The following is a 144,179-nucleotide window of genomic DNA, read 5'->3' on the forward strand; positions in this document are numbered from 1 at the left end:
CATAGAGGTAAGCTACAAAAGCAAATACATGTGTCAGTGCATATAAAACCTACAGCGGAACCTCTCTTTAGAAACTCTCCGAATTAAGGACACAATAGAAAAAACCTCCATATTAAGGACAGATATTTAGGTCCCAACATATCTACTTAATACGTTTTTACCTCTGAAAGAGGCAAACCTCTATATTACAGCAAAAAGTGGCTGAAAATTTTTGGTCCCAAAATGTTTGTAATATATAGAGAGGTTCCATTGTAGTTGGCAATGCAGACATTACAGTCTTTCACAAAATTTCAACATAGTAACCTTTACATACACAAAGTACTGTAGTAGCACATTATGCAATCCCTATTGTAGTTCTCATGAGACATGTAGATATTTGTGAACATATGGACGAATATATACAACTCACTATATGGTGAATGTGATGCCACGTTTAATACTTAATATGCATAAATAGCCAATGGAGGTCAGAATTGACACAGTGATAGTCTTTATGTTGTGTCTTCCTTTACAGATGCATATGATCCACCTAGAGTATTAATGGTCGATTCTAATGTCAGCACAATTACTGTTTCTCTGTCATCATTCAATCCATCGTGTACATCTGTGATATATAATTTTACAATATCACCATCTCATGGTACAATAAGGATGATCAATGATACATTATATACATTCATTGGATTGACCAGTAACACCTTGTACATCATCACTGTGCGTACTGTAAGCAGAATTGGTAATGGCATACCTATCATAGTAACTATGAAGACTAAAGATATACAAGGTACACTTGTAACTTTAGTGTAACAAGTATACAAGGAAAAATTTTAATTTGAGTACAGATCATAGGTAATAATATATGTCATATAGTTAATATTCACTACTATATTAAAATAGGCATCATAATCAGTAGCCATACACAAGGTTGGTAAGGGGTAAATTACTTTCAGTAACAGAATATGTATTGTGTTACTACTGTAGTAAGATTTTGTTACAATACAACCTACGATTAACTATAGTGACATAGTATTATATAACTATGCAATTGGCATTGCTAACCATTATATGCACCATACAATAAACAACAATTACTGTACAAGGCTACGCGTACACATTATAATAACACTTATGACTCATCAGTGATCTGCTACTGGTCCTAACTTTAATAAAACTCACAGTGGTGAATGAAGGGCATTAAGCAACATGTATGCAAAAAAATAAAAGTAATTTAGGAATATATGTTTTTAAAATTTGAGATCAAAGGGTTTGACCTTTCCCTTTCCTTTGATTAAGCATGACATATTACTAAATCAGATGTTTCTATGGTAATCATAAGCACAGTTATGAGATATAGATGAATTTTTTACAAAATCTTTGAACGGTCATGCAGTAACTTAAAAGGAGTTTAGGCCTTACTCAAATACAGTATGCTAAAAATTTTGCCCATAATGCTTTCCAAAAATTTCATATAATAATTATTATTCTCTTCAGTGTTCCCACTATGCTTGCATTATGCTCCTAGGTTCTTACAATCATCTTGGAACATTTAATCAGTGAATGCTCTATTAGAGTAATTTATTTCAAAGTGACTGTTGTATTAGATCTAAGGAGCTATGTACAATGCATTTGAGTGCTCTATTGCAGTTTGCAGTTTCCACTGACTGCTGTGTTAGGGAGTATCAATCAATTTTCATGGAATTAAGCTCCATAGTTTGAAATATCCACCATATGCTAACACTGTGCTAGCATAGCACTCCAGCCTATTATGCTTTTCATTTAATATGCTGACATACTTGATGCAGGCCTAATGAAATGAGCCAAATTTGTAATGAGAAAGTTTCTTGATAGCTTGTGCTGAATTTCATGAAAATCAAAAGCGGTCTAAATTTTTTTTTTGGAATTATCCTAAGGGAAACATTCCATTTAGTGGTACTTTTGGATCTGTACCACCAAATTACCAAACTGCAATAAGAAGATATTAATGTTCTATGTGTATTATACAAATGCATTGATTTTGTACCCACAAATATGTGTATGTACATACATATATGTATTTAGTTGCTGCTGTTTTCTTTCCCAAGACAAATGCTCATCAGATTCACATTCACTATCCACTGGAACTGTTGTTGCCTTGTCTTGTTCACTCACTTTCCTACTATCAATCACTACTACTGCTATCATCACCTTCATCATCACCTATATGTTTGTGAAGAAAAGAAAAGTGCAAGAAAGAGTATTTACCAACCGAGGTGGGACCTATGAACCAACAAGCTTATCCAACCGGTTACCCACTACTAATCATATTGAATTAGACCCAGCTTATAGTAGAGGTAAAAGATTAGAGCTTCACCAGAGTCCTGACTATGGTGCAAATAAAAATGTCATTGTTGTGGAAAATGATCCTGCTTATGAGGGACATAATTAGTAAACTAACATTTGTGAATCAACGTTACTCATATATGCAGTGCATGTAGTAGTAGTCATTAGTTAGTATTTCATTATGATCTGTTCTTTATTGTTTGTGTGTTATAAATACCTGTAGTTTTTAAAGTAGAGCCTGCATTAGTGATTTTAGAGATGACTATTGACTTATTTGTATCAGATGCTTGTACTGGTTTTAAATAAATGTTTGGTGGTAGCCATGAAACCAAGCATCACATAATATAGTCTGGTAGACAGCAGGGTGAAGTTTGCAAAATGGTCTATAGTTTATTTTAATTCATTTTTGGATTGTCCTGTATACCTAAAACAATATTCCACCTGCTGGACAGGTGTCAGCCTTGGGCATTTTACCATAGCAACCAAACTTTAATTAGCTGCATACTTGAGAGAACAAACATGGTTATCTGGTAGGAAATTTAATTCTGGCCTTCTCCTGTTGAATGCTTCTAAATCATTATGATAGAATCAAGTGTCTCGGTGATAATGATTTGCCTCTTTTTGGTTTTGCTGGTGTGGAAAAGCTCAGTTAATACACCCTTTCTCCAGCTAAAGTGCAAACGATTTATCAGGTGCAGTATTACAAAATGTTCCATAACATTGGTGCTAAAGATGGAATTTGAGTTTTATACATAAAGAAGTTAATGTACATGTATGTAGATCATCGAATGTAAGCTCAATAACTAGTACTTGTGATATACTTGCAGAGTAAGTCACAAAGTACTCACTATACAGTGAATAGTATGTGTGTGTTCTTCATATTATATGCTTATTAACTGTCTGGTGTTTAGATTCTTCACACCCGTTCCACTATCATCTACAGTAGCTCACTTAGCTTATTTTCAAGAAATAATGGAAGTTATGCCTTATTTGGGGCATCATATGTGGTATCCATGCAGTACAGTAGCTGCCTCTTGTACCCCCTATATACCCTGAAATTTAGACACCGTGATAACCAGAATATTATTTTGTCTAAGGTCCCATTTGTATAAACACACATACAATTAAGCCTCTGAGATCAGGATAATTTTCCAATAAAAACAATATAGCGGGGTCTCAGAGTAGTATTATTGTGAGAGCCTCTAGCTATATTTTATATAGCTAGAGGATTTCACAATACGTATACTATTCTGAAGCCTCTGAGATCAGGACAACTTTCCAATAAGAACAGTATAGTGGAGTCTTAAGGTGTCCAGAATAGTGTTGTGAGAACCTCTAGCTATATTTTATAGAGGATACACACACACATATGTATGACTGTGTGCTACCTCTTAATCAATATTTTTTATGTACAGTAAACAGATCATGCATGACGTGCCCTTTGTACTAAAGTTATGTCTGTTCTCACTCACTTCTGCTCAATCACTTCTGTCTGTACCTTTTGTTATTCTCACTGAAATGGTCATCAAATCAAATTCTTTAAGGTGTGCTATTCTCCTACACTTGCACGCTGCTCCTCTTGCATGAGAATGTTGGTAACGTTACAATTTGGCATGCAAGAGAGAACTTTCAATGATAAAGTACTCAATGTACTAGCCATTTTGTGACTAAATTTGCAAGAAAGGTCTTCCACACACCAACTTTTAACACTTTAATGATTCATAACTTAATTTTGATTTGAAATAAGTTATTGATTGAAATTTTGTCAGCTGTAAACCATAACACACAGCATTGGAGGAAGAAAATTTTCAGAAACAAAGTTATTTATACAATTGGCAATTGCGTGTGGAAGACACAAATCCAGCCTTTAAGAGCATCCATCACATTATATTGCACGAAGAAAATTAGACTTAAAAGTCTTTCCTGCTGCCACCTATTTGCTCCACTAATGATTTCCTCTATTGGCATTTATATTGGGGTCAGCAACAGCCTGCCATGTGTATGTGTGTGGCACACATATGTGGTACAAATTTGGTTTTACAAATAATTCATAATAGTGCATGCTGAATGCCCACATGTACCTACATATACAGCCGGTGTTCTATGAAGTGCAGTGGTAGACAGGGACAGTGCTTGGTTACAACAAATCCATAACAGTCAAGCTGTGCAAAGGGTGTAGTGGTACTACAACTGTATCATTCAGAGTTAGCTATAAATTAAAAGTAAAAAGTATTGGTCTATCTGAAATTTTAATTATTGGAGCAATTTCTTGGTGATTTACTTCACAGTTTGGCTATTCTGTCTGTAGCTTGGCTATTTTGGCATGGATCCAATCATTTACTACTTGACATGTGCTCTATTCAAGGCAGAAAGTCAAGCTGATGTTGAAAACAGAACTTAGACAATTTACTTATATCTAAAACCATTCAGTTAATGAGATTACATAGTATAAATTTACTTAATCGCTTAGCATAATAGTAGTGAACTTGTTCATTCCGGTCACCTCTGCCAGGCCTGCCTTATTAAGGTGTATTAAACATGTTAAAGTTACTGTGTACACAAATCACACAATTACTATTTAGACTGTTACAATGGTCATTTTAAATCAGGTGACTTTATTTTACAGTGATCCAGTTGGACAACTTTCATTGTATAGTTGAATATTAGAAGTATTGCACAATCACGAATGCAGTAAAATACCAGTAAAGCAAACAGGCATAACACGGAATGTGATCAAAGGAATCAAATGAAACTTGGTGTATGGCTTTCACTCATGATGCACTGTCTTTGTGCCAATTTTGAAGAAATTTGAAAAAAGTGGGTTAACATTTTATTTTCTTTGATAATTTAGCATGGAATGACCAAAATACTAGAATTTCTTGTGTCAATATCCCAATTTGCCCAATGCTGATGGAGGTCCAGCAGGTGGTATTGAGTAGTTCATAGTATGGAGAAATATTTTGTGGCATAAAATAAACTATAGACCATATTGCGAAGTTCAGCCAAAAAAGCCACTTATTTTACTGGACTAATAAACACTGTGGTCAATTGACTCACTACACCACAGATAAGCACCTACCTATGTGTGTATATAGAAGTATTAATATACACTATCCTTTAGAATACATGTATTTCCAACCTTACTTTGAAACAAAATTGTGATTTCATTTTCTCTTTTGAAATGCATCAATATTTACTTACCTGTATCAGTTTTCACAGGCATTGCACAGGTCTGAACATCCAAACAATTATACCTCAAATGGATGAATCTTTACCTGTGCCTAAATCTATCTGCATTTAGCATACCTTCAGATACAGTGTATCATTACATGCATAGTTGATATCACAAAAATGATGCCAGTGCTACTCATGAGTCACACAACCCCGCTTTGTCAGATCCCTGTTTAGAATATTAAATGTACACTACCATATATGGGGGTAGATTGAAAAGGGGTCCAGTGCCCCTTCGTCATTAAGCATACAGTACCTGTAGCTAAGCACCTAAATATAATACAAACATTTTGGTGCAGTTTATGACTGTGTATTAATCTGTCTCTATAGCAAATTGCTACCCAAATTACCCATATAGGCATAGCACAAGGGGAACATGGGAAATTGGTTAGAGCCCTTCTACATTAAGACATCAAGGTACTCTAATAAAACAGTCAAGAAATAGCACACTTATAAAACACTGTTTATTATTTTAAACAACTAAACACCTGTTCTAAATTGAGTTACTGACTTTACCCACACCTAGTGACTAGAAATTATCTGGAGATAAAAATCGTACACCTGCACAACACACACTAGCAGTATACCTATGTTTAAATATTTCAATGTTTGTGCTTTAAACCTTAGCTGTACTAATTCTGTTTACTAACTCAATGGTATTTGAACTTTCAATAAAAACATATTCTCCTAAATTTTGGTCAAAATTGCTAATATCAGAGAGTTAATTTATTAGAAAAAGATACAGGTACTGTATGGGTATATAGAACTTTTTACTACCAATTGCTTCATCTCAGTAGCATTCATGCTTCTAGCATTAAATTTTCATAAACATTAATTTTACAAGTTTTAGACAAAATTTCCACCAAATTAATCTCAGAAAGTTACTTTAACATTTCCTTGTTGGGAGCATATTATAGCTTAGACCTTATACTATACTAATTCTGTTCCCTACTTCTAGTGGTGAACCATCAATACATTTCAGTCAAATTTACCACCATATTCGATCACAAAACATAATTTTCTTGGGGGAGGAGGCATACCCCCCTGTACCCTCCTAAAAAGCTCATGGTTTGTGTTTCGCAGTGCAGTTACTTCTACCAGTGGCCCCCCTCCTTAGCAACATCCTAGATCCACTCCTACTGGTTACTTAAGTTATAACACTATAGGTAGCCTAAATTTTCCTCCTATTGCCACTTCAAATTGAATAGTTGTTTGGGTCCAACACATCTTTTATAGATTTGGAGTAGCTATTGCAGTATGATTGCATTTTTGGAAGAGTCTCAATACTACCTTATTAGATAAAACCAACAACATTAAGGCCAACATTTATTGATACCTTGTTTCCTGTCACCTGCCCGTGTCCAGTTTTGTCATCCGCATTAGTAATTATTATTGTAATTGGCAATAAATAATTAGAAATATGGAAATTATTTGTAATCTGTGTGCCTCTAACATTTTTCTATGAAGTTAGCATATCTCAGCGTACAAATATGTTTATTGGAGTTTTATAAGCAAAGCCAATCATTTTGCAGGTTGTTTGACCCTACAGATGGTTCATTTCTCTTTACTGAGGCAGCCAGCTGGCTATCTGATGCTCTGATGCTTGTTTTGATCATTTTCAAAAATATTAGTTATTAATAACAACCGCCTGCCCTCCCGCACTAGTTGAATATTCTTTCGGAGACAGGAAACAAGGAATGAATAAATGTTGGCCTTATTAGTAATGAATAAAATGTAATACTTGTACATAAGTAAAGTGAGTGAGTTCTTCGGCACACACAGTCACAGATGGGTGTAGCTAATTACCCCACAGGTGGGTGTAGCAAGGAAATTCACATACTGTATAAGTAAGATGAGTCCTCAGGACACATGACCACAGACGGGGTTACTGCATGTAATAACCACAATCTACTTATACCCAGTCCAATGAATACACACTCTTTTTAATTAATTACTAACTACTTAACCACTTACAGTGACACCACACCTCGGTTAATAAATTACCGTATATGGATATATATGATATGTTTGATAATTAATAAATTTTGGAATGGACGTGAGTCTGAGTGTTCATATGAATCTGCGATACCAGTAGAACAAGACAGAGGGGTGCTGATTAAGGCCGTAAACTACAAACTTTAACAAGCCTAACGAGTTTTAATAGCTACCGAGTCCGGCTAAAGTTACAGTACTTCTGCAGCATGTTCAGGTGAGTTGGCAAAATGACATGCAAGTACGTAGATAGTTACGTAGACTATAGTGTAGCAGACGCTCTTTTTATTCCTCAGTGCACAGAGATGTTTCATGCACTCAAAGTCAATTGAAAGCAGCTAGTCTGTCTGACCCTATCACGCTAGCTACTTGATCTAGTCCTCTAAAATCTACCACGTAGCTACCCTGCACCTCAGTTCGAAGGAGGCATCTCGGGAGGCATAGACGGGTTCTCGGGCATAGATTAAGGAATGTTTGTTATAATTACGCTACTCCGCTGGCCCACCTATATCACCATATTTGGTCATCCAGGGCACTCTGTTATGGCGTCATACTGGTCCGTCTAGCGCCTTAATACAAGTGCTCCTTCACTAGCTATACAGCAGCTATATAGCAGCTATATGGCTTGCAATAACCTTGACTCTGACAACCTTCATATATAGCTTTAAAGGAGTACCCGCCTGTTGAACTTTAGAAAAATAAGTACATAGCTAATAATTATGACTTGATAATAGTTGTAAGATGTACCAACGCATACTTTTTTTCTGATTGCAGGCACAAGTTAACTTCGGACTTTTAATATAGGCAGAGCCTCTGTTTAATTAGCATTATAGCATGATCAAAGTTAGGGTCCCCAATGAAAAAATCGACTTTCACCAAATAATTTCCTTGCTACTGCAGGATACTTAGCTTGTTGCACTGATATTTGAACCACTACAAATCAGAAGCCACGAGTCTTTTAGATTGAGAAATCGGCACATCGTATTTTCGCCAATTTCGTGATTTGCAGTAAAAACATGGAATTGTAAGTGCAGCTTCTTGCAAAGGACTGAGTCGAACTTTCTTATTAGCTGTATGTTATTTTAAGTTGTTGTGCTGTGCAAACATGCATAGTAATGGGGAAACGTCTAGCTGGGTGGCTTACAATGGCTTGTTTTTGTGTCTGCAAAATTATGAAAAATGTGTTTGAGTTGCTCTGGCTCCTACCACGAGAGAAGCCAGATCTTCCTCACAACATGGTCATGCAACTGGATGTTCCCTCAGTCTATAATGCAAGTTTGAAAAGAATCCTGAACTGTATGCTATCTGGTTGGTGACGATGAAATATTACGGTGATTTTACGAAAAATAATGCAGCCCACTGCTTGTGTAATTGAAACTACTTTACTAATTATGGGTTAATTGTAACACTAACCACTTACACTTTAAATATATCAAACCGGGTGGCACAAAGCTGCAACTGCTTTGGTGACAGAAATTGCTGACGGCCAAAATTGGCGATAAAATATTTCAACATCACTAGCCAGATAGCATACATCCTTGGATTCCTTCCATCTTTGCAGTATAGACTAAGTAAGCATCCAACCGTGTTATCATGTGGTGAGGAAGATCTGGCTTCTCTCATCATAGATGGTAGTGCGTTCAAAACAATTTTTTTACGATGCTGCTTTGAAGAAAACAACCTTGTGCAAGCAATACAGCCAGACATTTGTTAATAACTATGCACGTTTGCAGAGCATAGCAAGCCTAGATAACACCTAGCAAATAAAAAAGCTCAAACCATTTCTTTGACAGTAGCTAGAAATTGACCTAGGCCTAGCTTGGTCAGTTTCTAGCCCCGGTTTCTAGCTACTGTCATAGAAATGGTTTGAGCTTTTTTATTATAGGTGTTATCTAGGCTTGCTATGCTCTGCAAATGTGCATAGTTATTGACAAATGTCTGGCTGTATTGCTTGCACAAGGTTGTTTTCTTCAAAGCAGCATCATAAAAAAAATTATTTTGAATGCACTACCATCTATGACGAAAGAAGCCAGATCTTCCTCACTACATGGTAACACGGTTGGATGTTTACTGCAAAGATGGAAGGAATCCAAGGATGTATGCTATCTGGCTGGTGATGTTGAAATATTTTATTGCCAATTTTGGCCGTCAGTGATCTCTGTCACCAAAGCAGCTGCAGCTTCGTGCCACCCGGTTTGATATATTTAAAGTGTAGGTGGTTAGTGTTACAATTAACCCATAATTAGTAAAGTAGTTTCAATTACACAAGCAGTGGGCTGCATTATTTTTCGTAAAATCACCGTAATATTTTGTCGTCACCAGCCAGATAGCATACAGTTCAGGATTCTTTTCAAACTTGCATTATAAACTGAGGGAACATCCAGTTGCATGACCATGTTGTGAGGAAGATCTGGCTTCTCTCGTGGTAGGAGCCAGAGCAACTCAAACACATTTTTCATAATTTTGTAGACACAAAAACAAGCCATTGTAAACCACCCAGCTAGACATTTACCCATTACTATGCATGTTTGCACAGCACAACAACTTAAGATAACATACAGCTAATAAGAAAGTTCGACTCAGTCCTTTGCAAGAAGCTGCACTTACAATTCCATGTTTTTACTGCAAATCACAAAATCGGCGAAAATACGATGTGCCAATTTCTCAATCTAAAAGACTCACGGCTTCTGATTTGTAGTGGTTCAAATATCAGTACAACAAGCTAAGTATCCTGCAGTAGTAAAGAAATTGTTTAGTGAAAGTCGATTTTTTTCATTGGGGACCCTATCAAAGTTAGTTGGTGTGCATGCTGAAGGAATGCCAGCGATGGCATTCATCAGGATTCGAACCAGGGACCTCCCACCTATATACCCAAGCCCTTTACTATACTCTGCCACTGCTGTCAGTTGCTCACCTCACTTAATTTCTACATTATAAATGAAAGTTCTGGTTTAGTACACTAGAATGGTAACTCGTATACCTATCAGTGGAAATTCTAGAATATTCTATATGCATTGTATTGAAGTGCTCAGAAATTTATTAGGCCATACCTATTTGATCTTTATTTACGTACATAAAACCACAAAGTAATTATAAGACAACAAAACTACAAAATATGCTAAAAGCAGCCTTGAGAAACAGGCGGCCACTAATAAACTATCTACAAATAAGTGTTACAGTGTAAGGAACTATTTTATATTGTTTCCTTACTGGAGCATCATCTTCATGGCTGGTTTCTTTGAGTTTTATCATAAATCCAGTGTCACGCATGCGTATACGCACACGATTGAATCACGCCACACATCTAAAAAACCATCCACTGCTACTTGCCGGTTGTCTTAGCTTATCTATAACGATGTATCTTTGTTCAAAACATTACTATCTAATCCAAAACAGCCAAGCTGTAAAAAAACAGTGCAGCCCTCAAAAAGGCTATGGTGAAAAAAGATGTGAAATCCAAGGTGGCGGCCAAGAAATGGCTGTGATGGTAGGTTAATGGTAAAAATTTTAATAACGACAATTCAGGTGAATTTTTGTGCCGCTTGATCTTGGCAAAAAATTCACCTAAATTGCCGTTATTAAAATTTTTACCATTAACCTACCATCACAGCCATTTCTTGGCCGCCACCTTGGATTTCACATCTTTTTTCACCATAGCCTTTTTGAGGGCCGCACTGTTTTTTTACAGCTTGGCTGTTTTGGATTAGATTTCATTTCTTTTTGTATTTGTATACCACAAATAGGCCGGCTTTGGGACTTTTTTAACCTGTCTTTTTTTCTCTACCACAGGAAGAAGAAAAGATGAAGCAGATGTACTTTAAATATTTCTGATTTTATCAGTAAATGTACAAATTATATATATAATACATATATTTATTACAGAACTCTCCATGGTGGTTTCTTTGTAACTGATCACTCTACAAGGTGACTTCTCCTTGCTGCCCTCTCTATAGGGTGAATTGTTAGTAGCTGAACAATCTACAAGGTAACTTCTTCTAGCTGATCTCTCTACAGGGTGATTTATTTGTAGCTGAACTATCTACAAGGTAATTTCTTTTAGCTGATCTCTCTACAGGGTGATTTGTTTGTAGCTGAATTCTGTGCAGGTGATTTGTTTGCAGCTGAGCTCTTTACAGAATGGTTTCTTTGTAGCTGAACTCCCTACAAGGTAACTTCTTCTAACTGATCTTTCTACAGGGCAATTTGTTTGTGGCTGAATTTTCTACAGGGTGATTTCTTTGAAGCTGAACTCTCTACATGGTGGTTTCTTTGTAACTGAACTCTCTACAAGGTAATTTCTTCTGGCTGATCTCTCTACAGGGTGATTTGTTTGTAGCTGAACTCTCTACAGGTGATTTCGTTGCAGCTGAACTCTCTACATGATGGTTTCTTTGTAGCTGAACTCTCCACAAGGTAACTTCTTCTATCTGATCTCTCTACAGGGAGATTTGTTTGTAGCTTAACTCTCTACAGGTGATTTGTTTGCAGCTGAACTCTCTACATGATGGTTCTTTGTAGCTGAACTCTCTACAAGGTAACTTCTTCTAGCTGATCTTTCTACAGGGAGATTTGTTTGTAGCTGAACTCTCTACATGATGGTTCTTTGTAGCTGAACTCTCTACAAGGTGACTTCTTCTAGCTGATCTTTCTACAGGGAGATTTGTTTGCAGCTGAACTCTCTACATGATGGTTTCTTTGTAATTAAACTCTCTACAAGGTGACTTCTTCTAGCTGATCTTTCTACAGGGTGATTTGTTTGTAGCTGAATTCTCTACAAGGAAACTTCTTCTAGCTGATCTCTCTACAGGGAGATTTGTTTGTAGCTGAACTCTCTACAGGTGATTTGTTTGCAGCTGAACTCTCTACATGATGGCGTCTTTGTAGCTGAACTCTCTACAAGGTAATTCCTTTTAGCTGATGTCTCTACAAGGTCACTAGTTTGTAGCTGAACTCTCCACATGATGATTTCTTTGTAACTGAACTCTCTACAAGGTGACTCCTTCTAGCTGATCTTTCTAGAGGGTGATTTGTTTGTAGCTGAACACTCTACAAGGAAGCTTCTTCTAACTGATCTCTCTACAGGGAGATTTGTTTGTAGTTGAACTCTCTACAGGTGATTTGTTTGAAGCTGAACTCTCTACATGATGGTTTCTTTGTAACTGAACTTTCTACAAGGTGACTTCTTCTAGCTGATCTTTCTACAGGGAGATTTGTTTGTAGCTTAACTCTCTACAGGTGATTTGTTTGAAGCTGAACTCTCTACATGATGGTTTCTTTGTAACTGAACCCTCTACAAGGTTACTTCTTCTGGCTGATCTTTCTAGAGGGTGATTTGTTTGTAGCTGAACTCTCTACAAGGAAACTTCTTCTAGCTGATCTCTCTACAGGGAGATTTGTTTGTAGCTGAACTGTCTACAGGTGATTTGTTTGCAGCTGAACTCTCTACATGATGGTTTCTTTGTAGCTGAACTCTCTACAAGGTAACTTCTTCTAGCTGATCTCTCTACAGGGAGATTTGTTTGTAGCTGAACTCTCTACATAGTGGTTTCTTTGTAGCTGAACTCTCTACAAGGTAATTTCTTTTAGCTGATGTCTCTACAAGGTCACTAGTTTGTAGCTGAATTCTCTACAGGATGATTTCTTTGTAACTGAACTCTCTACAAGGTGACTCTTTCTAGCTGATCTTTCTACAGGGTGATTTGTTTGTAGCAGAACTCTCTACAAGGAAACTTCTTCTAGCTGATCTCTTTACAGGGAGATTTGTTTGTAGCTGAACTCTCTACAGATGTTTTGTTTGCTGCTAAACTCTCTACATGATGGTTTCTTTGTAGCTGAACTCTCTACAAGGTAATTTCTTCTAGCTGATCTTTCTACAGGGTGAATTGTTTCTAGCTGATCTATATACAGGTTACTTGTTTCTAGCTGATCTCTTGAATTCTCTTCAGGGTGACTGCTCTATTAGGATGACTGCTCTATTAGAGTATCTCGATCTCGCGCTTGCTGCTCCAAGTTGGATTTCGTGTTATAGCTCCGTGGCTTTAAGTCTGATTCTTCTACACCATTGAAGAGCCTTTCTAAGATGATTACTCCTTCTATGCAGCGATTTTCAAAGCATCCCCCCTAGCGGTTTATCTGGTAGGCGTGCCAAGTAGTCGTTTTTTATTAGCTAATCTCGATTGCATAATTGTTACACACTATTGGTTTTTTCGTTGTATCTTCCTGGTTTTTAGCTCGATTTCTTTCAAACCACAAAAGGTTTGAGGTTCAATAGTTAACCTATTCATCCACCGATTTTCAGCTTCTTCCCATATGCAGTTTACCCTGTAGGCGTGACAACATATTGGTGTTATTTTTTTGTGAATAATCGATTATAACTCTCTTCCTGTTTATCGTATTCCAGCCAAAGTTGGTACAGAGATGCGCGTTTATACCCCCCTTCTGTGTGCCAAATTTCAAGGCAATCGGATATAGCGTTCGCATTTTATAGCAGTTTTTGTAAGTGTGTGAAAAGAGAAAGAAAAATAAGAAGAAAAAAAATGAAGAAACTAAGCCAATTTTTGAAGTCGCATATCTCGGGAACGCTTGTAGCGATTTCGCTCTAATTTGGAATGTGGAGTGCTGAAGGTGGAGGGAGTGTCCACAGCAAAAACTGTCTTGTTTCATCAAGGCAGCACAGAACTACGGAGGTGCGAACATTGCGTTTTCTTTCTTCCTGTCAATATACTCACGGGTGTTACGCGCCGGCTTCTTGGGCCGCACGACACACTACCGTGTGTCTTGATCAACTCAAATATAAATGAAATAGCCCTATTTTCGAGAGAAAAGTTTTATCGGGTTATGTAATAAACCCGCAATAGTGCGCGAACTATCCGGTTATCCCAGAAACGGGACCTCTGTGGGCGTGCTAGCTTCAGGGTTAGCGCATTGTACTATGAAAAGCACAATAGAAGCGCTAGCGTGTTGGAATTGCACTCAGCATGTGTTTTATACCGTCGTGCCAGATAAATCCGGTTACAGCCATGAAAGGGTTAACAAGCTTTTATCAACTTATTTACACAATATTTACGTTTTCCTAGTGGTACAGTAAATAGCACTAAAAATCAAACACAAAACTAGCCTTGGCGCAATTGCCATTTAAATTTTATTGAGTATTATGCAATGTGGTACAGTTAATTATTTTTTTGCGGTGCACACTTTACCTTCCCTGGATTGAAGGGCTTTGACTTTACCGTAATCTTAATGCACTTTCATATCGTGGTACCCCTTTATCGACATTTTGAATGTGAGAAACAACGTAAGTATGAAATGAACAATGTATTAAGGAAATTGAGATGGTTTCTTTTACTCCACTTGTATTTTCAGCATTAAGGGATGGTATGGGTCATACTGCTGTATTTTACAGAGTGTAACAAAGAATAACTAATCCTGCATAACTAATCCAGCCATGACATCACAGAACTACATGACAACTCCATCTAAAAAGAGACAAGGAAAGCAAGTCCTCTGCTGTTATGTGTTTGAGAGGAGCTAGATCACATCAGGGCTGTCCACTTTCATTAGGAGCATTCAGTACAGAAGTCATTGCTCTCCTTGAGTCCCAAGTTTGAATTAAATTTGACCAGCAAGCCTGAAGTTATAAGCAAAACAGCGGCATGTACCTATAACAACCATGGTTTTAGTCTAATCTGAATAACTCGTGAACAGTGCATTCAATTTCCCTAAAATTTCTGTCACAGGTTGCTATCCAGTAGTTGGATATCCCATGGCAACCTCAAAGTGACAGGGTAATTCCTTAGTAAGTTATTTATTGGAATATGTGAACTCTTTGAAAGTTGGTCATTAAGTGAAGTACTCCTGTTTGATAATACAAACCAGTGGTAAATGATAGGTTCTACTGTTTTGCACATAACTCGTAATGTGCTGGTGTGATTTACTTACAACTTGGTATCCAGAGAGACCACAGGCTGCTCTGTTGAATTGCCCCAACTGGAAGTCCGTGTGTTGCAGTTGTGGTGAAGAATTATAATAATGGTGACTTACGCTAGCTTGTATGGATTTCATACATAAAGCTAAAGCCATGTTAATTTTGCAAATAGTAGAACTACTCACCCTTTACTACTGAAATTTCTGTTATACCTTCCTTAAAATTACAATTGGGTAAAGTCTATATAAAGAAATGAAAATAATTTATAGTTTTTTTTATCTTTTACACACATATTATGTAGTTAATAGTTTACTTACTGTAAGAATCGTCTTTCCAAGCATGTTGTGGTAGAAACTAGGGAATGGAATCATATACTGTATCTATCTACACATATCACCAAGTCATTATACTGGGTAGCCAATAACTAATTGTTCAGAATTGTTGAACTAGTTGTAACACGCCCATGTAGCCAGAGGGTGGAGTGTCTACAAATCAGATACAAACTGAATGGATGTGTTAATTAGTTTTGTGATATGAGGCATGCACACATCCATTTGCAGCATGGAAGAAACAAGAAAACCAGGCTAGCTACTATTGGGTGCTGTGCCCAAGGAACAATTTTACTCACTAATTACTGTCTTGATAGTTAATTCATTGGTAGCACAGTTTCCCAAGAACAAGTGCATGACTAATTAGTCCAGCCATTTTACTGCTTCACACTTACACATGTAGCAGACGTGACATTCATCATCTGAGTGGTTTAGTGATATAGTCTTTGGCAAACAAGCATGTGGTATATGGATACTGATTCATCCCAGTGGTTGTACTGCTTCCCATTTATTCACAAGTAAGTGTAAACCTGAATCTGTGGATATTCATTGAGCGACTCATTAGTTTGATGTATTGACCAAATTCATGACCTTTCTGTAGTGGTCCATTGTATGTTTTTTTCGATGCCTTTGGACTAATTAGTGGCCAGACTGTGTGGGTATTTAGTTATGTTACAACCATTTGTTAATGGAAGTGTATAAACAGTGGATGGACTACTGGAATGGTGGAATGAATTTTTTTATTTATAAGTTCAATATCATCTTTACATCCAAATAAGTACAACTCCTACCCCTTAAATAAATAGGATTACCCTTGAAGTCAGCTTTTTCACATACTCCACCTCACCATGGACAAACTTGATATAGTTTACCAATGTAATGTAGTTAGTTATGAACATTCACAATAACAGTTTAGGAATACCTAGAAGACTTATGTTCCCAAAATCAGCAATAGGAAGTTACAGTAGCTAGCTGATTACATGTATCAAGCAGGGCTGGAGCCCATGGTCCGGCTGGTCCGGCATTGGCTGGACCACTTTTCAGCTACTTGAATTTGAAAAAAGATTGAGATACTCTAATAGAGCAGTCATCATAATATACTCTGATAGAACAGTCATCACAATACTCTAATAGAGGATTCAGTGTAGAAAATAGCCACTGTTGTACTTAGTCTGAGCCATTACTATACATCTATGCTAATTGTCCTCAAATCACTCAAAAGTTCCAGTGAGTCATCTGCATTGTACTGTATTGGGCTAGTTGATCACACATGTGCATGCATTAGCAATTACAAACCCAATGGCTTCTGTATCTCAAAGAACTAAGCTTTCACTGAAATTTTGAAAGTAAAATTAGCTATGAAATTGAATTAATTGGTACTGTAGTACAAAATTACCAGGATATATCCTTAATGTTAACAAAAGGAGAAAGAGGCTTTGCAAGTAAAATAGCTTCCAGATGCCACTTCAGAGCATCTATATTAAAAATTTCCTGGGGGAGCATGCCCCAGATCTCTCTAACTTGGCATGCTGTGTGTGCTTAGTACATGTAGTTGAGTATCACATGATCTAAAAATCACATCAGATCAATAAGTAGTATGACCTCCATTGCAGTCCATGGATGGCCGGACCACTCATCTGGCCCTGGTATCAAGAGTTAATGATAGCTCTTGCATGTATGCATCTTGTAAGAATTTACAATGAGCCTTATCCACAATTACATCAGAAAATAAAATTAAGCTTAAGTTATTTGTGGTGGTACCACATTGTACAGCGAACAACTGAACCTTCACTAAGAGAAGTCTTGTACATGCATGATTGAGATATTTCAAATTTTCAGACAAGTGATAAATAAGTCATGCAAGTGTTATGGGGAGGTGAAGTATGACCCTAAAAGAGCTGACTTCAATATTAATTTTATTTGCTTACTTAAGGAGTTGTACTTATTTGGATGCAAAAAAGAAAGATTTAAAAAATTCATTCTACCATTCAGTGTTCTACAGTAGTCCATTCCACTGTTTATACACTCCCTTTGTGAACCAGTTAACTGATTTGCATCAGTGATGGCGGCTTTTGATCTGCCTATACACACTATGAATTGTTGTTGCATGATGATGATGATCTCTCCTTTGAACCATACAGATTATTGCATTAGCATTCAGTAGCTTGCATATAGGGTCACGATGATCTGAATAATACAAAATGCTTTTCAATGGTCATCTGTCAATAGCAGATAGCTAACATGCAGTAAGTATAGAGAACTCCAAATCAGAAAGCAATTCAGTGAGGTTACAGTACTAGTCTAAGTTCCATTTGTTGTATAAGTGCAGCAGTATATTTTGAGCTTTATAATTAATCAAGACACATGATAGTGTGTCGTGCGGCCAAGTACAGCCAGTGTGGGCGTGCTACAGACAAGTGTGTTTTTTACAGGAACCAAGAAAATGCCGTTTTCACGCATTCATAGCTCGATAATTACTGAACATAAATTAACCATGTTTGCTGTGGAAATCCCCTCGGGGTAGGGTACTTTCCATTCTAAATTTGAGGTGAATCCACCCATCCATTACTGAGATACATGCCTTCAAAGTTTGTCTTATTTTCTTTTTTTTCTTCTCAATCGTTTTCTTCCTTGCACACTTTAGAAAAAGCGTAATAACTCGTGCGTGCTTTGGTCAATTTACATAAAATTTTGGATGGCAGTAAGAGTGTAATACTGTACATTTATAGCCCAATGTTGGTACAAATCAGACAAAGAACAAAGGAGTTATGCATGATTTTTTCAAAATTCAAAAGGCGATTTGTTGTCACACCTCCAGGGTAAACCACTTGGCAGAATAACTTGAAAATCGGTCTGTACATGGAGTAACTATCATAGTGCAAATCTTTTTTGGTTTGAAAGAAATCACACTGACAGTCATGGAGTTATAACAAAATCTTCAACCATGTGTAAAACTTTGGTATCGAATTATTCTAATAGAGCAGTCACCTCCTTCATTTTTGTCTCGCACACTTTAGAAAATTTGTAATAACTCGTACGTACTTTGGCTGCTTTACATAAAATTTGGATGGCGGTAAGAGTGTAATACTGTACATTTACAGTCCAAGTTTGGTACAAATCAGACAAAGAACTCAAGAGTTACGCACGATTTTTCAAACTTCCAAAGGTGATTTGTTGTCACGCCTCCAGTGTAAACCGCTTGACAGAATGACTTGAAAAGCGGTTTGTACATGGAGTAACTATCGTGGTGCAAACCTTTTGTGGTTTGAAAGAAATTGCACTAACAGTCATGGAGTTATAACAAAATCTTCAACCATGTGTAAAATTTCGGGATCGAATTATTCTAATAGAGCAGTCACCGCCGGGTAAAAAGGTGCACAAAAATGTTGGAAAAAAATATTTACCAGAGTTTGAACCAGAGTTCAAACCAGGGACCTCCATACGTATCTAACACCCGCACCCTTAACCACTGAACCACTGCTATCTTGGCTGCTCACCTTAATTTATTTCTGCTTTATAAATGAAAGTTCATCAACCTTTGGGCAACTTGTAGATCTATCAGGGGAAATTCTAGAACATTCTACATGTGTTGTATTGAAGCGCTCGGAAAAAATGTGTGCTCTATTAGAGTACCTACTACAAAAATTATGAAAAAAAGCCTTTACCAAGTGTGTCATGCAGCTGGTGCCGGCAGGTGGGCCCGTGGGCGACATACTCGTTTTATGGAATCAAAAATTGCCGTTGTATGTATCTGTTGCTCCATAGTCTTGATTAATCGATAACCATTTCTGTTATGGAAGCTTCCTCAGGATAGGGTATCTTTCATTCCTAATTTGAGTCAAACCTGTCCAGCTATCATTGGGATATACGTGCCTTCATGAAATGGGTGAGGATGGAGCTTGTCTAGATGTTTCTGCTTCAGGATTCTGAGGAGGGCCATAAGCCACAGAAGGCATTTTTGATGTCAAAGTGTTTAATGCTAATACACCTTCATATCATGGTACGCAAGTATCCTCATTTTATCGATGTTTTGAATGTGAGAAACAATGCAACTATGAACAACATAGTACTATGGAAATGAGATGGGTTCTTTTACCTCACTTGTATTTTCAACATCATCTTGGTGGTATTGATCATGCTGCTGCGGTATTTTACAGAAGACTTTCTCTTCAGAAGGAGTCCTGTGATGTTATGGCTGTGTTGCATTCTTTGTTACACTGCGCTATATGTGTTTGAGAGGAGCTAGATTACACATCAGGGCTGTCCGCCACTTTCACTAGGAGCACCAGTTTGTCTAGCACTTCTAACATCTTTAGTGATAGGGGTGGTGGCAAAGGGTGCTGGTATATAACCCTAGGAATAAAAGTAAAATTTAAAAAGATATACATGCCTTCAAAAATTTATCTTATTTCAGTTCTTCATTTGCCACGTATTCTTTGATGATTCCTGTATAGCAAAGGGGGAAATGATCAAAAGGAATTATCAAGGCCAACCATATAAGCTGGCTTTGGAACTTGCAATTACAAAAACAAATGATATCCACACAAAAACAGCCAAGCTGTGAAAAAAGGTGCAGCCTTAAAAAAATCCTGGGTGAAAAAGTTGTGAAATCAAAGGTGGCAGCCAAAACAATGGCTGCAATGATGTTACGCTAATAAATTTTAACAATGGCTATGTGTGCATTGTTAAAATTTATTAGCAATAACATCATTGCAGCCATTTGTTGGCCACCACCTTTGATTTCACACCTTTTTCGCCCAAGATTTTTAAGGTGCACCTTTTTTCACAGCTTGGCTGTTTTTGTGCGGATACTTAATTTCTCTAGATGTGTGGAGGCCAATATGGGTACCTACCACTACCTGGTAGTATGTATGGATGCATGTAGAATACATGTGCACATGTAGTGGACATAGCTTGTAGAGCTACCTTTGTTCACATCATAATTATATATGTAATCTTGTAGGTTAGATTAGTAAATGGTGTTATCACTTAATGCTTTGGATATAGCTATAAGTTATGTAATTCAATGCATTTGTGACCTGATTTTGGAAAGTCAGTCTTTATGTCAAATGTGTAGAAATATTATATGTGTCACTTGTGTACCTGTTAAAATATTCCACAGAATTTCTTGTAATTCAGGATACTGACTACTGATCTAATCACTGTAAAGCTAGTAGAAGTTTGCAATGTGTTATGTTAACCCAGTCGTAAAATGTGACACTAAGGCTGATTTTCCAAAATCTGGTCACATATAAGGAGAGTATACCAGGTTTATACAACCAAAAAAATGTTGCCACTGCAAAGTAGTGTAACACACTAATGTCAAGAGTACATAGTATTTATATGGGGGCTCTTGCTAATGTAGAAACTGAATTTGAAAGTGTGTAACCTGACTTAACAATGGGGCGAGCACTACTGCTACATACATAGTTTTGTAATCAAGATACACTATGGGTACATACATAGCTAATTCATAGTATTTCATTATTTAGGATGATGAAAAGTTGTAACAAACTGCTAACCACTGCATTTTTCTTAATGCTGATTGACCAAATGACGACAGGTATGTTCATAGCATATATAGAGTGTATCATTTCATTCTTCTGTCTTTATTTGAAAGAGTAATTGTAGTTACAAATTTCATCATTATATGTAATAAAAAAGGACCATGTAGCTTTACATTGTACCTCCAAAAAAATCAAACAGAACCACGATCACTATGCATTGTTTGGATACAATCAAACTTGACCATGCCTTCAAAACAAACCGCATGCTTTTGATGAGTCACTAAAAAACTGTAAAGAAGATCATTAGTGGGACAGTACATCTTTTAAATGACTTACTCAACTGACTACTATAATTACAGTGTAATGCTAGAATTGATTTCATACTTAGTTTGTCCAACATATGCTTATTGATCTACTACAGAAGGTACAGTACTTCATGAATGATTGTTCATTTTTGTTCCTTTTTGTATCCCTTTTTGTTTGTAGCAGAAAGGTTTCAGTTAATGAGTAGCATATCAATGGCTTTGTGTGCTATCTAGCTATCACGTAAGAATAAAACTGAATCACCTTTTATTGTTGTACCATGCTTCTAGCAGTGTTAGTACCAAATTTTTAATAGTTTTTAGCAACTTTACGAAAGTAAACAAACAAACAATATTTCTCATAGAAAGATTATTTATTAGCTTATAATGCTCTACTGTCAATTACCTGACAGCTCTGTTATTAGAGTTACTGGCTGTTCCATTAGAGTATGTTAATGCTTCTCAATGTCAGAGGCTAAGATAATTATTCTGACTACTATGCTAACATTATGTTTGATGCTTCAAGCTGTTCAAAATCATGCCAGCATAATAGATACTACTTACATGCAACATTGCTGCACAAACACACTAAGGGTTGATTGATGTTGTCATACAATAGGCAGCAAAATTATACATACACACATAGCTATATGCTTCAGAATATACAAGCACTGCAACAAATGGCAGCTTAACAGCATACATAATGTTTAATGTGGATTTTTTATGCTAATAAGGTTAACTGGGGTTTAAATGCTACATCTGTTTCACTGCTCATGCAAAAGTCCCTATATCAGCAGTGAAATTTTACTGATATCAGTGAAAAGCAATTTCATCTGCTAGAATTTTTGTCACATTGTAGTGGCAGATACAGGGAGGGGGGGTTGCAATGGTTTCAGCTGAATCCCCCTCTGAAAATAGCACGCATCCCTAATTTATTCATGACTTGTCGTGTGGGTAATAAAATCACCACGAGTTATACATAGTGTATTATATTAGGACTTTTTCTACTGGCGAAACTTCATACTTTTGCCTTTGAAGGTGTTCAACAGCAAGCAGTAACTTTTTTTTTTTGGTCTTCAACTTACAGCCAGGCTAAAGTTGAGTGGAACCTGAAGCCCCCTCTGAAAATTTCTAGATCCGCCACTGCATTGTGACATTAGTTATTGTTATTACTTAGCATGGTGTAGTTGCTATGGCCCAAAATGCTTATTACCTTAGAAACGGTATCCATGGAAATGATTGCTAAGAATACCACATTGGTACATTGCTAAGGAAATATTTTTGGGTGATTATAGCTATTTGCACATGGTATTTTCCTCAAATTTTACTACTATCCATGCTATTACTAGTACTAACAAGAGTTAATAATAGAGAGGAGAGTATATCAAACTATGTATAGTCTATCAAAAATGAGCGCGCTAAGTCCTCTGGCTTCGATGAACTTGCTAACCGAAAGTGTTAACCAACTTGAATAGCGTGAAAAATGCACAAGTGCCTCATAGAGAATTCGCAAATAGTCGCGTGATCAAAACTCTTTACATCAAGTCTCGCATTGAGTTCATATCATATGGCGTGTAGACAAAATCCCGAACCACCAGGGAAAAGGCCTCGTGGAAGACCACAGAAATCTCTGGACAAGCAACCAACTACCAAAACGGCGAAGACAAAGGAAACTAAGGCTCAATCCGCCACGTGGGAAGTTCGGCGAGGAGAGACTCGTGTGAGTGAAGATAAAAGCGAAGGATCTGTAGCAGCAAAGAAACGGACACGTAGAATTCTTAGCAAGAAAGAAAGAGAAAGCTTAGTTCAACATTTGAATGAAATGGACCCAATGGTGCTAACAGCTGTTACCAATAGCAAATTACGCAAGCAGTCCTATTTTTCTGAGACGTTGATGAACCTAGTAGATTGTTTATTTGCTGATAATCACCAGCTGGCCGAGGATATCGTAACAAACCATTAGACACATTTTGGTGTGCTCTATATTTAATGCAAGCAAGAAGTAGACCCATATTTGCAATTCCAGTTGCAATGGCAACAATATTGCAGCGCATTCTTGTTAAGCAGGACCTACACGCTGAGCGCCATTAACTTGGAGAAGTCTGCTGAACAGTAAGTAGCATCTATCAGGATGCAGTGGCTTGATTTTTGTGACCACAGTGGTATCCCAGTTCTTGAGAGCAATCCAGTGATGATCACACTTTCTTCAGCTGTTTATGAACAGCTCCTGGAGCATGCAGAAAGGTTCCAAAGGAGTTTAACCAGTAATTGCAGTAATGGAGAAAGTGTAAGCACATCTCCATGCTCACCAGTTGTCACAGATGGGGATGATGTTCACCTTCGATTTGGTGGTGCAACAATTTGTGAGATGTTGCATCTGCGTTACAAGCAAATAAAGGGATGTACAGACACACAAAGAAACAAACTCTCTCAGGAGATTACAATTCTACAGGCAATAATTATGAAGGACAAGGCAAATCTGCCTCATTATCTCAAATACCGGGACAGTGGTTTCATGTACTTTCCTGATTTTACTTTTGTGCCATTCATACGAACTGTTCATGAAACTGTCAGGAGTGTTTGTAGTATTAATTCTCTGGGAGAAAACACAATCGAGGTTTGTAATGTGTACCAGTTCCATACAACATTCACTGTACAGCTGTATGTCTACATGCTTGACTCCTGTGTACTTTATTACTATGTGCATTTTTGTTTAGATTGCACATTCAGAAGTGAAGAAGAAAGCCGACCTGCCTGTTATCTTTAAACACGCCTTGGCTGAACAACTCCCTAACATTGACACTTTTGATGAAGAGATTTTGGGAGATGTGTGTGACGTATTTGTCTGAATAGTCACCAATACAATCATCCAAGAAGTGATATCAGCGGCTAAACAACAGATGGCATCACAAAAAGGGTTGGCGTCTACATTCGACATCAATCTACGACCAGTGCTTCTTGCACAGCACACAAAATTAGAAAGCAAATTAGGCCAAAACTCAAACATTAGTTGATTGTTAATAAAGGTTAAAAATACAAATAATCAATAATTTACGTATTCATTTACTTTTTGTTTGCTTGTCTGTTATATTGTTTCTTGTGTAACGGTACTTCAACTGTATCCAGCAGCTGATCCCTGTACTGTTTGCTGCTGTGGTGACTGGATATAGACTGTTTAACTAGATGAGCTGCCCTAGATGTGATGTAATTTACCGAGTCCAGCTTTCCTCTGGAACTGTGCTTATATTGACTGAAAAGGTTCTCAACCGACAACCCGGACAGACGCAGGGGAGATAAAATGAGTTGGATATGTGTCAAAAAACCATGAGCACAATTCCCTGAAACCATAAACATCAATCCGCAAGAGGTCCCAAGCTATTTAATAATGTAGAGTAAATAGTGTCATGGAAATAAACAAGCTTACTTTGCCATGACAAGAAAGACTTCTGTGTACTTGCTGTGTGGGGAAAGGCAGGATCTGTTAGAGAAACAATGTTATAACAATTTAGTGTGAAAAATTTGCATTAGAGTTGTAGGTTAAAATGTTGATAAACCCTATCCATACCTTTGTCTAAAAGTGAATCAATCCATGCTGTAAAGTACTGGAAGCCTTTATCAATGTTCTTAATTACGTCACCATCCAAACTCCGCACACAATCATGACTTAAAAAGCCTTTTTCAAATAGTAGGTTGCACGCTTCTAGATAAGCTAACACTTCAGATGCTGTATCCTTGTCGGGTGGAGGTTGGTTGATGTACCATACCAACTCAGACAGCACTTGCTCCTGCTGTAGAAAAAATATACAGCAAAATCATACAAATGCAATCTCACTATGCACAAGTGCAAGTGAGTTAATTAAGGAGAATCATGAGTTTAACTATTTTTGGTAAGCACTAGTGCAAGGTAATGTTGCATTTGAATGGTACTGCAACTTCAGAAAAATTGTGCATGACACCTGTCTCGTCTTACTTGCATGATCTTAGCTGGATGAACGTTCAGCTTAGTCCATGCATCACGCAGGCAGTGAGCTTCTTTAATACAAGGTACCATCCTGGTCTGGCCTTGACTAACCCTTTCTAGTTCTCGCTCATACAAACTGTTAATGGTCTCCCACCCAAATTTAGACTTCTCAGCATGGTGAAACAGTTTGGAACCACCTGGCTTAGAGGAGAACAGGGCGTTGATCATGTTCTTAAGCTAGAGCAAGTAATAATATAGTAACAATATGACACACTAGACTAACAGTACCTGGTGCGATGGACATATCAGCCAAAATATCTTATGTGGAGGATTATATGGGTTTGGCATCCAGGGTTTCACCTTGTATTTATCATCTTGGTCCTTGTTTAGTGAATAGGCACCGTGACAACCATGGCTGGTTTTGATGGTAGCTATGTTTGATGAGCCACCATCACACACAAGTATGCTGGTCTTAAGGCCATGTAACTGAAACAGTTTTATAGTTTCAAGAACACAAGCCAATACTAACTTTCCCTCCATTGACGAAGAACAGGTGAAATAAGGGCCCACAATGTCAAACTCACTAGTCAAGTCCCTCCATAAAAATTGTAGTATGTAGGAGGTCTGCTTAGATGTGTCAGATTTTTGCAACAAGGAGTACACATCATTCAGTGATGCAAGATTCTTCGATGTCATGGCCAACCCCATCAATTGATGGCTGCGGGAGTTCCACATGAGTTGGCAAGCAACTTTGACCTCGTCAAAGATTAAAGCTCCATCTCCCTTGGGGTCCTGCTTTCCTAGCCTCCCACATTCTTCTTTGAAAGCCAAGTAGCGTGAAACTTGATCAGATATGCACCTAGCACTGGCTCCAGGCTCATGAATAAATGCCCCAGAATACGATTGCAGAGGGGCTTTAGAAGGCAGCTTAAGTACATCAAACTCCTTTAAAGCTTCATAAGCAGCCGGACTGCGAGTATAGATTGCCAAAGCTAAAAAGCATATGCATAAACACAAAAAAACACAATAATTAATGGCATAGTAACGGCATAGTAACTTACCCATTCTGATTGTAATTGAATTCCAACGGTTCCCTCTTCCACCAAAGCCTATAGCATGGTAAAACAATATAGTCACCATGAAAATAGTTTGATATTAACATACTGTTTTTGTCTTGGTCATCAAAAAATTGCTTTCTCCTCTGTTGGACATCACTTACCCAAATTTCTTTCATAATTGTGCCAACGCCGTGCTTTTTACCTTCCGTGTAGAGTTTTTCCAAATCATCATCTCCTATGCTCTGCACAATTTTACTCATTTCTTCATTTTGCACATCATTTAAAACTATTTCACTGTCTTCATACTTTGACAGTTTCCTGATAGTGTTTGTTCTTTCATATTGAGCCAGTTTCTTTCGTTTGGCTTGGCTGGCTGGACTCATATATGATAACCTAGCTTTCGATGATGGCCTTTGATGTTTCAACTTCCTTGTTGGTGTTTCTGCTGCCGTTCTTTTCTTTTGGCGCTCTAAATGATTCATCAAGCGTTTACAAGGGTAGCACAATACATCACTGGACTCTTTTTCTACCCTACTTACATTATGAGCCAATTCAAAATACAGATCACATTTCTGTGAATCAACTCGTTGGAAAGGAAATGTTGACACTCTCGCACTCTTGATATGGAAGGAAATGGGCTCATAATAATCAGTCATATAGTGATTCATCTCAATACCTGGACAAAACTTGTGCTTAGTGTTGCTTCTGATTATCTTGCACACAGAATCTAACTCATCACAGCTTCCAAATGTCTCCTTTTTCCACACCCTCATCAAAACCGATACAGTATAAACTTTGTACTGCACTGATACTTGAATGCGTGGAACCAAGCCATAGGGAGGGTGATGATGAAAAATTGCTGGAGTAATTAGCATAGTAGGAATAACCTGCGTACTGGCGCTATTTGCTATGCCACTAGCCATTGAGAACAAGAGTTCTGGATAACACGCACTGAGATCATTATGAAGTTCCATTAAAAATAGTTCCTGTGTTTTGACATCAACAGCTGCAGCATCGATAGATGATTTGATGGACTGCTCTCCCTGGTGCTCTCTAGCAGCGTCGTTAACTGTCAACATTTGTTCCCCCGAATCGTCCATTGATAGGTTTTCGCCCTCCTCTTGGTCGCTATCATCGTCACTTGATTCTTGACAGAACGGAACACAATGAATACGTTGAGTTGGAGTGTCCATCACTCTGCCTTTGCTCTTGTGCTACGCATTCCTGACACGGCCGTTCCAGACATGTTAAATTCTGAGACATTTTCACCTAACCGTTTTATGAAAAAATACTAATGAAACCGGAAATCAAGCCTATCGAAGCCAGAGGACTTAACACACTCGTTTTTGATAGACTATACGATAGTTTGATACTCTCCTCTCTATTATTAACTCTTGGTACTAATAACACAGGCTATTGCATTTATCAAACAGTACAGTAGTACTGTTCAAGTAGGGATCCCCCAAAAGTGACATACGCCACCTAAAATGCTGCCTTTAAAAATCATCAGCATGTGCCCTTTGGGTTCCAACGAGTGTGTGCCCTCTGCACCTTGTCTTTCCTTTTATCTTCAATGAAGGTGGTCATTCATCTTCTTCATACAATTAAACCACATTGAGGTGTTAATTTCCCCTATCAACACTTTTCTTGAGCAGCATTTTAGATGCCACAAACTTATTTAAAATGGTTGATATTTGTAACTCATGATAAGTTGGATACCACACCCAGTGTTGATTAACAACGATCGAGCTCAAAAAGACCATACCTATTAGCAATTTATTTACTTGATCATGATGACCACTCCCCTTATTATTAGTCTAGTTGCATTCATAATACAGTGAAAATATGAAATAGTGACACACCCCTTGGTAGGTGAAAAGCTAACTCGAGATACTTTAATACTGTCAGCAACTGCAGTCACCCTAATAGAACAATCATGTGTGTATAGTCATAAAAACAAAGGAGTATATTAAAAATGAACCCAAGCAATAAATAGTAGATGAATGATGTTATTACAACATAGCTTAGTGGGAAAATCCCTACTTTGGCATTGAACAAAACAATAATTATTGTTGTTGTTTCACTAATTTAATTGCTTGGATCCCTACTTCATTTTTAATTAATAATTTTTAATGTACTATTCAATTTATTTTGTGTAGCATTATTGATTAGTAAAATATACCATTTCCACTTTAAGTCATGGTTATTTGAGAAGGTTGCAAGTGACTATGTATAATATAGCAGCAGCAGTAGCAGCAGCAGCGGCAGCAGCAGCAACAGCAGCAGCATCAACAGCAGCTTAAATGTTTGTAGTAAACATGGATGAGGCTAGTTTGCATTTTCCACCTATTTTCTTTCCAACAATTTTATTTTTGCTCTACATTTTGCTCAAGAATTATCTATTGAATGACTGTTCTATTAGAGTATCTCACTATCTCTATCTGTCTGTACTTGCTGTTACCATACATAACAAGAAGCTAGCTACTGTGCATATCAAGACACACAGTAGTGTGTTGTGCGGCCCAAGAAGCTGGCGTGCCACACTGTGAGTATATATACAGGAAGAAAGAAAACACAATTTGAACACCTTTGTAGCTCCATGATCCCTTATCCGATTAGTACCAGTTTCACTACAGAGGTGCCCACCAGGTAGGCCACACTACATACCAAATTTGAAGGAAATCGCCGTAGCCATTTCTGAGATATCAGTGGCCAAAGTTTCGTTTTAATTTTTTTTTCTTCGCCGTAGGGGGCTATGGGGGCTTTGATTTCTTTTCGCACACTTTGCAAAAATTGCTATAAAACACAAACTTGTAATGCCATTGTATTGACATTTGGCACAAGTAAAGAGTGTATAAAGGTACATTCGCGTACCAAGTTTGCTATGAATCTGATAAATATCCAAGGAGTTAGAGCATTTATTCACATAAAAAAAGATGAAACTTTGTCACGGCTACAAGGTAAACCGAGTAGAGGAATGACTTGAAAATTTGTGTGTACATAGACTGATCATCGTAGGAGTGCCTTTTGGCGGTTAGAGCAGCAACAGACTCACAGCTACAAAGTTATAAAGCAAAACCCGAGCAAGTGTAAGATCGAGATACCCTAATAGGGGGCAAAAAAAAGTGCATAAAAATGTCAAAAAAAATCAACTGATCATGACCAGAGTTCAAACCAAGGACCTCCATACCTAATGCCTGCATTCTTAACCACTGAACCACTGCTATCTCGGCTAATCACTTCACTTATTTTCTTCCTTATAAATGAAAAATTCTAGCTTAATAAGTAAAAGTGATCTACCAATAGAAAATCTAGATTGTTCTAGAACATTCTATGTGTGTTCTATTAGATGATTTCAGCGAAAGCAAAAAAATGCACTCTATTAGAGCATTAGACCATACTATTGTTGCAGCACTTTGAGACTCAGTCTAGTTGCTATTTCATCAAATTGGAGCCATTTTTGTATTGATCAGTGGTATATTTGTAATATTAACTTAGTTTCACCCCCAGGCGGTGTGCGAGCAGACTAGTATGTCCAACTCGCGCCAATCATCATCATAGTCATCATAATAAATCACTATAGTGGAAATAAATACATATAGACCTAATACAACTTTATATTCAAGTATATATAGCCATCATGTATGCACGAACTAGCAACAATGTTTGTGGTAGCATGTGTCCGAGGACATCTGTGTCTAAATTGTTTGCTTTTCATCAGTACTGATTTTCTCTCTGTGTTGGTAGCTGCCTGGGATGAGTAGGTAATTTTCTGTCTCACTTGTATGGTCATCATTGTTCCTGTAGCAGTTAGCTATGATCTGTAGATAAAAAAAATAATAAATGTCAAAACACAAAAGAAGTGAAATCCACTCAAAAACAGCCAAGCTATAATAAAAGAGTGCGGCCCTCAAAAGCCTGGGTGAAAAAAGTTGTGAAATCAAAGGTGGTGGCCAAGAAATGGCTGCAATGATGTTAATGATAATAAATTTTATTAATGCACAGAGTCATTATTAGCATTAACAGCATTGCCGCCATTTCTTGGCCGCCACCTTTGATTTTACAACTTTTTTCACTCAGGCTTTTGGGGACCGCACTCTTTTTACAGCTTGGCTGTTTTTGAGTGGATTGCTTTAAACATATGTGACTGTTCTAATTGCCACTTGCTCTTCCCATAACATTTAGCTTTGTTTTGTTGATATTTTATTGGGTGTGGCTGTTCTATTAGAGTATCTTGATCTTTGTGCAATATTTATCTCCACTTCACAAAAATTGTACCTATTATGCCAGCATCACCTCACTTGTTGATACTGATCTGTTGCAACAGGATTTAAACTTTGTGCTTGAGTGGTGTGGTACTTGGTTGTCATTTCTAAACTTCCCTAATTGTAAGAATTGGCCCCAAATCTACATCCAGGCAGTATCAAGACACACGGTAGTGTGTCGTGCGGCCCAAGAAGCCGGCGCATAACACCCGTGAGTATATTGACAGGAAGAAAGAAAACGCAATTTTCGCACCTCCATAACTCTGTGCTGCCTTGATGAAACAAGACGATTTTTGCTGTGGACACTCCCTCCACCTTCAGCACTCCACATTCCAAATTAGAGCGAACTCGCTTCAAGCATTCCCGAGATATGTGACTTCAAAAATTGGCTTAGTTTCTTAGTTTTTATTTTTTCTTCTTATTATTCTTCCTCTTTTCGCACACTTACAAAAACTGCTATAAAACGCGAACGCTATATCCGATTGCCTTGAAATTTGGCACACAGAAGGGGGGTATAAAGGCACATCTCTGTACCAACCTTGGCTGGAATACGATAAACAGGAAAAGAGTTATGATCAATTATTCACGAAAAATAACACCAATATGTTGTCACGCCTACAGGGTAAACTGCGTATGGGAAGAAGCTGAAAATCGGTGGATGAATAGGTTAACTATTGAACCTCAAACCTTTTGTGGTTTGAAAGAAATCGAGCTAAAAACCAGGAAGATACAACGAAAAAACCAACAGTGTGTAACAATTACGCAATCGAGATTAGCTAATAAAAAACGACTACTTGGCACGCCTACCAGATAAACCGCTAGGGGGAATACTTTGAAAATCGCTGTATAGAAGGAGTAATCATCTTAGAAAGGCTCTTCAATGGTGTAGAAGAATCAGACTTAAAGCCATGGAGTTATAACACGAAATCCAACTTGGAGCAGCAAGTGCGAGATCGAGATACTCTAATAGAGCAGTCATCCTAATAGAGCAGTTTCCCTGAAGAGAATTCAAGAGATCAGCTAGAAACAAGTAACCTGTATAAAGATCAGCTAGAAACAATTCACCCTGTAGAAAGATCAGCTAGAAGAAATTACCTTGTAGAGAGTTCAGCTACAAAGAAACCATCATGTAGAGAGTTCAGCTGCAAACAAAACACCTGTAGAGAGTTCAGCTACAAACAAATCTCCCTGTGAAGAAATCAGCTAGAAGAAGTTTCCTTGTAGAGAGTTCTGCTACAAACAAATCACCCTGTAGAAAGATCAGCTAGAAGGAGTCACCTTGTAGAGGGTTCAGTTACAAAGAAATCATCATGTAGAGAATTCAGCTACAAACTAGTGACCTTGTAGAGACATCAGCTAAAAGAAATTACCTTGTAGAGAGTTCAGCTACAAAGAAACCACTATGTAGAGAGTTCAGCTACAAACAAATCTCCCTGTAGAGAGATCAGCTAGAAGAAGTTACCTTGTAGAGAGTTCAGCTACAAAGAAACCATCATGTAGAGAGTTCAGCTGCAAACAAATCACCTGTAGACAGTTCAGCTACAAACAAATCTCCCTGTAGAGAGATCAGCTAGAAGAAGTTTCCTTGTAGAGAGTTCAGCTACAAACAAATCTGTAGAGAGATCAGCTAGAAGAAGTTACCTTGTGGAGAGTTCAGCTACAAAGAAACCATATTGCAGAGAGTTCAGCTGCAAACAAATCACCTATAGAGAGTTCAGCTACGAACAAATCACCTTGTAGAAAGATCAGCTAGAAGGAGTCACTTTATAGCGAGTTCAGTTACAAAGAAACCATCATGTAGAGAGTTCAGCTACAAACTAGTGACCTTGTAGAAACATCAGCTAAAATATATTACCTTGCACAGAGTTCAGCTACAAAGAAACCATCATGTAGAGAGTTCAGCTGCAAACAAATCACCTGTAGAGAGTTCAGCTACAAACAAATCTCCCTGTAGAGAGATCAGCTAGAAGAAGTTTCTTTGTAGAGAGTTCAGCTATAAACAAATTAACCTGTAGAAAGATCAGCTAGATGAAATTACCTTGTGGAGAGTCTACTTGTGCAACAAAGATTCTGGGAATGCTCAAAAGGACATTTGTAAGGATTTCTAAAGAACTATTTACTTTCTTGTACAAGACATATGTAAGACCTCACCTAGAGTACTGTGTCCAACTTTGGTGCCCATACTTAGCTAAGGACATTGATACCCTGGAGAGAGTACAGAGATGGGCAACTAAACTTGTAGCTGCTCTAGCTAATCAGCCATATGAGTCAGGACTAAAAGAACTTGGAATTTATTCTTTATATTGTCGAAGACAACGTGGTGACCTTATTGAAACATATAAACTACTGAAACGTTACTATGATATTGACTGGTCGAAATTGTTTACACTTGGCCCCATCTCCCACACAAGAGGTCACCATCTGAAACTCTATAAACAGCAAAGTAGACTGCAACTGAGAACCAACTTTTTCACCCAGAGGGTTATAAATCAATGGAACTGTTTGTCAGCTGAAGTGGTTTCAGCACCCACCATATCAGTTTTTAAAAAGAAGATAGATATTTCTGACTTTGTTTTGAGGTAGAATTTCTCCTGTCAACAACGTCTGGGGACCCATCTTGACATGGTGGTTCACATTCTAACACTTTCATGTTTGTCATGGGATGAGTGATGTCTCTTATAGATTCCTGGGTCATGTCTACTACTTGTGTGTCTGGTAGTGTGTATTTTACTTCCACAGTAAACTTTGCACCTTCAGGTTGCTCTGGATTACTACCTAGAACTACTGCTCACATCACTACCACCAGTACCAGCACCACAGACTCTAACTGGCATGGACATAGAAAGCGGAACTGGCCTTTTCATATCAAGTAGTATAGACTTCACTTTATTCACCATCACCTTACAACCAGCAAATTTCATTACCCATGGAATCTCCATGCCACCTTGTGGCAAGTCATGAGAGTACCGCCTCGAACCTGTAACTGTGCCAGTTATTGTTGCTCTTGTCTTCCCCAGAAATGTAACGAACTGTAGTATATATATATAGGACCTTTGGCGATCAACAAAGCTACATAAAAATACAAAGGTTCCATGTTATTGCATTTAAATGTACAAGTGTGTCTACTTGAGACTACTTGCAAACACGCTTTTACATAATTATGATTTCAGCATTATGGTAACAATGTAACTGTTTATATTTGTTCATATTCATCATGTTTTCCTCTGCAATAAAGCAGCATATTTAACTTGCTGCTAAAACCAGACTAACAAGCTGTTGAATTCTCACAATTTAACACAAATATTGGAAAATAAAATTATTCATTACGCATCCTCCTTTATTATTATTATTATCAGCTAGGACCGTGTCACATACAACCAAGTACATACACCAATGTGACAGCCCCTTGTGAGGCTATTAGGTGGTGAAGGCACGATCCCCAAATCATCTCAATATGTCACAGTAGTGACAGATGCAACACAATAGTGGTATCGCAACTAAAGGCCACCAGTAGCTAAGTGCCAGTACATCATTGGTGTGGTAATAGCACAGTGATATATGTATACAACACATGCATGAGAGAACTATACATTATTGCAGTACTGTATGTAGCAATACATTATAGGCAACATCACCAGATAAAAATTATTAGCCAATATACAGCACAGTATCAACATCAACTAGAGCTAAATAAGATTCATCGGTGGTGTAGCAATGGCACAGTGACGGGTGACACACTATAATTTTGCATACACAACTTGCAGGAGATAGCTACACAATACTGTAGGAGTATGCAAGCCAGATGAACCAGATAAAGGATGACAGCCAAGCCAGCCAGAGCCTAGTAGCTAAGCCAGGTGAAGGCAAAAAAGATTAAGTACATATTGAATTGCCTGACACCAACACAAAGGAAGTTTGCCATGTCAACTGCACAAGACAAGATTGTTTACTTGTATTTTATATGTACCTGTATTGTAAAGAGTGTGGCATGTGTTTTAATGTTTTCTTGTATTGTTTAATTACATATTTTATGTGAATGAATCCACTGGCAGCTGGCATGGAGACTTAAGACGTTACAAACTTAAAAACTTACTTATAATCTTCTTGTTTACATGCAAAGTGGCCTCTGGCTCTCCTGCAGTCACTCCACGGGCATTCGCTAATCTTCTCCTTTGCACAATCTGTAGTTAAGCAAGGGTGTGGAACTGGGCGTTATATAGAATTACACATATGGTCATGAACAGGCACAACAATTATACGTTTGTGCCTTCGTTCACAGACGAATCTATCCCCGGTTAGTTCATGTCTCTAGACCTTGCAGTTTTCTCAAACATTAATTATTAATTCATTATTTTTATTTATTTATTTATGACATAATTTTAACCGTATTTCTTATTATTCTTAGTACTTGGTTGTATAATTAATGGATATACACACAAGTGATACAAAAATTAAAGTTTAGGCACAGGGCCTTTGCGTTTGTATCCATATCCTGTGACAAGCCACAAGTCACTTGTTTATCTATGGTTTTACTAGATCCAGTTTAAAGTTCTAGTAGTAGTAAAGATGCCATGAAGCATCAAAGCAGTGCATCTGCACTAGTCTCCAGTTCCACATGGGTGAAATTTGGAAGAGTATCTCTTACTCTTTCAGACAGAGATGACATTGCTGGTGGTTTTCAACTAAATGACAAGCACATTAACTATGCTCAAACCATACTAAAGTGCCAGTTTTCAAGTAATGGTTTGCAATCCACTCTACTGCAGGCAAGTTCAACTCCCCAAGTAAATAAGCTGCAAATTGTCCATGTCAGAGGTAATCATTGGATAACTGCCAACACAATATTGTCAAAACCTAATGCAGTAAACGTCATGATTCCCTCTATGATTCTGTAGATGAAAATAGCCTGAAGATCATACAACAGCTTTTTGGAGTTAAGAAAGTTCATGTAGTACCAGTACAGAAACAACAAGGTTTCAGTGACTGTGGACTATTTGCAGTTGCATACACAGTATATTTGGCAAAGAAACGTAATCCAGAAAAGGCTTACTTTTTACCAATCGCAGATGAGGTCACATTTAATCAACTGCCTGAGTCAAGGAAAAATATCACCCTTCCCATCTCACTGGGTCAAGTCTCAGAAGTGAACTTCATATACAACTGATACTAGAATGTGATTTTTTGTACATACCATAAAATATTGTGATTTAGCTGTACAGTTTCACTAATCATCAAATAATTATTGTAATGCAATTAACACAATTTGTTACACAAGTTTCTGGCAGTTGCTACTACAGTGATCGCTGTTCCTTCAGGGAATCTGCTATTCCTGCAGCCTTGCATCCATTATGAATGATTTCTTTGTTTACCATTAAATGTCTGTAAGCCTTTAATAGCCATTGAGCACCAAGAGGTTTCATCACTGCCATTCATAAATCAGCTGGTGTTGGATTTTCTGCATCAAGTGTCTCGTACACTACCAAGGAATGCCATTCATTAAATCCCTCCTTCATGAAATCTTTCAGAGTTTTGTTGACACTTAAGTCCATTGGCTGGAGCTTATCGGTACAATTTGTTGGTACACTTATCATATACATATTGTTAGCTTCCAGCAATTGATAAATTCTCTTGGTTGTCTGACCTTTAAACACATCAAACAACACAACAGCCAGAAAAGTGTTAGAAATTCTGCTCTTTTCTTCTCCAAGTAAGGTAAGAGTACTGAATGAATATACTTCTCGGTTTTGTCTTCATTGGACCAATGGTTTGGTGTGAAGCTCAGTATCAAATCATCTGGAATATCCTCCATAATGGCCACAGTAATAATATCGTTGAGAAATTGCTCTTTTAGCTCCTCAAATTATGAACCATTAGCTTCTTGGTAGAGCACCCTTTTCATTTGGCAAAACCCTTTCTGTACAAAAGCAATTTAACCCAGTTAGGCATCAACTCTAAAGCAGGGCCATTCGTTTCATCAAATAAAGTCGGGTTAAACTTAAGGACAACAGCCTTACCAACTGCAATTGTTATGCTTGTTGTAATCACACCACCAGCCTCACGAACAGCTCATATGTACGCTTGAGTTTTCAAATCCAGCTTCTCTCCAAGTAAAAATGGACGCCCTCTTTTTGCTGTAGGCAGAACTTGCACGTCTGGTTCAATATCACCAGTCTTTCTCTTGTGTTCTAATTCGAGCTTGTAATTCTTTACCCATAAATGAACAGTGCTCTTGTTCAACTTCTTGCTCAAAAGTTTAGTGTATTACCTGGCAGCGACGCTATTTCCATTAATAGAAGCAAACTTGGCAACTTGTGCTTTGCATTCTGGAGTGACTTTATGTATGGGCCCTTCTTTTGCGGTTCATTAGCTTCAGCTACTGCTTTCAAAACTTTTTTGTTTGCTTCTGCAATTGGCGCTGTAGGTAAGTGATCTGACAAAGAACCTTTTGGATCAGGCAGCAAGGCTGAAATGTCCACTCTTTTGAAGTACTTGAAAAGAGACATAGGTCGACAGTTCACACTGCAACATGTAGAGATTTAAATTAACTTAATAAAAACGAAAGTATAAGAGGCTTTAGACTCTATTTAGGCTGTTTTGGGTGGGTAATAAATCTCATATACTCAACCTTGTTTTCTAATATACTCCACGCCTTTAGGCACAATATAACATATTCTCAAAATCTAATCGCCATGCATTGTTCACGTGCAGTGATTTAACGAGTGCTATTATTTTGTCACGTAAGGACGCATAGTTGCCATGGCGCTAGTGGTATCGCAAGAAAACCAGCCGCTCTTGCCGAGCCTACAGCAGAAACAGCCATGGATGAGGTAAGTAATCTGAATGTAATTTGAAATAGAGTCTAAAGCAGTTATACGGGCACAATGTGGAGTCTATGAAATTTATAAACCCTCAGGCCCTTAGTAGCACCCTCGCTTTGCTCGTGCGCTACAGCCCGGGCCTTTGGGTTTATAAATTTCATAGACTCCACATTGTGTCCGTAGAACTATTATGTAGAATTAAATTCTGCAAGCCTGTACCTTCTTGCATAATTTGCACAAATTAAGACCTTGTAGATAAAACCCGCTATACGGTATACATGGGCTGGAGTAAATCAGTCATGTTTGGTGGATTTAATCATAGGGAATGGGCTGGTAAGTCTAACACACCATTGCAACACTGATTCTCATAAATACAGTAATACACATCACTTTCAGTAATCTTCGCTAGGCAATATGAATATGCAATACTGCAGAGACAAGTAAGTGCAGGACTATTAGTTACAGTGTAATATCAGCACCTCGTGGTGCTATGTAGCTGGGTTCTGCCACACACGTGTTGTCATATATATGATATAATTAACATGCAGTAGTTACTTGTAACAGCTACATACTTACTTGGCATACAGACTATGCTTCTTAGTAGTTTTGGCTTTCTTCAACTCCTCTATTAGCTAGAGCTATCACCTGCAGCGAGGGAATCATTGCAGATAGTGGGCCATTTGGGTCAAGAAAAGTTCATTGGAAGTAATTAAACAAAGTTATCTGCGACAACATTGGCTAACCATTTACTTGTTCATAGTTTAAAATTATTCATTATTTTAATTTCATCGATTCAGCCAGTGACAAAAATTTTTTGACAGTGAATTATCCTGATTTAGCTGTAACAGTACAATTCAGTGTATATTAAAGACCATTTTAACAGTAGCCATAAATACATAGTAAGTAATTATTATGTAGTGTACCTGTGACTTACTTCCTTAACTTTACAGGTTTAATGATCAATAGAGGTCCTAATAATGTTACAGAATGCCTTAATGGGGAAAAACAATTCTTAGCCATAGAAATACCTTGTGGTTTTACTGGAGCTCCTGCTAACACTACAGTACCAAACTGGAGGATTATTAGTAGAGCTGAGGATGGTTCTGTTATCAGTGATGTAACTAGAAATGCAACTGATATCAAAAATAATCTTGGTGATAAATTAGAATGGTTAGCTGATTTGACCAATCAAGATGTTAACAGTAGTATCAATAGTGTACTGTTAATTGGTTCAGTGGATAAAACTTACAACCAGTCATCATATCAATGTAGTTTTCAATTAGATTATCATACCACCATTACGAGCGAAGTGGGAACTATTACACTATTTGGTAAGTAATGTGTGTATTCTCTTGCACATTTACACTATAATGATTATTGGCAATGCAGCCTTAGTATTAAAAGTTGACAAGTTTGAGTCATGTTAGTGGGGTACAGTTGTTACAATAATTGTGTGTATGTATATATCAGGACACAAGATGGTGTGGCATGCAGCCAAGGAAAGCAATGTATCCAGGCATGTGACAGACAAGTGTGTTACTGTGTATATTTTCTATATATCACTCCAGCATGGAAGAATGGCTAGTCTGAATGCTACGAATGTAATTAACAATCAACCAATCAATTTATTTTGCTGGAACCAAGAAAATGCAATTTTCATGCATTCATACCTCAGTAACAGCTTAACAGAAATAGTCCATTTTTTTTCTGTGAAACATCCCTTGGGATGGGACATTGTTCATACTAAATTTGAGCTTAATCCATCCATCCATCTTTAAGACATGTGCCTTCAAAGTTCATCTTATTCATTTTGTATTTTATCTTCTGGGTTAATTTTCTTTTGCATCACTTACAAAACTTGTCATAACTCATGTAAGGGTCATTCCATGTCAAATCAACAAGGAATTTAGGGTCACCTCTCAGATTTTGACGAAACTTGGTGTGTTTGTAGTACCTGTGGTGCTTATCACTCATGCAAATTTTTAGCTCCATACATTCCATAGTTTCTGATTTATGACCACAAATATTTTGAATATTTCATGAAAATTTGGTCCATCTCTAGTTACAAAATTGACTGCAACTTTGTCCTGTGTAAATATTTTTAAACACAATTTTCACTGATGGAAGACTGTTGATTGACCTTTCCAGTGATCCCTAAATTATGGGATATCTACTTAATTATGGATCAAAAGTACTTCATTGAAAACTGTAATCCTTTATATTTTGAAAAATGCTGCTTGAAATTTTTCAAATTCTTTTGTGAATAATGATTGGGTCATAGTCTATGTTTGATAAAATTTTTGTGGTGGGACCACAATGGGCTCAAGAGATATAATGAATTATGATGTGGTATGCGGTGGAATTTGCAGGCTATTATTGCTGTATTGGAGTGTACACCTCCAATAACCACTCACAACAAGGGTATGCCAAGTTTGTCTTACAGAGTGAAGGTGTCTAGGTACATTGCAACCTGTATTAGTGACCACCTGTATTGAAAGGCCACCTATATGCTGCAGTTAAATTATACTTCTTTAATGTATAGCACAAAAGCATCAACCCTTTCTAGCAAATCCAAAAATGGTCCTTATTAGACAGGTTGACTATAAATTATAGATCTGACCACCATGTGTCCCTAAACATCATGTAAATGTTGTACCATATATCTCTTCACAAGTACCTTCTTTATTAAGTTGAATCCCACTGTAGTGGATCTAGCCATATTTAAGTTCCGTATGTGGCAGCATAGATACATACAACAGGACTCCTCAGAAAGGATACCTGGATACCTTGATAACCAGGATGCCTGTTTATACAATGTACTCCCACTCTAGCGGTGCACATACATTAGGACCAAGATACTTCTGTAGCTTCTGTAATATGAGCATTTTATTATGGTCCTAACAATGGAGGGGTTTTACCATATACGTACATGCATTAATTGTACCTCAATGTGTGAAATTAATTACTACATTACTTTACATTCACGACCACTTTGAAGATCAAGTCATAAATTCATACACATACTCACGTAGGAAGTAAACATGTTGACCACATATTTACCATTTACCTGTACTGATCTTCAAAAACGTGAACACAAAATACTTTGAAAACCATTAATTTTAGTAATTACAGTACTATAAATCACGCATTGAGGTGCAAGCAAGTGTCAATAATATAAAAACTCTTGGTACAAGTAATGCATCTACTATATACAGTATAATTCTTCTATTCCCTGGACCATTGATAAAGTGTTCATTTTTTTAAGAAACCACAGACTTGTCTTGGGTCCAGAATGTACATACAATTATAAAGTGAGATCATGAGGCTATCAAGGTACCCAGATATCCTTTTTGAGGAGGTCTGTTGTACCTATGCAGCCATGTACATAACTTGAATAGTGTAGAGTGGGGATATGTATGTAAGTGCACTACGGCAAGATTTTAACTGAAGAGATGGTACAACATTAATGTGTTTATGGACGCATGATGATCTCATTTATAGTCAACCTGTCTAATAAGGACCATTTTTGGATTTGCTAGAAAAGATTGATGCTTTGGTGCTATGCAATAAGATCCACTTAAAGTATAAATTAGCTGCAGCTTATAGATGGTCTTTCAATACAGGTGGTCATTAATACAGGTTCCAATGTACCTAGACACCTTCACTCTGTAAGACAAACTTGTCATGGCCTTGTTGTGAGTGGTTATTGGAGGTGTACACTCCAATACAGCAATAATAGCCTGCAAATTCCTTCACATACCACAACATAATTCATTATATCTCTTGAGCCCATTGTGGTCCCACCACAAAAATTTTATCAAACATAGACTATGACCCAATCATTATTCACAAAAGAATTTGAAAAATTTCAAGCAGCATTTTTCAAAATATAAAGGATTAAAGTTTTCAATGAAGTACTTTTGAACAATAATTAATTAGATATCCCATAATTTAGGGATCACTGGAAAGGTTAATCAACAGTCTTCCATCAGTGAAAAGTGTGTTTAAAAATATTTACACAGTAAAAAGTTGCAGTTGATTTTGTAACCAGAGATGGACCAAATTTTCATGAAATATTCAAAATATTTGTGGTCATAAATCAGAAACTATGGAATGTATGGAGCTAAAAATTTGCATGAGTGATAAGCACCACAGGTACTACAAACACACCACGTTTCGTCAAAATCCGAGAGGTGACCCTAAATTCCTTGTTGATTTGACATGGAATGACCCGTAAGCCTTATTGGATTCCTATCAAAGTTAGTGAGTGTAAAGAGCATATTAGAGTACATTTATCTTCCAATTTGTGTACAGATTAGTAGCATTTTTCAAATGTGATATTTTGTCTTGCTTGCAGGGTAAACTACTGATAGCAATCAGTTTAAAATTGGTATGCAGATAACCAAACCATCATTTTTGCAATTTGAAAGTAATGAGAGCATTAACCAAGGAGATATAAAGAACCAATCATGTGAATCAGCATGATTGAATACCCTAATAGAACAGTCACTGAGAAGTAATGTGCATGAAAATGTCTTAAGGATTTTAACCGACAACCTCCATACCTATATACCCAAACCCTTTACCACTCTTCCACTGCTGTCAGATGCTCATCTCACTTATCTACACAAAAACAGCCAAGCTATGAAAAAATGGTGAGGCCTTAAAAACCCTGGGTGAAAAAGTTGTGAAATTAAAGGTGGTGGCCAAGAAATGGCTGCAATGATGTTAATGATAATAGCCATTATTAAAAGTTTTATCATTAACATCATTGCAGCCATCTCTTGGCCGCCACTTTTGATTTCATAACTTTTTCACCTAGGGATTTAAGGCCGCACCGTTTTTTCACAGCTTGGCTGCTTTTGTGTAGATTTCGCTTCTTTTTGTACTTTATAAGGCCCCACCCAAACCAGCCTATAGCTGACTTTGAGTTTTTTTTTACTCACATTTCTTCTTTTCTATGCAGATACTTAAAAATGTATTTCATTGCATGATTTAATTCAATATTTGATTAATATTCTAATAGAGTGCACATTTTTCAGGACTTCTAATAGAATATACATAGAATGTTCTAGACAATCTAGCACTTTTATTGGTAGATCTATGAAATTACATAAGTTTGATTATAAGCAGATTTAAACATTTATAAAGCAGAAATTAAGCGAGGTGATCGGCCAAGGTAGCGGTAGTTCAGTGGTTATGGATACAGGTGTTAGGTATGGAGGTTCCTGGTTCAAACTCTGGTAAGGTTTTATTGACATTTTTTGCACACCTTTTCTACGCTGTGGTGACTGCTCTATTAGAGTATATCTCAATCCCGTGATTTTACATTTGTTGGTTTTTGCTTTATAACTTTGTCGCTGTAGCTCCATTGCTATTAAAACTATCAAAAGGCACTGCTATGATAATCAGCCTATCTATACACCAATTTTCAAGTTATTCCTATACTCAGTTTTTCTGTAGCTGTAACAGAATTTTGATCTTTTTTATGTGAATAAATACTCATAACACCTTGGATATTCCTCAGATTCACAGCAAACTTGGTATGTGAATCCACCATTATGCGTTCTTCATTTGTGCCAAAGATCGAGGCAGTCGAATTACACATTTGTGTTTTATAGCAATTTTTGCAAAGTGTGCAAAAAGTAAAATCGAAGTCTCTCTAGCTCCTATACAGCATAAGAAGAAGAAAAAAAACAAAGGAATTAAAACAAAACTTTGAACTCCCATATGTATCTCACAAATGGCTGTTGTGAATTTAATCAAATTTGCTGTGTGGCTTACCCTACCTGGCAGACAGCTACACTGCAAAAAAATGGTGTGCTTTGGAGAAGGGGCCATGGAGCTATGCATGCATGAAAAAGCTGTTTTCTTGCTTCCTGTCAATGTACTCACGGTGTGGTGCGCCGGATTTCTTGGCTGCACAAAACACTACCGTGTGTCTTGACTATGTGGTGTGTTATACATTTAGCCAAGAGTTCATAATATAAAGCAGTAAGAGTTATAAACTCTTGATTTAGCTAATCGACAAAGATTTGCTGACTACCGCATATAGTGCTGTCATTAACTATAATTGTGTATTCCGACCGGTTTTGTGAAAAGGGCTCTTCTTATGTACACATCCAATTTACCAGCTTTAATGATTCATAACTTCAGACTGATTGAAGGAAACTAATGACATCAAATCTGAGCACCAACATTGCTAAATAGATTTAAAAATTTAGTTCTATACTCAGTTCCTATATATGGATTAAAGACCTGTTTTCAAAAATCCAGTTAGATTAATTTGTACTATTATACAGATTGTTTAGTGGTCATGAACTTGCAGATAAAGTTCACAAACAAGTATAAGAAAAAAAGAATTTTAAACTAGAGTAGGGATAACATACGTAGTACTAGAGTTGCACTGATAATTGGTTACAATATTGGTAACAGCCAATACTAGCTGATTTTGTAGGTATCGGTATCGGCTATGAAGCAGAAATAATTAACCAATAAACCGAAACCCACAATCAATTATTCATGAAGACAAAGGACACATGTTTGTCAATAATGGTTGTGAATGCAGTGCCAAAAAAGAAATCTCCCATATATGATTATTTCATCCTTGTGGAAGACAAAAAATTTGTGGTGTGTACAAAGTGTTTTCTCACAGCAGAAAAGATGCAAAAACATATGGGACCACTAATTTATCCATTCATTTGAAGACCAAGCACACTGAATTGCACGCAGAGCTTGAGAAGAAGATAAAAGAAGCCAAGGAAGCTACTGTACAGAAAAAAGAATCACAATTGCGGCCATCTCATCGCCAACTTTCTTTAGTGGAATGTGAAGACAAAATTCAGTGCTGGAGCATTAATGACTATCATGCTCAGAGTGTTCACAGCCGTATTGGAGAGATGATTGCACTAGATCGCCAGTCGTTCTCCATTGTAGACAATGAAAGTTTTATTAGCCTCATTAAAGAGTTAGAACCTCGGTATATTTGCCAAGCAGAAAGTACTTCACTGACAATGTGATCTATATGGATCTAAAAAAGAAGATTTCTGCAGTTTTGAGTGGTGTTGAACAGTTTAGCTTTACAACTGATGCGTAGTCAACATGTGTGAGCAATGAATCTCTGCTCAGTCTAACTGTACACTGGATCACTACTGACACATGCCAAAGTGTCAGTGTTATGTTAAATGCATCCAGAATTGAAGGTTCTCACACTGGAGCTTACATTGCTGATAAGATCAAGTAATATTGGAGTCTTGGTCTATTTCAACTGACCAAGTACATGTTATTCTGTGAGATAATGGCTCAAACATGGTTAGAACTATGAAAGATGCCAACCTACCTGATTTGGGGTGTTTTGCACACACACATTGCAACTTGTTGTGCATGATGGTGTGTTGTCTCAAAGAGTTGTAATTGATATCCTTGCCATATGTAGAAGCATTGTTGATCATTTCAACATTTTTCACTTGTGCATAGTAGGGCTGCACTGATCCCACTCTTTACAAATACTTCAAATACCAAGTATTCAGCTGGGAAGTATCTGCAAGTGCAAGTACCGATACCAAGTACCTTAAAGTAGCTACTTCATAGTGCACACATTTATTATATAGTGCATTTCATGGTATTCTTGTACACACTTTCAGTACGGTTCATGTTTATAATGAAGTAGCCAATCAAGATTCACAAAGAATTAAGGAAGTCACTGAAATACAAACCAGTGGATATTCCAGTATTCTTCTGGAGAAGTGTAGACAATATCATAATGGTGCTTACAAAAGCACAAAATCAAGACTCACGGTAGTGAGTCACGCGGCCAGTAAAGCAGAAACGCGTGCCGCAGACAATAAATGATGCGACCACTACGCGTGAGGATTTTACAGGAATGAACGTTGTCAAATTTGGCTTGTCTATAACTCACCCGTCATTTATGCTATCGCTCTGAAACTCTAGAGTTAAACTCATCGTGTCACTAGTAACTACCACACTAGCAGTGAAGCTAATCCATGCCGATTGTTTCATGATTGAGATTGCCGACATGAAAGGGGATGTTTCGTGTTTTTTTTGTTTTCGCATGCAGTTAGACGCAAACGCAGGTGCATGCAGTGGCGTAGCCAGGCCTCCATGGATGGGTGGGCACACTCACCCACACATTTCACCCCATGCAACCAACTAGCACAAAATGCGAGTCCATCCTTAGTGGACTCTACATACATTTGGTTTAAAAACTGTTTCAAAAGTGCATAAATGTAACTAGCTAGCTAATAATACGCTATACGCTGCTGTTCCTGCAGCTTATTTCACTAGTCTAATGCTACTGCATGAATGATTTAGAAGCTAGAAATTGAAACTAACTTATTACACCTCCTTGTCTTCGTCTTGTTTCACTCATCTATACTTGTACACAACTTAATTTTTACTACTACTGGTGGAATGGGTGATGCTGCTACTCAGTTTTATAAGAGATTGGCCAACCTTTTGAGTGCAAAGCACAGTCTTTCCTATGGAATAGTGATGGGATGGCTGAGATGTAAATTGAGCTTCTCTTTGTTGAGGTCTGCAATTATGTGCATTCACGGTGCCAGGTCCAGTTTGCGCTGTCCCATTGCTGAGGCACCGATTGTTGTGCAGGTCGCTGAGGCCCATATTTAGGATAATTTGTTTTTGTTTATTACGTACTGTTTTATCTCATGTCATTAATTTGTAAATAAATAAATAAATAAATAAATACTTGTACACAACTCTTTGTACTCAGGCCTGACTCTTCAGATAATCGTATGGCTTAATTCAGCCACCAATTGGATATTATCACCTCCAACCGACTTAACACAACTTTTCGTCTATCACTTTAGGTCACTTCACCCCAACACCTAAAGAATATTTGTGCTGTTGCTCACAATTCAATGTTCCAGATGTGAAAAATAGACTGGATTCCTCCTTCCTCTATTCCCCGCCTAAAACTTGGATCACGTGATGCTGTGCGTTAAATAGAAACCACCGAAATTATTTGGATCACGCAATGTAATCATTGAACTTATACCAATATATATCAACTGCTGATTTACAACGATAATATCACGCTACCAAGGTATGCACTACTTGTCTCTTGTTTGTAATAACAAAATCGGGCGGGCGCCGCTCTCTTATGGAAATTTGGGTGGGCACGTGCCCACCCAGGCCCACCCTTGGCTACACCACTGGGTGCATGCCTTACGTTCCTTTGTGCATTCCGAACATTGATTGCCCTGCTATCGCTTCAGTACTACCTCGATCGCCTCAAGATTCACATCATTGATTTCACCATACATCATTACCCTACAGTCGTAACCTCAGCACCAAACAAAGTTTCAGTCATCCTCAGTCGACCTAGAGGCCAAATACAAACCCCATATTGTTGTTTTCCGCAATACTCACTTGGCATGTAGGGCAATGTGTCTTTAAACTGTTCTAAAAATTTGTTGATATTGAAACATGTTTTCGAGAATAGCTATTTTGAAATTTGAATTTAGTCGCCCCCACATAATTTGCTCTCTGTAAGAATTTAACTCGGAATTTAAAGAATGATGCAAAGCTCAACTGCGGTCACTGGTTATTGATGAACTGGCGCTGTGTGTAGCATACTATCGTCCAATTTGAAATTTGAATTTAGTTGCCCCCACTTAATTTGCTCTCTAAGGGTGTGGCTTAAAGAATGACACAGAGCACAACTGCGGTTACCAGTTGTTGACACAAGCTGTGAGTAATTAGCACATGTAGCTAGCCTAAAAGGAAGTGTGCAAAACCACCTTAAAAATTTACAATTGTCACCATGCATTTTATAGCACCCCCACACAAAATTACACATGTAATTACAACATACAGAGGACACATGAATACCAAATAGTTTTCATAACAATAATGTAAGAATTGTACAACAATGACTGTCATATAATTACTATGAAAATCTTCTCCAGTGGCCCGCCATGGTAGCAAGTCTCACATGCCGGCATGTATATTCATCCAAACACAATGGGAGTAACGAATAAGTACAGTCACAAGTTGGTATGACTCCATTTGTAGAATCCAGATGAGGGTGTGTGGCTCCAGTATGTCTAAACAGTTAACAAACATTCCTGTTATAAATATCTAATCCAAAACAGCCAAGCTGTAAAAAAAGTGTGCGCCCCTCAGAAAGGCTATGGTGAAAAAAGATGTGAAATCCAAGGTGGCGGCCAAGAAATGGTTGTGATGGTAGGTTAATGGTAAAAATTTTAATAACGACAATTCAGGTGAATTTTTGTGCCGCTTCACAAAATTTACCTAAATTGTCATTATTAAAATTTTTACCATTAACCTACCATCACAGCCATTTCTTGGCCGCCACCTTGGATTTCACATCTTTTTTCACCATAGCCTTTCTGAGGGGCGCACACTTTTTTTACGGCTTGGCTGTTTTGGATTAGATTTCATTTCTTTTTGTATTTGTATACCCCAAAGCCGGCCTATGGCCAGCTTTGGGACTTTTTTAACCTATGTTTTTTTCTTTACTACAGGAAAAAGAAAAGATGAAGTAGATGTACTTTAAATAGTTTATCAGTAAATGTACAAATTATATATACTGTATAATACATATGTGACTGGATTTGCGAAAAGGGGTCTTCCACACACATCCAATTTGCCAACTTTGACAATTGATAACTTCAGATTGGAAAGAGCTATTGCCTTGAATTTTGGGCAGTGGTGAGCACCACTATAGCTGAATACATGGTGAAATTTCAGGTTAATATGTTACTTGAACACTGAGTTATGGTCTCCAACGTTTACGGAATTGGATGTGTGTGGAAGACCCCTTTTCGCAAATCCGGTCACATAATATTATATTGATTACAGAAATCTCCATGGTGGTTTCTTTGTAACTGAACACTCTACAAGGTGACTTCTTCTAATTGCTCTCTCTACAGGGTGAATTGTTTGTAGCTGAATGATCTACAAGGTGACTTCTTCTAATTGCTCTCTCTACAGGGTGATGTGTTTGTAGCTGAATTCTGTATAGGTGATTTGTTTGCAGCTGAGCTCTTTACTGAATGGTTTCTTTGTAGCTGAACTCTCTAAAAGGTAACTTCTTCTAACTGATCTTTCTACAGGGCAATTTGTTTCAGGCAGAATTTTCTACAGGGTGATTTCTTTGCAGCTGAACTCTCTACATGGTGGTTTCTTTGTAGCTGAACTCTCTACAAGGTAATTTCTTCTAGCTGATCTCTCTACGGGGAGATTTGTTTGTAGCTGAACTATCTACAAGGTAACTTCTTATAGCTGATCTCTCTACAGGGTGATTTGTTCGTAGTTGAATTCTGTACAGGTGATTTGTTTGCAGCTGAGCTCTTTACAAAATGGTTTCTTTATAGCTGAACTTTCTCCAAGGTAATTTCTTCTAACTGATCTTTCTACAGGGTGATTTGTTTGTAGCTGAACTATCTACAAGGTAATTTCTTCTAGCTGATCTCTCTACAGGGTGATTTGTTTGTAGCTGAATTCTGTACAAGTGATTTGTTTGCAGCTGAGCTCTTTACAGAATGGTTTCTTTGTAGCTGAACTCTCTACAGGGTGATTTGTTTGTAGCTGAAATCCCTACAAGGTAACTTCTTCTAGCTGATCTTTCTACAGGGCGATTTGTTTGTAACTGAGTTCTCTACAGGGTGTTTGTTTGCAGCTGAATTCTCTACATGGTGGTTTCTTTATAGCTGAACTCTCTACAAGGTGACTTCTTCTAGCTGATCTCTCTACAGGGTGATTTATTTGCAGCTGAACTCTCTACAGGTGATTTGTTTGTAGCTGAACTCTCTACAAGGCGATACTTCTATGTGATCTCTCTACAGGATTCCTTGTTTCTAACTGAACTCTCAACAGGGTGATCTGTTCATAGCTGAACTTTCTACTGGGTGATTTGTTTGCAGCTGAACTCTCTAAATGGTGGTTTCTTTGTAGCTGAACTCTCTACAATGTGACTTCTTCTAGCTGAACTCTCTACAAGGTGACTTGTTTCTAGCTGATCTCTCTACAGGGTGACTTGTTTCTAGCTGAACTCTCTACAGGTGATTTGTTTGTAGCTGAACTCTCTACATGGTGGTTTCGTTGTAGCTGAACTCTCTACAAGGTAACTTCTTCTAGCTGATCTTTTTACACTGCATATTTGTTTGTAGCTGAGTTCTCTACAGGGTGATTTGTTTGCAGCTGAACTCTCTACATGGGAGTTTCATTGTAGCTGAACTCTCTACAATGTGACTTCTTCTAGCTGAACTTTCTACAGGGTGACTTGTTTCTAGCTGAACTCTCTGTAGGTGATTTGTTTGCAGCTGAACTCTCTACATGGTGGTTTCTTTGTAGCTGAACTCTCTACAAGGTAACTTCTTCTAGCCGATCTTTCTACAAGGTGATTGAGTTTTTTGCAGCTGAACTCTTTACATGGTGGTTGCTTTGTAGCTGAACTCTCTAAAAGGTGACTTCTTCTAGCTGAACTCTCTACAGGATGATTTGTTTGCAGCTGAACTCTCTACGTGGTAGTTTCTTTGTAGCTGAACTCTCTACAATGTGACTTCTTCTAGCTGAACTCTCTACAGGGTGACTTGTTTTTAGCTGATCTCTCTACAGGGTGACTTGTTTCTAGCTGAACTCTCTACAGGTGATTTGTTTGCAGCTGAACTCTCTACATGGTGGTTTCTTTGTAGCTGAACTCTCTACAAGGTAACTTCTAGCTGATCTTTCTTCATGGTGATTTGTTTGTAGCTGAATTCTCTACAGGGTGATTTATTTGCAGCTTAACTCTCTACAAGGTGACTTCTTCTAGCTGAACTCTCAACAGAGTGATTGATTTTTTTTGCAGCTGAACTCTCTACATGGTGGTTTCTTTGTAACTGAACTCTCTACAGGGTGATTTGTTTGTAGCTGAACTCTCTACAGGGTGATCTGTTTGTAGCTGAACTCCCTATAAGGTAACTTATTCTAGCTAATCTTTCTACAGGGCGATTTGTTTGTAGCTGAGTTCTCTACAGGGTGATTTGTTTGCAGCTGAACTCTACATGGTAGTTTCTTTGTAGCTCTACAATGTGACTTCTTCTAGCTGAACTCTCTACAAGGTGACTTGTTTCTAGCTGATCTCTCTACAGGGTGACTTGTTTCTAGCTGAACTCTCTACAGGTGATTTGTTTGCAGCTGAACTGTCTACATGGTTTATTTCTTTGTAACTGAACTCCCTGCAAGGTGACTTCTTCTAGCTGATCTCTCTACAGGGAGATTTGTTTGTAGCTTAACTCTCTACAGGTGATTTGTTTGCAGCTGAACTCTCTTCATGATGGTTTCTTTGTAGCTGAACTCTCTACAAGGTAATTTCTTCTAGCTGATCTCTCTACAGGCCGATTTGTTTGTAGCTGAACTCTCTACATGATGGTTTCTTTGTAGCTGAACTCTCTACAAGGTGATTTCTTCTATAGCTGATCTTTCTACAGGGTGATTTGTTTGTAGTTGAACTCTCTACATGATAGTTTCTTTGTAGCTGAACTCTCTACAAGGTGATTTCTTCTATAGCTGATCTTTCTACAGGGTGATTTGTTTGTAACTGAACTATCTACATGATGGTTTCTTTGTAGCTGAACTCTCTACAAGGTAACTTCTTCTAGTTGATCTCTCTACAGGACAATTTGTTTGTACCTGAACTCTCACATGATTGTTTCTTTGAAGCGGAACTCTCTACAAGGTGATTTCTTCTAGCTGATCTTTCTACAGGGTGATTTGTTTGTAGCAGAACTCTCTACAAGGAAACTTCTTCTAGCTGATCTCTCTACAGGGAGATTTGTTTGTAGCTGAACTCTCTATACATGATTTGTTTGCGGCTGAATTCTCTACATGAAGGTTTCTTTGTAGCTGAACTCTCTACAAGGTAACTTCTTCTAGCTGATCTCTTTACAGGGTGAATTGTTTGTAGCTGAACAATCTACAAGGTAACTTCTTCTAACTGATCTCTCTACAGGGTGATTTGTCTGTAGCTGAACTCTCTACAAGGAAACCTCTTTTAACTGAGCTCTGTACAGGGTGAATTGTTTGTAGCTGAACTATCTACAAGGTAACTTCTTCTAGCTGATCTCTCTACAGGATGATTTGTTTGTAGCTGAACTATCTACAAGGTAACTTCTTCTAGCTGATCTCTCTACAGGGTGATTTGTTTGTAGCTGAATTCTGTATAGGTGATTTGTTTGCAGCTGAGCTCTTTACAGAATGGTTTCTTTGTAGCTGAACTCTCTACAAGGTAACTTCTTCTAGCTGATGTATCTACAGGGTCACTAGTTTGTAGCTGAATTCTCTACATGGTGGTTTCTTTGTAACTGAAATATCTATAAGGTGACATCTTCTAGCTGATCTTTCAACAGGGTGATTTGTTTGTAACTGAACTCTCTACAAGAAAACTTCTTCTAACTGACGTCTGAACAGGGTGAATTGTTTGTAGCTGAAATCTCTACAGGGTGATTTGTTTGTAGCTGATCTCTATACAGGTTACTTATTTCTAACTGATCTCTTGAATTCTGTTCAGAGTGACTGCTCTATTAGGATGACTGCTCTATTAGGATGACTGCTCTATTAGAGTATCTCGATCTCGCACTTGCTACACCAAGTTGGATTTCGTGTTATAACTCCGTGGCTTTAAGTCTGATTCTTCTACACCATTGAAGAGCCTTTCTAAGATGATAACTCCATCTGTACAGCGATTTACAAAGCATTACTCCAAGTGGTTTATCTGGTAGGCGTGGCAAGCATAATAATAATAATAATAATAAAAATTAGCTAATCTCGATTGCGTAATTGTTACACACTGTTGATTTTTTCGCTGTATCTTCCTGGTTTTTAGCTCGATTTCTTTCAAACCACAAAAGGTTTGAGGTTCAATAGTTAACCTATTCTGAATCACCCACCGATTTTCAGCTTCTTCCCATACGCGGTTTACCCTGTAGGCGTGACAACATATTGGTGTTATTTTTCGTGCATAATCGCTCATAACTCTTTGCCTGTTTATGGTATTCCAGCCAAAGTTGGTACCGAGATGCGCCTTTATACCCCCCTTCTGTGTGCCAAATTTCAAGGCAATCGGATAACGCATTCGTGTTTTATAGCAGTTTTTGTAAGTGTGCGAAAAGAGGAAGAAAAATAAGAAGAAAAAGAAAAAAAAACGAAGAAACTAAGCCAATTTTTGAAGTCGCATATCTCAGAAATGCCTGAAGCGATTTCGCTCAAATTTGGAATGCGGAGTACTGAAGTTGGAGGGAATGTACACAGCAAAATTTGTCTTGTTTCATCAAGGCAGCACAGAGCTACGGAGGTGTGAAAATTGCGTTTTCTTTCTTCCTGTCAATATACTCACAGGGTTGCGCGCCGGCTTCTTGGGCCGCACGACACACTACCGTGTGTCTTGATCTAATCAAAAACAGCCAAGCTGTAAAAAAAGGTGCGGCCCCCAAAAAGGCCATGGTGAAAAAAGATGTGAAATCCAAGGTGGCGGCCAAGAAATGGCTGTGATGGTAGGTTAATGGTTACATTTTAATAACGACAATTCAGATGAATTTGGTGCCAAGACCAAGCGGCACAAAATTCACCTGAATTGTCATTATTAAAATGTAACCATTAACCTACCATCACAGCCATTTCTTGGCCGCCACCTTGGATTTCACATCTTTTTTCACCATGGCCTTTTTGGGGGCCGCACCTTTTTTTACAGCTTGGCTGTTTTTGATTAGATATCACTTCTTTTTGTATTTGTATACTGCAAAGCCGGCCTATGGCTGGCTTTGGGGCTTTTTTAACCCATGTGTTTTTTTCTTTACTACAGGAAGAAGAAAAGAACTTAAAGAAGAATTTTAGTACTTCAATTATTTTTGATTTTATTAGTAATTATACAAATTATATACATATATTTATTACATGCCCGTTATGCCCCACAGGATATTTTTTTGCAGCTGATCTCTCTACTGGGTGACTTGAAATGTAGCTGAACTATATACAGGATGGTTTCTTTGTAGCTGAACTCTCTACAAGGTAATTTCTTCTAGCTGGTCTCTCTACAGGGTATTTTGTTTCTAGCTGAACTCTCTACAGGTGATTTGTTTGCAGCTAAACTCTCTACATGGTGGTGTCTTTGTAGCCGAACTCTCTACATGATGGTTTCTTTGTAGCTGAACTCTCTATAAGGTGACTTCGTCTAGCTGAACTCTCTACAGGGTGATTTTTTTGTAGCTGAACTCTCTGCAGGGTGATTTGTTTGCAGCTGAACTGTCTACATGATGGTTTCTTTGTAGCTGAACTCTCTACAAGGTGACTTCGTCCAGCTGATCTCTCTACGGGGTGATTTGTTTCTAGCTGAACTCTCTACAGGTGATTTGTTTGCAGCTAAACTCTCTACATGGTGGTTTCTTTGTAGCTGAACTACCTACATGATGGTTTCTTTGTAGCTGAACTCTCTACAAGGTAACTTCTTCTCTACAGGGTGATTTGTTGTTGTTGAATTCTCTACAAGGTGGTTTGTATGAGGCTGAACTCTCTACATGGCGGTTTCTTTGTAGCTGAACTCTCTACAGAGTGATTTGTTTGCAGCTGAACTCTCTACATGATGGTTTCTTTGTAACTGAACACTCTACAAGGTGACTTCTTCTAGCTGATCTTTCTACAGGGTGAATTGTTGTAGCTGAACTATCTACAAGGTAACTTCTTCTAGCTGATCTCTATACAGGGTGATTTGTTTGTAGTTGAATTCTGTAGAGGTGGTTTCTTTGTAGCTGAACTCTGTACATGATGGTTTCTTTGTAGCTGAACTCTTTACAAGGTGACTTCTTCTAGCTGAACTCTCTACGGGGTAATTTCTTTGTAGCTGAACTCTCTATCTGATGGTTTCTTTGTAACTGAACTCTCTACAAGGTAACTTCTTCTAGCTGATCTTTCTACTGGGTGATTTGTTTGCAGCTGAACTCTCTACATGGTGGTTTCTTTGTTGCTGAACTCTCTACAAAGTGAATTCTTCTACCTGATCTCTCTACAGGGTAATTTGTTTGTAACTGAACTCTGTACAAGTGCGTTTTTGTAGGTGATCTCACTGCAGGTTGATTTGTTTGTAGCTGAACTCACTAAAGGGTGATTTTGCTTGTAGCTGAACTCCTTGCATTGTATCTAGTTTCTAGCTGATCTCTCTACAGGGTGATTTGTTTGTAGCTGATCTCTCTACAAGTTGATTTGTGTGTAGCTGATCTCTCTGCAGGTTGATTTATTTGCAGCTGATCTCTCTACAAGGTAATTTGTTTGTAGCTGAACTGTCTATAAAGTGATTTATTTGTAGCTGATCTCTCTGCAGGTTGATTTGTTTGTAGCCGATCTCTCTACAAGGTAATTTGTTTGTAGCTGAACTGTCTATAAAGTGATTTATTTGTAGCTGATCTCTCTGCAGGTTGATTTGTTTTAGCTGAACTCTCTACAGGGTGATTTACTTGTAGCTGAACTCCTTACATTGTGTCTAGTTTCTAGCTGATCTCACTACAGGGTGATTTGTTTGTAGCTGATCTCTCTACAAGTTGATTTGTGTGTAGCTGATCTTTCTACAGGTTGATTTGTTTGTAGCCGATCTCTCTACAGGGTAATTTGTTTGTAGCTGAACTCTGTACAAGGTGCTTTTTTGTAGGTGATCTCACTGCAGGTTGATTTGTTTGTAGCTGAACTCACTCAAGGGTGATTTGCTTGTAGCTGAACTCCTTACATTGTGCCTAGTTTCTAGCTGATCTCTCTACAGGGTGATTTGTTTGTAGCTGAACTCTCTATAAGGTGATTTGTTTGCAGCTGAACTCTCTACATGGTGGTTTCTTTGTTGCTGAACTCTCTACAGGGTGTTTTGCTTGTAGCTGAACTCTCTACAGGGTGATTTGTTTCTAGCTTATCTCTCTACAGGTTGCTTTGTGTGTAACTGATCTCTCTACAAGCTGATTTGTTTGTAGCTGAATTCTCTGCAAAGTGTTTTGTTTGTAGCTGACCTCTCTTCAGGGTGATTTGTTTCTAGCTGATCTCTCTACAGGGTGATTTTTTTGTAGCTGACCTCTCTTCAGGGTGATTTGTTTCTAGCTGATCTCTCTACAGGGTGATTTTTTGTAGCTGACCTCTCTTCAGGGTGATTTGTTTCTAGCTGATTGCTCTGCAGGTTGATTTGCTTGTAGATGAACTCTCTACAGGGTAACTTGCTTGTAGCTGAACTCCTTACTTTGTGTCTAGTTTGTAGCTGATCTCTCTACAGGGTGATTTGTTTGTAGCTAAACTCCTTACATTGTGTGTAGTTTCTAGCTGACCTCTCTACAGGGTGATTTGTTTGTAGCGGATCTCTATACAAGTTGATTTGTGTGTAGCTGATCTCTCTGCAGGGTGATTTGTTTGTAGCCGATCTCTCTACAAGGTAATTTGTTGTAGCTGAACTATCTATAAGGTGATTTGTATGTAGCTAATCTCTCTGCAGATTGATTTGTTTTAGCTGAACTCTGATTTGTTTTTAGCTTATCTCTGTACAGGTTGATTTGTGTGTAACTGATCTCTCTACAAGCTGATTTGTTTGTAGCTGATCACTCTGCAGGTTGATTTGTTTCTAGATGATCTCTCTACAGGTTGATTTGTTTGTTGCTGATTTGTTTGTAGCTGAACTCTCTGCAAAATGTTTTGTTTGTAGTTGATCTCTCTACAAGGTGATTTTTTGTAGCTGACCTCTCTTCAGGATGATTTGTTTCTAGCTGATATCTCTACAGGGTGATTTTTGTAGCTGACCTCTCTTCAGGGTGATTTGTTTCTAGCTGATCGCTCTACAGGTTGGTTTGTTTGTAGTTGAACTCTCTACACGGTGATTTGCTTGTAGCTGAACTCCTTACATTGTGTCTAGTTTCTATCTGATCTCTCTACAGGGTGATTTGTTTGTAGCTGATCTCTCTACAAGTTGATTTGTGTGTAGCTGATCTCTCTGCAAGTTGATTTGTTTGCAGTCGATCTCTCTACAGGGTAATTTGTTTGTAGCTGAACTGTCTATAAGGTGATATGTTTGTAGCTGATCTCTCTGCAGGTTGATTTGTTTGTAGCCGATCTCTCTACAAGGTAATTTGTTTGTAGCTGAACTGTCTAAAAGGTGATTTGTTTGTAGCTGATCTCTCTGCAGGTTGATTTGTTTTAGCTGAACTCTCTACAGGGTGATTTATTTGTAGCTGAACTCCTTACATTGTGTGTAGTTTCTAGCTGATCTCTCTACAGGGTGATTTGTTTGTAGCTGATCTCTCTACAAGTTGATTTGTGTGTAGCTGATCTCTCTGCAGGTTGATTTGTTTGTAGCCGATCTCTCTATAGGGTAATTTGTTTGTAGCTGAACTCTCTATAAGGTGATTTCTTTGTAGTTGATCTCTCTGCAGGTTGATTTGTTTTAGCTGAACTCTCTACAGGCTGATTTGTTTGTAGCCGATCTCTCTGCAGGTTGATTTGTTTTAGCTGAACTCTCTACAGGGTGATTGCTTGTAGCTGAACTCCTTACATTGTGTCTAGTTTCTAGCCGATCTCTCTACAGGGCAATTTGTTTGTAGCTGACCTCTCTTCAGGGTGATTTGTTTCTAGCTGATTGCTCTACAGGTTGATTTGTTTGTAGATGAACTCTCTACAGGGTAATTTGCTTGTAGCTGAACTCCTTACATTGTGTGTAGTTTGTAGCTGATCTCTCTACAGGGTGATTTGTTTGTAGCTGATCTCTATACAAGTTGATATGTGTGTAGCTGTTCTCTCTGCAGGGTGATTTGTTTGTAGCCAATCTCTCTACAAGGTAATTTGTTTGTAGCTGAACTCCTTACATTGTGTCTAGTTTCTAGCTGATCTCTCTACAGTGTGATTTGTTTGTAGCTGATCTCTCTACAAGTTGAATTGTGTGTAGCTGATCTCTCTGCAGGTTGATTTGTTTGTAGCCGATCTCTCTACAAGGTAATTTGTTTGTAGCTGAACTGTCTATAAGGTGATTTGTTTGTAGCTGATCTCTCTGCAGGTTGATTTGTTTTAGCTGAACTCTCTACAGGGTGATTTGTTTGTAGCTGAACTCCATACATTGTGTGTAGTTTCTAGCTGATCTCCCTACAGGGTGATTTGTTTCTCTACAAGTTGATTTGTGTGTAGCTGATCTCTCTGCAGGTTGATTTGTTTGTAGCCGATCTCTCTACAGGTAATCTGTTTGTAGCTGAACTCTCTATAAGGTGATTTGTTTGTAGCTGATCTCTCTGCAGGTTGATTTGTTTTAGCTGAACTCTCTACAGGGTGATTGCTTGTAGCTGAACTCCTTACATTGTGTCTAGTTTCTAGCTTGTGTCTCTACAGGGTGATTTTATGTAGCTGAACTCTCTACAGGGTGATTTGTTTCTAGCTTATCTCTCTACAGGTAGATTTGTGTTGATTTGTTCATTGCTGATCGCTCTAAAGGTTGATTTGTTGCAGCTGAACACCCTGCAAAGTGTTTTGTTTGTAGCTGATCACTCTAAAGGGTAATTTGTTTGTAGCTGAACTCTCTCCACAGTGACTTGTGTGTAGCTGAATTCTGTGTAACTGAATTCTCTAGAGAGTGACTTAATTGTAGCTGAATTCTCTACACAGTGCATGACTTGTTTATAGCTGAACTTTCTTCAGTGTGACTTGTAATGTTCTGAATCTCTATAGTGATATATTTACTTAACTCTCCACATGGTGACTGTCTTCTTGCTGAACTGTCTATAAGATTAACTGTTTGCAGCTGAACTCCCTACAGAATAACTTGTGATGTAATAAAATTCTATAATGGAATAAATAAATTAGCCGAATGCTCTATTAGGGTGACTGTTCTATTAGAGTATCTCGATCTCGCATTTGCTACACGGAGTTGGCTTTCGAATCATAACTTAGTGGTTTGTAATCCGATTCTTCTGTACTACTGCAAGGACTTTCTATGAAGATTATTCCAGCTATACACCGATTTTCAGCTCATTGCTCTAAGCGGTTTGCCTAGTAGGCGTGAAAACTAATACTTTTTTATTCATAAAAATCGTAATTGTGACACAGGTTGGGTTTTGTGTCATATCTCCGTGGTCTTTATCTCGATTCCTTTCAAATCACCAAAAGGCACTCCTACGATGGTTACTCCATCTACATAGCAATTTTCAACTCATTCCATGAAGCGTTTTACCCTGTAGGCGTGACAACAAATCGATCTTGTTTTACGCGAATAATCGGTCATAACTCCTGAACCATTCATCGGATTTGTACCAAATTTGATGCTAGGATTTGCCTTTGGACTCCCTTTCTGTGTGCCAAATTTCAAGGCGATCGGAGTACGCGTTTGCTTGTTATAGCAATTTTTGTAAGTGTGCAAAAAGACGAAGAAGAAGAAGAAAAAAAAACGAAGAAAAAAAACAAAACTTTGGCAGCTCGTATCTCGGAAATGGCTGGAGCGATTTCCTTCAAATTTGGAATGTAGACTCCCTTGGCTGGCGGGCAACTGTGTAGCAAATGTGGTTCCAATCAGATAAGTGATCACCGAGATACAAAGGTGTGAAAATGACGTTTTCGTTCTTCCTGTCAATATACTCACGGGTGTGGCGCGCCAGCTTCTTGGGCCACACGACACACTACCGTGTGTCTTGATGTGCTAGAGTTGCAATATAATAGTATAGTATTTAAATACAACAATACATAGTCTCCATTGTATCACTATCAAACGACACTAAGTGGAGGATATTGTTGCATCTCTAGTATATACACTCCATCAGTACAACCTGTCTTAATGGCCACCAGTATAGAAAGAAAACCTCTCTTGAAAAGCCAATTCCAAATTGAGAATTTATACACTGCTACCTGCTTATTGAGTGAAGGTGGCAATAAACAAGTTCCACCGTAATTTATGCAAGTGATCTGATCTTGTATATTCTGTCAGTGGATGAGATCCACTTGGCCAGGACAAAATGTGACCCAAATTGTCCTGGATGACCCATACTCAACCCACTTATGACCCAGTGGCACAATGGAACTGAGTATTTATAGAGAATACTGTTATAATTGTTTCTAAGATGTGTGAACACATTACAACACATATTACAACACGTGCATACAAGACATGCTACGTACCGTTTTAGCATTTCAAGTCACCACATTATGCACGGACCAGTCAACAATGCTTCATAGTGCCCATCAGTAAACCTGAAGAAGAAAAGTTACAAAAAATAAAAATGCACATAAATACAGTGAAACCTCATTTATAGGGCCAGCTCTGGGACCAAAAAAAATTTGGCCTGAATAACAAGGTGGCCTTATTAATGAGGTCATAAAGTACTGTTTATCTATATTTGTAACCTTCTATAGGTGGCCAATATAATGAGGTGGTCTTATTAAAGAGGTGGCCACTAAGTGAGGTTTCACTGTACATACGGTTAACAATAGGTGAACAATATTAATGGTTAACAATATATGCTGAAACCTTACTCAGGTCACTTCTTGTGGCAGATTGCTCTGTACACAAAATGACACATTCAGGGATTGTATTTAGATGGATGATAAAATAACGCATTATGACTTAAATACTGATGATGTGTCACTGCTAGGCAATATCTGATATGGCTACCATAAACACGGCACTGCCGAAGCACAACATCACATATGCTTGCACGCACAAGTTTGCTCAAAATTTTAAAAATTAATAATTAAGGGTTATGGCAACTGTTTCACTCGCAGGACTGTGTGGCAGCTGTTCCCCTTCTGTACAAGTGGCCACCAAGACAGGTCCACTGTGGATGAAAGCCAGGCATTAGATATTTGGTATTTCATGTGTTAAAGGCATTCCAGGGCTTCTGGTAGTCTCAAATCTCTCCACAGTTTAACTCAGGCAGTGTTGTGGTCACCACTAAACACTGCCTGAGTTACTGGAATGCCACTGGAATGTTGTGTTACGTTCATTCCAGTGGTGTGTTACGGGAATGCCACTGGAATGCCACTGGAATGCCACTGGACACTGCCACTGGAATGCCACTAATGCCACTGCCACTGGAATGCCACTAAACACTGCCTGAGTTACTGGAATGCCACTGGAATGTTGTGTTACGTTCATTCCAGTGGTGTTCCAGGGCTTCTGGAACACCACTGGAATGTTGTGTTATGTTCATCTTATGCTTGGCTACTATATAGTAGAACTGAAGGGATACTCTGAAAAATATAATCTAATCCAAAACAGCCAAGCTGTAAAAAACATGTGTGCAGCCCTCAGAAAGGCTATGGTGAAAAAAGATGTGAAATCCAAGGTGGCGGCCAAGAAATGGCTGTGATGGTAGGTTAATGGTAAAAATTTTAATAATGACAATTCAGGTAAATTTTGTGAAGCGGCACAAAAATTCACCTGAATTGTCGTTATTAAAATTTTTACCATTAACCTACCATCACAGCCATTTCTTGGCCGCCACCTTGGATTTCACATCTTTTTTCACCATAGCCTTTCTGAGGGCCGCACACTTTTTTTACAGCTTGGCTGTTTTGGATTAGATTTCATTTCTTTTTGTATTTGTATACCCCAAAGCCGGCCTATGGCCAGCTTCGGGACTTTTTTAACCTATGTTTTTTTTCTTTACTACAGGAAGAAGAAAAGATGAAGTAGATGTACTTTAAATATTTTATCAGTAAATGTACAAATTATATATATGTGACCAGATTTGCGAAAAGGGGTCTTCCACACACATCCAATTTATGAACTTTGGCAGTTCATAATGTCAGATAGGAAAATAGTATTGCCTTGAAATTTGGACAGTGATGAGTAACAACATAGGTTAATACATGAACAAAATTTTAGGTTAGTATCTTCTTTGAGCACAAAGGTATGGTCATTCAAGTTCATAGAATTGGATGTGTGTGGAAGACCCTTTTTCGTAAATCTGGTCACATATAATACATATGTGACCGGATTTGCGAAAAGGGGCCTTCCACACATCCAATTTGCCAACTTTGACAATTAATAACTTCAGATTGGAAAGAGCTATTGCCTTGAAATTTGGGCAGTAGTGATTTCTTTGCAACTGAACTCTCTACATGATGGTTTTTTTGTAGCTGAACTCTCTACAAGGTAATTTCTTCTAGCTGATCTCTCTACAGGGAGATTTGTTTGTAGCTGAACTATCTACAAGGTAACTTCTTCTAGCTGATCTCTCTACAGGGTGATTTGTTTGTAGCTGAACTATCTACAAGGTAATTTCTTCTAGCTTATCTCTCTACAGGGTGATTTGTTTGTAGCTGAATTCTGTGCAGGTGATTTGTTTGCAGCTGAGCTCTTTACAGAATGGTTTCTTTGTAGCTGAACTCTCTACAAGGTAACTTCTTCTAACTGATCTTTCTACAGGGCAATTTGTTTGTGGCTGAATTTTCTACAGGGTGATTTCTTTGAAGCTGAACTGGTGGTTTCTTTGTAACTGAACTCTCTACAAGGTAATTTCTTCTGGCTGATCTCTCTACAGGGTGATTTGTTTGTAGCTGAACTCTCTACAGGTGATTTCGTTGCAGCTGAACTCTCTACATGGTGGTTTCTTTGTAACTGAACTCTCTACAAGGTAATTTCTTCTATCTGATCTCTCTACAGGGAGATTTGTTTGTAGCTTAACTCTCTACAGGTGATTTGTTTGTAGCTGAACTCTCTACAAGGTAATTTCTTCTAGCTGATCTCTCTACAGGGAGATTTGTTTGTAGCTGAACTATCTACAAGGTAACTTCTTCTAGCTGATCTCTCTACAGGGTGATTTGTTTGTAGCTGAATTCTGTACAGGTGATTTGTTTGCAGCTGAGCTCTTTACGGTTTCTTTGTAGCTGAACTCTCTACAAAGTAACTTCTTCTAACTGATCTTTCTACAGGGTGATTTGTTTGTAGCTGAACTATCTACAAGGTAATTTCTTCTAGCTGATCTCTCTACAGGGTGATTTGTTTGTAGCTGAATTCTGTACAGGTGATTTGTTTGCAGCTGAGCTCTTTACAGAATGGTTTCTTTGTAGCTGAACTCTCTACAAGGTAACTTTTCTAGCTGATGTCTGTACAAGGTGACTAGTTTGTAGCTGAACTCTCTACATGGTGGTTTCTTTTTGTAACTGAACTTTCTACAAGGTGACTTCTTCTAGCTGATCTTTCAATAGGGTGATTTGTTTGTAGCTTCACTCTCTACAAGGTAACTTCTTCTAGCTGATCTCTCTACAGGAAGATTTGTTTGTAGCTGAACTCTCTACAGGTGATTTGTTTGTAGCTGAATTCTGTACAGGTGATTTGTTTGCAGCTGAGCTCTTTACAGAATGGTTTCTTTGTAGCTGAACTCTCTAAAAGGTAACTTCTTCTAACTGATCTTTCTACAGTGTGATTTGTTTGTAGCTGAACTATCTACAAGGTAATATCTTTTAGCTGATCTCTCTACAGGGTGATTTGTTTGAAGCTGAATTCTGTACAGGTGATTTGTTTGCAGCTGAGCTCTTTACAGAATGGTTTCTTTATAGCTGAACTCTCTCAAGGTAACTTCTTCTAGCTGATGTCTTTACAGGGTCACTAGTTTGTAGCTGAATTCTCTACATGGTGGTTTCTTTGTAACTGAACTCTCTACAAGGTAACTTTTTCTAGCTCATCTTTCTACAGGGTGATTTATTTGTAGCTGAATTCTGTACAGGTGATTTGTTTGCAGCTGAGCTCTTTAAAGAATGGTTTCTTTGTAGCTGAACTCTCTACAAGGTAACTTCTTCTAGCTCATCTTTCTACAGGGTGATTTATTTGTAGCTGAATTCTGTACAGGTGATTTGTTTGCAGCTGAGCTCTTTAAAGAATGGTTTCTTTGTAGCTGAACTCTCTACAAGGTAACTTCTTCTAGCTGATGTCTCTACAAAGTCACTAGATTGTAGCTGAGCTCTCTACATGGTGGTTTCTTTGTAACTGAACTCTCTACAAGGTGACCTCTTCTAGCTGATCTTTCTACAGGGTGATTTGTTTGAAGCTGAACTCTCTACAAGGTAACTTCTTCTAGCTGATCTCTCTACAGGGAGATTTGTTTGTAGCTGAATTCTCTACATGATGGTTTCTTTGTAGCTGAACTCTATACAAGGTAACTTCTTCTATTGATCTCTCCACAGGGCGATTTGTTTGTAGCTGAACTCTCTACATGGTGGTTTCTTTGTAGCTGAACTCTACAAGGTAATTTTTTCTAGCTGAACTATCCCTTTCCATAGTTGCATGAACTCCCTACAAGGTAACTTCTTCTAGCTGATCTCTCTACAGGGTGACTTGTGTGTAGCTGATCTCTATACAGGTTTCTTGTTTCTAGCTGATCTCTTGAATTCTCTTCAGGATGACTGCTCTATTAGGATGACTGCTCTATTAGAGTATCTCGATCTCGCACTTGCTGCACCAAGTTGGATTTCGTGTTATAACTCCGTGGCTTTAAGTCTGATTCTTCTACACCATTGATGAGCCTTTCTAAGATGATTACTCCATCTGTACAACGATTTTCAAAGCATTACCCCAAGCGGTTTATCTGGTAGGCGTGGCAAGCAGTCGTTTTTTTTATTAACTAATCTCGATTGCATAATTATTACACACTGTTGGTTTTTTCATTGTATCTTCCTGTTTTTTAGCTCGATTTCTTTCAAACCACAAAAGGTTTGAGCTTCAATAGTTAACCTATTTACCCGCCGATTTTCAGCTTCTTCCCATACGAGGTTTACCCTGTAGGCGTGACAACATATTGGTGTTATTTTTCGTGAATAATCGCTCATAACTCTTTGCCTGTTTATCGTATTCCAGCCTAAGTTGGTATCTAGATGCGCCCTTATATCCCCCTTCTGTGTGCCAAATTTCAAGGCAATCGGATATGGCATTCGAGTTTTATAGCACTTTTTGTAAGTGTGTGACAAGAAAAAGAAAAATAAGAAGAAAAAAAATGAAGAAACTGAGACAATTTTTGAAGTCACATATCTTGGGAACGCACGAAGCGATTTCGCTCAAATTTGGAATGTGGAGTGCTGCAGTTGTAGGGCATGTCCACAGCAAAAATCGTCTTGTTTTATCAAGGAAGCACAGAGCTACGGAGGTGCGAAAATTGCGTTTTCTTTCTTCCTGTCAATATACTCACGGGTGTTACGCGCCGGCTTCTTGGGCCGCACGACACACTACCGTGTGTCTTGATATAATATCCTATGGATAGTGACTTCATTACTTTCGCTTATAAGAACTAAAAGTGAAAATTTTTACACTTTGGGCTAACAGCCAACTGCCTATGTCTGAAGCAGTGCCTTTGGTGCTCTAACAGATTGGCTGCCACCTTGCTGCCGGTACTCACTGTCTCATACGCTGTTCACACTAAATCCATCTCTATAGCCAGTTAGAACAGCATGCTTCTCACCATTTTAAGGCCACAAATGCAGCCACTTCCTTAATAAGCTAGGTCAGAAAATTTTGTCGTTACCTGAATAATGACCAGTTTTCACTGTACTATTAGTGATTAGTGATCATGGAGGATTATTTATTAAGATACTAAGATATACAAATGCTACAACCTCTAAATATAGCAGTGAAATTTTTACCCTGGTCCAATAGAGCGATAACGTTTACGTCACAAAATTATGTTAAAATGCATAACCGCAACTTCCACTGGGCAAAAAGTGGGGCAAATTCAATGGCAGAGAACCATCAAGAGGCTGCAACTTGGCTTCTGGTGCTCCATTCAGCATGAAACTTACTCAGGACATAGATCAGAAGTTGGGAAACATGATGGAAAACATCACTTGGGCATCAGGTTGGTTTAAAAGGTAGCTAGTAGCTTTGATAATACAAATATAAATCAATAATAAATGCTCAAACAGTTGGCACAGAGGCAAACTCTGCCCAATCTTGTGATGAAGAATTGTCAGGTTGGTTTTAACCAGGTTAAAAGGATAAAACGGCTGTTTTGGGCTCAACTCGAGAAAGCCATTGTCGCTAAAAAACACTTCAGTAAGAAAGAATGAACAATAATGAACCATTGTGTGTCAATTTGTCGAATATAAATGTTGTGGGAATCTTCTATCACACTTTTCAGAAGTGTCAAAATCCTTGTGCCCACGCAATTATCAGCCATAACTTGCCCAGCACGGATCAAACTAACCTGCACTACTTAAATATCTGTTATACTACTCTCTTCCTTGTTCCTGACAATGTGGTTTCATTTAGAAAGACAGTCTCAACAAACCTCAGGCAAAGTAAACTCATGCCCCAATGCCATGCATACATTTTCTGCCCCGCAGAAGTGATTATGTAACGATTGTGACGTCAGGTGTTACCACTCTATCTCTAATAATCATGAGAGACTCTAATGTACAAACTGAGGTACAAACACATGTTTTATCATGGTATGCGCTAATCGCCTTTGTTTTACAACACAAATACATGTATAGTTAGACTCACCAATTGTGCTCAGTGGCACTAAATCCCTTCTACATGAAAAGACAAGCAATGAGACAACAGCCTCTCAAAAATCTATAATCACAGCCTATTCTGGTGCACCTATTTAGCAGTAATATAAATTTTAACAGCGTTTATTTACATAAGGACATAATTACACGCCCCTCTATTGTCTCTGTACGTACTTGCCATTTCTCTACTATTCTTATTTCATTTCACAAGAGTTCCTATTGATATGGGTAAGGGCATGGTTTCTCTGCTTGAATTAGTCAATGCTTGAAGTAGATCGAGATACTCTAATAGAGCAGTCAATCACTCTAATAGAACAGTCACGTTTCTACAAGTGCTGTATTTTTATATTGTAAAGTCTGTAAGTAGCTAGTAATTTAAGCTATACAATCCAGTGTTAGGCAGAAGTTGTAAATATGCTGATTGCTGTGTTACAGCTGTTTTGTGACTGCTCTATTAGAGTATCTTGATGCAGTACAAGATGAAAGGCGCAAAGTGTTGCTAAGGGTTTACTAGTTAAAATGGGTATTAGTTGACTGCAGTTGCATGCCACTAAAATTACAGTTGTATTTTAATATTCTATCACTGTGATCTGGGTTTCTGTTTTCAACAGTGTATGCTTATTCTAACAAAAAGTATTGAAATCCCATCCAAAAACAGCTTGTAGCTGTAAAAAAAGTGCACGTCCTAGTAAAGCAGAGTTAACTGCGACAAAAAGTAATGATATCATAATGAGGCCATGTGCGAGGTGTCCAAGTTGTAAAATTAATATTAGCTAATGAGATAATACAATATTATTGTTAAAGAGTTAATGAGAACTATGTGATGCTGCTAGTTTTAAGTATGTGAGCATCTTCATAAATGCCACACAAATTTGATTCTCAATAAAGCAATGTGTATAGATTCTCTGATAGCAATAAATAGTTTGAGTTTGGCCGCCTTTCCTGTGTACGGCAATGCTATGAACAAAGGAAAGGCGGCCAAACTCAAACTATTTATTGCTATCAGAGAATCTATACACATTGCTTTATTGAGAATCAAATTTGTGTGGCATTTATGAAGATGCTCACACACTTAAAAACTAGCAGCATCACATAGTTATCATTAACACTTTAACAATAATATTGTATTATCTGATTAGCTAATATTAATTTTACAACTTGGACATCTTGCACATGGGCGCATTATGATATCATTACTTTTTGTCGCAGTTAACTCTGCTTTACTAGGATGCACACTTTTTTTACAGCTACAAGCTGTTTTTGGATGGGATATTCTAATACTGAAACACCCCATCACTTCTACCTGATTGCTCTATTAGAGTTATTGACTATTCTATTAGAGTATATCAATCTTTTTCTCAGTAAAATGTATTCACACGTAGGTTTCAGCATAGATCAGTAATTTTGCTGGTAGTTATTAGTGTTACACTTGATGCTTTTAGGCATCCATTGTGCTAGTAAAATAAGCAAGTACAAACGAACGTTATTTTATTCCCACACATCGGTATCTGCAACAATATAATGGCTGATTCCGATACTTCATGAAAACAGCAGTATCGATACTGATACCAATACTAGAATTGGTGCAGCTTTACTTGTGTATGGCAGATTTCGTGAAATTCAACAAAGGTTGGGTTTGCCACAACATTGACTGAAGCAGGACAAGCTGATTCGATGGAATTCAACGCTCTTTATGCTGCAGTCCATTGCAGAGCAAAAAATGGCTCTTGCTGCATATTCATCTGAATATGGTATTACACAGTTATCATCACACCAGCTTGATATTGTCAGTAAGATAATATCTGCATTAAATCCAGTTGAAGAGATCACAAAATCAATTTCTGCTAAAGCAGCATCAGTGTCTGCCATAATTCCATTTATCTGGATGTTACTAGAGAAGAGTCTAGAGAAGCAGCATGATGATAGAGGAGTTCAGACAATGAAAAAGGATATGTTGAAGTTTTGAAGCAGCGGTGTGCCTGTGCTGAGTCTAATGAAATATTGGCAATCAGTACTGTTCTTGGTACAAGTTTCAAGCCAGGATAAGTGTTTTAGGCAATCAAGCGCAACTGAAGAGGTGAAATCAAGACTCATGGTAGTGAGTCGCGAGGCCAAGAAAAGCACAAAGCGCGCGCCCACAACCACAATGATAAACACGCGACCACTACTGTGAGTCATTTACATGAGGGATCGATTGTGCAATCTTTTAAAATCCGCATGGCGAAATCTCAGGCTTACTAAAAGATTCCACCTCGAAACCAGAGGCATGTAACCTTTGTATAATGAGTAACTACCACACGAAAAGTCAGGCGAATTGTTGAAGTAGTTTGTTCCATCGCCCACCCATTTACCATGCGTTAATTAAATTATTTATTCAAATCTGCATCGTTCTTTTTTTCATTTTCTTCGTCATTGCATCCCATTGAAGCGATTTTCTTTCAACCATGAAGTCGTATTGTAAAAGGCTGCGGCTATCAGGGGCTTTTTACACAATGTATCTGTACATTTAATTTCGCTAAAAGTTGTTTGTTAGTTTATGAGATCGCTTTTGTGCTCTTTGAAGATTCAAACTTGCCGCCATGACGTCGAGGTGTGAGGCGCCCGCCTCAATTCCCAAACAGTGTGGAAGTGGGCAAGGTCATTAGCCATAGCGAGCTGGCTGATTTGATAGACACTGTGCTGTCAACTCTTGGTTTAATTGTGAGCAGTCACTGATTTGTTTTAATTTCGCCACGGTATGCCTCCACTGACTCGTCAACATGACTCCGGCCCATGCAGGGCCGCACATAGCTATAGTCAGCTGTTTCATACCCGCTGTAGTGATACAGTTGAAGTAATTTACTGCTACATTACCCGTGCACGTCTCTAATCCCGCCCCAGCCCTTCAGTGCCTGTGAAACTTCAGTGTTGACTTAAAAAGCCAGCATCAACGCACATGATCACCTTTCAGTCACAGCTCTTCGTAGACCCTCATGCAACCACCCACAATTATAGAAATTCTTTAATGATAGCATGATATATTGTAATAGTAAACATTTACATTATGATAAAATGACTACAATAGCACAAGAAGTCAGATACACTAGTGTTTGGCTATGAAGTACCACCAAGAGTTCATAATATAGTAGTGGGGTCTTGGTAGCTACCACATATTATTTTTTCTTCACCATTTGCGTGATTTGTCCATTGACCATAAACTCACCCGCCAACAGTCACAACATCAGTATCCACCCTGCATATACAGAAAGGGATACAGTATGGTAAGGCACAGCTAACTAAAAACATGTAATCATAATCAGACTAACATGTCAACAAACACTTACTTCCACTTTTATGATTATTGTTAAAGTGAGCATCCAACATAGTCATTCCCAAGATATATTCAGCATACTGCAGCAATTGATGACCAATTTTGGAGTATATTACTTGACTTGTTTTGTGGTTCTCACCTACATTGTTGACATAACAATTTTTGTTGCTAGGAGACATATAAACTAGGAGGGACTAATGGTTATAGCATAATGGTAAACAAGTTACAACAGCAAAGGAAATTTTAATAAACTAGCAGTGATTGGATAGTTGATAGACCAAAGTAGAAGACAATTTGTAGTTTTTCCAGTCCTGATTGTTTGAGGATAAGCACATTAGCTGAAAAAAGCAAGACAGACTAAATTTCAACACAAGCTTTATGATGCAAACTCATTATGCACCTACCAATGTGTTATCCTACCACCCCCCTTGGATGTAAGTGGGGCTTTACAAGGCGAATTGACATGAAACTGCTACTTCACTATGGGGCATTTGGAAATCATTCATTAAGCACCCCAGCATTTTTTCTACGCTGTCAAATTCCCCACGTTGCAACTGGAGCCAATGGTGGGGATTTAACACGATAGGTTTGTCCTACCATGGGGCATTTGACATTCGGTTGTGCCCACTATAGCCCTATATATGCCCGAAGGGGAGGGGGGTTAGTAGGGCAATACGTTGATATGTGCATTATATATAATAAGGTGCATCTACTGGGGTAAGTAGACTAAGCCTGTACCTTGTGGGCCTAAGCATGTTCCTCTCCTGTTTTGAAAAATAATCTTTTATTGCCTGCCCCTAACTGGAGTTTGCCTGACACCTTCAACATCACAAAAAGCTATCTAAAATGGTTAATTTAGCTTTGACCATTGGCAAACTACAACACTCAACAATTATATCAGAGTATATAACTCTATATATCTGCCCAGTTACTATATAGTAGGGTCCATGGTTGTCTCAGATCTGCACATGTTATCATCACATCAATCGATTGATGCATAGTAATTATGGTATACTGTATGTACGCATTGAGCTGAGCCCTCAAAAATATTAACATATTAGTTTTGTAGTATTGACTTACTTGCTAATTATTCAAATACCTGACACATTATTTATAGCCAAAGATTTCACCATACATTAGAGGAAGCCATAAAAGTATATAGCCTTTCCTGAACTGTTGATGGAAGCATTTGTTTTTTATTTATTAATGCTTTACAGCACAAGTGCTGAAGGTCTGTAGGACACCTGGTCCTACAGCCTGCTCAAAGACTTAGCTACTTAAGGTGTGTTTGAAAAGTTGGAGAAAGGAGAAAAATCCATGACTGGACCTAGGTAGCCTCGAACCTGCAGCCATCTGATTTACGCTCGAATGCTTACAGGAGTCTACCAGGTGGTCAGGATGTTTTCTCCTTGTTATTTTCATGTAATTATATCCATAGGATTGTCTGCTCTTGACAACTTTGTTGTCATCACCAACCATCTGGTTGGTTGAAATGTTGAGAAAAAACTTTCATTGTTAGCTGTTTTCTCACTAGGGTTCAGCTCAACTTGTTCGCGGTCTGACCCACACAGCTGCTAGAACAAGCCAGCAGAGCTGCTCAGCTGCAAGGATCTGGCCTACAAAAGCATATATATTTATAATCCCAGGAAGCTACTATGGCGTGGGGGGTTCCTGTCTAAAATTACGACGGTAGTTATATATCCGTTTACAATGACTTATATACACGAACTTACTCGGCAATTCGCTGAGAGAATAGTGTGATGCATTCAGCGCCTTCATGTCCATTCCGAGGCATACATTCAGCAACAACTCGCAGCCGATTCGCCTCCACTTGTTACGCACACAGACTAGTTATATCACCAATCCACCGCTTCAGGAAGAACCATTAAGATGGTAGCCTCGACTTTGTCACTATCCCGGTTCTTATTTTCACGTGAAACATCAAGCAAATTATCACGTGAGTCTTTGAGGGAAATTTGAACGGTTTGAACGAGTTTTCTCTTAGCAAGTCACTTTTAGTAGCGCTTCTAAACACTGAACTTGAAGCTTTTGCTACTGATTTAGCTAGCTAATCTGATACTGAAGCTGTTATTATTCATGCATGCAGTGTCTCCTATGTAATATAATAGCCAATCTTCAGTAACTGTATGTTCTCCATTCAACAAAAAGTAGTGATATCCTGTGCCAAAAACAGCCCAGCTGTAAAAAAAGGTGAGGCCAAGAATGCACAAGTACATGTTCATGGAATAACTACAACCAAAAGACATGATATCAAAGTCTGGCCAAGAAAGCATTTACAGTATAGGCACTTTTATGCATTCATTTTCTATATGGTTCACATTATCACATCCAGCTAGCTGTACATGTGTGCTTGCAATGTAAACAATACTACTGAGACGATAAAAGATGATTACACTGCATTGTTACTAAAATTAACTTAACTAAAAATTTACAATTGGTTTCTGCTTGGCCATCTTTTTGCACTGTATATTTAAATAAAAAGATGGCCAAGTAGAAACCAATTGTAAATTTTTAGTTAAATTAATTTTAGTAACAATGCAGTGTAATTATCTTTTATCGTCTCAGTAGTATTGTTTACATTGCAAGCACACATGTACAACTAGCTGGATGTGATAATGTGAAGCATATAGAAAATGAATGCATAAAAGTGCCTATACTGTAAATGCTTTCTTGGTCAGATTTTGATATCATGTCTTTTGGTTGTAGTTATTCCATGAACATGTACTTGTGCATTCTTGGCCTTGCCTTTTTTTACAGCTGGGCTGTTTTTGGCACAGGATTCAGCTTACATGACACTGAAGTCAATGGTGGAAAGTGATATAACAATTTTTGATATGTCTACTGAAGATAGGGAGACACCAGCATCCAAGCATCAGAAGACAACACTATTAGAGTGTTTTTCAGAGATTCTCCAAGAGGCTGGTGCATCAGTAGATGATTCAGGTAATGAAGTGGAAATCTATCTTTCTGGGCCCTGCATTGAATTTCATGGTGGAGATCATGTGCTCAAATGGTGGTCCACCAATAAACTTTGATTTCCAAGTTTAGCAGAACTTGTTAGAATATATTTTAACATACTTCCGACCTCTGTTCCCTCTGAATGGTGTTTTTTTTACTGCGGGGGATTTGTATGATGAGAAGCACAACCGACTATCCCATTAACATGCTGAAGAACTGCTGTATATTAAAAACAAATTTTCATTTTATTTATAAACACATTTGATTAAATTATTAAAACATTTCATTTGCTGTATATTATATGATCAGAACATGATATGTATGTTAATTTAATAATTACAAAATATATCATTAGTGATCTTGTAACTTCTAACCCTGTTCTGAAGAAAGGAAAATGTCAGTTAATATTCCCATATTGGTACAAGAAAGGGGAAATAATCGGTTATCAGTAAGTGTTAAAATTTCCATATCGGTGCAACACAACATAGTACCATGATAAAAAGTACTGAAACAAGCTGGATTGGAGTAGTATGCAATGTCCAATTGCTGTAAAACAACAAGAAGGAAATATCCCTACTGTGCATTTAAATCTCCACAGCACAGTATGGATATTTGCTTCTTATTGTTTGGACATTACATGCTACTTCATTCCAGCTTGTTTCAGTACTTTTTTTGTGGTACTACATTGTCTCTACTCCAGTTTAAAATTCCTAATTTTATCTTATACTTGTAAACGAAAGTTATAGTTTATTACACCAGAATGGTAAAGTTTTATAAGTTTATAGATCTATCAATGGACATTCTACTGTATGTTTTAGTGCATAATAGAAGTGTTCAGAAAAAATGTGTGCTCTATTAGAGTAGTACATAAATAATGATAGCTATTCACCAAACATACACAAGTCAGGCGATCAAGATACTCTAATAGAGCAGTTGGCAATAGTGTAGTTTATTGTCTGGCTAAACTGCTCATGTAAACTAGTTGAAAAATTTTTGCACGTGTCAGGTAACTATCTATGGCTGTGTATGTACATAGTGTATAGACATCCTTGTGACATTACCACTCCACAGATGTACTGGCACTTAGCTATCAGTGGTCTATTGTGTGATTTTCTGATGTCAGTTAAACTCTCTTGCCTGTGTATGCATGCACATCATTTTTCCACCAACACACACATACACACACACACATCTTTGAGTGTTGACTACAGCACTGTTTATAGATGCCCTATGGGTAGATTGTCACATTGGTGTATGTACTTGGTTGTATGTGACCCGGTCCTAGGTAAATAATAATAATAATCAATACTACAAAGTGATACTGCAGTTATCAACATCAGGAACAAGGAAAGCAGCAATCTTTTTTTTTCACACAAAAGTATAGTTGTCCTACCCTGAGGGAATCTCCATGGTAAAATGGTAACATTTTTGTAAAGGCACTCTCAAGTTACAGATACATGTTGCACAACATGCGTACATATATTTCATTAATAGGTGATGATACAGCTGTAAAACACATTACCTCCTTTAATTTTATTTCATTTATACTTTTTCTTTATATTTTTCTGTCGTTTTTGCAACACAAAAATGTTCTATTCAATTTACTTTAAATTTGCAGAGCTGCAGTTATACTGGTTCACATTTAATTCTTACTAACTTCAGTCATAAGACTGAAGTAGAAATTAAATGGCACTAGTATGGCTCATTAGTGCCACATGCCCTTGTAAGCTCCTGGTATATCTACAGGTATAGGTGACCCTTATTCTTCATACTTCAGTTTTGCAGTATTTCTATGATCTCTACTGAAATGTAAAATTCCTTCATTTTCCTTATTCACTTTTTGTAAATCGTGATATCAAAAATAATGGCACCAAACTTATTATAATTTTAATTGTGGGAGTCACACCCCAATTACAGAAAACTTATTTTCAGTGGCATACACACTGTAGCAAACTGGAATGTAGTTTGTAGGCTCAAATGATTAACTGAATATTCAGATTAATATTCATTTTCATTGTACAGTAGCTAAATAATAAAATTAACAAATTATTATTCACACATGATCATTTACAGTATATGGTGACACATGATTAGCTGTCAGCAATTAACAAAGCGGAAGTTGATGCTAATGAAAGTAACAAAAAGAAAAGGACTATGGCGATAAAGCAAAGAGTAGTAATAGCATTAGGCAGCCACTAATTGATGAATATGTACTAATTCCACAGTGAATTGCCGTAAGCGCAAGACTTTGTACAGATTTGTGGCTTACTCCAGGTACTTCTACTTTGTTATAAACACTTTTTATCACAGTATCGCTGTGATAAGCCTTTCAGAAAGGGAGCTATAGTATCTCTTTCTTCTCAATAAGTTATTTATATGAAGCCACTGACCTGTTTGTGGTTATTTGTAGGCTTCTTGGTAATGGCTGCCTTAATTACTGAATTGCATTTATAGCAATGAAACCTTACACCAATTATTCAACTAATTTTGTAAGAGCTGAGTGAATATTCAAATACAGTAAACCACTATTCGTTTGAGCCCGGCTAGTTGTTTGCTAGCTTTCTTGGAAGCATGGCACACCACTGCTCAGGTTGAATGTAAATTTTAACTGCTTTATCAACTATGTTTCATATATGTAATAGAGAGACAAAGCTAATGATACTGTACCTGACCTTACAAACTGGTCAATTTTGATGAGTTCATCATAGTCTCCATAGCCAGAAACATGTAGTTAATTTTGTCCAGCCTAATAAAATTATGCGCATATAAAACTAATGAAACTTCTAGGGATAGTTTATTAATTACTTGATACTAAGTGTGTATATAAATTTCTAAGCATTTTATTACACCTGAAAGTTGTTAGTAACCATTGCTTATGGAATTAACATGTGTGTAATCAGCCTGCACCTAATGTGCCAGCACAATTTTAAGAATTATAGGTCTCCAATTTTGTGAGAATAATTCTGGAATTATAGGATATTTACAAGCATAATTTTAGAATAATTTGGCGTCAACTAGAATAATTGGTGGAATGAAATGTAACTCCCTCTCATTAGCTAAGAGGAGGGGTTAAGCCATATAAGAATGATATCTATTATGGTTTTAGCAGTGTAAGTTTGAAAATTGCTAAAAAGATTGATATACTCTAATAGAACGCTCAAATACTCTAATAGAGCAGTCAGTGTTTCGTGCTTGAAATGTTTTCTGCTTATTGCAGGGATTGAACTGCCCATTACCTTTCATTAAGCATCTTGAGCATCTTCTCCATGTTTCTGAACATACTGAGAAATGTATATACCTTTAAAATATGTATAACTACATCCATAGCTACATAATAACTAAAATGTTAAATTAATATTAAAAGCTTGATTTTTCTTGAGATGGTCTAATTGCAAAGAGTATCCCTATATTTACCTACTTAGTAAAAAGAAAGCTGTACAGTAGCTAATTTCATGAACTAAAATTACTACAGATGCATGCATATCTACAGATAAAGCAGAATGAACTTTATTGGAATAATAGGTTAGATATGAGAATAAAATAAGAGTAGTAGGTAAATTTTTAAACCAGGCATATGCCCACAGCTGGCTGAAGGTCGGCTGTGGGCACACACTTGGTTTACTGAAATTGTTTTCGCAAAAGTGTGTGTGTGTGTGTGTGTGTGTGTGTTGTGGGCACACACTTGGTTTACTGAAATTGTTTTCGCAAAAGTGTGTGTGTGTGTGTGTGTGTGTGTGTGTGTGTGTGTGTGTGTGTGTGTGTGTGTGTGTGTGTGTGTGTGTGTGTGTGTGTGTGTGTGTGTGTGTGTGTGTGTGTGTGTGTGTGTGTGTGTGTGTGTGTGTGTACCTATCTACCTATTTATGTTTGTCCGTACGCACCTACATGAGCAAAATCATTAAATAATAGTAAAAGCAGCTTTTACGTAAGAAGTAAAAGTGAAATGAAGTGTGTATTAAACTTCTGCACAGGCGAATTTTGCTCTGAGGTGGTTTCTTTTCAGCGGACTGAAATACAGGTGTGGCGACTTTTCTCAGGCTTTGTAAACTGCCTTCCCTTTGAGGTTATCAGGTGTTTAACAACTGAAAAACAATAGTGCAGGCCTCATACACTACCAGGAATAGCCTATCACTTTGAGTTGAAGGGAGCATATCCCTTATGTACGTGAATGAATTGAAGAGCAGCTATGAGGCTTTGTCGAGAGAATTTGTGGGAAAAAACATGATAGTCAAACTATAAAACAGTTTATAACATACTTCTGTGTGTAGCTAGTATGTTGGTTAAAGCGGTTTGTTTAACAAGCACTTCCTTAGCAGTGCATAGCAATGTAATTGAACAAATTACAAAAATTTCATGAATCACAAAATACGAGAATTAACTAATAATATTATTGTACAACCAAAAACTACCTATTGTAAAATAGTAATACATAGTTGGTTAATTCTTAGTAGCATATACTATCTATGGTTAATTCCAGATGAATTAGCTAGCTGCATGGTGCCTGGTTTTTAGAGGTAGCACAACATCAACTTGTTTGAGAAGTGCTGGAAAGAATAATAGGCAAAATTTTGAACACATTAGGCTCAAGCATAAATATAAATATGTACAATAAATATGCCCTATCCTCGTTACAGCACACAAAACCATGCTAGAGTGTATTGCCTTCTTGTAAGGTGGCGGCCATGAAATGGCTGCTATGATTATATCATCAACAACATTGCAGCAATTTCATGGCCACCACCTTTGATTTCACAATTTTTTCACCCAGGCTTTTTGAATGCCGCACCTTTTTTATACAGTTTGGTTGTTTTGCATTAATTTCACTTCTTTTTGTGATTTAACTACTCTAAAACCAACCATAAACCAAATTTGCGGTTTGTTTTTACACAAATCATTGTTCTTCTTACAGCCAAAGTAGGGACTTTTCCACTGAGCTATTCCATAATACCATCATTCATCTCTTGTTTCACTACTTTTTGTTGCATAGATCCCTACTTCATTTTTAAATTTACATTTTCAAAAATACTAGTTTGTTTAGTTTGTAGTTGTAGCACATGCAGCTAGCTACAATGTAACTTGTGAGTGTTCTATCAGAATATCATACGTGACTGTTGTATTAGAGTATATCTCGAGTCAGCCAAGAGGTGTGCAGCTAGCTAGACCAATAAGGGGTGAGGTCATTTTGTTTACTGTTAAGTAAACAGCTAGATTGTTAAGAGGTGTGGTCTCTGTACTCTATCACTATAATTCCTAGATATTTAACTGATGGGCATGGTTACAAACCTATCGTGAACAAGTCTCTCATGGCCAGACCAATTATGTGCCAGGTGCTTATCGATTTACAGATTATAAGGGCTGGCTGTAATATGGTCTGGGGAAATTAAAAATACTGCAGCTGTTCTAGTGCAACTATAGGTGCACTAGACAATTAATGCATGGTTAGCATTCCATGGATTTGCAATGGCCGAAACACTTTGTTCATTGCAATATTCATATTTGTGTGCGGTAACCAATAGCTCATTGCCTGATTCAATTAGACTATTAGTTGCCTATTGCGATCAGTAAGCTCCGACTAATAGCATTCCATCTGAACAATTGCAGTATTTTAATGTCTCCAGACCATATTACAGCCAACGCTTATTATCTGTAAATCGATAAGCGCATAGCGCATAATTGGTCTACCCACGCAAGACTAATTGCAAACAGGATCCCAATCACAAACTTGCACATATCTAGTCTTACAGTAGCACCAGGACTGAAGTGCTTCTGAAATCCAGCTCTGAAATATTTCTGTGGCATCTATAGGCATGTCCACATGAATTCAAATTAGCATTATCACGTAATGTGCATTATTGAATTTACTAGTGTGGTAAACATATAATTAAATGGTTGAGAAAACACATGTTTGCACCAACCAAGAGAACAGTGAGTTTAACAATACAATGAAAGGAATAGCTCGTAGTAACGCTTATACTTGTGTTTATAACGTACCAGAAGGATTTCTACTAGTAGAGTACGAAAGACTGCTGATGGTGCATGAATGGTATGGGACCGTTTTTCTTTTAAACTCTAAGAGCTAGCTACAATTATGAAACACTGCTTTAACAGGTCCTTGCGCTTTTACCACACTGAGTGCTTCTGTATTTCTACCCTGTGTTGTTTACAAAGGTCGCACACAAAATTTAATGTGTCAAACCCTCATGTGCTAACTAGCATTTCATTATTATGACGTAGCAAATCCCAATTCGTTAGCCAATTTGCATTCAAACTACCTGTGAAGGTGGATTCATGTAATCCACTTTCAATTCGAATCACCTTAATGTACATTTTGTGTGGACGTGAGTAATTCAAATCAATGAATACGCATTATTTTTGTCATGTGGACATGCCTTATATATATGTTGCTGAAAGAAAGTGTTGATACAGAAAATTAATGCCTCGATATTGTTTAGTTGGATGAAGAAGGTAAGCAGCCTGATTGAAGATAAAAGGAAAGACAAGGCACAGAGGGCCTACACTTGTTGAAACCCAAAAAGGCACATTTCTCTGGTGAGTTTGTTATTATGGCGTAAAATGGTAGCTGTACACTGCTTTGTTTGGCCTCTAGCCTTGTGACTGTGGTCAGTGAGTGAGGCAGTGAGACTAAAATTCAAGTTTTTGAAATTTAAAAAAATTCTATACAGAATGTGGCCACCTGCAAGTGTTTTGTTATATCTAATGCTGTTTTATATATTATATGAGCTACCTGTAGTACTATTCTGTAAAAATGATTTTAGTCATGTAAAATGTCTCTAAGATGACTTTTAAAGGCAGAATTTTAATCAGCATGCGAATTTTTCAGGGCAATCCCTACTTTAGATACAGAAAAATATTTATCAATTCGACACCAAAGCCAGTTTATATACTGATATAATTTTTTGCTTGTTTGTTCATGGCTATATAAAGTTATAATATATATATGAAGTGCTTGTATTTATTTGCAATAGTGTTTTATCAGTTCTACTATTTGTCTATTAAGATTTTGCAGTGACTGTTCTATTAGAGTATCTTGTTTTTCATGCAAAATGTGAAAAGTTGCAGTTACTCAACTTTTAACAAAACAAATCCTGCAACTTTTATTTGATTTCCAGCCTGTTGTCACAAGATTTATTAGCATAGCACTTATTATTATGATGATTATAATGATGACGATTGGTGTGAGTAGGTCTTAATAATAGTGTACTACACCGTCGGTCTGTATAGTATTGGAATAGAGAATCAAAGTTGTAATAGTGTTACAGAGTTTAATTGATTATTTTTGTAATGTTCTAATAGAGCACACATTTTTTTTTGAGGATTTCTAATAGAACACACAGAATCTTCTTGATTTTCCATTGGAAGATCTATGAAATTACTGAGCTTTTACTATTGAGTAGATTTTAGCTAGAACTTTCATTTGTAAAGTAGAAATTAAGTGAAGTAAACAGCTGTGATAGCAGTGGCTCAGTGGCTAAGGATTTGGATGGTCAGTATGGAGGTCCCTGGTGTGAATGCTGGTAAGTTTTTTTTTGGTATTTTTTAATGGTAAGCTTTCTTCAACTTTTAAATGCACCTTTTACCCTGTGGTGACTGTTCTATTAGAGTATTTTGACCCATGATTTACAGTTGTTTGGTTTTTGTCTTGTAGCTCTATAACTGTCAATGTGATTTCTTTTAAACCATAAAAGGTTTGAAGTATGATGGTTAACCTATACACATACCAATTTTAAAATTATTCCCATAAGCGGTTTACCATGTAGGCATTAAAAATTTAACGCAAATATTTGTCCATAGCTCTATGACTATTAATCAGATTTTTACCAAACATGGTACGTGATTGTGCTGTAATACATTCTTACAGTGTACCAAAGCTCAAGAAAATTGAGCTATGCATTTGCATTTTGTAATGGTTTTTATAAAGTGTGCAAAAAGAATAATCTAAGCCCCTAAATGAAGAAAAAAAAAGAAATTAAACCAAATTTTTAAGGCTCATATTTCATGATTGCATAAAGCAATCTTGCTCAAATTTGGTATGTGGAGTGCTGAAGGTGGCAGACATTTGCAGCAAAAATTGATTCCATGGATCACACAGCTATATACGTATGCGTGAAAATCACATTTTGTTTCTTTCTGTAAATATACTCATGGTGTGGCATACTGGCTTTCTTGGCTGCACGACACACTACTGTGTGTCTTGATCATATCTTCCATAATCATCACTGTATTTGTACAGTAGTTAAGAAGAAATTGGTTAAAACCAAAGCCAGTTTATAGCTGGCTATAGAGTATTTAAAACTCAAGAAGTGAAATTTCATGCAAAACAGCCAAGCTGTAAAAAGGGGATATGCCTATGCCTTCAAAAACCTGGGTGGAAAAAGTTGTGAAATCAAATTTGGCAGTCAAGAAATTGCTGCAATGATGTTGATTCTACAGCCATTATTAAACTTTGTTAGCGTTAACATCACAGCAGCCATTTCTTGGCCACCATCTTTGATTTCACAACATTTCATCCAGGCTTTTGAAGTCTGCACCATTTTACAGCTTGGCTGTTTTGCATGAATGATGTTAGCTACAATATCACAATCCCATAGTACAATAAAGTTGATCAACAAAAGATTCCTATGGATAAAAATAACAAGGAGAACACATCCTGACCGCCTGGTAGACTCCTGTAAGCGTTCGAGCATAAATTGGATGGCTGCAGGTTTGAGGCTACCTAGGTCCAGTCATGGATTTTTTCTCCTTTCTGCAACTTTTCAAACACACCTTATGTAGCTAATGTCTTTGTATCTAAGGTCTTTGAGCAGGCTGTAGGACCAGGTGTCCTACAGACCTTCAGCACTTGCACTGTAAAGCTTTAATAAAAATAAATAAATAAATTAAATTCCACACAATTAGTGGATTGATCAGCAATGCATTGCACGTTATAGCCACATACAATGTTGTAAATCAAGTTAGCAATGCAGATTTCACAAATTTTCAATCCTCTTATTAATTAAATTGTTCAATGTCGGATGGCTGCAGGTTCAAGGCTGCATAGGTCCAGTCATGGATTTTTTCTCTGTTCTCCACCTTTTCAAACATACTTTCTGTAACAACTTTAAACAAGCTGTAGGACCAGGCGTCCTACAGACCTTCAGTATTTGTGCTGTAAAGTCTTAATAACTAAATAAAATAAATAATAGTGCTGCAATGATACTAACAGTATTTGGGCATATTGGTATTGCCTTCATTTTATCAAGATACAGCAATATATCATACAATGCAAAGTGGAGGTGCATGTAACTTATTTGGAAATGGTGAGACCCTTTTTTGACACTACCAGCATTCAGTACAATAATTTAATTCATTAGAATGTCAGCAATTAACATTTCTAATGTTCATTTACATGTACTTCAATAGAGTCAATACGTCAATATTAATAGGTATCATGGCTTCAATACGTTTCACCGATATGCAACATATTGATATATTGTTGCATCCCTAATGTATAAGCAAGCTTAAACACACATGTATCATTAAAATAAACAATACTGAAACAAGAGAGATCACCACCTGACTTGCTAAGGAAGAGATTAAATTCATGCTTTAACTGATAATCTCAGTTTTTATTGTAAAAATGGAAAATCCATTACTAGCTTTTATAGAACTTTGCATGGGAGAGATCAAAGGAAAAAGTGTACTTTCAATTTCATAAAGTACACTTTAGGGCAAACAGTGCTTGATTGCACCGCAAAGAGTGCTTTATTGCAATAAAGCACTTTTTGCAGTGCAATAGAGCACTCTTTGTGGAGTAAAGCACACTTTGCGATGCAATAAAACACTCATTGTAGGCAATAAAGAACAGTTGCTCTCATGCTCTGGTGCAGGCTAATAGCCCATGGTACTCACGCCAGTATGACTAATCGCCCAAGCCGGTGAAGGCTGGTACTCCTCGCCGCACTGTGTGATCAATCACCCCAGCCAATATGAGTTCTACCACTAGATTGCTTTTATAGATATGCCTAAATGCTTTGATGATGGGTGGGAGAAGGTAATGTTGCTGTTACATTTGTTAATGTAAACAGACAAGTCCTGGAGATATCACGGAAATACTTCATCATGTGTCACAATAAAAATTATGACCCAAACCTGCCAAAATATGCAATGAACGTCTATCATGCCAAACCATGGTGAACTATGCGTGAGTTACTTTGTTAAACTAGTTTGTGTGCATTCAGGCTTCTAATAGTTTGTGCAATGCAGGTTAATTACAAGTCCTAGTGTATGATGAAGCTACACAGCTAGAGAGTTCCATAAATCATTTAAAGCATTGTCTTGCTCATGCTATATGAAAAATAAAGCACTCGGTGCTTGGCCTCGATGCTAATAAAACACTTGGTGCCTAAAGATTGGTCACACCTGTTGGTTAACACAATATTTCATGCTCCATTAAAGGAAAGAATGGCACTAGGCTATAACTCTATGCCAAACATGTACCTCCAATACTAATTAGCCAAGTTTTTCTTAGCATCCAGTGCTTGGAATGGCAGAATAACTATACTTTGTGTATATTATTATGTTTTTATTTTATTATGTTATGCATTCCTTTACAGATGCATTTGATCGACCCACAATATTAATGACCGATACTAATACTAGCACCATTACAGTTTCTCTGTCATCACTTCCTCCATCATGTGGTTCATCAAGATACATTACTACAATATCACCATCTCATGGTACAATAAGGATGATCAACAAGACATTCATTACATTCACTGGATTGACCAGTAACACCTCATATAGTATCACTGTACGTGTTGTAAGTCCAGCTGGTAATGGTAGACCTACTAGAGTGACTGTGATGACTAAAGATATGGAAGGTACACTTATGCATAATATTCATGAAAAGGAACAGCTATAAAATTACAATGTGGCCTTCAAAATGCATTTTGAAAGCCATACCATATATGCTGTTTTTTTCATGGATTTCAATTTTTCATACACCTAAGCTGGTCATAATCTTGCTTTTAGACTGTTTTACCTACATTTCTATCAAATCTAAAGGCACAAAGATGAATATGAAAGACATGTGCTTGAAACTCTTTAATACTCTAGATCACCAAAAGCACTGTCACAATGGATAGGCTATGTACGCAGCAATTTTCAAGTATTCCCCTGTAGAAGATAGTGTGTTATGTGGGACCTAGAAAGCTGGTGTGCCACACCAACAGGAATAAAGAAAATACAATTTTCACATAATATGCTTTGCTCCATACATAGTCCATTCTAAGGTTGTGAAGTCAAAAGTGAATGCCAAGAAATGGCTGCAATGGTGTTTATGCTAATAAATGTGAAAATGGCTATGTGCATTATTAGCATTTATTAGTGTAATTAACATCATTGCAGCCATTTCTTGGCTGCCACCTTTGATTTTGCACCTTTTTCACCCAGTCTGTTGAAAGCAACACCCCTTTCACAGTTTGTTTGTTTTGATTGCATGGATTACATTTCATTTAGTACTATATAAATCTCTGGGGTTTGTTTTTGCCCTAATCTAGAGACACAATGATGATTATTGAAGACAAAAGCTATAATAATTGTATTGTATTGCATGTTTTATTAGACTATTTGTTAATATTATATTTATTTTCCCTTATACTTGTTTGTTTACTTTTTTGCAACATTTATAATGACTGGTGAACCCACACATACTGCATTAAAATGGAAGGAAAGGTGCCACACTAATTGTTTTCATCTGAACATGTGCCCCAACTATTAATTTGGTGACTGGTTTCTGATCAGGAGCATAGCTATAGATTTTTGTGAAGATCAAAAAAAGGTGACTGCCTGCTGAGAACAAAGGCGTAGGAATGGTTTTCAGAGTGGGGGGGGGGGGGGGGGGGGGCAAGACAGCTAACCATAAACTGATCTACACCCATGTGGGGTCCCACTAATACGGCTCCTGTAACCAGTTCATATGTGTGTTTATATAAAGGTATTGTGGAGTGTGTTATTACTAGCTAATAGCCCTACACCTATACTGCATAGCTATATCTCTTTACTCCCCATTCTGCTAATGCTGCTACGCTACTCTACACCTCTGCATGTGCTTGATGCATGTATAAATCACATGAGAAATCATGTCCATGTAAAGGTCTTCTCTTTATGCTAGCTTTACATATTTGTTATCAACAAAATGAAACATCGTTACTTTTAATGAACTACAAGCAGGATGTCTGCTTTAGCAGGTGTTTCCAAACTGAGTCTAGATCGCATGAATATCACATTGCATTAATGGTTGGCCACTTCCATTTTCAGCATCCTTGTATGTTTCTCTTTAGACTACTTGATAAATCAACTTCACCAAAGTCTTCATAATTTCTGGTTTAATTGTTGGCAGTCAGCAACTCCCACCCTCAATTTGAGTTAAATCTTTCCAACATCATATAATGCCACAGATGTGGCACTCTTTCTACTGTTTATACTTCTCACAGCATGGGATCCAGGGAATATTTGAACAACAGTTATCACGTGCAAGCATAACAGAAATAAAACTACAGGTGCTTTTGTGTTTAATACAGTACAATGAATAGCTTGACAGTTGCAGTGGACTGGTGATTCCACACCCCCAGAGAGTGTTTTTGCATGATGGTTGTATGGCTTCTCATATGGAGGTATGTATTTCTCTGTGTATATAACTTTGGCTGACTGGCTATATACTTGGCCAAAAAATGGAAAGGGGGGGACAAAACATGTTTTTGAAAATAGTATGGGGCCATGGCCCCCCAGTTCCGATGCCCTTGGCTGAGAATAAATAAGTGTACATTAATATCACTGATAATGTACATAAAAATCCTTATTTATAGCTACATAGCTTCTCTAATACTGTGACTATTTTTAGAGTGACTGTGATCTGGACATCTTTTGCCTTTAAAATGCAAAATATATATTTTAACTGCTTGAATACACTTGACCAGTTTCTGGAAACCTTAGACAGAAACCCTTTGGAGCCACCCATGAATTACTGAGTTAGTGAAGTAGCCATTATATATTCATTTTCAGCTACGTTACAAATGAAGAACACTAGGAGAAGGACCTCTGCAATCAATCCAGTCACCTGGATGATTATTCCTGTCAAACGTAGGGAAGCTATCACACAGAACTACTGCAAATCAACGCCTTGTACAGTCAGCAAGATAAATGGGGGCACAGGTAAATCCATGATGTATGCATTCTATGTACTGGTGTAGGCCAAAAATCACCTGTCAGGCTGAAGTGATGTTGAACAGTGAAAAAATCATGCCTCATATCCTTAGCCGTTATCAAGTTATGCTGCTTATCTCAAGGCATTAGTCAGTCAGTCAGTCAGTCAGTTAGTTAGTTAGTTAGTCAGTCAGTCAGGCAGGTAGTGGAAAATCCCACTAAATATATATATATATATATGTATACATGTAATTTTGTAGTAAATTTTTTGAAGAATTTCAGGTCATACTGAAGGCATTTTGGGCTTGGTTATACCTAACCAATACTGCCAAAGTGTCATTAAGGTATTGTGAGGCTGGTTTTAGAGTGATATATTTAGCCAGAAAATCCCAAGCCTACTATATATACAGTGCTCCCATACCGTGTGACACTCTAAGGACTTTATAGAGTGTTCTAGAATTTCCATTGGTAAATTAGAACGTCTATTTATAAAGTAGAAAATAAGTGAGGTGAACAGTTGTGATACTGTAACAGTGGCCCAGTGCATTGTTAAGGATTTGTGTGTTAGGTGTGGAAGTCCCTGGTTCAAACTTTTTTCAAACTACTTTAGTGCAAGTGTGTATACAGTATATCAGCAGTACAAGTACCCATCATGTGCCACATTGGAAGAAAAATCCTTATGTGTATTTCATGTTTAGTTAGTACCCAGCACCGCTTAGTAGTGAATAATATTTCAGTGTAAGTTCTTCAAAATTCAATCTCAAAAACGTAAATTTAGGGTTTGTATTTCTTTATAAGTACTGTCCCACTAGATACCTGTGAGAAGCTAAAGCATATGTTAATTCAGTTAGTCATGGTCTTAACATCAAACTTCATTGGATACCAAGAACAACCCCAGACATCAGTTGCTCAGGAAATACCTGTATGCAATCTAGACATGTGCCAAAGAAGCCACGACAGCTGGGATTTGGGAATTTCTCTGCATTCAACCTAAATTTCATGTAGTGTACAAAACTCAATCATCACATTCATGTATCCTGTTGTTTTTGTTATACATTCCTATATGTAACTTCAGAATCTCCACCAGTGATGTCTACTAGTGCAATTGTGACATCTAGCAGTACAATGGTGATGTCTAGCAGTCCAGCAGGGATGTCTAGCAGTACAACAGGGATGTCTAGCAGTACAATAGTGATGTCTAGCAGTTCAGCAGGGATGTCAAGCAATACAATAGTGATGTCTAGCAGTACAACAGGGATATCTAGGAGCACAACAGGGATGTCTGCTAGTATGCTGAGAACACAATCGATGGTTCCACAGACAACTGGTAAGATCACATAGGAATTGTGTAATATGTATTATACTGTAGTATTGTTACCTTACTCAAGACTACTGTGTGTCTTGTGGCCAGGAATGCCAGTGAGCCACATTGTGGGTATATTGATAGGACGCAATTTGCACTCAGCATATATCTGTGGTCTCAATTCTTGTCTTCCTTACAGCACATTATTTTTGCATTAGTGATTTCTGAATACAGTGTGAATAGCTTTCCTGATAGGCTGTGTAAGTGTTGTAACAACTGAAAAATAATAGTGAGGGCTTTGTAGGCTACCAGAAGTAGTGTACCTCTTCAAATCAAAAGGTGGCACGTTCCCTTGTAATGTACAAAATGAAGATCAAACTGATTCAAGGCTTTGTCAAAGAATTTTATAATAAAACACCATAAACATACTGTATAACAGCAAAGAAGATAGTTCTGAGCATTGTTGATGGTTTAAAGTGATTTGTTCAAGTTATACTTCCTTGAAAATGAAAACCTTTAGTAAAATTAATGAAGTACATAATACGTGCATGAATGATACTACAAACCAAAGCAAACTGACCACCATACAGTACCTAGTTTTAAAACATTAAATCTTTATGACATATATACAATATAGTAGAAAACTTTGGCAGCATAATAAAACATTGGCAAACTGTCCTTTAATTTGCTGTGCCAAATATAATCCAGCTATCTATTCTATATGCAAAGGGATTATGACAAAGCATGGTAATTTGCCAAAGTTGTTTTCACCAATCAAAGTTTTATACCAATAATTTGAAAGTTTCCTGTTATACATTATAGGAGAAAGCTGAATCCATGCAAAAAAGCCAAGCTGTATAAAAAGGGTGTATGTGGCCTTCAAAAAGCCTGAGTTGTGAAATCAAAGGTGGCGGCCATGAAATGGCTGCATCTGCATAACTTTGCTTTTCACCCAGGTATTTGAATGGGTGCACCCTTAACAGCTTAGCTGTTTTTGCATGGATCACTTCTTTTGTTTATATATCCCAAAGCCAACCATAAACTGGCTTTGAGGTTTTTTTTACTCAATCCCTTCTTATCACATGTATATTAAGGATCATGGAGGTTGGAGTTTTTCTGGCCAAAAATTACCCTAAAACCAGCTTCACAATACCCAGGGGCGGATCCAGAAACTGGCAAGGGGAGGGGCACAGACAGGCTAAGTTGGTAGCTAGGTGGTTGAGGAGAGCCACATTCTCTTATTAATTGCTATATTTTTGAAACAGCAAATAATCAGTGTATCACTGTTGATTTTAGCCTTTGCAGATGGTTGTGAAGTCTTAAAAGCTGTTTAAAAGGCTCTGAATATCTTAATAACAGCAATACGATAATTATTTTTAGAGGCACTTAATACGCACGAAGATGCTGGATAACAAGTTTGACTTTGGTTTGCTTTGGTTTCTAGTGAATTTGTACTAAATGTTAGTAAAATGTGCATATTTAAATTAAGGTTATGGTATAATCACGGGTAATCATTCAAAATTTTGAATGCCTATCGATACTTTTTGAGAAGCCCATTAAACCAGTCTAGCAGCGTGAAAAGTTTTAAATGAAGGTGAAGCCCTTCATATTTAATGTTTTTATGTAGCTACACTGTAGTTTGAGGCAGGTGGAACGCTACAATTTGTAGTAACACAAGTAAACCAGCCCATACATTGCTCAGCTCCAGCTGTCACTACCATGTTTTCCGCTGCCAAATACAGCAAAAGCTGTAGTCTCTATTGGCATTTCTGGGGCATAGTTATGTTGTATATTAAATTTATTAGGTCCTGTGGAAGCGTTTTTGGCGTGTTTCTTCCCAGTGACTCAGATACAAGCCTTCAAAGAGCTTGTTTCACTCGAAAAAACTACTAAAAGTTCAATAAAACGTCTATACAACCAGTAACTTAAAAAATCGCTTCCACAGGACTTAGATATTTTAGTTGTTTAGTCACTTGTGTTGAAATTATAAGGATTCAGTAATCTGTTAGTCTGGTTTTTGGTGGCGCGTTTTTATAAAACATCACTCTATTGTGGACCACACACCCAAGAACAGTCATTGTTCTGCAGTAAAAACAAACAAGCACAAGTAGTTGTATTGCTAACACAACATAGTTGTTGAAATTATTTATCGCTGCTTGGTATAAAGCAGGTTTTGTAATTTGTTCCGCCCACGCATTTTAAACTATTCCGTAACCTTAAGGGAGGTCACCTACACCTGAAGATATTATACTACTAGTCCCATGGGTAGACTGAAATAGGGATTAATAGTCCACCAGGTCTATATAGATGACCTCCCTTGTTTCACTATTTTTTGTTGCTTTGCTCCCTAAAATTCCTAATTCTTCCTTGTGCTTGTCATGTTATAACAATACCAGCAGTCTAAGTTTTTTTGCATCTGTTTTCTAGCCTATTATAGGGGGATCTGGGACATGCATCCCAAGAAAAAGTTGAAATGGTAGCTTTAAGATTGGATCTGGGAGTGTTTCCAATTCTCCATCTTTATATAGTTTTTCATCAATAGTGTAATACCCGTTCTATTTAGTTCTGTTTATTTTCTTACTGTAAAATTAGAATATTTTATTGTTTATGTTGTCATTAGACTAAAAGCTGGTTTAGTAGAATTTGGTCACATGGTATCAAGACACACAGTAGTGTGTCGTGCGGCCCAAGAAGCCGGCGCGCAACACCTGTGAGTATATTGACAGGAAGAAAGAAAACGCAATTTTCGCACCTCCGTAGCTCTGTGCTTCCTTGATGAAACAAGACGATTTTTGCTGTGAACATGCCCTCCAACTTCAGCACTCCACATTCCAAATTTGAGCGAAATCACTTCAAGTGTTCCCGAGATATGCGACTTCAAAAATTGGCTTAGTTTCTTCGTTTTTGTTTCTTCTTATTTTTCTTCCTCTTGTTGCACACTTACAAAAACTGCTATAAAACGCTATATTCGATTGTCTTGAAATTTGGCACACAGAAGGGGGGTATAAAGGCGCATCTCGGTACCAACTTTGGCTGGAATACGATAAACAGGCAAAGAGTTATGAGCGGTTATTCACGAAAAATAACACCAATATGTTGTCACGCCTACAGGGTAAACCGCGTATGGGAAGAAGCTGAAAATCGGTGGGTGAATAGGTTAACTATTGAACCTCAAACCTTTTGTGGTTTGAAAGAAATCGAGCTAAAAACCAGGAAGACACAACGAAAAAACCAACAGTGGGTAACATTTATGTAATCGAGATTAGCTAATAAAAAAACGACTACTTGCCACGCCTACCAGATAAACCGCTTGGGGTAATGCTTTGAAAATCGTTGTGCAGATGGAGTAATCATCTTAGAAAGGCTCATCAATGGTGTAGAAGAATCAGACTTAAAGTCACAGAGTTATAACACGAAATCCAATTGGTGCAGCAAGTGCGAGATCGAGATACTCTAATAGAGCAGTCATCCTAATAGAGCAGTCACCCTGAAGAGAATTCAAGAGATCAGCTACAAACAAGAAACCTGTATAGAGATCAGCTACAAACAAGTCACCCTGTAGAGAGGTCAGCTACAAACAATTCACCCTGTAGAGAGATCAGCTAGAAGAAGTTACCTTGTAGGGAGTTCATGCAACTATGGAAAGAGATAGTTCAGCTAGAAGAAATCACCTTGTAGAGTTCAGCTACAAAGAAACCACCATGTAGAGAGTTCAGCTACAAACAAATCGCCCTGTAGAGAGATCAATAAAGAAGTTACCTTGCAGAGAGTTCAGCTACAAAGAAACCATCATGTAGAGAGTTCAGCTACAAATAAATCTCACTGTAGATAGATCAGCTATAAGAAGTTACCTTGTAGAGAGTTCAGCTACAAAGAAACCATCATGTAGAGAGTTCAGCTGCAAACAAATCACCTGTAGAGACATCAGCTAGAAGAAGTTATCTTGTAGAGAGTTCAGCTACAAAGAAACCATCATTTAGAGAGTTCAGCTTCAAACAAATCGCCTGTAGAGAGTTCAGCTACAAACAAATCTCCCTGTAGAGAGATCAGCTAGAAGAAGTTACCTTGTAGAGAGTTCAGCTACAAACAAATCACCCTGTAGAAAGATCAGCTAGAAGAAGTCACCTTGTAGAAAGTTCAGTTACAAAGAAACCACCATGTAGAGAGTTCAGCTACAGACTAATGACCTTGTAGAGACATCAGCTAGAAAAGTTACCTTGAAGAGAGTTCAGCTACAAAGAAACCACCATGTAGAGAGTTCAGCTGCAAACAAATCACCTGTACAGAATTCAGCTACAAATATATCACCCTATAGAGAGATCAGCTAGAAGAAATTACCGTGTAGATAGTTCAGCTACAAACTAATCACCCTGTAGAAAGATCAGTTAGAAGAAGTTACCTTGTAGAGAGTTCAGCTACAAAGAAACCATTTTGTAAAGAACTCAGCTGCAAACAAATCACCTGTACAGAATTCAGCTACGAACAAATCACCCTGTAGAGAGATCAGCTAGAAGAAGTTACCTTGTAGATCGTTCAGCTACAAACAAATCACCCTGTAGAGAGATCACTAATCAGCTAGAAGAAGTTATCTTGTAGAGAGTTCAGCTACAAAGAAACCACCATGTAGAGAGTTTAGCTGCAAAGAAATCACCCTGTAGAAAATTCAGCCACAAACAAATTGCCCTGTAGAAAGATCAGTTAGAAGAAGTTACCTTGTAGAGAGTTCAGCTACAAAGAAACCATTCTGTAAAGAGCTCAGCTGCAAACAAATCACCTGTGCAGAATTCAGCTACAAACAAATCACCCTGTAGAGAGATCAGCTAGAAGAAGTTACCTTGTAGATCGTTCAGCTACAAACAAATCACCCTGTAGAGAGATCACTAATCAGCTAGAAGAAGTTATCTTGTAGAGAGTTCAGCTACAAAGAAACCACCATGTAGAGAGTTTAGCTGCAAAGAAATCACCCTGTAGAAAATTCAGCCACAAACAAATTGCCCTGTAGAAAGATCAGTTAGAAGAAGTTACCTTGTAGAGAGTTCAGCTACAAAGAAACCATTCTGTAAAGAGCTCAGCTGCAAACAAATCACCTGTGCAGAATTCAGCTACAAACAAATCACCCTGTAGAGAGATCAGCTAGAAGAAGTTACCTTGTAAATCATTCAGCTACAAACAAATCACCCTGTAGAGAGATCAGCTAGAAGAAGTTACCTTGTAGAGAGTTCAGCTACAAAGAAACCACCATGTAGAGAGTTCAGCTGCAAAGAAATCACCCTGTAGAAAATTCAGCCACAAATTACCCTAGCCTATAGAAAGATCAGTTAGAAGAAGTTACCTTGTAGAGAGTTCAGCTACAAAGAAATCATTCTGTAAAGAGCTCAGCTGCAAACAAATCACCTGTACAGAATTCAGCTACAAACAAATCACCCTGTAGGGAGATCAGCTAGAAGAAGTTACCTTGTAGATCGTTCAGCTACAAACAATTCACCCTGTAGAGAGAGCATCTAGAAGAAGTCACCTTGTAGAGTGTTCAGTTACAAAGAAACCACCATGGAGACTTCTGTAATCAATATATGTATTATATATATAATTTGTACATTTACTGATAAAATATTTAAAGCACATCTACTTCATCTTTTCTTCTTCCTGTGGTAAAGAAAAAAAAATAGGTTAAAAAAGTCCCAAAGCCGACCATAGGCCGGCTTTGGGGTATACAAATACAAAAAGAAATGAAATCTAATCCAAAACAGCCAAGCTGTAAAAAAAGTGTGCTGCACTCAAAAAGACTATGGTGAAAAAGGATGTGAAATCCAAGGTGGCGGCCAAGAAATGGCTGTGATGGTAGGTTAATGGTAAAAATTTTAATAATGACAATTCAGGTGAATTTTGTGCCAAGACCAAGCGGCACCAAATTCACCTGAATTGTCATTATTAAAATTTTTACCATTAACCTACCATCCCAGCCATTTCTTGGCCGCCACCTTGGATTTCACATCTTTTTTCACCATAGCCTTTTTGAGGGCCGCACACTTTTTTTACAGCCTGGCTGTTTTGGATTAGATATATATACCGTATATGTTTGCATATGTAGTGCATATTCTATGTATGTTCTATTAGAAGTCCTCAAAAAAATGTGCACTCTATTAGAGTATTACAATAATATTATCAAATATTGAATTAAATCATGCAATGAAATACATTTATAAGTCTGTCTTCAATAATCATCATTGTATCAACATAGAAAAGAAGAAATTTGAGTTAAAACAAACCTCAATGTCAGCCATAGGCTGGTTTTGGGACCATAAAAAGTACAAAAAAGTGAAATCCATGCACAAACAGCCATGCAAGCTGTGAAAAAATGGTGCGGCCGTAAGCCTGGGTGAAAAAAGTTGTAAAATCAAAGGTGGCAGCCAAGAAATGGCTGCAATGATGTTAATGCTAATAATTTTTAATAATAGCTGTGTGCATTGTTAAAATTTATTAGCATTAACATCATTGCAGCCATTTCTTGGCTGCCACCTTTGATTTTACAACTTTTTTCATCCAGGCTTTTTAAGGCCGCACCATTTTTTCACAGCTTGGCTGTTTTTGTGTGGATATATATATATATATATATATATATAAAGAACTTTGTGTGGGAGTATCAAAGCAAAAAAGTGTTCTATATGTGCCATAAAGGTACAAGTGTTCTATATTGGGCAGTTATAGAACACTTTTATAGACCACAGTTCTATATCAGGTAGTTATAGAACTGCCAGGATTATTTTGTAGGCTGATAAGCCTACTTTGAGTGAGTAATTACTCATTCTGGTCAGTACAACCAATCAACCAAGCCAGTGTAGGCTGATAGCCTGACTGTGCTGGCTGACCAGTCAACCCAACCAGTAAGAGGAAAATCACTGGATTTAATTAATAGACACACTTGAAGATTTTGATGATGGTTGCTTGTGGTCAACAGCAGTGAATGTTCTTAGTATGTTTTGCTCACATGAACGGACGAGTCCTAAGAATATCATGGAAATATGTTTATTAAAGTACCACAATCAAAAACTTTAAGTATTGAGAAGACGGACTAGTCTCACAAAACCACTAATAAAGGCGCAGCACAGTGCAACACAGGCGAAACACAGGAGCAATGCCTATTCTACCGATGATAACACTCCTCCATGAGTTTCTAATTGTTTCTTGTGTCTTGTGTGTACCTCAAGTTGACAGTTCTCTATACCAGATAAAGCACTGCCTTTTGCTCGTGCTATACGGGAAATACAGCACTCAAAGAGTGGTCTTGAGACGAAATATAGCACTTGGTTTCACCTCGTGCTATATTTGTCTCTCGCCCACTCTTTTCGTGCTATATTTCCCGTATAGCACCCACGGCAGTGCTTCATCTAGTACATATATATGTATACTGGATATACCGTATATGTTGGCATATGTAGTGCATTTATACTGTACTTGATCTTGTTTTCTTTCAATTAATACAGAAAAATGTCCATCAGATTCACTATCCACTGAGGAAAAATGTCCATCAGATTCACTATCCACTGGAGCTGCTGTTGCCTTGTCTTGTTCACTCACTTTCCTCCTATCAGTTACTACTACTGCCATCATCACCTTCATCATCACCTATGTATTTATGAAAAATGCATTTGAGGGGAAAAAGCGAGGAACACTGATGCAGGAGTCTTCAGTACAATCCTGTACTAACCCAACTGTGATATATGACACAGTACAACCACCCAGCCACAATACTGAAGACATTAAGTTACAACAAAATCCAGCCTATGGTACAAGTGATAAAGTGATCATGGATAATAATCCTGCTTATGAGAGTTATCAACACTGATGATGTTATTGGGATACTTGTACTTGTGATGTAAATATACCGTAGCTTTGTAGTGAACACATAACTTGTTGTAGATACAATTTAACTTTGTCAAATGTATGTACATGTACATTCTGATGTGTTATCAACCCCTTTACATGCTATTAGAGTACAGTGGTCAAGAAAGGTATAGCTATGTATGTAGTAAACTATGTGAGTTTATTTCACTGAATTATTGTATTGTACACTGCACTGCAATCATGCTACCTGTACACCACAACATTACAAAATGTTTCTTTCCCACCTATTCCACATGTCTGTATACTTAATGTTATGGATTCAATTTTCAGAGGACATAATAGGTTTGTTACTAATCGAATCTTTTTCTAAACATATAGTGCTACTTTATGTGTACATGTAAAAGAGCAGATCAAAGAGGTTGCTGCTGCAGCAGTATATGCGTATACATAAATGTTTCATGCAGTAACAATACATTCAAACCAGGCTGCCTTAATATCACACATGAAATAATTAGAATTGTACGCATGGTCCAATTAAGGTACCCGTGCACCTATTAGAATATTCACAAAATCATCTGTAATTCAAGGCAATGACTTGTGATTATAAGTACTAAGCTAATCGGTGGCTAGAAATGCCTTCATGTATGTTTGAGTTGACAATTGCAAATAATTATGATTAAAGCTAGTCTGATCATCATTATGTAGCCTAGTATTTTCATATAAATTGTCAAACATTTATTGAAACTGTGAATGACAATTGTGAGTATATACATAGCTAGAAAGCCCCTCTTTGCAAACCAGTTACATAACCACAATGTACAAACAATATTGTAACAATATCATTATCCAAATATAAGCAGCACTAATCATGAGATCAGAGGGATTTGTTTTGGGTTGGGTGGCTACTTATATAGAAGGGGATTTTACCAGTTTAATTGCTGACCTCATTAGCTACTAATATGATTCTAATTTGTGTTTTGAAGTGGATGGAAATACAGGTATTGTATGGTGTTAACAACTAAACAGTATTTCTTATCTCCACACAACCTCATGGGTGTGGATGATCACATCAGTGTGTGTGTGTGTGTGGACACCTTTATTAGGACAAAATGATTTCATGCAATGTACGTACAATCATAAAAGTGCTAAAACAATGTTTACCATGGAGAATTTTGTTGAGCTCATAGTTCAGAGAGTCCCTTACTACTATTCATGATATACAATATAGGCAGTAGCTATATACATGTACATACTGCCAGCAGACTAAGACAGCAAGTAACACAAATTGTTTGCATTTGTAGCTAGAATGAGTACATATTTCATAGTATTTCAAATCAACCACACAATTGTAACACCTTCATACCAGTTAAGTGCTTATAAAATAATAATAATTATTGATGTTAAACACTTTTAACTTTCATAAGTAAACTGTATTTTAAGGCATTTAGTTAAAATCCCATCCATGTATTATTCAACCAAATCATACATCTAATATACACACAATAGCTCTGTAGCTTTTTTTTTGTGGTGAGTGGTATATGCTGGCAGTGATTATAGTCTTATAGGTTACTGTTTATTTATTATTTTCATCCATTCTTTTTTAACGTAAAGGTGTCATTAATAATTATGCATTTTACTTTGCATATTGTCTGAGTGCCGGATAGTCTGATGCCTGGTCTTACTCGTGGTTTCCTCAACCATGGTGCATGATGGCCATTGGTTAAAATCAAATTGAGATCTAAAGCAGACTCCTTTATATGCATGGACACACCAATGAAAATCTGACATGTGCAAAATTTAATTACTTAGATGAGCCGCTCGCCTCCGCGGCATATTTTATTATTAAAGCAGCTACAGTGACCAGCACTGAAGGTCTCAGTGACAGCAACATGTGCTGCAGCCTTTGGATTACCTAACCTGGCAAACTGGAACTGATAACCTAAGAACAGTACTTTACCTAGCTAACAATATCAAAGATGTAACAGAAAAGGGCCAAAGAAAGGAAATTTGAGCACTTAGCTACTGAGGTTGAATGGATAGTTTAGTAAGTTATGCCGTGTTGTTGAGAGAAATGAAGAATCAGACACCGGTTGCGACTAAACGATTATTCTGCACTGGCTAGTTAGTAGTCTCGCGTGGACAGCCGGACCACTTTTTCTCCGCACGGCCCTTATCGGTTGGCGCCTGCTACGAAATAGGCGCTTATAATTTCCAATCGATAAGCGGCGTGCGGAAAAACTAGTGGTAGTGAAGTACGTGACAGCTGAATAAAAAGCGTGAACTGGGCCATTTCGCTAGACGATTCCCGGTAGCAAGTTGCGGCAAAGCGAGTTACAGTGACAAACGACGCCTCTGTTTCTTCAGCTTATTATGGTTTAGGTATGTACACATTATTATTATTATTAAGTTTAATATGCAAACCTCCATTAAGGAGTATGACGCATATATCTTACAAAATTATTCAAGAGTTTCTGATCAAGTTCATCACAATACTTGCTTGAGACACTGCATCGCTAAAATCTGTTCTGTAGCTATTTTGATCTTGATATTATATGGCTTGATATGATGGAGTTGGTCTAAATTAGGAAGCTTCTCTTAGAACTATTTTACCATTCTTAATCCGATACAATTTATCCTGCTTGTTGAGCTCACTTAGCCTGGCACGTAGTTGTTTGTTCCGTATTTGCTCTTGTGGGGTTAAGTCAGGTGTTATAAATACTTTAGTGACATGAGTCGGGTGCTCCTTCTTACGCAAGTTCAACCTGTTGTGGAGAATTTTAAACTTTTCCTCTCTTGTTGACAAAGTAACTTTCGTGAGTCTGGGCCTTCCAGTCTGTTTACCAATCCGTGTTACATTACTGATGTGAGTATTAACTCCAATGTATTTATTAAACAAGGATGTGACATTCTGAGTATCTTCATTCTTCCGAATACTGGCTTCCGCTGATGTGGATTCTGGAAGGTTGTGCACAATCAAATTCAGTTTCCGTTTCTCCCGTTCCTTTTCTTCAGATATGATTGCTGCAGTCATTGATGCTATTGATTCAACAGTTACCTCCTTGCTATGGATCACTTGTTCAGATGGCTCAGTGTTCTCTACTACAGTGGTAACAGGCTCTTGTTCACTGTAACTAACTAAATTATTTACTTTCTCTGTCAAGTCCTCAAATCTGTTTAATAAATCCATTTGCACAGAGTTCAGCTTAGTTTCTATTACATCACAAACTTCCTTAGTGTTGTCATAAGCAATTAGGGCATTGGGCAATTTGTAAAAACAATGAGAACAGAAAAATACAATATTGTTTGGTAAATCAGAAAGAGCGCCATATTGCCCAACACTTAAATTAATGCAAACTCTGTGCTGCCACTTTCTACACCAAACGCACTCAAAAGCATCACCAGTTATTAACTTGTTACAGGTGATACACGTGTCGCTCTCCTCTTTATCCAATGAGAACGCTGGTGAAGTCGAATTTCCACTAGACGGCTTGACTCCCCTGATTTTTGGCATGGTAAATAGTTTCTCTATATGTTACAATGAACAGCAATACTTGTACGCCTGTAGAACCAAGAGAAAGGGCGTTTCAGCGGAGACAAATATTCAGTACTCCAACTCCCGTGTCTCACGTGATATATGATTATTTTACACATTAATGCACTTGTCAATTTCATGCCCCACCCCCGGGCGTCCCCACACCCCAGGTGGGGATTTGACATTGCTTCTTGTCCCCACCCCTGGAGCAATTGACAATTGTCCAATTCACTGACCGATTTTCGGTAGTTGCATCTCTAAACAATAAAATAATCGCACTTGCTATAATTTTACTAGCTACAGGGCAGGTTTATTACTAGTCGTATGCATGAAATATGCGTTTAGTCATCCTTGAGGTGTTGTCAAATCCCCTACTATGGGGGTGGGAACATAGTGGGGATTTGACAGCCGATTTTTCCCCAGTAGTGGGGAATTTGACACCGCGGTTTGTCAAATCCCCTGTATCCCCCACCCTCCCCGGGGGTGGGGGGGTGGGGCATGAAATTGACAAGTGCATAATATTTGCTATGTTTGCTTAGTGTGGTTGGCACATACAGTAGCTAGCTATCATGACATGTCAAACTGTCCCTGCTACATTGAAAATTTTCACTCGTAAAATAAAAATACAGCAGCCTATATATGTGCATGTAATTAAGTATGTTATTGTTATTTATCAAAACACTTGTTCTGACTGAAGGGGCTATCAATTTTACTTGGCTGGCCTGTAATTATATAAGCCTCCTCCTCCCCAATGATATCAAAAGTACATATATGTAGCTAAATTAATGCAAGCTGTACTTTTACAACAAATGCAAGGCCAGAGGAGACAGTCTGGTTGATCAGGCCCGAGCCAGACCAATAATCTGGAGCTGAACCAACTAACTGACCAGCTCGAACTGTATTACTCTCATGCAATCTTTGGACGATCATATCTACATGAAACTACGTACATTTTACAGATGTTATTGAAAATGCATGACACAAGTAGTTACCTAGTTTCTCAGCCTAACAACTACATGTATAGTACTTCCAATTACCTTACAGTACAGCATAGCATTTGTATCGTTTTGTACAGAAATGATTGTGGGTTCTATGTACAGTATCACGTGTGCTGGCAGTTGGCATCTATCACGTGTAAGGCTGGTGCCTTCTTTGATTCTAAACCAGCACACTTATATCACAATTCAATCTTCATAAAATAATCATTAGCATTTCTTGGCTTATCTCTCTTGGCTTCTTTTACTGGGCGAAGGGCTGGCAGTGACAAACCAGGTGACTCATTCCGCGGCAAGAAGCTGTACACCCATACATTACATGGCGGCCATCTGGATGAGATTTTGAGTAGAAATCACTCCTCTTCAACTACCCACTCGTCCTGTCGAGATACTGAACAAACTCTCAGTCTCACCCCACATCGCACCATTTTCAAATACTTATTGGTCTCGTGGCTGTCCGCCAGCATATTTACGTGATGATCCGTTCACTTCATTGCATACAAACCAGTATATAGGGGGGTGTAGTAGTATACTGCATTTTGTAGCTGTGTAGCCTTTTATTGTAGCTGTGTGAATTCATTGTATACAGCTATAAACTGTCTAGTCGATTAATTCATATAGCCTAGCTATAAGGGGGCCATGCTGCATGGATTCCCTGTGAAATTTGAGGGCAAAGTTGCAAGTTGCTAGCTAGTTTTACTTTTAAATTTAGCATCAATTTTAAATTTTAAGGCATTTTCAAGCCTTTAAATTGCAAAAATTCTGTACTGAGCTCCTGGGTGTTGCACCCCCAGACTCCCCTTGAACTTCTAATTGCTATAACTAAATGAATACTAGCCATACAGCAAGTTTCATGCTGTGTCCCCTGTATGTCAGGTCTACAATTACTACCTATTATACATAGTATAGAAAGTCTGAAGAACAACAGATAGGCTTGAGCATATTTATATAGCTAGCTAGCAGTGAAATATCACTAAAATTGCGTATCTGAGTGTCTAATTTTCAAAAATTCCCTGTGGCGGCATGCCCCCAACCCCCCTGGAATGTTCATGCTTTGCACTTCACAGAGTGTGCTTCACACACTGTGCAGCAACTCTTCTGTCATTGGCATGTATATAGTAGCAATCTCAACATTATAGCCAATGGCCTGACCAACTCAATTTTCTCTCCTCCAGCCCTGAAATGTGGGCTAGTATTGTTACAGTAGCAACGCATAGGCTGTAATAGTCCATTGAGATTAGACTTGCTTTCTAATTAAATATAACTATTGTACTCTTGCTATGGCAAAACTATTTTTTGGGGGAAAAGTTGTCAGTATAGAGCAAAGGAGTTCAATTTTTATGATGTTTGATTATGTCTAGTTGTGTGAATTGAAGAGGTATATATGTAGTCCATCCAGCCTGATACTTTCCAGAGAATCACGGGTCGATGGAGTTTGATCAGTCCAACCATTTCATAATTTAAAGACAGAATAAGCAAACATTGCTTATTAAATGATTACTGGTTGTTTTGGACAAATAATTATGTCATTTTGACTTGACAAATCCTGAAAGCATGTTTCGGTAGGAGTGTATATAGATCTCTTTTTCAGTTAGCTCTCTAAGAATATATAGAACACACTTCAGTTGATGTCACTTTTGCAGTGTATCATACAGTACAGTACTGTACATTCCATAGTTTGTAATGAAATTTTAGTTTTGGAATTTTCTGCTGACTGACATACCTACGAGCTACTCAATGTTATGGGCTTGATACTTTTATTAGTAGGCATTACTTCAGCCTGTAATGTGTCTTTTGGCCTACCGCAGTATGTACAATGCATGTATCATGTATATACCGTTTCTCTTCCTTTCATTTACAATGCCAACTGCAAGGTGTCAATTTGTGGTAGCACATCAATAACTTTATGTGCTTGCAGTGTTTTGTCATACAGTCATAGCCTCATGCACCTGGCAACATTCTTTCCTTTGATGTATAGTGTTATAGATAGAAGTTCACTACGAAAACAAATAAATACAAACAAACTTGGAAATTGTAGTGCAATGCTTAAACAAGGTGGATCATCACCTAAAGTTGCAAATTTAATTCTAGCCTTGCCCATATAATTAGTAATCAAACAGTACAGTAGTATTCCTCCCCAAAAATGACACATGCCACCTAAAATTCCGCCTTTAAAAATCATCCTAGAAATATCTTATGCGATGAAAATCACCTTTATGGAATAATATTAGTCTATTTAACATCAAATGCAAAGACAGGAAAACACTTACAGGAAAAGACAAGAAAACACTTACAGGTGGCCAGATACAGAATTAAAAAAAATCACTCTGCCTGCCTGTCTGCCTGCCTGCCAGCCTCACCACAGTTGCAAGGATGGAGGCCAAACAAAGCAGCGCATGACCACTTTATGCCACAATAACAAACTCACCAGTGGGATGTGCCTTTTGAGGTCCGACGAATGTGCGCCCTCTGTGCCTTGTCTTTCTTTTTATCTTCAGTCAAGCTGGTTGTCTTCTTCTTGTAGCAATGAAACCATATTGAGGCATTATCAACATTTCCCTTGAGCAGCACATTTAGATGCCGCAAACTTATTTAAGTGCTTAAGTGTGCTTACACTCTGTAGATACCTGCAACTCTGCTTGTAACTTCACGATAGGTTTAATGTCATACCTATTAATGTAATCTTGGTTGATTAACAATGATCAAGCACCAAGACAGCAATAACAATCTATCAAGATGACCACACCACATTATTATTGGTACATATGATGGTAGGTGAAAGGTTGACATGAGATACTCTAACACAGCAGTCACCCTAATAGAACAGTCACATGTATATAGCCATGCTATAACAAAAACATAAAAAAACTACTATATTGAAAATTATTAATTTAAAAATTAAGCAGGGATCCAAGCAATAAAAAGTAGTGAGACAAGAGATTAATGATGGTAATACACATAGCTTGGTGGGAAATTCTTGATTTTCCCACTGAGTTGTATGTAATACCATCATTAATCTTTTTTCATCGCTTGCATTCCTACTTCATTTTAAAATTAATATACTGATGAACTACATGGCTAAACAACTTTGCATGTCAGGTTATGACTCCTCGGTTGGACAAAATATAAGCGCTACTAAAAATCATTGCATATCTCTATGTATACCAAGATGAAGTTACCCAAGTGATAAAGAAGTGTTTAGCAACAATCATACTGCTATACCTGTGCTTCGTGTGATGACAGAATTAAAAGAGGTGTGTGCAGTTTCTCGTTATCCAGGCAAATGATGTCTGCTTTCCTTTTTTTTCAATTCCCTGGCTGGCAATTTTAGCATCATCATGCATCATGTAACCTAGTATATACATGGTTATCATGTATATAAGTTTGTTGTCCACTTATAGCAGATGTGTATTGCACAGTAAATATGTGGCTTTGTAAATGTGAAAACATTTCCAGTAGGTTTATATACAGTACTAATTAAAGTCCCGTGTGCCATATTAGAGCTACTGTAGGTTGTTACATTTAATCAAAGTACATAGCTAATTCATTATAGTATTTCATTTCTTAGGATGATGAAGATTTGTAATAAACTGCAAACCACTACATTTTTCTTACTGCTGATTGATCAAATGACTACAGGTATGACTACAGGTATGACTACAGGTATGACTACAGGTATGACTATAGCATAATACGTACCACTTTATATTTCTCTCTCTTCATTTGGAAGAGGAGCTGTAGCTATAAATCCATATGTACAGTTTAGAGGTGTACCGATAATCGGATCGGCTATAATATCGGCCACCAATATGGCAATTTTTACCAATATCGGTATCGGTACAGAACAGCAGGAGGACCGATATCGCTACCGATATTTATACAGTAGCAATAGTTTGTACATAAACGGATTGTGCATTGGTTTTCTACATTATTTATGTGGCTCTTTAGTGCCAGTGGCTTATTGTTCACTCTGAAACAAGCGCTACGCTACGAGAAGCCATATAAATACATGCGATTCTACTGTCTGTTACTGGAAAGCTTATCACAGACACAGTCTTTATAAATGAAGCAGTTATAGAGTAGCTACCTTGTAATAAAAAGAAGGGTCACAGGATAACCAAGGAAACTTGCTGTCACAGTACCAGCTTTCTCACAAACCATTAGAATGCAGAAATATCCGTATAAGGCTTCATGGGAGTATACATAAAAATGTTTGTGGGTGCCTAATTGTCTGGATTGCACAATAGAAACCCAAGCTGTGTACTACCACAGGCAGAGTATAGCAATGAATACATGCACATGTTGTTACAGGGTAGGTAAATGTACACTTTTAACTATAATGCAAATATCGGATCAACTATCGGTTATCGGCCTCTTTTGGTGGCACCAATATCGGATATCGGTACATGCCAAAAACCCATATCGGTACACCTCTAGTACAGTTGTGTATCAGTCAAGGTAACTGTTTAACGGTACATTGATGTACTGTATCATTTATTGTAATAGTACAAAGGAGAGTACATTTATGTATAGAGCTGAGCGATAGTACAACTATCACTATCATGATTGATGGCAACTTCTATATAATGATAACGATAGTATCACAATAGTACTAGCAGTTATCAAAGACACTTAACCTCATGTAAATAGCACATAAATAATCCAACTACATACCACGTATCTGCTTTTTTAACACTTGGGTGGTAAACATTGTTACGTATTACAATTGTAATCTTTGTTGTGCATGGTCAACTAGACTTGCACAGTTTCCTCAACTTCAATACTATCATGTTTGCTTCTGTTATCCTTGCTTTTTGACTAAGCACAGGTGTGTTTAATATATCGTGATAGTACAATTGTAGACTGTCATATCACAATTGTTACTCAACTGTCACAATAATCGATAGATCGCAACTATCACTCAGCTCTATTTATGTATAGTGGAATAAATCTACATAGTATGTAGCTGCACTGCATATGTAGATTTTTCATGCTTCCAGATGTATTCACAGGCAGGTTCCCGGCAACAAATAACAGCTTATGAGCATGCGTATACATTTACTGGTGATCTGTTGTGTGATCTACAAAGTGATGCTGTGTCATCAGGGGAGACTACTTGTTCATGTTTTTTTTTTGTTTGTGCTTAGTATTGGATTCCTTAACTATCATACCAGTATGTAAAGCACACTTATCATACTTCAGTTAAGGGGGTCTAGGAGCATGTCCCTTATGGCAGTTTTGAACTTGGAAGCAATTTAAAACTAGATCTTGGACTAAAAGTTTGTGAAAAAATATTTGAGATTTGAAAAAAAAAAAACAATATTAAGGAAATAGTAAACTGAAAGGAAAAATAGATACTAAAGTTTGGTATGATATAAGTTTGGTGAATCAGCAGTGAAGCAGTTTGGTAGATAAAAGTTTGGGGAACTTATCACACAGCCATTATTAAATAGCTATTTGGTTAATAAAGTTTGGAAAATTCCTTTTAATTTGCCAAATTCTCCAAAATTTAATTACACCAAACTTTCATCTTTTTGAAGAATAGGCCTCAAGAACAGTTGCAATGAAATCAAGCAGTTACATATATTGTCACCACAACATAATAATTAAAATAGTTATGTATGATTGATTTGTAAATGATCACACCTGTATAAGGAACATTACTTTGTGTAGCCTTGACAATCATCAAAGATCCTACTGATGAAGCAGAATGCCTTAATGATGGCACACAACACTTAGCTATACAAATGCCTTGTGGTTTTACTGGAGCTTGTTCTACTACACTACCAAACTGGAGGATTGTTAGAAGAGCTTAGGATGGCTCTGTTATTAGTGATGTGACTAGAAATACAACTGATATCAGTAACAATAGCGATGATAAATTATTCTGGGTACCTGATTTGACCAATGCAGATAACAATAGTGCTACTAGTTTCTTGTTAATTGGTCCAGTGGATAAAACTTACAACCAGTCATCATATCAGTGTAGTTTTCAATTAGATGATCATACCATCATTAAGAGCAAACTAGGAACTATTACATTATTTGGTAAGTAATGTGTATATTCTCTTACACACTTACATTGTATTGATAGTTAATTGGTGAACTATACAGAAAGAATTCCTACTTGTTATTTGAAATTATACAGTAAATGCACATGACTTTTCATATGGTGTGATATGAGTGATGTCTAAATGGTACAATTCACAATCAGAGATCACTACCCCTGTATACATGATAAGTATGTTAGGTTTGTATGTGATTCTGATATCTCATTAGTAAAGTGCACTGCTGCCCATAAGGCCACTATAAGTGCTCTGAAAACTATTATGTGACAACTAGCCATGAGCAAGTCAATAATATTGTCAAAGTATCAATACTAAAGCCATCCTAAAAATATTAACACAATTTGCAAATATAACAAGGAATGAAAAGTACAACATGAAGGCATGGTGCAAAAATTACCGATTTTATTATGCTACCCTCCAGTCTTTGCACTGTAGAGAAAAAAAATAATGCCCATAGGAAGACAATGATAATTTCTTGGTGCATGCATGCATTGTTACCAACCTCACAATATGTAGGACATCAGTAGCTACAAGCCCAAAAGTGTCTTCAGTACAATCTGAAACACTTTCAATTGGTTGCTGAAAATTAATTTGGTGGAATTTTCTACTGACTGACTGATTGAGTGTCTGACTGATGTCTTCAGAACTCAATAACGGCTAAGGCTATGTACTTGATTTTCCACTGTTGAATGTCAATTCAGCCCGACAGATGCCTTTTGGAATTTTGCAGTACATACAATGCATGCTTCATGGATTTACTTGTGTCCTCCTTTGTGTCATCCCATTTATCTTTGCTGACAGCGCAAGGTGTCTATCCACGTGATGACATCCCTACACATGTGTAATGGAAATCATCCAAGTTTTGTTATGACTGGATTGGTTGCAGGGGTCCTTTTTGTAGTGTTCTTCATTTGTAATACTGGGTAATGGGCTGAACATAGCTGAAAATGAAGTGTAATGACCACTTTGCTGTTTCAGTAATTGATAGTTGGGGGCATGCATTCAGATGAAAACAATAAGCCTGGCACCATTCTTTCTTCTAATGCGGTATGTGTGGGTTCATCAGTCACTACTCCTAATGATGTTACAAAAAGTAACCAAACAAGTATAAGGAATTTTACAAGTTTGACTAGGGATTAAAGAAATAAAAAGTAGTGAAACAAGGGAGGTCACCTACACCTGAATACATACTAGTGGTCCCATGGGTATACTGAAGTAGGGATTAATAGTCCACCAGGTCTATATAGATGACCTCCCTTGTTTCACTACTTTATTATTGCTTTGATTCCTATTCAAACTTAAAATTCCTCATTCTTCCTTGTGCTTGTTATGTTATAACAATATCAGCAGTCTAAGCTTCTTGCATCTGTCTTCCAGCCTGTTACTGTATAGAAGTGCTGTTGCTTGGTGAATAGCCGTTTAATACAAATCTGGTGGACCTCCTTTGCATAGATTTTACAGTTTGTATGTTCCTCTGGGTGTGCATTGATATGCATAGTGCAGTCTCACCATACTGTACTTTTGTAACAAATGGCTTATACGTTAACAATACACACATTCACAGGGTGTACTGAAGAAAACTTTTGGGCCAGACATTTTGTTAGCTTTCATTGTAATCTGTGTTGTATACCCAATATAGCATATCTTTATGTGATCTGCTTTTTCATTTTTAGCTGAAATCAAGCACTAAAGTAACACCACTGGCTACACTATATAGTGCAAAAGTTTGGCTAAAATGTTCATACTGATCTTGCCTTAAACTATCAATTTGCATGTTTTGCAGAGTCAGTGGAACCTAAAAATGATATGTCAATCCATGTAATTATAACCACACAAAAACAGCCAAGCTGTGAAAAAATGGTGCAGACTTAAAAAGCCTGGGTGAAAAAAGTTGTGAAATCAAAAGTGGCAGCCAAGAAATGGCTGCAATGATGTTAATGTTAATAAATTTTAACAATGCACACAGCCATTATTAAAATTTTTTAGCATTAACATCATTGCAGCCATTTCTTGGTCGCCACCTTTGATTTCACAACTTTTTTCACCCAGGCTTTTTAAGGTTGCCCCATTTTTTCACAGCTTGGCTGTTTTTGTGTGGATTTCACTTCTTTTTGTACTTTGTAAGGCCCCAAACCAGCCTATGGCTGACTTTGAGGTTTGTTTTTACTCACATTTCTTCTTTTCTATGTAGATACAATGATGATTATTGAAGACAGACTTATAAATGTATTTCATTGCATGATCTAATTCAATATTTGAAAATATTACTGTAATACTCTAATAGAGCGCACATTTTTTTGAGGACTTCTAGTAGAACATACATAGAATGTTCTAGAACAATCTAGTACTTCTATTGCTAGATCTATGAAATTACAAACATTTGATTATATGCAGATTTCAACTAGAAATTTCATTTATAAAGCAGAAATTAAGTGAGGTGATCAGCCAAGATAGCAGTGGGTCAGTGGTTAAGGATACAGGTATTAGGCATGGAGGTCCCTGGTTTGAACTCTGGTAAGTTTTTCTCCAACAGTTTTTGCACACCTTTTTTACCCCACAGTGACTGCTCTATTAGAGCATCTCGATCCCACAATTTTACACTTGCTTGGTGTTTGCTTTATAACTTTGTCACTGTAACTCTGCTGCTATTCAAACTATCAAAAGGCACTGCTATGATGATCAGCCTATCTACACACCAATTTTAAAGTTATTTCTATACTCGGCTTACCCTGTAGCCGTGACAGAAGTTTGATCTTTTTTACATGAACGAATGCTCACAATTCCTTGAATATTCCTCAGATTCACAACAAACTTGGTACATGAATCCACCATTACATGAATCCACCATTACATGCTGTTCATTTGTGCCAAAGATCAAGGCAAGTGAGTTACACATTGCATTTTATAGCAATTTTTGCAAAGTGTGCGAAAAGAAATCAAAGCCCTTGTAGTCTCTGTACAGCATAAGAAGAAAAAAACGAAGAAATTAAAATGAAACTTTGAATGCCCATATCTCGCAAATGGCTGTTGTGAATTTTAAATTAATCAAATTTGCTGTGTGGCATACCCTATCTGGGGGACAGCTACACTGTACAATGCAAAAATGGTGTACTTTGGAGAAGGGGCCATGGAGCTATGCACACATGAAAAGGCTGTTTTCTTTCTTCCTGTCAATATACTCACGGTGTGGTCACCTGCTTTCTTGGCCGCACTACACACTACCATGTGTCTTGATCATTATGGTTGTAGTCAAGGTTACCACTAATGATGCTTTATAGACAGATCTGAGACATGCACCCCAAGAGGAAGTTTGAAAATAGTAGCTTTAAGATTGCATCTGGGAGTGTTTCCATTTCTCCATCTCTATATAGCTATTCATCAATAGTGTAATAACCATTCTATTTGTTTTCTGACTGTACTATTAGAATATTTTATTGTTTATGTTGTCATTAGACTAAAAGCTGGTTTAGTAAAATTTGGTCACATGGTATATATATGTTGGCATGTGTAGTGCGTATATACTTAATCTTGTTTTCTTTTAATTAATACAGAAAAATGTCCATCACATTCACTATCCACTGGAGCTGCTGTTGCCTTGTCTTGTTCACTCACTTTCCTCTTATCAGTTGCTACCACTGCTATCATCACCTTCATTATCACCTATGTATCTATGAAAAATGCATTTGAGGGGAAAAGGCGAGGAACATTGATGCAGGAGCCTTCAGTACAATCCTGTACTAACCCAACTGTTATATACGATACTGTACAACCACCCAGCCACACTACTGAAGACATAAAGTTACAACAAAATCCAGCCTATGGTACAAGTGATAAAGTGATCATGGATAATAATCCTGCTTATGAGAGTTATCAACATTAATCATTAACTGATATGTCATTGAGTTACTTCTACTTGTGATGTAGATATACTGTAGATTTGTAGTGAACACTAAACTTCTCCATGCTAATGTTGTAGATACAATTCAACTTGTCAAATGCATTCTGATGTGTTATCAAGCCCTTTACATGCTATTAGAGTACAGTGGTCAAGAAAGTTATAGCTATGTGTGTAGTAAACTATGTGAGTTTATTTCACTGAATATTTGTGTTGTGCACTCCACTACAATCATGCTACCTGTACACCACAACATTACAAAATGTTCATTTCCCACCTATTCCACATGCCTGTATATTTATTGTTATGGATTCAATTTTCAGAGGACATATTAGGTTTGTTGCTAATCGAATCTCATAAATGAATATATAGTGCTACTGTATATTATGTACATGTAAAAGAGCAGATAAAAGATGTTGCTGCAGCAGCATATACATAAACGTTTCATGCAAACCAGACTGCCTTAATATCACACTTGGGATAGTAAGAATTGTACACATGGTCCAATTAAGGTACTCACAGAATTATCTGTAATTCAAGGCAATGACTTGTGATGATAATCACCAAGCTAATTGGTGGCTAGAAATGCCTGCATGAATGTTTGAGTTCTCAATTGCAAATATGATTAAAGCTTTTTTTTTCCAAGTCCAGTCACCACTATGTAGCCTAGTATTTTCATATAAATTGTATAGCTAGAAAGTCCCTCTTTGCAAACCAGTCAAACAACCACAATGTACAAACAATATAGTTTTAACAATGTATCATTATCCAAAGTGGCACCAATAATGAGATCAGAGGGATTTGTTTTGGGTTGGGTAGCTACTTATATAGTACCAGTTTGATTACTAACCTCATTAGCTACCAATATGATTCTAATTTGTGTTGTTGAAGTGAATGGAAATACAGGTATAATATGGTGCTAACACTTAAACATTATAATTGAACCAATCTAAACAGTATTCCTTACCTCCACACTACCCCATGGGTGTGTATATGTGATGACATCTATGTAGTGTGTGTGTGCATGTGTGTACCTTTATTAGGACAAAATGAATTTATGCAATGTAGTCATACAATCATAAAAGTGCTAAAACACTAAAGCAATGTTTTCCATGGAGAATTTTGTTGAGCTCATAGTTCAGAGAGTCCCTTGCTACTATTCATGATATACAGTATAGGCATGCAGTAAGTAGCCAACAGACTAAGAAAGTGGTATATAAGTGACACAACATTGTTTGCATTAATTTTGTAGCTAGAATGAGGAGTACATATATAGTTATATCATAATCATAACATGTAAAATCAACCATACAATTGTATCACCTTCGTACCAGTTAAGTGCTTACAAAAAATAATCATTATTTCATCATTGATGTTAAACACTTCTAACTTTCAAGTGTATATAATTTAAAGCACTTAGGTTATTACCATGTACTATTCAACCAACTCATGCATCTAATATGATGTGAGTCATGTGACAACACATAATAGCTAGCTATTTTTGTGGTTTTGTGGTTTTGTGGTAGCTATATGCTGGCAGTATTTATTTATTATTTCATCCATTCTTTTTTATTATATGCATTTTACTAGCTACGTAGCTATCAATTTAAATTGCATATTGTCTGTCGGATAGTCTGATTGATTACTGGTCTGGTTTTACTTGTGGCTTCCTCTACCATGGTGATAGTATTATAGGTATTGGAAATCAAACTGAGACCTAATTATCTAAAGCGGACTCCTTTCTATGCATGAACACACCAATGAAAACCTGAATATGTGCAAAATTTAATTACTTAGACGCGCCGCTCGCCTCCGCGGCAAATTCGGACAGAACATGAAGATACTGAGGTTGAATGGACTATCAAGCTATGCCGTATCGTTGAAAAGAAATGAAGAATCAGACACCAATTGTTGTACCTAGACGATTATTCTGCACTGGCCAGTGGTAGTGAAGCACGTGACAAGTGGATAAAAAAGCGTGAACTGGGCCATTTCGCTAGACAATCCCCGGTAGCAAGTTGCAAAGCGAGTTACAGTGACTAACGACGCCTCTGTTTCTTCAGTTTATTATGGTTCTAATCTATCTAGGTATGTACACATTAATATTTGCTGTGTTTGCTCAGTGTGCCGTGTGGTTGGCACATATACAGTATGTAGCTAGCTATCATGACATGTAAAATTGTCCAGAAGATTTTCACTCGTAAAATAAAAGTACAGCAGCCTATATATGTGTAAGTATGTTATTTATAAAACCACTTGTTCTGACTGAAGGGACTGTCAATCCAGGGCCGTAGCCAGACTTTTATCTGGGTAGGTTCTTTTAGAAGAAAAGTGGACCTTTTTATATGACATGATTCAGATTATATTATGGTGTGCACACCCAGCATGCGAAGCATACTGAAACTAGGGGGGTCTGGGGGGAAAATTTTTGAAAATAGATGCTAAAAGGTTGAATTTAGTGGCATTTCAGTCCAGACTGGTGTGGGTACCTGATAGTGGACCTCAATACTCCTACGATAGTACATTATTAGTTGGTCCAGTGGATGAGACTTACAACCAGTCATCATATCAGTGTTTTGTCCTGTCACATGATGGTAATGTTACTGAGAGTGATGTTGGTACTATAACCATTATTGGTGAGTGTATATTGTGTACAAATAACATTTGGTAATATACATATAGTAACATGGCTTGCACCTGTAGTGGCAGATCTAGGATTTTTAAAAGGAAGATTTAATGTTATAATAGAAGGTATTATAGAATAAGATAATGAGGGGGTCTGAGGACACCAGAAAATGTTTAGATTTTAAAAATTCCGAGATTACTGAAAATTGTAGGTTAAACCCAATGCAAAAGTTGTGACTAAGCTGTGGCTTTGATTGCTCTATTAGAGTAGTTACTTGACTGTTTTATTAGAGTATCTTGATCAATTTAATGCAGTGGGAAGTGAAAAGTTAAGTGTTACTGAGGCCTGAGAGCTTATATGCAATTAAACGCGTGCAATTAAAAATATACAGTGGTATGTAGAATTTTGCTACGATATATTGTCAACACAGTAATAATATTTAAACCTACATCACTTTTTAAAAGGGGTTTCTGTCAAAACCACAGTAACCTAGTTAGATCTGCCACTATGTACATATACAATAACACATTACACCTACAGTACTTAATGAAGAAGATATACCTGTACCAAAAACATAATATGAGTCTTTTAGAAATATTTATCAGTGTTATTAGCTCACATGTACATTACAATTGCTTGTCAAAGATTAATTTACAGGGGAGGCTCCAAGGAGGTTTCTGAGGATTTTAGAGACTGGTTCACAAAATTGAGATACCTAATAGAGCTGTCATACTAACAGAGTTGTCACCCTATACAACAGTTAAGTATATAATTATTAAACTGCTGAAATTGCCCTCACTTCAGAGGATCTACTTTCAAAAATTCCCTGCCCTCAGACCTCCTAGATTGGCATGTTTGACATGCTAGAATGCTTCACATGTACACTAAGGTACAGCCTTTCTTTCTGCATAATTTTAGGTATATATCATTATATGTACATGTAGCTAGTCCTGGCCCATTGTAAGGATTAGAAACCAGGCATTAAAATTTTTGAAGCCACCCAGTATATATAATGTAGGCACCTATACTCTACCCATCAGTGTTTCTAACAATTACAATAAAACTATTGAATGTTTCTATAAGAATATTTTCATCATGGGTAAGGAGGTGGTGGTGGGTGGGAAAGACGTGGTAAACATAATGTAGTCAAGAACAGTACAAGGGAAGTTAATATGAATTACTATTTGTGACCCAGTCTGAGAAAACCGGTCTTATCACCCATGTCAGCAGATTCGATTTTTTACCCAGGACACAAAGCTACATGATAAACTATCTAATTCCACAATCAAAATCAGCTAGACTTGAGTGGCCTGGTTTTGCTGGCTGCTTTTCCCAAGCCCAGTGGCGAACCGTACGTGTGGTGTGGGGCCTTAATGGAGCTCTGGTCAGCCTGGGGATGACTGTATGTGGCTGTACAGCTCTGTGGTGTTGAATAAGTACCTCTGCCGTGAATTTCCTTTCATTTTAGCCAGTTTTGAGACCTCAATGGCCCAAAACTTGGCCTAATTCATCCCTTGGCCTTCCTTTTCAATTTTTGAACACCATCTTGAACACCATCTTGCCCGCCTTCCAGGGCCCCTGCCTCCCACCCAATTTGCAGCTCGCCTGATACAGTAAACCTCGGTTTAAAAACTATGTAAAATGGCGGGAAACTTAGTTGTTGGCTACTTGCACAGTGGATGCTCTGGAAGGTAAGGAATTGGTGTAAAACGTGTGAAAATTTGGTACACATAGCTTCAACCATTGGCGAGCTACAACACACTAAATACTTAAAACCGGCGTTTCTCGATACTTTTAGATAGGCGATAAGCCCGGTTTTCTCAGACTGGGTCACATATATAGATCGATATAACCATTCCCAAGACCACAAATCACTCTAACACTATTTATGTTGATGCAAGTCTGTTAAGCTGCATATCCAGATACTTGTATATAGATCAGTGCTTAGCTACTTAAAGTTTATGAATATTTTAGTTGCACAATAAATAAATAAATATTTATGTCATGTAATTTATATACAGAAGTGACACCTCCTGAGCTGATGGATCCAATAGTAGATATTATAAACGCAACATTGTTTGTCAATGTGTCATGGGTAGAAAGTTATTTACATTAGTTATTTCTGTACAGATTATGCTCATTGATGGCAGGCCCCACCACTAGACCAGTGTACTCTCTTCCTAGCTGGTTATCAAGTCAACATCACATTTAATGGATCAACACTTACTAATGATCCATTGATCATACCCAACATCACATCAATCAATATGTCAGATTACTTCACTGGTCACCCACTAGGTAATGCAAACTACACTATCACTGTGATGTCATTGTATAGTGATGGACCTGGTGGAGTTAGTGACCAACTGACTATCAGTAAGTTGACTGATACAGTGGGACCTACATTATTCAGATAAGTAAAATTAGTTTGTGTATACACAAGGGTATTCAATTATTCTAATAGAACATATATACGCTTGATAAACTACTCTAATAGAACAATCACTTTATCAACAACTAATGTGGGATTTGTTATGGTCCTACTGCACTGTATAATATGTGTATAAAATGGAAGATCTTATATATTCCCTATTCTATTATTTAAACTCAGGGATTTGGCCAAGGGTTGTTCTTCATCCCAGAGTACACACACATACACAGCTACATACTCTACCAACACCAAGCAAACAAACAAACAAACAAACAAACAAACAAACAAACAAACAAACAAAAAACAATACAAAAAGAAGGCAAGTGTAGAAGTTCAACATAACTGCACTCCTTGCAATAAATAGGTACAGTTAGTTTGATAGATGAGGTGATAGATTTTTGACAGAAGAAATATTTATAAAATGATAATCTGTTATGAAACGTTGTGGGGGCTGGCGTAATCATGGCAAAGTGATTATAGGAATGCAAACACCAAATTGTAAAAGAAATAGTATAATATTATTACATTGGTCCAATATTGTGCAAAAAGATTGATGCTAAAAACCAGCAAAGTCTGTATACGCAAGAGAAAGCCAAGCAATAGCTTGCCAAGAATCACACATCTATTAGTGAGGTGTGCTCATTAAGAGTATTTTCATAAACACAAATGGGACCATGGACTTTAATAACCTCATTTTTAATGTACCCACAATCTTGAGATTCCACTGTACATGTTTACTGATTTATATAATGTATTATAAGCCATTGATGTTTCAGGTACCTTCCTTCTGAAAGCTTGTGACATAACCTCACCATCTACTGGTATTATTAGTGTGTCATGTCAGTTACTGGGATCACTGGAGATGATCCAAGTCACTTTAATGTATACCAGTTGTACTAGTTCTCAACCTGTTACTATAGTGGGGGATAGTCCCCTTGTTATATCAAACCTTATTGGTGGAGATTATACTATTGAAGTGGCTGTTATGGATAGTAATAACATCAGTGATGGAAATGATGAGATTGTAGAGATGGTGACTGTATCTAGTGGACTACCTAGATCACCAAAAAGTAATGGTGTGTGTGCTTGTGCTTGTTGTGCTTATAGCTGAGCCCAGTTTATTAGTGAAGGTTTTGGTGTATAGGAACAGATAGTTTGCATTAGTGAAATATCATCCACTAATTAGACAAACAATAGTTTATTTAATTGAACACTCAGGAGTTTTGGTGCCGGCATCACCTATAAAATTATGAGTGTTCAATTAGAGTGTTTAGGTAGCTAATGAGTGTGTATATATCATCTTTCATCATAATAATATAACCTTAGCATCAATTATATATTATGGATGAAAATTCATAGAAAGTGAAACTATTAGCTATATTACAAGTGCTCACACTGGGATGGAGAGAGTGTGGGTAGTAGCATTGGCAATTGCAATGCCTTAGGTTACAATCCATAGCTTTATATAGGTTATTATGAAACTTGCTATTAGTGCAGCCACATGTGCTGGTATATATTTATGTTTCTGTGGCAAAACAGTCGAATTTTAAAAAATATGAGTTCAAGATTAAAGCGTCATAGTCTGGAATGAAAAACACTTAATTGAACAACCACTTATTTATTACTGCTCCCTACAGAAGTTTAAAACCTAAAGCAGCTACAGGATAATGTTATTGACATGACAGTTTCATCAACATATATTGTACTTTGCGTGGGAGGATCAAAGCGATGCCGCATATCGTATTCTCCGTACAGTACCAATCAACTGCATAACTGTACTGTATGAGTCATACAGTACAGTTATGCGCTTAATTGGGCAAATACAGTACAATTATGCGCTTAATTTGTTCAGAGAACAAATTTTACTTATATAATTTTGAGTGTACAATTAGAGTGTTTTAGAAGGTTGGTAGATTTTCATAGTGTACACTAATTAGATCATAAAAGCTATTGAATGTCATATAATAGAGCATTGCCTATGATCCAAGTCATAATAGACATTTCTGATTGTGTATGGGACCAATTAACCAACTAGACAAACACAACATTATTATTATTGTGCAACTTTTACAATATCCCATATCAATATACACTGCACAACTTTATAGCCATACAAATTGTGGCTTCATTGTACATTCAGCAGTTATTATGTATGTCTGTTATTGCAATTAGTTTACAAGAGCTCATCACGGTAACACCATCACAATATTTGCATTATTATATGCTGTGACAACAACAAAATTCATGTCGCATATGAGACCACACTAAACACTCTAGTAGAACAGTCAACTGTTGTAATATCTAACAGAGCATTTACTAATATCTAACTAGTTGGAAAATTAGTATAGGTAATCACACACATTTGAGTGCAATTAGGAAGTAATTGTACAAGTCAGAATTGAACGAGGCAAAACTGAGAACAAATTTGGCTGTTACAAGTACAATTACTCCCCAATTGCATGAAAATATTAATCTGTGTGATTGCAAGTTATGTTTGACTGGAGGCATCAGTCAGTCAGTCAGTCAGTCAGTCAGTCAGTCAGTCAGTCAGTCAGTCAGTCAGTCAGTCAGTCAGTCAGTCAGTCAGTCAGTCAGTCAGTCAGTCAGTCAGTCAGTCAGTCAGTCAGTCAGTCAGTCAGTCAGTCAGTCAGTCATTTTCACCTATGTATAGCATAAGGTGCATATGTTTTTTTTGCTCCAAAATAGCGTCATTTAGTGTGTACATAATTATAGAGGGCCACACCCAAGATCACACATGGTTTATACAATAATAATACTGCACTGTATAACAATCTGTTGGCTAATTACATATCTGTGATATTTGCAGATTTCCTATTGCATTACTTTGATGTGAGTGTTTACTGAAATTTCACAACAATGAAAGAATGGTATTTCTAATATGGCTTTACACATGCTGTCTCTTCCAGGATCAGATTCACTATCTACTGGAGTAGTAGTTGTTATAACTCTTACACCAACTCTACTCATACCAATCACTATCACTGCTGTCATCACATTTCTCATCATGCACTTGTTTATAAAGAAGAAGATGAGTAACATGGTACAACACACTACAGTACAACAACCTGATAACACTACTAATAAATCTGCTACTGGTACATCACCTGTATTGTATGAGCTAGTAGAGTTACCTGATGACAATATTATTGAAAGTGGTGGTATTGATCTACAGACTAATCCAGCATATAGTAGCAGTGGTGGTTACAATGATGATGATGATGTGGTTATGGATACTAACCCTGCTTATGATACTTGATTCAGAAGTGATGGACTGAATAACTCAGTAGACGTTTTGTATGCTGCTGCAAGTAATAGTTACAGTATAATACACCCATGAAGTTTGTATCTAATTTGTGGAGGTAAACTAGGGCTAAGAATTTTATGACCAAAAGAAGCCATAATTGGTTGAGAATTTAGCTATTAATGTACAGTAAGTACTGAATTAGTTGTGCATCAGAAAGCTGCACAGGTTGAAAAACGTATATACCCTGCATGGTTAGGATTTTTGTTGATTACATTTTCTACATTTTATCCAGTTTCATGAATTGGATTATCACTATAAAATAATTAATAAGTGCCCTCCTGCAATTAGTTTATAGAGATAGGGAACTATGTCCCTAGCATTTTTGCTTATGGCATTCTTTATACTACAACCATTTGTATTGGAAAATTTTACTAAACTTCTGGAAATTTCACCTCGTATCTATATCACATTAACCTTACTGATGTGGACTTTGTACTTGTAGTTAGGTGGCTTAGCAAAAAAATGTGGACGCAACTGACCAAAGCACCAAATTTTGTGAGTTCCTTACCAGATAAGATCATAGGATCCACCTCAGCCATGCCTTCTGGGAAGCCATTCAAGGCTTGGAAATATGTTTATTTTACAATTTTGGTGTTTTAAATACTTTACAATAATCTAGAGTATTTCAAGTGACATTAAATCATATGAATTATGTTTATCAATACATATCTATATTTTTGTGTTTCATTCACAATTACTCTATTAGAGCATACAGTACTGTTATCAGTCATGCCTGGTTAAATATAAATATTAGTGCATCGCTACTCTGCTTTTTACATGCACATGCACATCTATATTGGACCACAACCATTTAATATTTTGCAAAAGTATTTAATAATCCACTACAAGTTTCCCTAGGTGGTGTTGTGCCCCACAGAGGAGTCCATTATACACTCTCCTCAAGCATGTATAGTTATGTGTATTTAGACAGATTTAGATTAGCTTACTCTGAAGTGCACAAATTCCAGCCTAGGGGCCTAGGTCTAGGACAGTTCACCCCTTCAGAAATTTAGCCATATACTTGCTATAGGAAAAGATAATGAGTACATTTCATCAATTGTTTACCTATGATACAACAATCATATTATAAAGGAGCAGACTTGAAAATTAATGAGTGTATGCTGCATGGTCGAATTTATACACTACTTAAAAGTTCTTAGTTTACTAATTTGTTAAGCTGCTTTACTGTAGTTGTACCCAGTTATACTGATGGAAAAATATCAATAACGTTTAGTATATGGAACATAATATTATTGTTTTACTAAGTTTTAAACTCTCAGTAAAACATCAGTGTATGTGGGTTACTGAAAAGCTACTAAAAGAGTAAATTATTAACTGCTCCATATACTGGGGATATACCACTCTAGTAAACTAAGAAACTTTAAGCAGTGATACTTGAAGGACTGATTTATTGAACAGATTAACAGTCAACATCTATACCATATGGGATTCATTAAAATTCTGCTACATGGTAATAAAAATGACCGTGACCAGTGTGTAAGCTACTGTTTGAACTCTTCTCCGTGTGTGATTTCTGCACAACTATCTTACCCGATTGTGCCAAACATCTTACCATATCATAGTTGAAATTTTACCTCTTCATTACCTGATCAATGAAAAATTATAACTCCATTTGAGTTCTTGAAACTCCTAACCCAAAACTATCTATGTGCAATCTTTGCAATAACCTAAAAATAAAAAAAAGTTATTTTCCAGCTACAATTTGATTTTCAGATTGCAATGCTCCTATGTATAACTATAATATGTGAAATTATCTTAAAACCACAGCTCTGATACCTGTGGCTGGAGATACCATACCAGGTCAGTTATGCAGGCTTTGGTAATTAACTTTGTGTTGGTTTTTGTGTACATATTTCACCAACAATAATATGATACCATTTAGTGTGTATAGTTAGATAATTAGCGTTGTATATACAAAGTAGAGGTGTGCGATGACTAATTTAGACATATCTCGATATTTCCTTTGAACTTATCTCAATTATCTAACATATCTCGATAACTGTATCAATTATTTATTTTAGTAAACTTCCAATATTGTAATCAGTGAAGTGAGCAAATTGCACTTTAAAGACTATAAAAAGTGAAAATGTTAGTCTTTACACTGTTCCCAAGTGGTAGGAGAGTTGGAGCCCCCAGGAGGTGCCTACACTATCATATGTACAAATAATTTATGGAAGTTTACTATTATCTAGATTAATAAACCTATCATCCTTATCTCAATAAGTCTTATGATATCTCGATAATCAAATATATCTATATAATCACACACTTCTAACAAAAGTAGATTTTTTGGATGTACACAGTGTACAGGCACAAATCGTTATCCTTACAATTACAAATACAATTAATTTTAATTGTTTGTAGTCAAAACAATTGTAGCATAGTTTGCCTCACCCAAATTGAAACATTACAAGGGCATCTTAATTATAACATCATTTCATTGTTGATTACCATATTTAGCCACTAATGAATATCTCATTGTTCCATAAAATCCCCTGGGCATGGTTATAGTAGGTCAATATTTTCAAACAAAAATAGTGGCAGGTTGTAAATGAATTATTACCACACTTACTGTGATCTACTGTATATTTGATTGTTGTGATCCACCCTAACTATATTTAATAATACTTTTCCTGGCTTTTCCCTACTGCAGTTGCTTAGCTGTTATTTATTTTAATACAGTATTTTATGTATAATATTGTGGAGTATCTGTATACAATGTAACAGTTATCCTAGTTTCATAGAGTGCAGTAAGTCTACTGGTGATATATAACTATAATTGGCGTTAATCTATCTTTCCGATCCTCTATACATATATAATAATTGAAAAAATAGATGCATGTTGATTGATTTACTGTAGTTGTGTCTCCAATTTTAATCCATGAATCTCCCTACCTTACTAGCCATACCATTAGGCAGGACATGTAGCTAGTATAATAGATGGGCGAAATACATAATCAAGCATGCATACCCATAGTTGGTTGTTGTCAAACATCACATGATATTTTCTTGCAGTATATAGTTACTGTATACAGGAGGTGTACACTAATTATTTGATTTGTTTGTTTAAACTCTGGAATTTGGCCAAGGTTGTTCTTCTATTTCAGAATATACCCTCAGTTACACACATATCAGCTACATAACAAATACAAAACATAACATAATATAGCTAACTACACAAAGCACAACATAATTATACACTATACAATAAATGATCATATAAATTGATATGGAAAGAATTTTGGAACAATTTATTTGGAAGGGACTAGAGTCCTACCACAAAGTAGCTTTTTGATGGAAACATTGTTTATTTGTACTACAGGGTTGTGGAAAGGTATGAGGGACATCTGGTGTTCTAAGAGCTCGAGTGTAAACATCCAAACTGTATGGGAGGATACTGGTTTAGTAAAATTCCTTCACATCTCAATTGCATTCTGGTGCATGAAGGAGAGTTTTTAATTATATACATATATCCATTTTGTTTGAATGATGATTGATTGCTTGATTGTTAATTACATATACTTGCAGCATTATACTCGCAGCTACATATACAACATACACAACTACAAGTGTACATAATACAACACATGATATAGACAAAATTACAATGTAATACAATATGTATCAAGACACACGGTAGTGTGTCGTGCTTGCCCAAGAAGCCGGCGCGTAACACCCGTGAGTATATTGACAGGAAGAAAGAAAACGCAATTTTCGCACCTCCGTAGCTCTGTGCTTCCTTGATGAAACAAGACGATTTTTGCTGTGGACATTCCCTCCAACTGCAGCACTCCACATTCCAAATTTGAGCGAAATCGCTTCGCGGGTTCCCGAGATATGCGACTTCAAAAATTGGCTCAGTTTATTCTTTTTTTTTCTTCTTCTTATTGTTCTTTTTCTTGTCGCACACTTACAAAAACTGCTATAAAACGCGAACGCCATATCCGATTGCCTTGAAATTTGGCACACAGAAGGGGGTATAAAGGCGCATCTCGGTACCAACTTTGGCTGGAATACGATAAACAGGCAAAGAGTTATGAGCGATTATTCACGAAAAATAACACCAATATGTTGTCACGCCTACAGGGTAAACCGCGTATGGGAAGAAGCTGAAAATCGGTGGGTGAATAGGTTAACTATTGAACCTCAAACCTTTTGTGGTTTGAAAGAAATCGAGCTAAAAAACAGGAAGATACAACGAAAAAACCAACAGTGTGTAACAATTACGCAATCGAGATTAGCTAATAAAAAAACGACTACTTGCCACGCCTACCAGGTAAACCGCTTGGGGTAATGCTTTGAAAATCGTTGTACAGATGGAATAATCATCTTAGAAAGGCTCATCAATGGTGTAGAAGAATCAGACTTAAAGCCACGGAGTTATAACACGAAATCCAACTTGGTGCAGCAAGTGCGAGATCGAGATACTCTAATAGAGCAGTCATCCTAATAGAGCAGTCACCCTGAAGAGAATTCAAGAGATCAGCTAGAAACAAGAAACCTGTATAGAGATCAGCTACACACAAGTCACCCTGTAGAGAGATCAGCTAGAAGAAGTTACCTTGTAGGGAATTCATGCAACTATGGAAAGGGATCACCTTGTAGAATTCAGCTACAAAGAAACCACCATGTAGAGAGTTCAGCTACAAACAAATCGCCCTGTGGAGAGATCAATAGAAGAAGTTACCTTGCAGAGAGTTCAGCTACAAAGAAACCATCATGTAGAGAGTTCAGCTACAAACAAATCTCCCTGTAGAGAGATTAGCTAGAGGAAGTTACCTTGTAGAGAGTTCAGCTACAAAGAAACCATCATTTAGAGAGTTCAGCTTCAAACAAATCACCTGTAGAGAGTTCAGCTACAAACAAATCTCCCTGTAGAGAGATCAGCTAGAAGAAGTTTCCTTGTAGAGAGTTCAGCTACAAACAAATCACCCTGTAGAAAGATCAGCTAGAAGAAGTCACCTTGTAGAAAGTTCAGTTACAAAGAAACCACCATGTAGAGAGTTCAGCTACAAACTAGTCACCTTGTAGAGACATCAGCTAGAAGAAGTTACCTTGTAGAGAGTTCAGCTACTAAGAAACCATTTTGTAAAGAGCTCAGCTGCAAACAAATCACCTGTACAGAATTCAGCTACAAACAAATCACCTTGTAGAGAGATCAGCTAGAAGAAGTTACCTTGTAGATCGTTCAGCTACAAACAAATCACCCTGTAGAGAGATCAGCTAGAAGAAGTTACCTTGTAGAGAGTTCAGCTATAAAGAAACCACCATGTAGAGAGTTCAGCTGCAAAGAAATCACCATGTATAAAATTCTGCCACGAACAAATTGCCCTGTAGAAAGATCAGTTAGAAGAAGTTACCTTGTAGAGAGTTCAGCTACAAAGAAACCATTCTGTAAAGAGCTCAGCTGCAAAAAAATCACCTGTACAGAATTCAGCTACAGACAAATCACCCTGTAGAGAGATCAGCTAGAAGAAATTACTTTGTAGAGAGTTCAGCTACAAAGAAACCACCATGTAGAGAGTTCAGCTGCAAAGAAATCACCATGTATAAAATTCTGCCACAAGCAAATTGCCCTGTAGAAAGATCAGTTAGAAGAAGTTACCTTGTAGATAGTTCAGCTACAAGCAGATCTCCCTGTAGAGAGATCAGCTAGAAGAAATTACCTTGTAGAGAGTTCAGCTACAAAGAAACCACCATGTAGAAAGTTCAGCTGCAAAGAAATCACCCTGTAGAAAATTCTGCCAGAAACAAATTTCCCTGTAGAAAGATCAGTTATAAGAAGTTACCTTTTAGAGAGTTCAGCTACAAAGAAACCATTCTGTAAAGGGCTCAGCTGCAAACAAATCACCTATACAGAATTCAGCTACGAACAAATCATCCTGTAGAGAGATCAGCTAGAAGAAGTTGCCTTGTAGATAGTTCAGCTACAAACAAATCTCCCTGTAGAGAGATCAGCTAGAAGAAATTACCTTGTAGAGAGTTCAGCTACAAAGAAACCATCATTTAGAAAGTTCAGCTTCAAACAAATCACCTGTAGAGAGTTCAGCTACAAACAAATCTCCCTGTAGAGAGATCAGCTAGAAGACATTACCTTGTAGAGAGTTCAGCTACAAAGAAACCATCATTTAGAAAGTTCAGCTTCAAACAAATCTCCCTGTAGAGAGATCAGCTAGAAGAAGTTACCTTGTAGAGAGTGAAGCTACAAACAAATCATCCTATTGAAAGATCAGATAGAAGAAGTCACCTTGTAGAAAGTTCAGTTACAAAGAAACCACCATGTAGAGAGTTCAGCTACAAACTAGCCACCTTGTAGAGACATCAGCTAGAAAAGTTACCTTGTAGAGAGTTCAGCTACAAAGAAACTATTCTGTAAAGAGCTCAGGTGCAAACAAATCACCTGTACAGAATTCAGCTTCAAACAAATCACCCTGTACAGAGATCAGCTAGAAGATGTTACCTTGTAGATAGTTCAGCTGCAAACAAATCACCCTGTAGAAAGATCAGTTAGAAGAAGTTACCTTTTAGAGAGTTCAGCTACAAAGAAACCATTCTGTAAAGAGCTCAGCTGCAAACAAATCACCTGTACAGAATTCAGCTACAAACAAATCACCTGTAGAGAGTTCAGCTACAAACAAATCTCCCTGTAGAGAGATCAGCTAGAAGAAGTTACCTTGTAGAGAGTGAAGCTACAAACAAATCACCCTATTGAAAGATCAGCTAGAAGAAATCACCTTGTAGAAAGTTCAGTTACAAAGAAACCACCATGTAGAGAGTTCAGCTACAAACTAGTCACCTTGTAGAGACATCAGCTAGACAAGTTACCTTGTAGAGAGTTCAGCTACAAAGAAACCATTCTGTAAAGAGCTCAGCTGCAAACAAATCACCTGTACAGAATTCAGCTACAAACAAATCACCCTGTAGAGAGATCAGCTAGAAGAAATTACCTTGTAGATAGTTCAGCTACAAACAAATCACCCTGTAGAAAGATCAGTTAGAAGAAGTTACTTTGTAGAGAGTTCAGCTACAAAGAAACCATTTTGTAAAGAGCTCAGCTGCAAACAAATCACCTGTACAGAATTCAGCTATGAACAAATCACCCTGTAGAGAGATCAGCTAGAAGAAGTTACCTTGTAGAGAGTTCAGCTACAAACAAATCTCCCTGTAAAGAGATCGGCTACCTTGTAGAGAGTTCAGCTACAAAGAAACCATCATGTAGAGAGTTCAGCTGCAAAGAAATCATCACTGCCCAAATTTCAAGGCAATAGCTCTTTCCAATGTGAAGTTATCAATTGTCAAAGTTGGCAAATTGGATGTGTGGAAGGCCCCTTTTCGCAAATCCGGTCACATATGTATTATATATATGTGACCCGGTCTGCGAAAAGGGCTCTTTTAGCCTTTCCAATTATCCATGTTTGGCTAATCATAACTCCTAATCTACTAAAGCTATCACCATGTAATTACACCCACAACTACTGCCAGGTTAGGGTTGTTGAGTGACCAAATTGTAGGCTTGTACCATATTCACCAGTCAAGTTATGGGTTACCATATATATGCAATCGGAAAGGCTATAAGAGCCCTTTTCGCAGACCGGGTCACATATAATTGTACATCTACTGATAAAATATTTAAAGTACGTACATCTACTTCATCTATTCTTCTTCCTGTAGTAAAGAAAAAAAACATAGGTTTAAAAAGTCCCAAAGCTGGCCATAGGCTGGCTTTGGGGTATACAAATACAAAAAGAAATGAAATCTAATCCAAAACAGCCAAGCTGTAAAAAAGTGTGCGGCCCTCAGAAAGGCTATGGTGAAAAAAGATGTGAAATCCAAGGTGGCGGCTAAGAAATGGCTGTAATGGTAGGTTAATGGTAAAAATTTTAATAACGACAATTCAGGTGAATTTTTGTGCCGCTTCACAAAATTTACCTGAATTGTCATTATTAAAATTTTTACCATTAACCTACCATCACAGCCATTTCTTGGCCGCCACCTTGGATTTCACATCTTTTTTCACCATAGCCTTTCTGAGGGCCGCACACTTTTTTTACAGCTTGGCTGTTTTGGATTAGATATATATACATGGAAGAAATTAAACAAAACAGTAATCAAAAAAATCAAATAAACTTTTCATAAAGTCAGATCGGGGAGACTCTGTTAAATTGACTAGAATACTATTCCACTGACCACATAGAATTTCTTTGAAGAAGATAAGGATAAATGCTGGCCAAAACTAGGCCAAAAGTTCTAGTATAATAGCTATCGGTGTTGAGTTAATAAGCAGTAATCCTTAAGGAACTGCTTGTGCATTGTTAAATGCTAGTAAAGATCGGTATTGAATGAACCCATCCAAGTCTGGAAGGGTGGAGGGAGACATGATCAATATCAAAATTACAGGTAGCTATTCACACGTGAGTGAGCTGAACTTTAACACTTTACATTGAGAGAGGAGGATACGTACTTCTTTCATTTCAATTCTTTCAGGTACTGCCGTGTAGCTGTATATTGTTATGCAGTGGCAATTTTTTTACTGAGGCAAAGGTTATACATTGACCTAATTGAAAGGGTCTGCCTCTGACTTAACTGCCTCACAAACACTTTCAAGTATGGATGGTACAGTATTTACAGGTTGACTCTCTGGTTGGATGGAAGAAATTGTTTTAGAAGACTCTGAGCGTGTTTCTACAAGTCAAGTAATGTTTCAGCATAGTTAATGCTACAGTATACCATGCCTCAATTATTAGACTAGTTTAATTGTATTCAACACAAAAACTGACTTACTCCAGAGATATTTTGAGTGGTCAAGCCATCCATTAACTGAAATAGAGGTCATTGTCATGCACACTATACTTTTTATTGATCTTATATGATATCAAAGTCAGAGATTATCTCTTTCATGTGATGCTCAACTGCATGTCTTAAGTATATCAAGTTAGGGAGTCTGGGAGCATGCTGCTTCAAGGAAAATTTTGAAAATATATGATTTGAAAGGCTATTTTTTGATTGTAACTGCTAATGCGTAATATGCATGATCAGTTAGCTCAATGCAATGCCATACAGTTGACTCACTGGAACTTTTGAAAAGTAATTTAAAGACAATATAAATGATTTAGCCCAAGCAGTGTAATGAGAACAGTGTCATGAATGCTCTATTAGAGTATATTACGATAACTGCTCTATTAGAGTATCTTGATCTTTTTCATACAAATTCAAGTAGCTGAAAAGTGGTACAGCCAATGCCACACCATGTCACTGTAGGCTCCAGCACTACAGCCATAGATTCTATCATGTGTGGTGCAGTAATGCTGTCTAGTAACGTTTGAGTAGAAAATTCGGGCTACCAAAACTCAAGCCTGCTCAGCTGGAGTTGTTGAGTATTTTTACCGAGGCAGCTGCCTCGGTTGCCTCAATGGTAGCTATGCCACTTGTAAGCGATTCGTCTGGTTCCTTTTTGTCGACTTCACCCGTCACAACCCTTGCCGTCGTTATCACCACTTGACACGAGGTGAACTCACGTGCGACCAACTTATTCTTATTATAGCACTACAATTACATCACACTCCCCCCAAGTTGACCCATGGTCAACTTAGAAGGTACATAAGTGGTCCTAATTACAACATAACATATGTTACATGTACATATATGTTAACATAATACCAGGTTAACTAGAGTCAGTCATCCACTTCAGTACTTGTTGTCTGGCTCTCTGAGCTGCTACTCTGACAGGTTTTTTACATCTGTCTTGGGATACTGATGCGTCTGTATTCTCTTGATGAGCCATCTTAATAGGCAACTGATCCTCTGAACACATCTGCGGAGCAATCTCAAGCGGATAAAGGCATGTAACAGGTCTTCTCAGTGTCGACAGTCGACCATTAGTGTTGACCTTCAGTACTACACCCCTTATCTGATCATCAGAACTCTTCAGTACTTCACTGACTCTGCCCAGTCTCCATTGTGTACGTGGACGATCCTCATCATGTATCACAACCACTTCGCCAGGTATAGGTGATCGTAGTACGCCAACCTCATCAGTGGTAGAGTATCGTTCTCTAAGCTGAAGAAGATATTCTTCACGTCATCTACTCCAAAACTGATTCAGTGCTTTGGTAAGGTTCTGTGCTTTATCCCTGAGATCTTGAAAGGTTATGTCAAAGTCCTCATCAACTCGGTTTACATCTGTACCATCTGGTAGACACAGTAATCGACGACCACTCAACAAATGACTAGGTGTCAATGGCTCTTCAAGATCCTCACTAGATACATAAGATATCGGCCTTGAATTAAGAATGGCCTCAACTTGAACTAGCACAGTTGTCAACTCATCAAGTGATAGTTGCGACTTGCCAATGGTCTTTCTTAGACATCGTTTCATCGATTGGACCATTCGTTCAAAAAAGCCGCCTTGCCATGGTGCTTTCTCTAAATTAAATCTCCACTGGACTTTCAAGCCTGCCATATACTGCTGCACCTCTGGGTCACTTAACATCTTATCAAGGGTTAGTGCAGCAGAAACAAAGGTTTTGGCATTGTCCGAAATAACTTGAAGCGGAATCCCCCTTCTAGCTGTGAATCGCTTGAAAGACCTCAGAAATGTCTGTGTGGTCATATCAGGGACTAACTCAAGGTGCACAGCACGGGTAACACAACATGTATACAGAGCAATCCATACCTTGCTGCTCTCTGATCTATCTTCCACCTTAATGTAGAGAGGTCCAGCGAAGTCAACTCCACAATATGCAAATGGAGGTGCTTTCTTCATGCGGAATTCTGGCAACGGCGGAGGAGGTGCTGCTCTGTAGTGCTGGCCTTCTAGCTTACGACATACGACACATTGATAGATGATCTTACGAATGAACTGCCTTCCCTTGACAAACCAGTACTTAGACTGGACTTCTGTTAAAGTATCTTTGACACCGCTGTGCAAGGTTCGCTCATGTGCATATTGCACAATCAAGGTAGTCAATGGATGGTGTTTGAGGAGCAAAATCGGATACTTTTGTCCATACAGTATGCTAGCCTTCTTCAGTCTGCCACCACATCTCCAAATATTGTGTTTGTCAACAAATAAGTCCAATTGGTGTTTCCATAGTTCAAAATTGGTTTCACTGGTCAGTTGGTTTTGGGAATCTGTAATCCAATCCAGTTCTGCTCTTTCTAGGTCTGAAGCAGTAATCGTCCAGTCAACCAAGGCAACATCACCAACCATCTTGAACCTTGCTGCAAACTTCCGCACAAGTGCAGTCACCCTTAACAGCTTCTGTAATTTGCTGTAGTGTGCACAGTTAATCAGTTTCCCGATACCAGGATTCTCTGTTGCTATCAATAAAGTATGACTGCTGGGGTTGTTCACCTTCATTTCTGAGATGCAGTCTTCTGGCATGGATCCCTCATCAGAACAGTCAGCAGGTAAAAACTTGGGTAGCCTATCTGGACCCTGTCTCCACATCAAGCTCTTCTCCAAGTCCTTGGTCGAAACACCACGGGAAGGCAAGTCGGCTGGGTTGTCTTTCCCGGCACAATGTGCCCAGTGTTGTACTGGCACTAACTGTCTGATTGCTGTGACTTTGTTATGAACAAACTGCTTCCACTGTTTGCCTTCACCTTGTATCCAAAAGAGAGCTACCTTGGAGTCTGTAAAGCATGAGCCTATCTTCACATCAATCACTGTATTAAGTGCTTCAAACACATGACACATAAGTTTGGCAAGTAGGAGACAAGATAGCAACTCCAATCGGGGAATAGTCTGTTGGCTGAGTGGCGCTACGCGCGTCTTGGATGCTACAAAATAAGCAGACTGTGAGCCAACGCAGAGGTACACAACTGCGGCGTAAGCAGCAGCAGAGGCATCACAAAAACCATACAGGATGCTTGGTGACTGTTTGTCTATGAATTGAAAATAACATCTAGGAAGCGTGATAACAGTACCTTGAAATCTGGAGAGCAAGCCTTTCCATTTAGTCAACATTTCTCTAGATAATTGCTCATCCCAATCCACAACTGCTTAACCTTGCACAGCTCCTGAAAGAACATCTTTAACATTATTATTGCTGGGGCTAGAAAACCCAGAGGGTCATAAAATCGGGAAGCAAAGCCAACAATAGTTCGCTTTGTTGGCTCTAAAGTGTGCAAAGAATTGGCTATATCCCTTATATCAAACAACAACACATCACGTACTGGGTCCCAACTTACGCCCAGAACCTTATGTCCTCCAGGTATGCTTCCTGTCAGAAGATTGCTTGTGTATGTTACATCTTCTTCCATAATGCAACCATACAACTCCACCTCAGTTGGCAACTTCTGTTCTGCAGCTATTCTCTGATGCAAGTGGGACGAATTGGTAACAAATTTACGTAGATTAAATCCTCCATCAGCAAACAGCTTCTTGGATGTACTATACAGGTTATAAGCATCATCATTGTCATCAGCACCATATGTAACATCATCAACGTAAATGGATTGTTTCAAGGTGTTCACTAGATCTGGGTGGTCATCACGATACTTCTCAAGATGGTAGCTAATGGTAGCGTTGAGTAGAAAGGGACTTGCGGACACTCCAAAAACAACTCTAGTGAATCTCATCGCCTGGATCTCTGGTTGTGGCTTGGCCACATCATCTGTCCACAGAAATCTTAGGGAATCACGATCCTCCTTGGCAACAGATATCATCAGGAAAGCTTTTTCCACATCAGCTATAAGGGCTACCTTGTAAGTGCGGAATCTGAGGAGAATATCTAAGATGTTTTGGTCAAACTTTGGCCCTGAGAATAGGCAGTCATTCAGAGATAGGCCTTTGTCCTGAGCAGAAGCATCGTACACTATTCTTAGTTTGGTTGTTTGTTTGTCTGTACAAATGACTGCGTGATGAGGAAGATAGTGGATTCTATTTACATCAGTGTCCTTACAACCCTCATCACTGACCTTCTCCACAATACCCAGATTTAACTGTTGTTGGATGATGGCATTGTATTCCTGTAGTACCTCGGGGTGATGACGGAGCCTCTTAAGCAGTCCTTCAAGTCGCCTCTTAGCTAGCAGAAAGTTACTGGGAGGCTGTATCTGATCTGAGCGCCATGGGAGACTTACTTCATATCTGCCATCATCAAACTTAATGAACTGTTTGAAAGTGTCATAGACTGAAGGTTCGACGGATTGTATACCCAGTGACTCCAATTCCCAGAAGTTCTTAAGCAACTGGTCCATGGACTGTACATCAGAGGTTTGAACAAGGAGCGAGTGAGTAGGGTTCAGGTTATGCAAGTTAGTATCACTACAGACTGGACCAGATAGCACCCATCCTAAATGAGTATCAATGGCGGTTGGACCACTCTGCCCACGGATCACTTGTCCTGTTACCAGCTGCCAATAGTGGTCGGAGCCAATCAAGGCATCTACTTGCAGGTCATCGCCAACTCTAGAAAAGTCTGCTAAATTAAGGTCACTGAGATGTCTGTACTTCTCCTTGGTATATGCAATCGGTTGACAAGATAGTGGCTTGCAGATAAGCGGAACCGTAGACAACATCAATTTAACAGTGGTACCATTCTTAAGAGGTATACCAACTCTCACCATCTCCACTGTCTGCATTGTTGTGGTATCTGAGCCAAACGTTTTGATCTGAACCTGTTCAACACGATCTGGTAACAACCCCAGTGCATCCCTCACTCTCTGTGTTGTGTAGGACCGCTGACTCCCCCCATCCAGCATCAGTCTAATGGTCATTCCACGCTTAGGTTCATCTAATTTGTGTACATACGCCTTGGCAGTTTACAACAAAACTGGGACTTCTGTGTTGACGCAATACAACTGGGTGGTAGTTGGTATGTCCTGCTGCCCTGGTGGCAGTGGCTGTGGAGCTTGTAAATTGAATGTTGGTGGCTGCAGTGTTGGTAAACTGGATTGCGGTAACTGTGGCGTTATTGTTGCATTGTGTTCTGCAGCAGTATGGTTCTGGGAGTCTGAGCGTGGTTGTCTTCTAGAGACTGTACGACTGTTCTTACAAATACTGGAGTGATGCCGTCTACTGCAATGCGCACACTTGGCAGAGGATCTACAATCCTTGCTGAGGTGATGCCTTCTTAGACAGACAAAACAACGCCCTGTTCGCTTTAGAATACCCTTCCTCTGGGTGATGTCTGTTATAACAGTGCAAGACGATGAAGAGTGTCCCTATCTACAATAACAACACTTGGGTTGGCCATCACCTGCAATAAAGGCTGCTGTAGTGGACATCACAGACCCTTGTGAACCTCCAATAGAAGAAAAGGCTCTCTCCCGAGCACTGATTTCATTCTCTACTATAGTCATTAATTGGTCTACAGTCCATTCAGCATCTCCAATTTCTCTGCTGACAATTAACCTAAGGTCTTCAGGCAACTTGTTCATAAATAAGGATGACAACAAATGTCCATATGAAGACAAAGGAACACTGAGTGATTTGAGGCTTCGTACCTGAAATTCTACTTGATCATAAAAGCAGCGAAGAGCCTTAGTGTTGGTTGCAGATGGAACTGATGCTAGTTCTACTAATGTGTCCATATGGCGAGCAATAATCAACTGTTTATTACCAAATCGCTTCCTAAGAATGTCAATTGCCTCGGTGTAATTAGAAGTAGAGAGTTGTAAGCCCGCTATCGCTCTCATTGCAGAACCTTCAAGCAATGAGTTTAGGTATGTGAATTTATCTACTGCAGACAATGATGGGTTAAGATGTATGGATGACTCAAATGTGCTCCAGAATGCTTCCCACTTAGTGAGGTCACCGTTAAAGGTCTTCGGCACTAGCTTAGGTAACTTGACTCTGCTACCAGCATCTGTAGCTGGTGTCACTCTATGTTCTGGCCTTAGTTCTGAAGCAGCACCTGTGCCGGTTGTGGTAGTTGTTGCCGTGGTAGTTGTTGCCGTGGTAGTTGTTGCCGTGGTAGTTGCTGCTGTGTCTGTTGTAGTTGTTGGCGAACTGCCGTGTGTGGGAGGTGTATTTCGATGTGTTGAAATAAGCTGCTCTACGTGACATATTGACTGTTGTAATCTTTCAGAGAACACGTCTGCTTGTTCTGTCTCTTCCTCTATCGCATCATCCTCGATTGATGCCAACACTTCGTCATTAAGGGTGCGAAGTTTAACTAACTTTTCATTCAATGAAAGTTTCCACTGATGCAGCTTCTCGAGTGCCGGTCCTCCAGTGACGGCACTTGCTTCTTCCAGCTGAATCATCAGTCTTGAGGCTGACGAACGATGTCCAGCTCTCACTTTCTTGATTCGTGCAAGGGTTTCCATCGTCGCTAACAATTGAAAAATGTTGCAACTCTTATTCGAAGTATCGACGGGTGTCAATTACAATAAATTCTAATTGGTGTCCACCAAACTGAATCGGATCGCCTAAAGAAAACAGCAGAGAAATACACAATAATTGACGCAATGCACTAGCCTGGTCGGGTACCATTTATAACCCGGTACCAAGGTGTCTGCGTTTGTGGTTAAAGATTTCTGCTACTGACTGTCTTGCCGTTGTACACCAGTGTGTGTACGCCTCGAGCGAATTTTTTTTTGGGCACACTTCGGACTTAGAAATTTTCACGCATTATTTTTTTCCGGATAGTGTTGCGCATATTATACCGGATACTAATCTGCTCTTGTACACACATTGCCAGGGCATGTTGCTCTAAGCTGTGTTTCCTGCCAGGCTGACAGTATACAAAGGGAGGGTGAAAATCACTTTAGGGGGAGACGCCTCTTCTCCCGTTCTGCCGTTTTTTTTTCAGCACCAGAATGTTTTCTCACATCGTGATTGGCAACCTCAGTGCCAGTCTGGCGTTAGACAATCACAGAACTACTCACAGCCATTGTTGAAAGTGAGTATGAAGCATTTTGTGTTTTAATTCTTGTTAGTATTAACCAACACCAGTTTGATGGATGTGTCACAGTGTTATCACTGAAGTGTTAACAGTAGAGGCTGGAGTATTACCAACTCTTTTTATTAATGTATTTATTATCAACTCTTGGTGTTATGAAAACCATGGTAGTTAACTGAACAAGCCCTTTAGTGTCGATTTTGTTTCTGAGCAGATAGCAATTGCCAAGATGTATTTTTGATTGTGTATTACTGAACAATGTGGATGTTCCTTTCCCTATGGATGGCAGTGCTGACTTCTGTATATTTACATAATTTTTTATCACTGATTCATGATGTGGTCATGATTATGTGTGATGATCTGTGATCACATGTATTGAGTACGATAATCTTATTTAATAATTTATTTTCTAGATGAGATTCTGAGCGAGTGATTATAACCAAAGAACCCCAATCTGTGGAACATTTTCTTGGTGATTGCATACAGCCGAGATGAGTTTGATGATTTAATACTTCCACAATAGGAACAAAGATAGGAAATTCAATATGGGTATACCTGTATGGGCGAATTTCTTTTCAACTTAGAGAAAAATTTATTCATTGTTTTTTCCAGATAATGTTGCACATGTTGTACGGGATACTAACTTGCTACAGACATGCACATTGGTCACAATGTTGTGTTCCCTGCCAGGCTGACAGCACAAAAGGAGGGAGAGGATGACTTTAAGGGGAGACCAATTAAGAGGCCTAATTAAGAGCCCTCTCTTCTCATGCCATTTTTTAGCAGCAGACACATTGTGATTGACAGCCTCCACTGATTTGTCAGTACAGAGCTCCTCACAGTCATTGCTGAAACTGAGTGTGAGTATGATGGAGCTTGTGTTTGTTAAGCAACTGAAACAGCCAACTACCAGTTTGACAGTGCATGTTAAAACATGAGTGAGTATGAATAGACTGAAAAGGCAGTAATGCATTTGGTGATGCGTGTCATGTTATTGTTCATTCAGACAGCTATCGAGATGTATGGTGTGTATGTGTAGTTGAGGGTACATCTAAAGAGTATTAAGGGATTTCTGTTGACAGTGAAGCTGTTGTTTCTGAGTGTTGGCTTCCTCTCTTTGTTACCATCTATGTCCTTGTACAGTATAAACTGATACATATGTGGTTAATCTATTGTAGCAAGTTCTTACTGGCTGATGTGTAACCAGATCATGACCTAGTGCACTTGTATACAGTAGAACTACCATATAATGGACACTTTGAGACCAACTAAATGAAATAGTGCTGACAAAAAAAAGGAAAAATTGTGTTTGAGCAGAATTCCTTATATTATTATATAGGGAAATCCATTCAACAATGTCTGCAGGAATAAAATTTAGGGTTGCAAGTGGGTTAGTACTGCTGAACCAATTGACCCCAGTTCAATCACAATAAAGACAAGTGTCAAGCACTGGGTTTAGTAAAAGAAATAGTAATCGGCATAGATTTGGCATAATATCCATTATCCTAAAGTTCCACTAGTTAATCCTACATTTATTATACAGATCATTACACTATAGGAAGGATCATCTGCAAGGAGACAAGTAGCTGTACCAAAGAGTATTTTAACACTCATAATCAATTAATTAGGTATGACAGCTGCAGCAACCTGCAATTCCCATATGTGGGTATGGCCCCGTTGCTTAGTCAGACTAGTTGCCTACAAGTAACAACCTCCAATCCTAATATTATATGGGCATAATACCAAAGATGCATGCTAATAGACAGTAGCATACAGTCCCGATAAGTGGGTGCTGCTCCACATATCCCTAGACACATTCTCGAATATAAGTTTCTTGAGTACATACAACTGCATTTCCATCAATACTTTGTTAATTTATCTCACATCTCAACTGGAAAGCGTATAAGACCCATTTGATCCAGACAAAATACGACCCAAATGATGAAGATAATCTGGATGACCCAACCCAATTGTAACGTTGATGCAAGTAATAAAAAATAGGTAAACTTCAAGTTCACAGCCTAATGAAAAGTAGGTGTGCTTTAAAATGTTTATCTTAAAGCTATAAAATGAGGCATTGATTCCACTGCAACTTGATGACAAGTGCTCAGTTGTGATGTATCCAAGAACTGATATCAATGGTGTATGGCATAACTTCGTTACCAGTTGTTTTAATCAAGTCTGATGATACGCTATCACAAAATTGGCCAAACATATACTTAATAGATGTGAATCTGTAACTTCTTTATAGCCATTAGCTAGCCATACTTAAATCAGTGAAGGACAAGTACATTTTAAAGTACAAGTAGCAATTAAAATACTTGTACGTGTACAAGTGCATTTAAAATGTCAACTGCTTACTTATTACAACTAACTTGCACTACTACACTAACACTACTGCAGCCCTTTGGTGGGTGTGTACATATTCAGTTCCTGTGCTAGCAAAAGTGTATACACAACATGATTAACAACTCATGTACTACTTGATAAATGCAAGTGCACTGATAATAAGATGAGATGTAGGGGGTATGGAATACTCTGTATCGGCCTTCTTTAGGATTAGATTGAAACCATATAATATGGTCTTGTGATAAACGAGTATTTAGATACACACACACATACAGTACTGCAGACATAGACTTGCAGAAACATGGGTGGAACAGCCAACGTAGTGAGCATACATACTCTATGCAATACATCAAAAATACAACTGTGGTAGAATAAGGGACACTGGCTGCACTTGAGTTTACTTTCTCAGTTTAACAAGGATAGGCCATAGCCCTTATCAATTAGTTGTGCAAGGGTGCTTCCAACTTTAAATATGTCTTCCTGTAGCTTCCACCCTCAAATGCACGTTCACAGTCCAGCGATGCCAGATTGTTGAATTTCCTATCTTTATTCCTGCATTACATCATCAAACTCATTTCGGCTGTATTCAAGCACTGTGAGAAATGGGCTTGTTCCACACCTCATTCAGACCGGAGTTCTTTGGTTACAATCACTCGCTCAGAATCTCAATGTGAATCCATCTAGCAATAACGAATATCGTACTCAATACACACGTGATCACAGATCATCGCACATAATCATGACCACATCATCACATGACACAGTGATAAAAACATCATGTAAAATATACACAAAGTCAGCACTGCCATCTTTGTAGGGCAAGAAACATCTGAGTTGGAAACGTTACTTCCTATTGTGATGGCTATACAATTGTTATAAATAAATAGCTGCCTGTCACAACTTGCACATACCATGTCTTCGTATTGGAAGTAAAAGGATTCACATTGTTCTGTAATAGGATGCCACCATGACACAATCAAAAATGCTTCTTGGCAATTGCCGTCTGCTCAGAACCAAAATTGACACTAAAGGGCTTGTTCAGTTAACTACAGTATTCATAACACCAAGAGTTGGTAATGCACCTATCAATGTTAAGCCCCACTACCCCCCTCCCAGGATTACTAAGGGATTTTGGCTTGATTTGATCTGAAATTCTGTCCCACTAGTGGAGTATTTGATTGTTCGAAATTTTTGGCATTTTTTAAACCGCAAGCTACATAAGAATTAACTAACTGTTTCCTCAAGTGTATTGCAGTCATACTACGTGGGGATTTGACCACTAGTTGTGCCCCCATGGGTGGAGTATTTGATTTTTCAAAAGTCAAATCCCCACCCATTTCCCCTTTATGCCCGGGAGGGGGAGGTGGGGGATAATATTGATAGATGCATAATACTCCAGCCTCTACTGTTAACACTTCAGTGCACTGTGACACATCCATCAAACTGGTGTTGGTTACTAAAAAGAATTAAAACACAAAATGCTTCATACTCACGTTCAACAATGGCTGTGAGTAGTTCTGTGATGTGATCTAATGCCAGACTGGCACTGAGGTTGCCAATCACGATGTAAGAAAACATTCTGGTGCTGAAAAAACGGAAGAAAGAGGCGTCTCCTCCTAAAGTGATTTTCGCCCTCCCTTTGTACTGTCAGCCTGGCAGGAAACACAGCTTAGAGCAACGTGCCCTGGCAACGTCAGTACCAGAGCAGGTTAGTATCCGGTATAACATGCGCAACATTATCCGGAAAAAAAATGCATGAAAATTTCTAAGTCCAAAGTGTGCCCCCAAAAAAATTCGCCCGGCTCGAAGGACCATGTAAGCGATTCGTCTGGTTCCTTATTGTCGACTTCACCCGTCACAACCCTTGCCGTCGTTATCACCACTTGACACGAGGTGAACTCACGTGCGACCAATTTATTCTTATTATAGCACTACAATTACATCACACCACTGCTATGTACATGCATTACAACTGAATTAGCTATATTTTAAAATATTTACCATGACTCTCGATGTTGTAGACTATAGCTACTATTTATAATAGCTAGCTAATCTAGAGTGTAACTAGCTATAGTCTCCATGATGCCGAGCCTCCCCCCTTCTGTCACGAGTAGAACTACTAGCTACGGTAAATCAATATAGACTATAAGGTTAGGTAATCCTAAGGCTGCAGCACATGTTGCTGCAGACCTTCAGTGCTGGTCACTGTAAAGCATTAATACAATACAATACAATAAGTTTACTACGGTAGGGTCCGCAATGCGAAAAATCGATATCCTCCAATCAACTGCCTAACTATTTTCATGTGTTAGGCTAAGTGTAACTTGAATAATACCAGCGTGGCAGCCAAGCTTGTCACTTTCTTCTGGTAGAAAATGATACACTGAATGTCTTAAAATCACGTGACTTTTCGTTGCAGCAGTTTGTAGGGTTCTTCGTATGCCACGTTATTCACTCTCAACATTGTTCAAGTAGTCTGTCATCAACTCAAAGTATTGGTGGTTTGATTTTATTGGTCAGTTTACGGTGGCAGCACGATCTGTGCAGCTTTTTGGCGACAGACAAAATGTTTCTTGCTCTGGAGCACAGGACAAGCAGAGCAGCAACTGCGCCGTGGGTCAGCAATGACCAGTACTAGGTAAAGTACCTGCATGCGGAGTATGGTTATAATTGAAGCTTGTTAGCCATCTGGCTGAGCCATCTATATGCTGAAATTCGGCCAAAATGACGCGATTTTTGCAAATAAATACCAGAATGGGTGATACATCAGTGAGACAGTCTCCAACAGCAAGGATACGAAGCTTATAAAACACCTAACAGTACAGCTATCTCGCCCAGTAAACGCATAGAGCAATCCAATTCATGAAATAGGTATTCACGTGATCGAAATTCAAATCGCGGAAATACCCATGAAATCGCTTTCTTTTCTGAATAGGAACCATGCAGTGTGCTCCTTTTGTAAGTATTTGTGTTAACTGTTCACTCAGGCGTGGTCTGGGCCAGTGCAGGTGTGTTTATTTGTTTATTTTCCAAAAATGTGCAGCCTCAGTTTGAGGATTAACGCACATATGAAACATGCATACAAAATGTTTTACAATATGATTGATTATGGGATTACTGATTGGTATGGGAAAGTAATAATAATGTTTTATGCTCTGATGGCATCATAGGGAGAGTCTCAGACTGCTGGGCTAATCGAGATGTTGAACCTAATGCACACAAACTGACTTTCACTTGATTCCAAGTGATTTTAATGTCATTGGAATAGATTATGGTTGTATTTTCCGAGATTTGAATATCGATCACGTGAGTGCCTATTTCATGCATTGGATTGCTCTATGCGTTTACTGGGTGAGATAGCCATACTGTTAGGTGTTATAAACTTCGTATCCTTGCTGTTGGAGACTGTCTCACTGATGTATCACCCATTCTGGTATTTGTTTGCAAAAATCGCGTCATTTTGGCCGAATTTCAGCATATAGATGGCTCAGCCAGATGGCTAACAAGCTTCAATTATAACCATACTCCGCATGCAGGTACTTTACCTAGTACTGGTCATTGCTGACCCACGGCGCAGTTGCTGCTCTGCTTGTCCTGTGCTCCAGAGTAAGAAACATTTTGTCTGTCGCTAAAAAGCTGCACAGATCGTGCTGCTGCTGTTCTATACCATATGCGTATTTTGTACCATACGCGTACGGTACGATTTTCCGTACCGTACGCGTACGGTATGGACATACGCGTATGGTACGTACCATATGCGTATTATGCGTTTTCTCAGTGTCTTCTAGTCTTGCCATCACCTAGCTACAATGGGCTGTCTTTACAAGCATTTCTAGCTGAGTAAACTTAGAACACAACATAATAATCTGCTTACTACTGAGCTGTAGCTAACTATGTAGATTTATTCATCAGCACACACATGCATTTTATCCTTGTCATGCCCATGCATTTCCCACTATATAGTCCTACACTGATGTACCTAAATCTTATGTACATGATCTCGCTTTGTCTGCAGAATTTCACATGAATGGTACTGTGTATGTATGCTACTTTATAGCTATCAGAAACATGCAGATGGTCTCATACTCAATTATAAATGTGGATAACTGCATGACAATTTACAACACAATTAGGTAAATAAGCGAGGAGAGCAATTACAACGTGCATGGTAACTAGTAGGTTCTAACTGAATTATATACATATACTGCTTGTGCAAAGCTAATAACTTGAAAAATGAACTTCGGAAGTGTCATCAGTTGTGCAACATGCCATGCATGGCTCCTCACTGTATTTGCATTTTGATATACTATGTATATACTCTTCTTTTGAGGATCTAATTTCTTGTTTACGTACTTTTCTTGATTATACATACTGTAAATAGTACCACCACTCACATTTATTACACTGGACCTATACAGCAAAAATTAACGTGGATGTTAAGGAGTACATTCAGATAAGAGTAGCTAAACACATTGTCTTAATTCCCATCCACAAGCATGACAGTAAGTAGTGAGTAGCTATACAACACACTTATAACAATTAAACAATGCTAGATAATATACATTCATTACTGAATTATTCATTAGAACCCATAAACTCACCATACAATTAATTACTATGCACATCAGTCTTAGAGTATAGCATGTCTAATATTGCTATAAGTTACAGCCATGTAGGTTTACATTAATTTGCAAAATGAAACATTACTTTCTCTACAGTTATATCTCTTTCCTACCTCCCTCAATGTTATTGTATCAGCATTCTCCAGGTCTTCCTAGCTCTGTTTGATCAATCATTACAATGTACTTCTTGAGCTCATCTGTTGTAATTGTCTGCTCAACACTACTTTAGTGCCACCAGGCATAAATATCCATTTTTAAGTAACAAATTAAAGGTAAACAATAGATTATATGTAGCAACAATAAAATAAAATATTTAATGAAATAATATACATATATGCCCTGAAAAAATTGGTTTGATTTGCCAATGGATGTAAATTATTTAATATGGTTGCTATATTTTAACCAATCAGAATGCAGTATTTTAATGTGTATTTATATGGATAATTATATCAAAATCTTATGTTTACATTTAGCTACAATACTACCTCTACTGCAGGCTTAGTGTTTATATCACCATGCATTCCTGTTATATTCCGACATTGAAAAATCGTGAATACCAATATGCTGGCACAATTCTAAAGCATAACAGAAGTCAATGTCTTTTGTCCTAAATAATACTTTAGAAGATCAAACTTCAAATTTCAGTTTCTGAGTAAGGAAAGGAGCATGCTGCTCTTGTTTTATGTTGAAAGGATAATTGGGCAATTTTAAACCCAAACACATTTTTACAAAGTTCATATATACAAGTAGAGAAGCCCCTAGTAGAGTTTTTTGGGTAATATCGCTCTATAGCCTTTAATTATTGTACTAATCCTTGACTATCTTCAGGTGTATTTGTAAACACATATTATGTGTGGGTATTGTTCTAATTGTAGGAAAGCATAGGCTCTTGGGCAGACTGTTTATAGTCAAAACAGACCACTGTATACAATATTATTAATGAATAACTGAAAGTACACAATAACAACTAACTCTTACAACTACAGTACACAATATGTGACTGGGCCTGTGCTAATAGGGCATGTGGGCACAGACTACACCCTGTCACACAACGGATCATATCTCAGTGCTGAAGTAGAATATCTGCATTCTATAACTTGCATTATAAGGCCAATTAAATGCATAAAAGATGCTGAAAATTTCATGGCCATACCTTAATGGTAGCAAATGTTATGAGCCATGAAAGCTTGAAAAATTAGGCAAATTTTATGTGCCCACATGCCCTATTTTTGCAGGCCTTGTCACATAATTATTAATATTACAGGTATATATGCATAAATTACATTATATTACATCATGTCACATCATTACATTACATCATTAACTCTATTACAGATATGAAGGAGCCATAGCATTATGTAATAATGGCCTAGTTTTTGAATTTTCATTATATCAATTAAACAATGGACCACGAATCCAATAGGAAGCAACATATGTGTAGCAATTGCAGCCACAGTGTACTGTGTGGAAGAAACAAAAATTAAAATTTACCATATGTTGTCAGTGTGTGCAGTTGCTATGCAACAGGTAGACAATTTGTGACCGGATTTGCAAAAATGTACCTTTCCACACACAAAATTTAACCCATGAACTTCGGGGTTTCATAAATTTATGAACATATACCTTATAATTATCCATGAGTGTACAGTAGCTACTATAGTATCTAGCAACATTGTGATACTAAGAGTAAGTTTATCAGTGTAAGGAGTCAAGTGTTACACCATTTTGTTTGCTGGTATGTAAAATGTGTGGAAAAGGTACCTTTTCACAAATCTGGTCATTTAACTCAACTATTCTAAAGAACGTACAGTATGCCAGCTTGTGTATTTTCAAATCAATAGCATTTCCACTATGGAGAAATGAAGTCATTTGTTATAAAAATGTGAGATGAAAATCCATGACAAATAAGGCAGTAGACAGCTGGACGAGCCAATAAATCAATATGTACAAAAGTCAGAAGACATCAAGAAAATAATCTACACACTGTAAAAAAGGATTTTTCATTTTAACAAAGAACTTGTTATCCCTGCTGCAAAAAACAGCAAACACTTCATTTATTAAAAATAACAACGGGGAATTTTTGTTGTTGTAACATCATTTCCTTGTTAAAGTAAAAAAATGTTGTTACACTAACAGTCACTTTTCGTAAAACATCTAGAATGTTAAAAAAGCAATTAACAGTTCTGCTGAAACAACGTATGCTTTTTGGAATTTTTTTGGCATTTTTTACAGTGCAGGTGCTTACATAAACCATCATAATTGTATGGGTGATGGCACTATTGTATTTAGTGGAACTGTCAGATACTTTGATGAAATGAAATGTTAAACAAACAACGAGATACGGCATTGTTATAGATTATACACTAATGACTATGTATAAATCAAGACATATCATATTTAATCCCCTTCCTTTGATTTATACTTTTCAGACTTATACTGTATGTAGCTAGGTGTTATCATGTTTTTCATAAAACTTCCAGTCCAGATGATTGACCTTTATTATTTTTGACTATGTAGAATTCCATCAGATCCTACCAGATCAGCAGGACTTAGCACAATCCAAGACTGGATCTGCCAACAGTGTGATGAATTCATGATTGTTTTTATCATAAATAAAGATGTCAGTTTCATCACTTCTATATAGTCATGCAAGATATCATGCCATCAATATTCATTTATTTTAAGGAATGCTTTATTTTAAATAGGTTATTATTATTATTATTGGTAATACTGTGCAGACCTCTATACTAGAGTTTATAGTGCACAGGTCACAACATACCCGCGGCATACAAGTACAAATTAAATAATTACTAGTTTTTGTTTGAACTGATCAATATAATTGGAGTCAATCACATTTTGGGGTAGATCATTCCAGATTTTGAATTCCAGATTTTGATTGCTGAAGGGAAAAAGGAGTACATATAAGAATCAATCCGTGTTATTGGTTGCATAAATCTCATATTATGACCTCTAGTACTATGTACATTGGATATGGGTATCAGAAATGGATTTGCTGGGATATCAACATGGTGGTTAATTTGCATCATGCAGTAAAGCAAATCATATCTTAATCGCAGTAAAACTAAATACATCTCAGCTCTAGAGAATAGAATAGCTAAATATGATTGCTCTATTAGAACATCTCGGTCTTCACTGAACAGAAACCGCTAAGCGAGACTAGTGCCTCCCCCTCCCTCTTCCCCGACGAAAAGAAATGAAAGCAGAGTTCCATCCGGCGTAGTCAATAGGTACGGCAGTGCAAAAACCTTCTGCTTGATGTTATACGCATACCAGGTTAGCTATACTCAGATGGTACGATTTTCCGTACCATACGCGTATGGTTGTACCGTACGCGTATACGCATATGGTATGTACCATACGCGTATGGTACAAAATACGCATATGGTATAGAACACTGCCACCGGAAACTGACCAATAAAATCAAACCACCAATACTTTGAGTTGATGATAGACTACTTGAACAATGTTGAGAGTGAATATCGTGGCATACGAAGCACCCCACATATAACAATTCAATATATTTTAATGCATTCAGCTATAGTATAAAAATGTACTGTTTGTTCAATTAGAATTTTTTTAAAAACTGATTCTACAAAAAGCCTGTTAATTTTAGCAACTTTTCTA

General features: G+C 37.7%; 6 protein-coding genes across 6 annotated transcripts in view; 3 read left to right on the forward strand and 3 right to left on the reverse strand.

Annotated features, from left to right (window-relative positions):
• The window catches only part of LOC136249228 (uncharacterized), an 11,158-nt gene extending 8,525 nt beyond the window's left edge, over window positions 1-2,633 (forward strand). Inside the window, exons 4-5 of the mRNA XM_066041189.1 lie at window positions 515-784; window positions 2,082-2,633. Of these exons, the coding sequence (XP_065897261.1) occupies window positions 515-784; window positions 2,082-2,425 (614 nt within the window). The 3' untranslated portion in view covers window positions 2,426-2,633. The remainder of the gene's footprint in view (window positions 1-514; window positions 785-2,081) is intronic.
• Window positions 2,634-24,866: 22,233 nt separating this feature from the next.
• Window positions 24,867-27,816, reverse strand: LOC136238272 (uncharacterized). Its single transcript, XM_066028695.1, has 7 exons — window positions 26,730-27,816; window positions 26,627-26,674; window positions 25,854-26,557; window positions 25,575-25,802; window positions 25,170-25,392; window positions 25,029-25,082; window positions 24,867-24,979 (listed from the first exon to the last, which is right to left on the reverse strand). Exons 1-7 carry the CDS (start codon window positions 27,814-27,816, stop codon window positions 24,867-24,869), a joined length of 2,457 nt encoding a protein of 818 aa, XP_065884767.1.
• Window positions 27,817-38,658: 10,842 nt separating this feature from the next.
• Window positions 38,659-95,118, forward strand: LOC136249250 (uncharacterized). Its single transcript, XM_066041217.1, has 4 exons — window positions 38,659-39,037; window positions 83,082-83,351; window positions 86,750-87,001; window positions 94,459-95,118. Exons 1-4 carry the CDS (start codon window positions 38,662-38,664, stop codon window positions 94,818-94,820), a joined length of 1,260 nt encoding a protein of 419 aa, XP_065897289.1. The 5' UTR covers window positions 38,659-38,661; the 3' UTR covers window positions 94,821-95,118.
• A 16,281-nt stretch (window positions 95,119-111,399) lies between these two features.
• On the forward strand, window positions 111,400-117,776 carry LOC136238346 (uncharacterized). The gene is made up of 4 exons (XM_066028812.1): window positions 111,400-111,438; window positions 111,780-111,945; window positions 115,143-115,436; window positions 117,294-117,776. Exons 1-4 carry the CDS (start codon window positions 111,400-111,402, stop codon window positions 117,641-117,643), a joined length of 849 nt encoding a protein of 282 aa, XP_065884884.1. The 3' UTR covers window positions 117,644-117,776.
• Window positions 117,777-127,261: 9,485 nt separating this feature from the next.
• LOC136238419 (uncharacterized) lies at window positions 127,262-131,434 on the reverse strand. The gene is made up of 4 exons (XM_066028915.1): window positions 129,679-131,434; window positions 127,818-129,598; window positions 127,396-127,769; window positions 127,262-127,319 (listed from the first exon to the last, which is right to left on the reverse strand). Exons 1-4 carry the CDS (start codon window positions 131,432-131,434, stop codon window positions 127,262-127,264), a joined length of 3,969 nt encoding a protein of 1,322 aa, XP_065884987.1.
• A 45-nt stretch (window positions 131,435-131,479) lies between these two features.
• Window positions 131,480-132,988, reverse strand: LOC136238474 (phosphatidylinositol 3-kinase 1-like). The gene is made up of 2 exons (XM_066029035.1): window positions 131,917-132,988; window positions 131,480-131,847 (listed from the first exon to the last, which is right to left on the reverse strand). Exons 1-2 carry the CDS (start codon window positions 132,986-132,988, stop codon window positions 131,480-131,482), a joined length of 1,440 nt encoding a protein of 479 aa, XP_065885107.1.
• Between the last annotated feature and the right edge of the window lie 11,191 nt (window positions 132,989-144,179).

The sequence above is a fragment of the Dysidea avara genome, chromosome 1 (assembly GCF_963678975.1).
Source record: "Dysidea avara chromosome 1, odDysAvar1.4, whole genome shotgun sequence".
NCBI classification, from domain to species: domain Eukaryota; kingdom Metazoa; phylum Porifera; class Demospongiae; order Dictyoceratida; family Dysideidae; genus Dysidea; species Dysidea avara.

Excerpts from the sequence above, each read along its gene's own strand:
- LOC136249250 (XM_066041217.1), top strand. The coding sequence starts at position 38,662 with ATGATCAATAGAGGTCCTAATAATGTTACAGAATGCCTTAATGGGGAA. Across the intron at positions 83,352-86,749 it reads GATGACTAAAGATATGGAAG|AATCTCCACCAGTGATGTCT; the intron begins GTACACTTATGC and ends ATGTAACTTCAG. Across the intron at positions 87,002-94,458 it reads GATGGTTCCACAGACAACTG|AAAAATGTCCATCAGATTCA; the intron begins GTAAGATCACAT and ends CAATTAATACAG.
- LOC136238419 (XM_066028915.1), bottom strand. The coding sequence starts at position 131,434 with ATGACCATTAGACTGATGCTGGATGGGGGGAGTCAGCGGTCCTACACA. Across the intron at positions 129,599-129,678 it reads GAGCAATTATCTAGAGAAAT|ACAAACAGTCACCAAGCATC; the intron begins GTTGACTAAATG and ends TTCAATTCATAG. Across the intron at positions 127,770-127,817 it reads AAGCACAGAACCTTACCAAA|CTTAGAGAACGATACTCTAC; the intron begins GCACTGAATCAG and ends TATCTTCTTCAG.
- LOC136238474 (XM_066029035.1), bottom strand. The coding sequence starts at position 132,988 with ATGGAAACCCTTGCACGAATCAAGAAAGTGAGAGCTGGACATCGTTCG. Across the intron at positions 131,848-131,916 it reads TACAGCAGCCTTTATTGCAG|ACATCACCCAGAGGAAGGGT; the intron begins GTGATGGCCAAC and ends CTGTTATAACAG.
- LOC136238272 (XM_066028695.1), bottom strand. The coding sequence starts at position 27,816 with ATGGACACTCCAACTCAACGTATTCATTGTGTTCCGTTCTGTCAAGAA. Across the intron at positions 25,393-25,574 it reads ATCCAGCTAAGATCATGCAA|CAGGAGCAAGTGCTGTCTGA; the intron begins GTAAGACGAGAC and ends TTTTTTCTACAG. Across the intron at positions 25,083-25,169 it reads TGATTCACTTTTAGACAAAG|ATCCTGCCTTTCCCCACACA; the intron begins GTATGGATAGGG and ends TTTCTCTAACAG.
- LOC136238346 (XM_066028812.1), top strand. The coding sequence starts at position 111,400 with ATGTACACATTAATATTTGCTGTGTTTGCTCAGTGTGCC. Across the intron at positions 111,946-115,142 it reads TGGTACTATAACCATTATTG|GTACCTTCCTTCTGAAAGCT; the intron begins GTGAGTGTATAT and ends TTGATGTTTCAG. Across the intron at positions 115,437-117,293 it reads ACTACCTAGATCACCAAAAA|GATCAGATTCACTATCTACT; the intron begins GTAATGGTGTGT and ends TGTCTCTTCCAG.